At 40.8% G+C, this 144,179-nt stretch overlaps 1 protein-coding gene across 6 annotated transcripts; it reads left to right on the forward strand.

Moving 5' to 3' along the window:
- The first annotated feature begins 4,715 nt into the window (after window positions 1-4,715).
- On the forward strand, window positions 4,716-109,144 carry fgfr3 (fibroblast growth factor receptor 3). Of its 6 annotated transcripts, none has more exons than XM_084742156.1 (18): window positions 4,716-5,309; window positions 13,718-13,943; window positions 46,418-46,681; window positions 51,470-51,535; window positions 65,845-66,014; window positions 79,087-79,210; window positions 79,399-79,589; window positions 84,391-84,535; window positions 87,421-87,596; window positions 92,676-92,824; window positions 93,164-93,285; window positions 94,016-94,126; window positions 94,216-94,406; window positions 95,525-95,647; window positions 97,066-97,136; window positions 101,207-101,344; window positions 102,697-102,802; window positions 104,187-109,144. In XM_084742156.1, the coding sequence occupies exons 2-18, from the start codon at window positions 13,796-13,798 to the stop codon at window positions 104,349-104,351; spliced, it is 2,460 nt and encodes an 819-aa protein (XP_084598282.1). In that variant the 5' UTR covers window positions 4,716-5,309; window positions 13,718-13,795; the 3' UTR covers window positions 104,352-109,144. The 6 variants fall into 6 exon arrangements, with proteins under 6 accessions (XP_084598282.1, XP_084598281.1, XP_084598284.1 ...); XM_084742155.1 differs by lacking the exon at window positions 84,391-84,535 and adding an exon at window positions 86,685-86,829; XM_084742158.1 differs by lacking the exon at window positions 84,391-84,535 and adding an exon at window positions 86,685-86,829 and having other exon boundaries at window positions 92,679-92,824.
- The last annotated feature ends 35,035 nt before the right edge of the window (window positions 109,145-144,179 follow it).

Genomic DNA, 144,179 nt, shown 5'->3' on the forward strand with positions numbered 1-144,179 from the left:
ACCATAGGTTTTCCTACATGCTCGGAAGGGGAGGGTGAGTTAGTTGCAATCTGCAACTTCATGTCTAGTGCCACTAAGACCCACACACTGGTCCTTTAAAGGGCATTTTTCTTTTGTTTGGGGTCAAAAAAGACAAACCACAAAGTCAATGTACTTAGAGTCAATGCTGTTACACAGTAAAACATGAAAACGTCCAAGTGCATCTGAATACTCTTTTGCAAAATAAGTTTAATGTCATTATCATTCGGTTTTGAGCCCTGTTGATGAAATACTCAGTTTGTGAAGAAGAAAAATGCAGTAGTGTAATTAGACTGAAGGCTGTTGATTAGAGTGTTGGTCAACATCCAGGTTTTAAGTACTAGAAGATTTTTCTTTTTCTAACAAGATCAGATATATCTGACATGGTGGAAAAATTATGGAAATGTCTGGCAAGCCTCCTGTCAGCTAAATTATATAATTCAATTCAACTAAAAATCTAATTTGACACCACATTCATCATGCACGCTATTTTAATTAGTAAAACTGGACATTGACTGATGAGTTATTGATTAATCGTTAAGTCCAGTGGTTTGCAAGATGAATCTGAAGAGTTGTATGATGATTACCTGAGAGGGAAACAAGGAGATTTAAATTCTGCTGCACAAGATCAGGTTTATTTTACAGACTTTTTGTCTAATCTTTGCTTTTTACATGTGGAAAACCTGAATTATTTTAGCCTACCTCTTTATGCAACTTAAAATTATTCAAATTAAAACGCCAGAGAACAGAAAATTCAGCTTCAACAAGCTGCTCAAACCTCATTGACCTACTAACTTTTCAACAACTTTTGGTACTAGCACTTTATTGAAGGCAATTGAATGTAATAATTTAGAAAAATCTGTAAAAACTAATAGTGTTTCTCTTTAAAATCTTTTATGAAAATTTCTGTAAGTTTACTGTTATTTGAAATAGGATATTTTACCATTTTATAAGTTTAATGTTTTTTTCAGAATAAAGATCAGATCAGTATCTTGAAAAGTGTATTTGTTATATTTTAATGTTATATGTCATGTCATTACAACATACAAACTTATAACATTATAACTTTACACTATTTATCTTGTTACAATGAGAAACATTTCATGTTATAATGTGTTAATTCAACATGTTATATTATTACGTGAAACATTTTGTAACAATAAGTTATCAGGTTATAACGTGAAACTTTTCATGTTATAAAAAAATAAATAGGATATTGTTGAAACAAGAAAAGATTCTTGTTAAAATTAGATGAGTTTTTATATTTTTACAAAGTGAAAATATCTTTGTATAACATGAAAAACATCTTGTTATAACAGTAAACTTTTCACGTTATGAAATTAAACTGATGTATTTTTCTTCTTCTGGCTTAACAACATTACGCTTCTGTAATAAAAGGTTAAAAAATAATAAAAAATACCTATTGCAAGTTCCCAGGGGTGAAGCTGATGTATTAATTTTGTCTCTCCACCAATCAAAAATCCAAAAATATTCAATTTACAATGATATAAAACAAAAAGGTCTATCTATATGTTTGTCTATTTGTCTCTTCCCTTGTCTGTTATTTATGACGTGTTGACGTAGATGGTCACAGACCACAGTGAAACAAACACAGATGGATGACACGCAGCAGCGGCACACTCCCTCCAGCCTCCTCACAGTCACTTAGCAGAGGGCCGCTCTGCTTTATGGCGTCATAAAGTTGCCTTCTCAAAACACAGTTTAAGAGATGATGGTAATTGGCGTGCTGTTTAGAGCAGCGTCGAGTGCTATCACCTCTGTCCTGACAGCAGTAATTAGCCCGATGACTGCAGTATATGGCCGATTAAATGGGTGGTTAATGGTAATTTACTGTTCACTCAGCACACTTTAGGGCTGACTGGTCAAACATTGGTTTGAGCTGGTTGCAATCTTATAATGACTGAAAGGCAATTCTGCTGGAAAAAAGACTCATTTACTCTTTAACAGTGTTTAACATGTGACAGTTAGCAGCGGTAAAACATGTAAAAAGGACTGTAAGAGTATTAGAGTATTAAGACAGAAATTAAACATTAACGGAAAATGTGCAGCATTTGGAAAATGGCGACAGAAAATCTTACATTAAATAAGATTATACTGCACACCAAGACATTAAATAACACCTTTAGCAACTGGATAACCTGTAACTGACAAAATCTATGTCTGGCTGCAAAAAAGCACTTAGGCTAAGGTTTCCCTAAATTTTCATCTACAGATGTCTTAACTTAATGTGTTGCATGTAATATAAGACAATGACTGAATTTATGGTGATTGAAGAGTAGGAAATAACAAGACACATTTTTCAGGACAGAGAACACTTACAGGACGCTATGAACATTACAGCTTGACTCCACCAGGCACGGGTTTATTAACAATAAATAATGATGTGAGTGAAGGGTAACCATGGTAACTGAAGTGCACATAAGCTGTATTATAATAGTAACTGCCATGAAAGTCTGGTATTAGGCTTTCTGTGTATGCGATTGCGTGACGGTCCGCTTGGGTCCGTATGACGTAAATTTCGTCAACAGACAGTGTGCATCAGTTCTGTGTGGACATTTGTGTACCGTCCAGACCTTCCCATGCGGCCACTACAGACCCTGATATAAAGTGCATGTGTGCACCAGTTTCTCCAAGTGGACTCCAGAAAGTAATAGGCTGGAGTAATAACTGGACATGCACGTGTCCATTCAGGACTATAATAGAGTGCTTAGTTTAAACACTCAGCTTAGGGAAATATTTTGCTTCAGGGACAAACTTAAGTTAGATGATTATGCAACTGAGTTTATCTGATTTTTTTCTAAACCTCATAGGAATAGTTCAATCAAAAAGCAGTGCCATAAACTTTCCTAACTCTCTTGGATTCATTAACTTTTTACTCTATTCAGAGGTGTTGAAAGCAGAGTTGGCTTCTATTTTTCCAGTTTTCCTCTTCACGTTGGTCGCCACAGAAACTATGACCAAACAAATTATTTCACAGAAAGAAATCACCAGATTTGTCACATCCTGGACCCCGAGCAGAACACGGACTGTTTTTTTTAATAAATACTGGTGACTTATTTGAGTTGTCTGTTAAGAGTCTGGGGAGACAACCTGGGACTCCATAAGAGAAGAGTTCAAAAACAGCTCTGGCACAAAAAATAACCTATCTGTAATCCTTGACATGTTCCAGGGCCCCTGTGCAGCTCTGTGGCCCCCTGATCCTCTCAGGACTTTATCCTCTAATGGCGCCCCTGCAGATAACTAAGAAGACATGTGAGTTCTAACTATTTCTAGACATTCGGTCATTGTAATAAACTTCACAGAGTGACATAATAACAAATCTTTTTTTCCCCCAAAGACCACCTGGAGCCTCTCCCTGGTCCTCTTATGGTTCTCAAACCCCACACTGACCCCCATCGACTGTAAAGCATCCAGAAATCATGTCAAACACTTCTGGATTCTGCAGTAATGCCTCGCTTGATTGAGTTTTTCTGAACCAAACTTAAAGAAGAGGTGGGAGGCGCTTGGAGCTGCTGCCTCCAGCGGCCCCGGAGGGGCGGCGCGCCGAAATTTGATCTCCCTCCCCCTTACTGCTGCTGCTGTTTGTCCCGGAGGCGCGCAGCCCGGCGGAGGCAGAGAGAGGCAGCCAGGAGGCATCCCGGACCGCGGTGGTACTGGAGAGGAGAGGAGAGCAGCGTCAACACACTCACACAATGAAACACATGAGAGCGCTCGGCCTTCAAAATAAAAGCCTTTTTGTGCAGTTGCGTGGCAGAATGGGAATCCTTTGATGACTTAATTATGACCCACGTGAATCACTCGTATTTATGCTATATTCTGATTATTTTTAACTCATATAACTGTTGACATGGCGTATAGTTTTTTTTAATCATATTTATTTATTTTATTTTAAGTATTTATTCTTTTATTTATTTATACTTTTTAGCATCTTTTTTTAGAGTGTCAGAAGTTGCTGTAAAATTGTGCAAGAGTTTTCATAAAATAGTTTGATACAAGTAACTAAAAAACAAGGGACATTATACAACGGAGACAAGATAAAAGAAATTATGCAAAATAATAACATATTAAGAATTAACCAAAAAAAAAAAAAAAAAAAAAAAACTCAACACATGATTTGAAGAATTTAGCAGACCTGGACATTTATTCAACTTGATGATCTGCATTAAATATTTTCTGCATATACAATATCATAAAAAAAAGTAGTTTTATTTAACTGAAAATGATTTTTTAAAAAAAACAAAAAACAAAACAAGATAGACAGAAGAAAGATACAAGACATTGTTTTTAGTTGCTCCGTAAAAAAATGTGTAAAAAATTGTGTAAAATAGCATTATTTATTGTATATTCCACTTCAAATGTACACCACTATTTAGCACTTTTTAAAACTTTATTAACATTCAACATTCAAACATAGAAGACAGACATTACAGTCAGCACAATTACATCCAGACAAAAGGCACAATGCATTAAATTAAATGAACAACCAAATAAATTAATTAATAAAGTGTAAAGTATTAATTATAAAAAAAAAAAATAGGATACATAAACTTAATAAAACTTTATTAACAGACATTCATGTATACAAACATTGCAGACCTGTACTTAACATAGTGCATTAAAATAAATAAACCAAATAGTATTTAAAAAAAACATAATGGGATACATAAACTTCAAAGCATGCAGAGGCATTGCGTCACTGGTTCATCGTCTAACATTTTATTTTGAAGGTCCAAACAGGAAGTCCTCGTGCCTCCTCTCCTGTCTCTGTCTTTACAGCAGCGCGGTGCAGCCTGTAGTACTTCACAGGCAGCCGGCGGAGGAGAGCCACCAGTCCGAGTTGGTAGATCCGAGGCGACGAGACACACCGACTGGCATCCGCTCCGGAGAGGACCGAGGAGCCGCGTTCACTGCGTCCAGTCCGGTCCGCCTCCTCTCAGTCCCTCCACACCGCAGGATGACCGCACTCTGGACGTTTGGACACTTTGGACAGCAGCGCGCAGTGGAAAACCGGATTTAGTGGAGAAGAAGTTGGCTTTCAGTGGCGGCGGTGCCCGAGCCGAGGACTGCTCGCTGTCAAGTCGTGAGGGGGATTTCTGACTTTTTTTTTCCACTGTCGCCAAACTGCTCCCCGAAGAGCGAGGACTTACGGATTTTAAAGTAGTTTGTGGGTTTTTACGAAGTTTACAGGAAAATAAAAGCTGTTTTTCTTCTTCTGAATGCTTGGAGACATCTGAAAGGCTAATATTTACTATCAAAACGGGATACTTTGGGTAAGTGGCTTATCATCATTATTATTATTATTATTATTATTATTATTATTATTATTATTATTATCATTATTATTTACGAACAACTCTTTGCAGCCTTTGAGAGAAATAGCTTTACTTCCTTGTAGATGTGAGACAGACAGGTTAAGCTCTTCATTATTTCGGTGTTAAGTAGCCGTGTTGCACTTAAAAGTGTGTGTACAGTGTGTGTGAAGCGTGGAGCTGCGGGACCAGCCCTGCTGCCGTGCCACCGCACAGGTGCCGCAGAGGGAACGGCTCCTCCGCTCCCTGTCTGTGCGCAAGCGGTGCGTCTCGGTCAAGGACCCTCTCTGCGCGTATCTGTACCAGTCCGATTTGAAGAAAGCGCGCAGAGGTGACTGTTTTTGCTCATTAATGCTGGCTGCGCTGCGTGTGGCGCAGGTTGGTGAAATTACGCACGGTGCTGGACTGAAAATGTGATTTTTGTTCAAGCTCATTCGCTTGTTTTCAGTGTAGAGCAACTGGCTTGAAGTATTTTCTCAAAATCAAAAGTCATTCTCAACGCCTCATTCTGTCCAGTTTCAAAATATTGACACTTTGGTTTTCCTGGAATGATGGGAAAAATGTGAAACCAAGTGGCAAAATTTATGAATTATGAGATTACGCACGCATTTCCACTGGAACTGGCAAGTGGTTGAGCACATTCCCTTGTTTTCAATGGAAACCCACTTGATTGAAGAATTTTCTGAGCATCAGAAGTCATTCTCCGTCCATTTTAAAATACTGACACATTGGTTTTTTAGAAAATAAAAAACGTGGAATGAGGGAAACGTGAAACCCAGTGGACGCGTTAGAGGAAAAGCAGATGAATTATGGAATTACGCACACTGCGGGGCTGAAAATGTCATATTTGTTTGAGCCCACAACTTGCTTAAAGATTTTTTCTCAAAATCAAAAGTCATTCTCCGCCTCAGTCTGTCCAGTTTGACACTTAGAGAAAGATCCTGGATTGTGGGAAAACATGTGAAACCCAGAGGCAGAATTTGAGGAAAAAGCAGACGTATGAATTATGAAATTACGCAGGTTAATCTGTTCACCAGAATGAGTTCTGATGCGTTTTAGAGCAGTCCACGTATAATTTCACTGTTAAAAAGTCAAATATTGACTTCCATCGCCATCCTATCCGCTCCTGTGTTAGGACGAACACGCCTTTTCTGCTCGCTGCTGCACCAGTGACGTCTTCTCCTCTGGTTCGGAGCAGAAATATGAATTACACATCAGCCGCGCTCCCTAATGCCTCTGATCATCTCTGAAGTTTCTCCAGAAAGCAGCAGCAGATTCTCTCTCTCTCTTTTTTCTTCCCTTTGAATGAACGAGCTGTGCGGTTCTCTCCCCTCAGCAGCAGATCAGTCATCCCCTCTTCAAACACTCGCTCTTCAATGGGATTCAGATGGTGATTTTTTTGGCCACTCAGCTCCGCTTTGACTCCCAGCATGTCAAGTCATCAGCGGAGAAAATGACCGGATTATAGCAGCATCCTGCGAGAGAAGAGCTCTGAAATGAGATTTGAGACTTGTACTGCATGAGCCTATTAAATTTCGGAGCCATAAAACAAGCGTGCGTGTGATAATAGCTGCGCTAATGCCGCAAATTAATTGTATCTATTGACCCGAGAAATAACGCACGCCAGTTTGCAGCGTTTTCAATCAGGAGGCGAGCCTCACACACATTCGGTTCCAAATGAGACTCTGATTGCCTCTTTTCATTACCGAAATTGGCCTGAGACCATCCCTCTGCGTGCAGTTTTGGCTGCCTTTCTTCTTCTACTCTTTCATAAAGAGCAGAGTGGTGCATTAATTGGCTCCAACTTGTCTAATTTGAGAAGAAAAGCTGCACAAACACTAATTCACGGACATATTCCGATAATTCAAGCAGTATGTGTTGCAGCAGTGACCTTATCTGGCCTTTTTTAGCAGATTAACGTCTTGTTGTATCTCTGCAGGAAACCTGTCTTGTATAATATGTCTCTGATACTGCAATTATTGACTTTACTTGGCTTAAAGGCCCCAAAAACCTCTTCTCCTAATGAGGATAACAAGTTCTGCTAAAATTAGGGTTGTTTTGGTGATTTTGGAGGACAGATCTCTGCATGTCTGTCTCAGTCCTGGCTTTTCTTGCTGGTTTTAATGTTGCAAAGCAACGATGGAGAAAGGTGACCAGGTCATTGTCAAATAAATCTGATAAATCCACACATACACAGTCTAGATGAAGCAGATTAGTTCTGAGTAGGGCTGCAACAAACAATTTCCTGCACTGTCGATTAATGTGTCGATCATTTTCTCGATTAATCAGTTCGTTGTTTGAGCCATAAAAAGTCAGAAAATGGTGAGAAATGTTGATCACTGTCTCCCAAAGTCTTGTTTTGTCCTCAACCCAAAGAGTTTACTGTCATAGAGGAGTAGAGAAACCAGGGAATATTCACATTTGAGAAGCTGAAATAAGAAAATGTTTGACATTTTTTCTTGAAAATGTTATTGAAAATGATTAATTACATAGTTTACAAGTAATCATCTAATCTTTGCAGCTCTAGTTATGAGAGTTCAACTTTTAACAAAAAATAACAAAGACTGTTTTCTGCCAAAATCTTCACAAATTTTCCACTATTATTCATTAAGTCATGAATAGTCAATGATATGTACAAGATTTGATTTTTCAGGGCCTAATTTTTAGTCCTTTACTTAGCAGTCCTATATTTCCCCAGGAACTCATAGTGGGTCCGTGACACTCAAAACAAAGTTTACACTGACACTATACAACTTAATGGCATTCCTTTTTCCCCGTAGCTTCACGATAATGTCTCTGTAACTCCTCACAATGTGTCTGAGGCAGTTAAAACAGAGCGTATATCAACCTTATTAAGCTTCATAACATTTTAATTTCCCATGGTATCTGCTGTAATGTTCACAATGCAGTCACAAAGAGAGTTATCTATGTGTTAAGCACGAAGGCTGCATTCACACTGCAGGCAAAAGTCCCAGGCAGATTTTTTTTTTGCCTAAGATTTTAATGCAGTTCCATTTTTGATTGAATGACTGGATTGGCTGAGGAGATAAAATAAAAAACAGCACAGGTCACATGGAATCTGATCTGTTCAATTCTGATTTGGGCCACTTGCATACGTGGTCCTAAATCAGATACAGATCAATTTTGGATGAAATCTGTTTCTGTGAAGTTATTCATGTCATAATGCTGCCAGGTGAGGAATACGACCAGTTTATACTGGAATCTGATACTGGTCATATTTAAAAAATAGTATGAACAGCCAAACAAAAACAAATCAGATCTCAGCATTAAATCCAAACTGAGCATTAAGGTTTGCATTGTGAACGCAGCCTTACTGGGTTGAGGACGCCCAATAGATGTATCTAATCTGATCAATCAGACTTTTCTATGTGCAGTTACACCGTCAGAAAGTAAAATGTTGACTTCCATCGCCAAATTTTGGGCAAAATCTGTTTCTATGAAGCCATTCACATCATGATGTCACCACTTAGGGACTGCAACCAGTTCACACTGGAATATGGATACTGAGTACGAAGGCAGTGCAGTGTGAACGTATACTTTACCAACCTATTTTTCTTCGATTTATAAACCAGGATTCAACATTGCCCACTGTCAGTTTTTACTTGGCCCCGTACAAACTGTTGCATTTATTAGCGAAAATCAAATAACATCAAAGAAAAAAATCTATAAAATGTCAGAAAATAATGAAAAATGCCCGTCCTTGTCTCTCAAAGTCCAAGGTGATGCCTTTAAATGACTCATTCTGTCAGTTCAAAACCCAAAGATATTCAGTTTAATATGATTATAAGCAGAGGAAAGTAGAAAATCTCCATCTTTGAGAGGCTGAAAACAGTATTTTCTGCCATTTTTGCATGAAAAATAGTGCAATCTTGCCTGATTAAGCAAGTGAGTTGCTAGATTTACTCTGTTGAACCGTGTAAGCTGTGATTTATCTTCTTATATACTATCAGATGGACTAAAGCATTGTGTTGTTGCCTCTGTTTAATGCAGAGAACTAATTCTTGGACAGGTATCTTTTACATGTGCAATGACGGGCACACGACGATATGTTTTAGCCCTGCAGTCTGAGTGTCAGCTCGAGTCCACAGCCTGCAGCACTTTCCACTTGGAGTCACACTTTACCTCTGACAGCTCCTCTCTCTCTGCCGCTCAGCTGATCAATATCTCTTCTCACCTGAGGCTGCGTCTGAGAGCGCTTTGAAGAGAGGGTGGTGTGATGTGATAAAGGCAGGGTGGAGGAGCAGCGAGGGGACAAGGTGAGGAGGGGAGAGACGAGAGAAATTTTTAAAAAACGAGGCACTGATATGGATGATCACCCACTCGAGTGTCAGTCTATCAGTCTGTCCACCGCCCGTCTGCCCTGCTGCTGTTTGCACTTGTGCCCCCCCCCCCCCAAAAAAACCCCTCTAATCCCCTTTTCCCAAAATGACAAAGTCGATCCAGGCCCCGGCTGTTGATTCTCCGGCTTAATTATTAAAGATTACTGACACTCCACAGAGAGGTGTGACGAGCATGTGACCGCCTCGCATTGATCCTCACTGAGGGGGAGCGTGGATGACAGGGATTTGAACCCCTGTTAAAGCATTTCTCTGCCTCCGAGCGATTACAATGTGAAGATAGTTCTGCATGATTAATGTTCATGTATTATTCACCGCTGTGGTTGTGTTTCCCTTTCATGCTTAAAGAAAATATTAGCATGAAAACACTTTGGAGGCTTTGAACTCCTCGCTGGGGTCTTTGGGATCTGCACTGCCTCTTTTTCTTCTCCTTCTCTGCTTCTTGGGGTTGTTAAGGGAAATCAAAGTGGCTGTGAAGAGTTCATTTCCACTGTTTGACGTGTCCACTTTGGGGTAAAAAGTTCTTAGTTGAGTTTTATTACTCAATATCTCAGGCGGCAAAAGTACACACACTTGAGCAGAAGTGCAGATACTAGTGTAAAAAAAGACTGGTAGGACAGGAGTACTGAATTAACTTCTGTACTCAAGTAAATTTGAAAAAGTACAGACTGAAATGTAGTTAAAGTAAAAAATAACCCAGTAGGACAGTTCTACCAACTGTTTCTATCAAACCTTAACCACTCTAATGTCAAATAAACTTTTAAAAACCTAATATAGTAGGGCTGCAACTGTTTTATTTTCATTATGGATCTAATTCTCAACTGACTGATTCATTTTTGGGTCCATAAACTGTAAGAAAATGGTGAAAAATGTCGATCATTGCTTCCAAAGCTCAATGCAATGTCTTGTTTTACCCGCAACCAAAAGACATTCAGTTTACTGTCACAGAGGAATAAAGAATAAATAAACCAAAATCAGTCCTGCAGTGCTAAAAAGCTTCTCAGCTGATAGATTTACTGGACGCCTTTTCTCTGCCGTCGAGGCTGTCTTGTCATCTTTGGAACTCAGCAGACGATGATGCAAAACTTAAATAATTGATAAATCCCATCAAATGCATTAAGACTATAATATGTAACATTTACCCATGAAAATGTCTTTGCATGTTTTATATATTTTGTTGAAATGTGTACTTACTTTATCCCGAATGTTTCCAACAATCAAACGTGGGGAAATCCATTATTTATTCAAGGTAATGGCACGTTTCCTGCTCACCATTCGAGTTAGTTGCTGTAACTTCCAGGATACGTCAGAGAGAGGAAAGAAGTCAGTGTTTGTGACTAAAACTTTAATATTGCCTCGTCCATGAACATGAGTGATGTCAGATAGATTTCAGTAGTTGTTTAAAAGTGAATGATCCCACACTACTTCACGACATCATCAAACTAAGTCCTCTTGTTGTTTTAATGTGAGAGAGACAGCTAGTGGCAGAATTCACTTCATTGTGCATGTAAAACTACTACTTGGACCTTCAAAATAAAATGTTCACTCCTACCACTAAACTTTAAACTAAAGTAACAAGCTTATTTTGAAACTGGAAGGAGTTTGTACTTTGTTACTTGCCACTTCTGCTCAATATTTCAAAAAGAGAGGATATAAGGTTTCTATTTTGCCAAGACCTTTTTTCTGTTTATTGCTATCAGTCATGTTGCAACACTTGGCTGCTCCTCAAATTCACAATTACTCTGTGAACAAGGTACTCCTAACTATCACCTGTCGCCAAATTAGTCTGTTAGCCCGTGTTGTTTTCCGGCTTCTTCTCACATGTCACATGTCACTCTGCTTGTCTAAACAGAACAACTCCCAAGCTCCGTCAGCCCTCGGAGCGAAGCGGCCGTAAAAAGCTGAGATTCTTTTTTTCTTCATGTGAGAGCCTGTGCCTGCCAGAGAAAACAAAAAGTTTCAAATCGGAGAGGCCTGCAATCAGCTACCTCCACGCCTGGAGAGCGAAAGGCCTTATCGTGCTGTGTAAACAAACCGCAGCAGCGTGTAGGCGTCTTGTGTTGTAAGAAGGTGAGGACGTGCAGAAGAAGAGCTCTCCGTATAGAGAAGTGCGTATAGAGAACATGAAAGCCTGCTGAGGCATTAAAGGTGCAGTGCCGGTGTTTAGATTAGACTCTGTGCTGCTTTATCTGTCCATGTGTGTCTTCTGAAGTTCCCCCAGTTGGTGTTTTTCTGTGCTGAGGAGTGATAATGTGCAAACAGAGCCTCGCAGAGCCGGCCTGGGCTGCAGTTTGTGCTGAGCAAGGAGTGGGTCACAGGTCCGCAGAGAGAAAGAAAAACAGTACTGTTAAGACTTAAGACAACACAACCTTTCTCTGGACGCTGCGTGTGTGTACAATGCACCTCTGTGTGTGCAAGCAAAGCCCACTCTGAGGTGTTTGCATGTGCGTGTGTGTTCGCCAAAACTTGTGCGTGGGTTTTTTTTTTTTTCTCGACGTCTCGTGGCCAAGGCTATTCTGAAGCTGGACAGTTTAAACTAACAGTCGTTGTGTGTGTGCATGTGGGGGGTTTTGTGCTTTGCTTTTCTGGGCACCTCGCTCAGAGCTTTCTCCGCGAACCTCAGTGCATTCCAGCTTCTCCCTGCTTAAGCCGTCGCTCGCCGTAGCCGTCACGCTCCCTCCTCCTCCTCCTCCTCCTCCGCTGACGCCGCCTGCGAGCCGCCGGGCACGTTGGGCAACTGATACTGTAGACTTCGGCATTCCTCATCCTGCAGGAAGATTAGTGAATCCGTGTCAATCGCTTGCTAAACCATGCAGAAGAGTTTCTCAAGCAGAAAAGAGACCCGTGGAAGGAATGACAGCCTGTTTAGGTCTGATTTTTCTCTCTCCTCGGCTAATCCTGCTGCAGCAAAGTTAATTGATTAGTTAATGAACTCTTTCTCCAGGCTGTGGGTATCATACAAAAGGTTTCTTCAGCTGTTCCAATATCAGAGCTCCTATCCGCCCATCTTAACGATCAGGTGCTCCGACAAAGGTTCTGAGAAAAACTGCAAAGATGGATTTCCACCCTAATCCTTGAGATCTGAGTGGAATGTCAGGTCAAAATATGGTAGCATGTGTGTGCAGACCCTAAGGCGCTTCTTCGTGCTGTGGTCTTATTCTTCATATTACAGAGTTAGTTGATTTTCTTCCTGATTGCATGTTAAAATCTGGGCCTGAATCTCACAGGGAACATCAGTGGTGGAGTGATCTTTCAGAGTTCGTGCAGGTGCTGGAAATCCTTGAAAACACTTTGATTTTAATGTCTTGTTTTCAAGGTTTTAAAAGTGCTTGAAGTTGCAATTGCAGGAATGAATACTTTGCTTTTTGATACAGAAATAAAGTAAGTCGGATATTGGCTCAGATGCTGAAGCTACTTACTGACACATTTTGAAACGTAAAACTTTGTTGTGTTTTCCTTTCACAAATTGGGCGATGACATATTACCACGGGATGCCGGTTTACTGCGGCTGCCTTCACAGTTAGGGGGTTTTTTAACTTTATTGAAGCAGGCTGTCATGTGTGTAGCAAGTGAGCAAGTGGCAGCAAGTGAGGTTTAGTGACAGCAGACTAAGGGTGACACAATGCTAGCAAAGCGAAGGAGAGCAGTAAGTTGTCACTCTGGCAGTAAATGTACAGTTCAGGTTACAGTGTGTTAGCTAATAAATCCTTCAGCTTCTTACCAAAAAGCCGTCTGTAAATTCCCAGCTGAACAGTTAAAAGTAAAATTGGCTATGGGAATGGGAAGCTAACGCTAAAGCTAGCATTGTACTTTACAACAGCAGCTCTGGTGCGATTATGTCTCTTTCAGAAGCATAATTTGATGTGATGAAGAATCATTTTGACCATACGTATGCTAATGTGTAATTTACCCAAAGAAGCTTGAAAATTCACCTTAAAAATTCTTGAAAAGTGACTTTGGTAAAAGTGTAGGAACCCTTCTTTTTTCCTCATGTTTGCGGTCGTTTTCCAGGTCAGTGGCGGGGAGCTGTTGGATAGTTTCTTGCGGCATTGGAGGCCGCCCTTCTGCTGGACAGCATGCGAACGGAGGATGTTGTCTGAGTCTGAGTCGGGCCTTGCTGCTCTGCGTCTCACCTCGTCGTCCAGAGGAATGACGGCTCTGTGGTGCTCACTCTGGATTTCCTTCCTCCTGCCTCTCTGCGTCGCTCCGGCCAGGCTGCCCACCGCTCAGCCCACAGGTAGGACGCGTTATCAGACCCTTGCATATTTGTACAAACTGCTGATGCTACTGCTGAAACTGCACCGGCAACTGTGTTCAAGCAGAGTTTCTGCAGAGTTGCTTTTATAGAGTTAGAGCGAAAACCAATACTGGACAAATAACAACTAATGCAAACTGTGCTTGTACCTTTATGTCAGTATGGATGCAAAATATGCCTTATATTGCATTCATCATGGTCTTAAGGTGTCTTAAAGAGTCTTACATTTAAATCTAATGATGAGTTCATGGATACCAGAAAAGTCCTACAATATCTTGATATCATAAGCTGATTCATTGATTGCCAATAATTTAGCATTTGTCAAGCAAAAATGCCAAATATTGACTCATTCTAGCATCTAAAATGTGATGATTTGCTGTTTTTCTGTTTCATAACATGTGACTTGAATATTTTTTGTTTTTGGAGACAAGAGTAGTAGAAAAGTACCTCAGAGGGAAAAGTAGAACATGTTCATGAAGGCATCATAGCTGAAATCATTAGATGAATCATCGATCACTTTTCATTTCTCAAAGAAAACTTCCAAACGTGAGGATTTGCTGTTTTTCTCTGCTTCATATCACTGTGAATTGAATATCTTCTTGTTTTGGGGCTGCTAGTCAGACAAAACAAGCGTGTTTGCTCACACGGGAGGTGAAAAAAAGGCAACTTAAAGCGACACTTTTCTCGCAGCACAACAACAAAACCGCAGCTTAGAAGAATTCCCCTCACGTTGGCTTCACACTCAGTCATAAACCGGGATAAAAGAAAGCTGAAAGGGTGCTTGTCCAAAAACAAGAAAGACAACGTTTAGCTGCTTATACACATTCGCTTCTCCTCCTCAATTGTTCCTTGCTCCATTTTCCATGCTAATATGACATCTGCTTGAGACCATGTTCAGTTTTCTGTGTGTTCATCACTTCAAATAGCAGGCCTTTCAAAAAGAACATTTATTGTTTATACGAATGTGGTGGAGTCTTTCTTTTTTTTATGAGGAGGATTTAATTGGACTCTTCTCGGTTCGCTGAGCTTAGCGCGATTTTCCCTCTTTGTTCTGGAGGCAGAGAAATACCCAAAGATCAATCCAAAGTAAACGTTGACTGTGTTTGCTTTAATCTCTCCATATTGCGCAAAAAAACTAACACAGCAGAGTAATCTTTTTCTGAGGCATTAGCCAAGTGTTGTTTTTTCTCCCTCTCTCCCCCCCTCCCTCCTCTGTTTCTTTTTATGTGAGAGTTATTTAAAATGAGTCTTTGACACACTTTACACACTACAGAGCATTGGGAAAGACGAGACGCTTTCTGGAGACAAACCAGTCTTATGCAAGCTGAGATAACCCTGCATGTGTGTGTGTGTTTGTGCAAGAACGTGGACAGACATTTTTTTTAACTTGTGTCTGTGTGTGTAATTCATCTTCCAAATAACTGAGGTCAGACTTGAGACACGGCCTGAAGTCACAGAATTAAGGACTACACACTTGACTTTCTGCTCTTGCACTTGTATAACTGCGGACTTGCACTTCTTCCCTCCCTAACATAGACCAATTTTTGTTATTTTTAGGTGGAAACAGGTGATCTTTAGGGCGAGATATCAGGTCGGCAGTAATGGAAACATCAGCTGAATGCTGGGGACCTCAAGAGTAATTTGAAATGCAGCTCAACACTGTGCTGCTTGTAATCATTTTATTGTCTTTGGGCGTGTATCAGACTTTGAAAGTTCAGAGCGTATGAGGCTATGGTGGCCATTCCCATGCTCCATCATGTTTCATAAGTTGTTGCAGGAGTTTTTGGGTTGATACTGTTTATTGCACAGATTTGGTGCAAAATGTAACCATTTTTGCTACTTGAGAATGAATAAAAATGGTCAAAAATCCCTCCAAAATACCAAATTGAGACAATAACTCCATGGGAAACCCCATAGAATGCTCAGAAAAAAACCTTTTTGTCATTATACCTAGGAAATCTGTACATTATCTACATGCAACCAGATCTGTACTTTGTGGCTATGAAGTTTCATGAGGCTGTGATTGTCCTAGAAGTCACTACAGGTCATTTTATACAGTGAAGTCAAGTTTCAAAAAATGGGTCCGCTTCAGTTGGGCTCATTGAATCCACAAGAGTCTCCACTTTTCAGTTAAGCCCAGTCTGATACTGTCTGAGGACACCAGTGTGCAGAAATATTAAAACTGAACAGGCACACATGCAAAAAACTGCATGGTTTTGGGAGAAAGTGGGCCTGTTTGTAAAGTAGAGACTCTTGGAGACCATAGAACCCGTTTTCATTCAGATATCTTGAGGTCAGAGGTCAAAGGACCACTTTGAAAATTGCCACGCCACTTTTATTCTCGCCAACATTTACCTTAAATTTGGAATGTTATTCAGCCAGCTTCCCAAAAAGCTAGTATGGCATGGTAGGTCCTCTAGTTTCATGTAGTCCTGTGCAGTAGAACCAGGAACATGAACGTCTCTGTGGAGTTTTTTAAGTGCCTGAAGACTTGAAAGCAAAAGTGTTCTTGTCTCAAAACTCCTTGAACAATAAAAAGTAGAGCTTGCATCTTTCAGTTTTAGCCCTAAAGGATTTGGTCTCAGCTACGCAAAAAAAAAAAGCACAAATTATAGAGCTTTACAGGGAAAATGTTCAAATGTCATGAAAATTTAAGCGTTAAGAGACTTGAAAGGCCTTCATTCTGACTTCAGTTTGACATGGACTTGCCCCAAAAGAGTTAAAAACAGCTCTGCGTCAGGCTGGTCTGACAGCCCCTCTACCTGTGTGTGAATTCCACTCTTTATAGCCAAGAGATCCCTCGCCTCTTCTCTTTCTGCCCCCCCTTGCCCTCTCTCATGTAAAAGCCCCAATGTTACAATAGACGTGTTATGATTCTGTCCGCCTGATTGCCTTCCCTGCTGGGAGCCATCACAGCCTATCATGCTTGGCATCATCCAAAAAGCTCTGTGTTTTTTTAAGCCCCCTCAGGGTGGCGGGTGTTCAGGCTGTGATCTCCGTGTACCTGCGCAGTATGAAGACATGGCCAAATACAGCAGGGGCACGTACTGTAGCTCTGAGAGGGATATTGTTTCAATTTGCTGATGTTCGTCATGTTCGAGTGTGAAGATTAATTTGACGCGAAGTGTCTGACGTTAAGATGATAACATGCAACATGTGCAGGCATGTTTCCCTCAGAGACGTTTCCTGGTGAGATGGAAAGTTGTTTTTGCTGGAAATCTCATTTAAAATGGGGGTTAGACACATTTATTGGTTTTTTCAGTCAGTGTTGTTCACCTTTGATGTGACAGAGGTTCATTCATGACCACAGATGTCTGGAAAAACTTCATCTAAAAGTTGTTATCCCTCCAGTTTGTAGATTAGAAAAAATAGATGTTTTTTTTTTATACCCAAATGGCTTTTATTTTGAAAATATTTCACATGCAAGTGGCTTTTATTTTAAAGAGAATCTTATCTGCTGGGTTTTAATGGAGACTTTTAAAGTTCCATTATGGTTTGTGTGTTATTTGTGAGGTTTGTTTCATCCTGATAACAGTAAATATCCCACAGAAACACCCACTGTATTGTTACATGTTGCTAATATTTGTGGTGTGACGTCTAATTTGATGTGAAGTGGATGGCCGTCTGGTAATAACATGTAATCCCACAGATGTCTTGAAAACCTGCATCTAAAAGCAGTTTACTTGGCAACAGTTTTCTGAATAGATGAAGTAGATGGGTTTTCATGCCCAAGAGGCTTTTAATTTGAAAATATTCTCATGCACAAGTGGTTTTTAATTAGACAATTTTCTCCTGCCCAAGCTTCTCTTTTCTATAGACACAGAACCTGTTGCCCTTTGGAATGAATGCAAGCTTTTATGCTTTTAAGTTTTCAGGATTTTTCAAGTTTTCAGGTCTCATGTAGGATGAAATGTTCCTCTTCAAGTTGAGAACATTCATAAATGTCTGACATTAAGTGCCAACCATCTTCAGGTTCCAAGGATTTTACTCAGCAGCAGTGATAATTTATTAGCTTTCCTCATTTTGAGCTGATAATTCACTGCCTCTGATAATGAAGATCTTGAAACCATATTGAATCTCATCTTCAGGCTCCTAAAAAATAAAACTCATCCTTGATGGTTGATTATCTTCTCGAGCTTTAACCATCTCAGCATCCTCTTGTATCCTCCAGCAGTGAAGTTCTTGCATTTTTCTGTATTATAAGGAGGTAAAGATGATGAGGCGTCTCCAGCATACGTCTCGTCTCCCCCGCGGCCTCCTGGCCTTCAGCAGCGCTCCCCACGTCCACAGATGGACGAGCAGTAGGGATAAAATGACTGTCGTTTACTGGCAGATGGCACAATTTCCCCTCAGCCGCGGCAGCGCCGGGCTGCAGAGTTGTTACTTAGGTTTGTGTTTTCTGTGTTATGAATGCACCGTGTTTGTGCCGCTGTGTGTGTGTGTGCAGATTGATGTGTGTGTCTGTGTCAGGGTCAGAAATTAGCAGGCGCTGAGGACAAAAATGCCCTTGAAAGTTTACAACACGCCCATAAATATAAATTAAAAGTAATTGTGCTGCAATTTGGACATCCTCACAGTAATATTTCATAATTGTTTGCTTGTTTCCGTGGAGCTGTCATAAATAAATGTATTAATTTGACCACTGAACCCTGTGTAGGTATGTTTTCAGGAAGAAAAAATAGCAGTGTTTCAGAATGCTGGTTTATCTCCCAGAATGCCACACATCCCTTGGTCTGTATTTATGCAAGTGTGACATAAGGAGACACTGTGTTTTTGTGTGCGAATGTGTGTGTGTGTGCGAATGTGTGTGTGTGTGTGTGTGTGTGTGTGTGTGTGTGTGTGTGTGTGTGTGTGTGTGTGTGTGTGTGTGTGTGTGGTGTAAATCCTTGTTTCCATTAAATCTACAGTAATGTTGTCTCAGAGCGCAACGTTGTTTATTTCTCCAAAAGCTGGTGGCATTTCCAAATGTTGTGGTGGAGGAAAAAAAGTGTTAGAAAGACGGAGTTGACACGATGTGAGAGGCTGATGACAAAGAGCAGAGGCCATGTGTGTGTGTGTGTGTGTGTTTGTGTGTGTGTTATTCTTCTCCCCTCTGTATTTACTGACCACACACGCTTCCCACCGGTGCCCCCGTGGAGCTCAGCTGAAATATGTGGCTCCTCCGCTCTGACGTTTCTCTGTGAAGCAGCAGACATATAAACTCAACACATTCAGTTTTGCCATTGCTTTTGAGCGTGTGTGTGTGTGTGTGTGTGAGAGAGAGAGAGGGTGCAGAGCCTACGTGGAGTCTGCAGTTAAGTGAATGTTATGTCTGTACGAGCAGAGGCGGATTATGAAAAGGAGGCAGTAAAAGAAGATGAAAAGAGAGAAACATAAAAATTAAAGGATAGCGGAGAGTGTGTGTGTATGTGTGTGTGTGTGTGTGTGGAACAGAGAGAAAAGAGGGAGACGGCGTGGGTGTGTGTGGTCAGTATGCCCTTCAAACTGAGAAGAAAGCAAATCTGTGTCATTTTTAGACAGAGAGTGTGCGAGTCTGTGTGTGTGTGTGTGTGTGTGTGTGTGTGTGTGTGTGTGTGTGTGTGTGTGTGTGTGTTTGTGTGTGTGTGTGTGTGTGTGTGTGTCTGTTTGTGTGTGGGTGGGTGGGTGTGTGGGGGGGGTGTGAGGTCTCTGACCCCCTGCCTCCCCCCCTCCTGGCAAGGACTGTAAATGTCAGCAGGGGTTGTTTGGGTCGTTAGGAGACTCGTTAAAACCACGCCATCCACAGATTTACGCTCAGGCTCGACAATTCTCACACACACACACACACACACACACACACACACACACACACACACACACACACACACACACACACAATGTGACTCTCCTTGTTTCTTTTCCTCTGCCATATTTCATCTGTCTTCACCACTCTCTCCTCTCCCTCTAACGCGCACACTTGTCTTTGAAAACCTCTCCTGTGCTCTGTAAGTCTTTGATAGTGGCAGTATTGTCCTGAAGGCAGCGTATGTGTGTGTGTGTGTGTGTGTGTGTGTGTGTGTACTACAGTCCAGCATCAGCCAGCAGCTTCAGTGCAGAACTTCACTGAAAACACGCTGCGTTTACAGCCAGTTGTGGGCTCAAAAGATTGCAGTGTAAAAAACACAGTCCTCACAGTCGGTGTAGAGAAAACCGTCTTGTTCCTACGAATGGAAACTCCCTTTCTTTAACTATATTTTTAAAGAGATAGTTCTGATTATTTGAAGTGGGTTTGTATACTAATTGATAATCAGTGTATTAGAATATTTTTATTGCTTCACCATCATTTATTGCTTTGCCATCAGGCAGGCTTTTCTGACTGGGAACCACTGTTATAGCCAAATATTGCTTTGTACCAAACTCCATAGGCAAAATCAGCATTTTTACGTTGCAGAACACAGGAGTTGTTCTGGTTTAAGGCTGGTCTACCACTGCCTCAATCTGTTAATTAGTTTGTACTATTGTGTGACTTCTGCATTTTAAAAGTTTTGCTCAGGTTCACCAAAAGTCACGCAATAACACAAACAAACTAACCAATCAAGGCAGAGGTAGACCAGCAGCTCCTCTGTTCTGCAAGATAAAATTACTGACATTGCCTATGAAGTTTGGTTGGTTTGGAGAGAGATATTTGGGTAACTGCAGTTTAAAGTCAGCAAAGGCTGTCTGACAGCAAAGTACCAAGTGTCCAAATTACACTCCTGGTCATTCTATTCCAGCAGAGTGCCCCTCTGGTCTGTGTACTTGCTCCCTTGGTAAGTCCACGAACACTTCAGTGCTCCTCTTGTTGGGCCACATTTCCCTCTAGTCCTCCCATATGCACTTCTGGTTAGCCAGATGCCTCTCTAGTCTGCGCCAGTGACCCCGTGGACTGTCCAAGTGGCCTTCTAGTCCATGAAAGTGTCTATCCAGTCAACTAAAGTGCCCTTGTAGTCACCACATGTCACTCTAGTCTGTGCAAACAGCCCTCTGGTCCGTATCCCAAGTGCCTCTAGGGTCGACCGTGTCAGCTGAAAATCAACTCTGTTAACTTTGTATGGCAACCAGCAGAGAAAGCTAGTGTCCTGCACAAAGATCAATCTGAAGCTGAGGACTTACTTTCTCCTTTAAATTTTGTTTTACTTGAGAAGTATGCTGAACACCTGTCTGATCCAATTCAGTGTTCTTCCACAGAGCTGAAAATACAGGGGCCAATTTCTGATAAGCAGATTTTCTATGAACGGCCAAATTGAATTGAATTTCAGCGTTTTATAACCAGATGGAGGCTGAGATAGAACAAACTGCAGCGTGTCTGCCATCTGAATTATGCAATGATACTAATACTTGTTTTAATTACTCCTCTAAGGGAGAAGAAGCTTTCACCTAAACAACAAAGAAGAATCACCATCATACTGACGGGTTCACTGGCATGGAAACAGATATAAGGTTTTGTCAGAATCCTTGTTGGCAAATTTCTTGCCCTCCTTTCAAAAAAAGAGATATGACAAGTAGGATCATGCCTAGAAGGGATCCCCAGACCTGCCAAAGATCTTGCGAGACTTAATCCAGTCTAAACCAGCATGGTTTGGCAGTTTGGCATCTAGAAAGTGAAAATAAGGTTATATGTAGGCTCTGTCAGAATAAACTTACATATAACAACTCAATTGGAGCAATGTGTAAGTGCATACGGCACATGCACATGGACGTTAACCTGCAAAGAGAGCAAGCTGCTGGTGCTAGTACTGCTAACTTTAGCCACAGTAGGCAAACCGATATGGCATCGTTTACTGTCCATTAGTGTTTTCTAGTTGACTAGTCTGAATTTAAATTTTGACTTGTTAGAACATCCCTAATGACAAGTCAGTGACCTTTAAAGAACAAAATCTTTTCAGAAATGAATAAACAGTATTTTGGGCACTTTTCTGCTGGTTGCCTTTTTCTCTCCTGAAGTTCAGCAGGTTTTTACTCCTGAAGAGATCCTGCAGCTCAGCCTCTCCAGCGTGCATTTATAGAAAGGTTATTTTCTCGAGTGTGATGCCGGTGTAATTTTCTGTTGGGCTCTCAACATCACTACCCTTTAATCATCCTATTATGTAAATGAGCAGTGCTCCATGTGTGGGCTTTACATGGCTCCCTGAAAATTGGGCCGTTTATCACAACTTAAGCGTAAAGTTACTCTCTTTTACTTCTGCAGCAACAGCACTGCAACGCTTACTGAGTCCCGGCATGAATGTTCATTTCCCTGGCAACGTTATCAAGAAATCTTTTGGCACGTCTGGGAAGCGTGCAGGCCAAAAACTGTAAGCTCTGGAGAATGACGATTCGTTTAACAATGGCTGTTCTATCCTCAGTCCATCAGGCACTTAATCCAGCAGACACTTAAGACACTTAGTTGGATGGGAATTAAACATTGAGCACAACTAAGAGTCCCATTTACCAAGGGATCATAGCAGGACGCTCCTGTAAGCCAGTTCCACAGGATTTGTAGCAGAGGTATGTCACCTTTAAAAATGAATGTATATATTATCCTGTAGAAGGTCTTAAATTCACAACACGATGCTGGAAATTATGTATTTTCAATAACAGCATGCTCTGCTTTGTGTTGTCTCATCTGTCGAAGCACATTATGTATTAGGCAGATTTTCATTAAGCACTTTCAGAGTATTACTGTCTAGACGCAGTGTTTTTCCAAGGATAACATACAGTTGAGCACAAGTGGAAAAAGCCTGTTGCTAAGCAAAATGTTATTAAAGGGTTTCATATCAGATCACAGACTGAAGTGAAAATGGTCCACTTGATTCTGACTAAATTGTGAAACTAAATGTGTCTCAAAGTTCAACAGCAGGGCTGGGAATTGAATCTCAATACTGCTTTTGTACTGTCTAAAATTAAAAGTAAGTCTGGAGGACTGAATGTCGCAACCTGTACCAAAAGTACCAAAATACAGTATTGAATTCCAGGTCAGATTTATATGGTAATTAATTTTAAGCTAACTTAGTATTATCCCCACCAAGGAGGATATATTTTTGTTTTTGGGGGCAGGGTTGTCAGCAGGATTGTGGAAAAACTACTGGCCCAATTTCTGTGAAACTTGGTAGAAGGATGTAGCATAAGCCAAGGGATTTGACCTTCTAGTTTAGTCAGAGTGCTTGTTTAACTGCTTGTGTTTAGAAAAAAAAACATTGCCTTCTTTTGGTAAATGACAAAAAAGGTTTCTAAACTTGCATTAACTGATTTTTGTCCACTTGGTGCAGTGGGAACGAGCTGTAAACACCTTTTAAGTGGATTTCTCAGGCTTGTTAGCAAACAGTTGCTTATTAACACAAACAGGGAGAAACATTATCATTAATTTCTATTCTGCTTCTGGTCACTTAAATCCAATAAAAAACTCTCCTTTTAGCTCTGTTTTTGGTCTCCACCAATCCACATTCAGCTATTTAACAGCTAAATGCTCTGTAATGTTTGCTAGCTAGTTGGTAACTTTGTTTGTATAAGTGTCCGCTAAATGTAGAATAACATTCAATAAAACAATGGAGTTTGGTTGGTATGGGCCGAGTGATATTTGGCTTCCCGTCAGAAAAAGGTTTCTCATGTCAAACCAAAGCAGTGTTCTTAAATACACTAAAACACTCCATAGAGTTAAAGAAAACTGCACAATCTGTCAATATTTATGAATGGTTCATAACACAAGTAACCCCTTTCATATACAAGTAGTCATTTAATCCTTTGTTAGTATAAAAATATTGATTGTAGCAGCTTTAAAGTCCACTGAGAAACATTTTGTTGCCTCCTACAACCCAGGTTTCATATTTATAATCCCCACCTCTCCGTTATTTATGGGTTTATTTATTGATTGAATATGAAAGTAACCTGATTTAGATTCACTGTCGCTGCTCTCCGTTCCTCTGTAGTCACAGGGTGTAAAATCCTCCCAGACTTTCTCAGGTTTGGGTTAAATGTCCACCTCCGTGAGGCTTCAGCGTGTATGGAAAAAATTAGCAGACAGCTGTAGATCAGTAGGTCATTGTCAGCCGGCGGCCTTCGTACGAACTTTGTCTGCAGGCCACAGCTATGTATGTATTAATACACCTCATTAATGCCCTTTGAACGCCTCTCTGCATGTCACTCGATGAATTATGGATGAAAATACAGACCTGTCTGCGTGCTCTGCTCACGTCCAACCCCTGCCACCTTTTTTCTGCAGATTTTTTTTTGTTGTAGTCCTTTATGTCTCTTTTCTCTTCGCTTTCACAGGCCGACGTCATGTGATGCCCACACCAAATCATTTTCAGCCTTAAATCCTCCCATACATCTGCTCATTTTCTCTTTTTCTGGCCATGTTTTCAAATCTTCATCAGTTTCTGAGCCCTTTGATGGCTGCCTGTTTCAACCTTTTTGATGTCTTCGTAGCATGTACACTTAGAAATAAGGGTTCCAAAAGGGTTCCTCCTGAAGGGCTGAGGTTCCACTCAGAACCATTTGTGTCTGTAGAAAACTTTTTAAGGTTCATCAGGTATAAAGGTTCATCAAAGGCTCTTTGTAAGACTAAATGTTCCATTAAGAGCCCTTGAAATCCAGAGAACCAATTCATCAAGAGATCTTCGTATCATGAAGAAAAAAGGGATCTCTGTAGAACCCCCTGGGTGGGTTCTAGATAAAACCCTTGGCATATAAAAGGGTTCTTGGTAGAACCCCTGGCTAAGTTCTTGTTAGCACCAAAGGACGGTTAAAAGGTTCTCAACAAAACCCCCAGAAAGTTGAATGTTCTGAGTGGGACCATTACACTACAGAAAGGTTCTCTGTAGAACCTCTCATAGGAGGTCTAGACAAAACTCTTGGAATATAAAAGGCACCTGAGGAAGATGGAGAAGTAGAACTCTCAGAAAAGGTTCTGAGAAGAACAGTTATACCATGAAAGGGTTTTCTGTAAAACATCTCATAGGGGTTTTGGGTGAAACCTTTTACATATGGTTTTAGATATAACCCTTTATGTTGGGTTCTAGGTAGAACTCTCTGTAAGGCTTCCAAGTGGAACCTTTATAAAAGGTTCTTCCAAGAACTAAAAAGGGTTCTCTATTGGGGACAAGCCAATGAATCATTTACGGTTCTTTATATTGCAATATAAATGGGTTCTTACCAGAATCATTTGATTATAATAGGGTTCTCATGCAATCTGCTGGAGTGTGTTCTAGATAAAATCCTTGAAATATAGATAGGTTCTCTGTAGAACCTCTCACTGAAGGATCTAGGTCGAATTCCCTGAATGGGCACCAAGTGGAACCAAAAAAGGTTCTCCTATGGAAATATGCCGAACAACCCCCTATGGTTCTTTGTATCATAGTATAAAAGGGTTCTCGATAGAACCTTCAGTCTGGGTTCTACATAAAACTTTGGAATATAAAAATCGGTAGAGCCCCCCTGGCTAAGTTCTTGTTAGCACCAGAGTCTTTATAAAAATGTTCTACCAACTAACTACTAACTAACTAAAATAGGGTCCAAGCCGAAGAACCCTTTATGGTTCCAGTCAGCGCCTTTGTTTCTCAGAGCGTACACACACTCCATGTTGAACTCACACCTGTACATGTCCTCTGCTCCACCTCTGGCTGCGGCTGCGGGCGTCTCTCATCCCGCCGGCTGACAGCGGCGTTGACATACGGCGGGTTTTTAATTACAAAGCTCCCCTTAAGGAAATTGTTGAGATACTTAACAGATAAGGCAGACATGGAGGGGAACAAAGAGGCTCGTTGTGTCGTATCAGGAGGACTGTTTTTGGAGGGTGCGCAGGGAGGAGGGGAGTTGGGGGGGGGGGTAGTCAGCTGGAGTTAAATCTGACAAAATATTATTGTGTCGTGAAGTGACTGGTTGATGGTGTTTCATTTAAAGTTGTGCGCCTCCTTTCATCCGCCTCCTCTCGTCTTTCTCCCCCATTGTCTCTCTTTATCTTTCTGTAGCTGACACCTGGATTTATTACCACCTTTGGTATAATTGCATAATTTTAACTGAATTGTTGTGATGAATCGTGATTGCAAAATGGAGCCAATACACACACTGTCCTCATGCATGTATAAACATGTTTGCATGTGTATGTGTGTGTGTGTGTGTTTGTGTGTCCCTGCTCTGAGCCAACCCCATTGGAAGAGTGTATTTTGTTGCTGGCAGAGGCAAACAGATGGCAGGTTGTGTGCCGAGCTGTAAGGAGTCCAACACACACACACACAAAGGCAGAGTGAGAGACAATCCAGGCTTGATCTGTCCCACCCATCACTCAGCCCCTTGACTCCCCCTCTACAACCCGAATGGCTCTTCAGCCACACACACACACACACACATGCACACACATGCACACAAACACACAAATAGTCCCCCTGCTTGTTTTTTTTTTTCCTCTGTGCTTCTATTTGATGTTTTATCGGTGTTACTCATGTTAAATTACTTGTATTTGTTGTCTTGTTTCAGTCTTGGTGTTTCCCCTCAGACAGACATTTGCACCACATGAAAAAAAGCAAAACAAGCCCAATTTATTTAAATGAGACCACAGACACTTGATGCAGAGGGGTGTGTGAACACAAAGAGCTCCAGTTAAAAAAAAACCACACACACACACAGGGTTGTCTGGCACAATTTGTGTCATCTAGGAAAGCACTGTGGTGGCAGATTTCACCTGTTTTCCTGACAATTGATGTGACAAAAGTTTTATAACCCTCTCTTAAAGTATCACAAACCTCTGTGTAGTGTTCAGACATTTTAATTTTATTGCAGTTTTCGGTCTGAATACCTGCTTATTGTGAAGCACTTTGAGCTACAGCAAAGTCCCTCTAATTACTAATTCTCTTTCACGCTCATGCGTATACTGTATACTGTAAAAAATGGCAGGTCACCTGGGTAGCTCAGTTGGTAGAGCGTGCGCCGTGTGTATGGAGGCCGTGGGTTTGACTCCCGCCTGCAGCCCTCTGCTGCGTGTCATTCCTCCACTCTTTCTCTCCCCATTTCCTCTCATATCTTCATCTTTCCTATCAATTAAAGGCATAAAACCCCCTCAAAAAAAGGATTTTTCATCCTCCACGATGGTCAAATAATTGCCAGTTGTCAAACTAAGAAACCGCATCCAAATTTCTCAGTTGAAAACCAGAAAAAACCTGTGATCCACAACATCTTCTTGCTTTAAGAGCAACTTTTCTTCATTGTGTATGTTGTACACACCAAGTATGTTGTATAATGTTACAACACTGTTAGGATTTCAGTTCAGGTCCGATCCTGGGACCTGGGTTTGTTATGTTACGGTGAATTCATGGTCCAGCGTGAGCTCTGTCTTGGATTTGGGAATATTTGGATATATTTATACAACTCTTTAATTGCTAATTAATTAATTCATTCATTTGTGCAACAACATTTTGCCTGAAGGCCTGCAGTATATCTGATACAGATATTGAATCAAACTGTAGCTGTAGCTGCATTTCAGCTGGTCAGAAAGCAATTTTAGACGTTCTGACCAAATATCAACCAATTTTCAACCAGAAATCAATAAATACCACTTGATGCTCAGTGGGTAAACGCATCTGAACCTGTGTCTCCTTGATCCGTGGGTGGAAACACACTGAAATGCCACCGATCTCACTTTCCTTCTTCTGCTAAACTGTTTCAAAATCACACGGCAAACATTAAATATTTAATATTTAACCTAATCCACACCTCCCTCCCTCCCTCCCTCCCCCTCTGTCTCTCTGACCACTAACCAGAAGCAGAGCTGTCCTGTCTGGCTCTGCTGCACCCCATTTACATTTCTGTGAATGGAAACAGAGAGCCAACAGACACTGTTCACTCTGGGTGTGTGGGTGTTGGGGAGAGAGGCGCTGAGTGTGTAGGGGTATGTGCTCCCTCCTCGCTCGTGTGTGTGTGTGTGTCTTTCATCTTCTTCCTCTCTCTGTCTTCCTCCTCGCTCCCTCCTCTCCTTCCTTGTGGTCGCACTTGCACATCTGCTCGCTCCGTCCCTCCATCCTCCTCCTCCTCCATCCGTCCTCTTCGTCTTTGTGTCTGCCAGGACAAATTCAAATTAGCTTTATTGGTTTGACCATAATTAAGTGCAGTATTGCCAAAGCGTTATTCCGTCCCTCCTCTTCTTTCTCATCTTCTTCTTCTCTCCCAGCCTGATCCGACATCTTTAACCTACGCCGCCGCCGCTTCGTCCAAAAAGGTCCAGGGTCTCCACTCGCAGCCTCACACACGCTTCTGTTTAAAGCCCCCCCACATCCAGGGCAGCTGACACATCTAATATTGAAACCAAACTCAGCTTCCATCCCTCCCACGTCTCCCCCCTCCTCACCTCCTCTCTCCCCTCGTGTTTTTTTGCCAGGAGAGCTAAAATAATAAACCCTTGTACCGTCTGCAGCGCGTAATGGAAGTTCTTTTTCTCCCTGGAAAGAAGAGGGAGAGACTTCGGCGCTGTGCAGTGCAGTGACAGTCGAGCTGACTACAGTTTTGGTTTTTTTAGAATAACCCGGGTCAGAGTTGCTTTCACGTTTCACATGAGATGTTATTTTTGAGTGTGGTGTATCTGGTAATTGGCTGCATTTTTTCCTCGTGTGACAACTTTCTCCTCATCGCTGGCGCAGCATACGGCGGTTTATCTGCTGTGTATCACCACAAAGTCATGGTCGGAAAACATTTGATTATTTTTAACTGTGTTACAGTCTCAGTTTTAATTTTTTGTTTATACAGGAATGGGCTCTACTTTTGTGTGTGCGTGTTGCAGACTTCTTAAATGGTCATGATGTAATACTTTAACCTTCATCGACCCGCAGAAGCCGCACTGATGAAATACCAGAACTCCTCTTTCAGTAGTTTCACCCCGCTGATACAGTAACCTCTGACTGACATAAGCTATAAAATCAGACTCCCACAACAGACAGCACAGACACATCTGATGAAGACATAATACACAACAAAGCTGAAACTGGAAAGACAGAACTCGACAAACAGAACACTTTTTGAACATTTTTTTGTTGGCTGAAAAGTTTTGCAGTGTTTGTTGCTCATTAGTTAAGAGAATTTATTCTTCATGATCCAGTTAAAACTATAAATACAGGATGAGTATTGTGAAAGAAGAGCATTAGTGCATAAAAATGTATTGACCCTTAAAGCAAAAAGTAGTCTTAAAGGGAAAATTCACCACTTTTCATGTAGTTGTCCCGTCAGTGTTGATGGTAAATGTTGTCAACTGAAGCAGTAACTTCCTCAGCGCTGCAGAATCTGTTGTTCTTCCTGCACCAGTGATGTCACTGATGATAAGGAGGAACTACAGGCTATTTCAGCTTGGATGTCTAGAATACGATACGATATTTTCCCTTTAACTGTTCTGTACCACCTCTTGAAATAGTGCTTAAACAATTGGTCAATTAACTAATTGTTGATTAACAGGAAATTGACAGCGAATTTGACAACGAATTTATTTTTCAGTTATTTAATGAGAAAAAATGTTAATTATTAGCTGATTCCAGTTTTCTCAAATGAGAGGGCAGTTAGTTTGTCAGACAAAACAAGTTCTATTTCACAGTTTTCTGATATTTTACCAAGGCTGTCTAATGGTTTAGGTACATACCATATCGAGTGATATGGACAAAATCAAATATTTGAATATTTTTGACTAAGATCCTCCATAGATTGATATTTATATAGTATGATACTGATCATATTACAGGGATGAATATGGGTGGATTTACAAAGTATGAACACAATGAGATTTTTGATACATAATCATCAGTAATGTGGACATAATGACTGAGTGGGCGAGAGCAATTATAGAACATCTAGAACAGTACGGTAAGTTCAGAAACTTAATTCAGCCCTTAAAGCCAGGAAGAGACAACATTTACGATACGCTACGCTACCATCAACTTCCCTAGAAATAAAACATTCAATAATAACAGCTGATGATGAAAATAATCTTTAGTTTAATCGTAGGAATCACCTCCAGTTTCACACAAAACTGCTCATATATTTCTTTTGTCCAGCGCAGTGCAGCCCTGAACCGTCGGCCAATGAGCTGCTTCTGTGGAGCAGTTGGAAGTCAAGTACGAGCGTTTTGCTCAGTGGCACGTTGGCGCCGGCTGAATAGAGGAGCAATTGAACATTTTCATGTGTGAAGCACTATACTGTTGCATTGTCCCCCTTAGGAAACTCCATTGACTCTTTAATGAATGGCAGAGCAGGACTGTAGGCCACAGTGGAGTGAAGCGCATACAGGCGCAGTCACCCTGGTTACTGAAGTGGTTACCATAGAGACGTCGGGCTGTCCGGGTACCTGCAGGGCACGGCTAACTAGTTAGCAATGCCAACTCTCTCTGCACACGTAGAAAAAAGGGCTGAGGTTCTAACCAGAACCGTTTGCTCCTGAAGAACTTTGTTTTGAAGGAAACCGTTTGTCAAGGGTTCTTTGAAAGATTAAGGTTTCCATTAAGAACCCCTTTTATCCAAGGTACACTTTTTGAAAGAAAGAATTTTTCAAAGATTGTTGAAATCCTTGAAGAACTCTTTCACCAAGTGTTCTTTTTACCATAATATAAAAGGATTGTTGGTAGAACCCCCCGGACAGGTTCTAGATAAAATCCTTAGAATATAAAAAGGGTTCTTAATAAATCCTCTTGAGTGTGTTCTTTATTCCCTAGGAATACAGAAAGATTTTTGGTAGAACCCCATGGTTGAGATCTAGAAAAAAAAACTGGTATATAAGAAGGGTTCTCAGTAGAACCCCTCGAGTGTTTCCTAGATAAAACTCTAGGATTTAGAAAAGTTTTCAATAGAACTCCATGGTTGGGATCTAGAGAAAGCCCTGGGTATATACAAGGGTTCTTGATAGGAGAACCAAGAGCGGTTTCCAGATAAAACCTCTGGAATGTAAAAAGGTTGTCTGTAGAACCCCCCAAGTATGTTCTAGGTGAAACCACTGGAATATAAAAGAGCTCTCAGTAGAACCCTCTCAGTGTTTTCTTGATAAAACCCTTGTAATATAAAAAGGTTCTCAGTTGAACTCCCTGGGGGGGCAGCATTAGAAGGTCAAAAGGTTCTGGATGGAACCCCCAGAGAAGATTCTGGGTGGAACCATTACCCAATAGAAGGTTTCTCTGTAGAACCTCTTATATTAGTTTCTGATTAAAACCTTTCACAGATGGTTCTATGTAGAATTGTTTGGTTATAGGTAGAGCTTTCTGAAAGGGTTCCAACTGGGACCTTTATAAAAGGTTCTACCAGGAACCAAAAAGAGTTCTCCTATGGGGACAAGCCAAAGAACCCTTTATGGTTCTAGTTGACGTCTTTATTTCTAACAGTGTATAGAGATTCATTAGCATTGCACGTTTGTCTATTTAAAGTAACTTTGAGTTATTTCAAGTGGATCCCGGTTCCACAGGAGTGTTCCACGGTGTTCCGGCTGTGTTAGTATAGATGTCTGGTATAGATGTCTCAGGACAACTGTGCTCCAGTTGTTCTCTCCCCTGAACAGAGGCTCCTCTCTGTGGCCTGTTTGTGCTGTAAGTGAAGGCAGATCCTGGAGGGCAGCAGGAGGGAGGGATGATGGGATTAGAGGCTTTCCTGCTCTCGTCCTGCTCTCATAAGCAAACACACTTAACACACCAGTCGTGCGTTCAACAGTTCCACCGTGTTCAGACGGCGACCCAGGAGAGTCTATTAGTGTTAATAACATTGTCCTTTTTTGCTTTCTCGTCATTCCTGCACAGTGAGCCGGGCAGGTCATTAAAAAAGAGTAAAAGTGAAGAAGATAGAGATGGGAGTTTGGTGGTCGGTTGTTCGGTAGCAGGCCAGTACGCATCAGGAAGTGATCCCGGTGATCAGAAGCACATGGCGGCTGCAGACCGGCAGCAGGTTTCACGTAGAGAGGTAACAACCAGGCGGAGAGAGACGGACCCACGCAGTCCCACCGCACTAATAAACAGCGTCATAAACAGAGCAGTAAACGCTTTTATGTCCTGCTGATCCCAAAGCAGGGACACACGCACACACACACACACGCCCTCACAAGCCTCCACCTTCAGACCCTCATCGGATCAAACAGGTTAACAAATTCATGCTGCAGGTCTGAAATTGAGTTTGATTTTGGAAAACCTGCCCCAACAAGGGGTAATTCTGCAAATATAATTATGCACAAAGGCATGGATGCAACCAGGGTTTTAGACGCACTCAGATTTTAAAAACGCAGTTATTTTGAATGATGTTGCAATATGAAAGAGAAGCAAAAGTGAAGGCCTTGACATCTCTGCTGTAATTTAAATTGGTATTTTGGCACACATTTAGCCTTTAACAAATATTGTGCTTCCTGACATGTGAAAACTGTTTTGGCCATATTTCAATTAAAATTAAATTTCTATCAAATGTGTAGCACAAGTCCAGATCTCCCCAAAGCAACTATCAGAAATGTTTTATCAGTCAACTCAAAGACAAAGAGTTTATTGTCACATGCACAACTTTCCTTGTACACTGCCTTCTATTCTGAATCCCATTTAACAATGAAAATGCAAGGAACAAAGAAATATATAAGGAGAATTAAAGAGAAAAGCAACCAAGGAACAATTTCAATAGACAGATCAGACACCATTGGAGACAAAAAACAAAGATTTTCTGAAAAGTTTTTTCAACTATTTGGATTTTTCACATTTAATTTAGTAAGTTACCTTTTCAGTTTTCAAATTATCGTGATACTGTAATTTGATATTGATATTCATATGCCATTTTCTACACCATGAGGGAAAAAAAATGACACAACACTGAGGGGAAATAATTTCAGATTTTCATTAAAAGATAAATATAGCAAGATAACATGATAACTGATATTTAACCAGATAAATATTCAGATCCATATATTGATATTTCTGACAACACTAGTCCCTACAGCTCCCCAAAATTCCCAGAAAAATGGTCCTCAGTGGTTTTTACAGGACAGGTAGACACACTGAGGTCTGGACTGGCTTCATGCTGTTTATTCAAAGTGAAGAAGACAACGTGTGGAAGGCTGAAGAAAAGCTCCATCTTTGTAATGCTTGACGGATTAATTAACAAAGTTTTAACTTTGAGTTCAAAGCTTCTCTTTGTCATCATTGTTAACTCCTCTGACACACAAAGTCAGTGTGAGAGAGTGTAAACACGATTACTGTGGGTTTCTCTTATAGGGTGAACGCTGCTGTCTAGGTCTGCAGCGTTGCTACGGCGACGCCTCGACGCAGAACAAGCCGGGCTTTGGTCTTGTTTTGTGTGAATGTGTAGGTGTGTGTGTGTGTTTGAGTCAAAAAGAGCAGTGTGCCTTTACACTGATACACTCCATGACACTGACGTCTTTGTCACCTCACTCACACACACACACACACACACACACACAAACACACACACACACACACACACACACACACACACACACATACACACTATCACCATCCCACCAGAGCAGGACGGGGGCAGGTCATCCCAGCTGGAGAGTATCAAAAGTTGTGTGTTCCAGTGTGTGTGTGTGTGTGTGTGTGGGAGGACTGGTAGGTGGGGGTACACTTGCCACAGTGAGAGGTCAGGGCAGGGGTCGGGGTCAGCAGAGGTTAAAGTTTAAAGTTTCAATCAGGCGTCTCCTCGTGCTGCGTCAGTGTGTTCAGAGATGGTTTCCATCAGCTGGTTCTGCTCTCTGGGGTTTTGATAAAACACTCAGAGTCACTCTGAACTTTTAAAAAGACTCAAATCTTTGAAATTAATTCAAATCATTTGGAGTTTAAATAATGGATGTCCTCAAAATATATTCAGATGTTTATCTAGATGGGGAAAAGATCGATGCAGCATCAGGTTCGATCTTCATCAGCAGTATCAAATTGAACTTTTTGATACTAGAATAATAAAATAAATCACTTTTTCAGTCTACTACAAGGTCACGCTGTTTCCCAATTGAATATCCTGCAAAAATGAACTATATAATACAATATATAAATACTATAAAGTAAAATTATATACTAAATACTCCTCATTTACTGTCATAAATGACAAAGAAAAGCAGACAATCTGGAAGAAAATTGACTGAAACGATTAATTAAGTATCAAAATAGTTGGAAACTAATTTTCTTTCAATCGATTAATCAGCTGATCATTGTATCTCTGTTAGAAACCTCAAACTTCAGCCTATAGTGGACCATATAATTCTAATTTTATAAAAACCATCAAAACATGAAAATTACAGAAATTTGAGGTTGAAGTTTACATATAATGACAAACACTTCTTCACTACATTATGAAAAACATCACCATCATTCAGTTGGCACTGTGGATCTGTTTTTACAGTCTGGCTCCTTCTGTTCTTAGGTTTTTACAGTTAATTCTCCACATCCAGCAAAAACTTTTGTTTTCGTGCCCCATTTTCTGCTCTTTTGTCTTGTTCTGATGACTTCCCTGATTCAGCAGGGCTCTGAGGATACAGTACTGCTGACCGAGCACCAGTTTTCTTCCCAAAGTGAAATCATGCGGCCTAAAATCAATACGCTGCACAGCTGACTCCTAAAATATCACCTCTGCTCTCTTTGTTAAGGGAAAATTAAGAATACAGACAAGTCGCTGCCTTAAAAAAAAAAAAAGAAGCTTTGACGTCCAAATCCTGCCGCCTTGTAATCGGATTGGTTCCTCCATGTTTGTGAGGGAAGTGTAATTATGTTGTATCGTAGCCCCACACACACTTCGCAGACATCCTGGCTTTTGTGGGCCGAGCTTCTTACACTTGTCTGTTGAATTGAAACTAGGCCAGTTCGTCTTTGGAATGACAATTACCATGGACCAGACCCAGGCCCTATTCTGAGGCTGGAGGGATGGAGGGCAGGTGGGGGTGATGATGCGGGTATGAAAGGAGCAAAGACGATTGGGCGCTGCCAAGATGCTCTGGACGTACAGTAGCTTCCGATGCTCGTTAGCGCAGCCGAGCAGAGGGCCGTGCACTGTGGGAGGGGAGGAGGTGGAGGGATGGAGGGAGGGAGGGCGAGGCTGGCACAGGCCGGGGCGGGATGTTTAGAGGCAACGTCTATCTTTAACTTGATTTTAGAGGCTCTTTTGATAAAGCGCGGCTCAGCTCGGAGAAGAATAGAGGCAACAAGCTGGGGGAAACCCTCCCTCCTCTCTCCTCTTTTCTCCTCTCCTCCTTGATCTCCGCCGAGCCATCCCTCTTTTCTCTCCATCTCCTCCTGGCAGGCTTCACCGAAACGGTGTGAGGTTGTCAGGCTGGCCCAGATTAAGGGTATTGTCCGAAGGTATTTACATCCGGCCAAACCATATTAAACAGAGATTAGAGGTTTTCACTGCACATCGCAAAAAAGAGGTAAAAAGAAACGAGGGGGGTAAAAAAAAGAAGAGGGGGCTTTTCCAGGACGAGCAGGATTTACAATTGGCATAGCTGTGAAATGGAGGAAGGGAAATGTGCTCTTTATGGAGATGGGTGGGGGCTGATGGTTGGTGTTGGTGGTGGTGGTTTTGGGGGTGGGGGGGCTCCACAGATCCTGTTTGAAGGTCATGTGATGCTGGCTTGTCAGTGGGGGTGTCGAGCGTGCCAAACGGTTGGCAGCCGCTCCAGTTTTTCAGCATAGGAAGCAGAAGTAAAAGAATCTGTTGGCGGGACGCAGCGAGCAGACGGGCTGCTGTGGAGGACATCACGGTCCCAACCAGCCTGTCTGTCTGTGTGCCTGTGTGTCTCCAGCTCTTCAGGAAATTTCTTTAAAAAAGAATCTCTTTTTATTACAAATTGGCTGTGTCCACAATTTCTGCTGGTAATAATACTAGAGATGGGACCAATCCGATCCAATATCGGTATCACGCCCCAATATCGTTGCTGTGTTGGAACATAAAACAGCAAATTTCTAAGCCATGCACCATGGGGAATTATGCAAATGAGGGCCATCTCTCAGCCTATCAGCTGCACATATGATTGCCATAAGCCACAATCCTACAGCGGCATTACATGGTTACATTAAACAAACTACATAAGCTTTCCAGATTAATTTTCACTGTGCAATGTGGTATTTCAGGTGAGCTTACTTTCTGTTTTACCTGCGGTGCTACATTCCCTTTACCTTGGACATCGGGAGTCAGAGTTAGGAATGACAAGTTGACCAAGTTCCAGTGCAACAAGTCATAAAACAGAGATGAATGATTCCATGAAAACCTTTGGCGTGCTTTATAACAGTGCTTTAGTCGGTATTTTGCACTTCCAAACACCCTGGCAACATGTCGACAGATTTAAGTTGGACAGTACTCTGCGCACGACTGATTTAATGAGACGCAAAAGACAGAGGTACAAACAAACAAAATAATGTGGAAGTTTTCACTACCGCTGACGTGCAGAGTAACCATCTTGGATTCTGGACTTTAGGAGTCAGAAATCAATTAAGAGAATTAAGAATTTCCAATTCTGAGAGAACAAATAACACATTCCATCTCTTAGAACTATTTCGACCACATGTCTCGGTCTCTGTCTTGGATTTTCTTGGCTGTTACTTGCGGAGAAAATAACTAAGTGACTGTTGAGTTTAGACTATTATGTCAAACTAATGACATTTCCTTATTTCTGCTACCAAGATGCTACATTTTAAAATTAACCATCATTCTGTAATTGCCAATTGTGGCAAAAGTGGCAGCTGTTCAGGAAAAGTTCCAAAGGTTTATTTTAAAACTTAAGCTGACTGTCTCCCCAGTCATGTTTGTTGCAACGTGGGTTTTATTGCTGCAATGTTGTCGTCTTTCCAGATCACAGCAATTACTTTGGTGCTGCAGTACAACATGATCATATCCACTAACAATTACAGCCAGAACTGATCAAATAAGACCCAGGTTGTGATAAACTGGAGTTATCCTTTAAGGTCAACGTGTATGCATTTTTTTTCTCAGAGAAATACTGCATAGAGACACACTTTGATTCAAATATATACTCTACACGTGACCTTTTCCCCCTGCAGAAATACACACAGATAAGCTTACTCACACATGCGCTGTACTCATTCCAGCTTTGCACACACGCACACCCTCTCGCCTTAAATGATCACAGAAATGTGGAAAGTATTTGCTCTCCTGTTTAAAAAGAAAGGGAGAGTCCAGTCATTTTCAGTAGTAGAACCAAACAACTAATTACCTGCAATAAAAAAGGCCATTTGTCGCTGAATTGTTTGCCACTGGTTTGGGAGCAGCCGGCTCTGCACATGTTGGAAACATGCTCTTGTTGTATTATTAGCTCAGTGTAGTGAGGAGGAGGAAAAAAAGGAAGCTTGATAAAGACAAATGTCTCCCCGGCCCATCTGGAATCCATCACTTTCAAAAGCAGTTTAAACACAGATATGGTTTAAAAAGGTATGTGTCGCTGCTTTTCTACCAGACTCAATAAAAGTACCTGTTTAAGGCCCCTAAAGAAAAAGGGTCTTGTAATATTTTGCTGTTTATGATCCTTTTTGCCAGCCTGTTTGAACCTGTAGGGATGCTTCTTTATGCAAAGCATGGAGGTCGGACAAGAAGACGTCATTCTGAAAAGGCACTGTAAATCAGTCTGCAGAGCCAGCAGACAGTTTGAAGCATAGTAAATTGGCAAAACCTCTTTTTTTCTGAAGGATAGCTGGTATTATTGAAGACCCGCAGGTTTGGTGTTTAAGCACAGCAGAGATGAAACCCTGTATTTCTCTCCTCCAGAGCAGAAAATGAATTCATCAGACTGCCAACACAGTGATGCCGCGATTTAGTTGTTTACTGACAGATGTGACATTCAGAAAATACCCTCTTCAGTCACACTCTGAATTTTAAAGTGGGGTTCATATCAGGAAACGTCGGAATTGAGTCTAGATTCACAGCTGTCTCATTGTAACTTTAATGTGGAGTAGATTTTCTCATTTTAACCTGCTGTACACTCAAAGCTCTGTGTCAAAAGCGGAGACACCTATGAATGAATGTGTGGAGAATATGTTAACAAATCTGAAAATGAGGCAACACTTCACATTGGGAAAATGCTGCAGATACAGATTTGCTCTCAAAGAAGAAAAAAGCAAAAATGTTTCATCTTCATCTGACAGTCAATCTGCATCAGAATGATCAATCGTGATATATTTGACTGTTTTTTCACTCAAATTAAGTGCAGCAAGATGTGTTTTAGCCACATAAAAATGGCCCATCTAAAAAAAAACAATATTGGTTCAAGTGTACAGTATATTTAGAATATTTTCACCTCTTAACCTTGCTCTCAGATCGTTTTTTCTGCCAGGAAATCACTCCTAAATAAGCTAAATATCACTCTTTCCATGCCTGCCAAACTCAATAGGCAAAATCAGTAATTTTACCTTGCAGGACACAGGAGTCGCTGGTCTACCGTTGCCTCAATCGGTTAGTTTCCTTGTGTTATTGTGTGAGTTTGGTGAAACTGAACTAACCTTTCGACACGCTGATGCCACACAATAACACAAACAAACTAATCAGTCGAGGCAGTGGTAGACCAGCACCTCACCATGTTCTGCAAAGTAAAATGACCATTTTTGCCAATGGAGTCTGGTTGAACAAGAGAGAGCGATATTTGGCTTATGTATCGGTGGTTTGCTGCCAAAAAAAAGCCATCTGACAGCAGGGCAAAGTGGTTAAATTATTCTACAGATGACTTACACGTAAACTGAAGTCGCACTATAATACAAAAAAGGCAGCAGCAGACCAGTGAACTCCCCTTTTCTGCAGGGTAAAGTACTGATTTTGCAGCATTTTTTCCAAACTATCCTTTCAATAAAGCACAAAGCAACGAATTTCTGTTCCAAAAGTAATAGAAAATGACATGTCAAATCTGGAATTTATTCCTTGAATCGTTTATAGTCATGTAACAGCTCTATCAACCACCAGATGGTCAGTCTGTGTTGTAAAAGAGTAAGACTGTTTTTATCGTCCCTTTAAGATATGTTTTAGACTGAAAAGTTGGATAAACTGGATTTACTGAGCTAAACGTCACCCATGTTCCCTCCTGTGACCTGATACGACAGCCGCCATGGCGACAGCTCCTCGGCCTGGTCTACACTCCTTCCTGTTCCTCCAGGATCCTTCACTCAGTCCCTCAGCGTGTGTGTGTGTGTGTGTGTGTTAGAGAGGCAGGCGTGGAAAGGCTCCCCACATAAAGAGGCCTTTTTATCCCCAGGGCCGCAGCCTGCCTGCCGGCCCCTGGAGAAGTTTGTAGAGGATAAATAAACCTCTTCAGACGCACAGAAAAGATGGAGTCTGTGAGCGAGCGGTGCGCTAACGGACGCCGTATCTCAAAGAGAGACTTTATATTATTCTGAAGGGCTATTTGTTATGATATTGAGCCGAGAGGGTAGGAAGGGCCAGGAGGGCAGGGGCCTCTTGATTTATGGAGTGACCGTCCAGCCTGTACTGCACACACACTCACACACACACACTGTTCCTCGTTTACAATCAGAGATACATACACACATATATCAGAACCCACATTTACACACACACTCAAAGAGTACATATCACACATTGCTTCCAGCTGGCTCCAGGTTCCGGCGAGAGTGCTCCCGCCCCCTCAAACACACACACACACACACACACACACACACACACACACACACACACCAGGCAGCCGATAGCTCACACATGCCGCACCGGACGAGAAAACAGCGGGAATGTCTAGATGTTGATACGGGGCTGGACGGCACCGCGGCAGCTGAGCTTTCATTTATCTGCTTTGTCAGAATCACTTCAGGTCTGATTTATTCATGAGCTGCTTTTATATCAAACAGGTTCGTCACGACGCTTCACAGAGAACAAAGAACTTTAAGAGACAAAGCCTTTGAATTAGTGCTTTTAATCACGCACAACAAAGTCTGTGCAGGAATTTCTCTTTGTGACATCAGTGCTGTCAAAGTGGCACACAGTTCACTGTATTCAGACTATATCTGTCGTACGGCTCCACCAGTAAATGAGGAAACTGTTGGGCAGTGTTTCAGACCTGACATCATGTTGTACAATAAACCTTTTTATTTGTTTGTTCAGTTTGCGTAGTTGTTGTTTTTTTTTCCTTTTTTGCAATATCATCTTTCTTTTTTGTTATTGATTTTAGCCAGAATCTGGTTGAAATAAATTTTAGGGAGGACAGATGGTCAATAGCCTCAGCTTGTATTGAAGACTTTGTCCCATGATGATCTAAATTGCAGCATTTCCATTGCAGAGACTTTCCTGAGGGACTGGAGACCTCTGAAGCAACTCAGTGCGTTTCCACCACGGGAACCAGGGTCTAAACCGAGTGACAGAGACTTTATTTAACTCCGCCAAAAGTCCCTGCTCAGGGGGTAGTACTTACCAATAGTAATGGAACTTTGATTTTAACTTCATGATTGGTCCAAGTACCCACTGCATTTTATTTCAGCTGCAAATCTGTGCTGTAGCTGCAGACCAGCTTGTTTTTGTTTATTGTGCTTTTACACATCAACATGGAGTTACACAGGGGAAGCCGACCACAGATGTACTGACAATGAGTTCCTGGTGTTTTTGAGTTTATGTTGAGGACAAAATACATTTTTCATATGACAGCAGGCTAATTTGCCTGATCTAATCTCTAGACCTTCTCATTGTGGGTCGTTGTTTCCAGTTACTGCTGGATTTGGTCTTCAGCATAGTTGCTCAGTAAGGTCTGGACTTTGTTGTAGGTCCATCTGTCACATGCTGTCTTCTGGAACTCCATGTTGATGTCTCAAAGCACGAGCCCCATCCCCAAGGTTCCTGTACTTCCAGAATGTACTACCACCCCTTAATTTAGACCCTTGTCCCCCACTGAGTTCCTCCAAAGGTTCCTAGTCCCTGGCAATGTGATGGAAACGCAACTTATGTTGCACATTTGTGGCATCACTTCCAGCAAATCTGAATAACTGTAAAAATTTGTTCAGCATCGTTGTGCATGTAATAACCAATAGCACAGAATCCATTTGTTGATTTACTGCTGTGTGACTTGTTAATGAAAGAAGATGTGCAGACCTGTTGTGTGACAAGTTTGGGAGCTTTAACTGTGGCTTGAGAATCAGAAATATTGACAGAAATCCAGATCTCACTTTGTAATTATCAGCACGTTTACAAGCACTCAAGAAACTGGTTTAGACAGGCAATCAAACTAACTCCACCCCAAATAGTTCCTGGGCCACCTAAAAGAGATTTTGGTCATAAATGCTGTAAAAATGCAGGTAGAGATTCTGAGTTCCATTGAGGGTTCCCGTGAAAACTTCCTGTGGTCAAAATATGGACCTAACTCTCGTCTTTCCAGGACTCTGGTTCATTAAGCCTATCTGTCAGCTGCACAAGAACCACAAGAGACAAACTGGCCCAGTTAGGTTTCAACCCTGCACTCTTTTGCAGCTTTAATTTTTTTTTTCACCTTCCCTCACATGCAGAGGAAGGTGACTGAGTAACGCCCTGTTTCACATTCATTCAGTGCCACACGTTCCCACACACAGGAGCTGGAATTTTCTCTTTAGGAATTTAAAGCGCTCACTTGCTAATTAGGAATTCCTCTCTTTTCATATTTCTCTGTGACACACTTACATGACCAGCGTTTCAAAGAGCTCTCTGCTGCCAATGTGATCAAACCTGTGGCCGTACATTACAGGACATTCACTTGAAAGGTACAACAAGGCAGCTACAGTCTCTGCTGAAGCTCAGTGGCTGCTCGATCTGTCCTGAAAGGTTGTGCAGTGGCACAAAGTGAAGCCTTTCAAACCAAATCCACTTTTATTCAAAGCAGCTTTTTTTCTCTCTCTCTCTCCTCGTTCAAATCTCCATTTCAAAGTGCAGGATCTGAAGCTGAAACAGATATTTTGTCATTGACGGTGACCACAGAAAGGGGGCTTTGCTCTTTTGTGTGACACCTGAGAAATGGAGTTTTTTTAATGTATGAGGGATATATCTTTGTTTTGTTTTGTTCTTACGGTAAATTGCATTTTGTTTAGCCTCCGGCAGTGTAAACATCCGAGCCGTGCACAAATGTTCCTCCTATCTATTTTCCCAGGATCAAAGCGAAACTGCCCCTTTTACAACAGGATCACACAAATTCATTGCTGTGCCTCGCTATTAACAAACCCTAATTAAATAAATTGTAATGACTAATCCATATACCCCCAAAGAGGCCACAATATGCTTTAAATACATGTTTAAATGTAGAGAATTATAGCAGATTTATGCAAAGAAGGCTAATTTTGTGCCAAATATTGCAGTTTGCAAACAATTCTCACTCTAATCAAGAATGTAATGACTTTATCATTGAAGGGAAAGTTCAGATTATTTGAAGTGGGGTTGTATGGGGCACTTATCTATAATCAGTGTATTACCTACAGTAGATGGTGCACCACCAGTCTGGAGAAGCACCAGGAGGATGGGTGTAGGAAGCTAAGCAGTGTTCTGCTGTGGGTCAGCAGCAAAACCTATTTTTGCCACTTAAAAAAAGACTCACCTTAAAAGAAAAACAATATCAGATTAAGTGTCCTGTATATTTAGAATATTTTCAGCGCTTTACTTTGCCATTAGACAGCATTTTCTCACAGAAAACTGCCATTTTATAAGCCAAATATCGCTCTCTCAAAAGCCACCAAACTCCAGAGACAAAAACAGTAATTTTACCTTCCAGAACACAGGAGTTACTGGTCTACTGCTGCCTCTAATGGTTAGTTTGAGTTTGGTGACTCCAAACTTACCTTTTAAAATACCAAAGACACACAATAACAGAAAAAAGCTAACAGATCAAGGCAACCATAAACCAGCAACACCTAGTAAAATTACTAATTTTGCCTATGGGGTTTGGTTGCTTTGGAGAAAGAGCGATATTTGGCCCATTTAACACTTCTTGTCAGAAAAGGCTGTCTGATGGCAATGTAAAGCAGTGAAAATCTGATACTCCTGCTGCTTCTCCAAACTTGGGGGCGTGGTGACCGCCATCAACTGCAGGTAATAAACTGGCTATGGAGAAGTAGCTCATACAACCCCACTTAAAATAATTCGTAATATCCCTTTGATATCAATGACTCTTACTTTTGAGCAGAAGTTTGATGCTTTGTTCTTTAAGTAGGATTTCAAGTTCAGCCAAATTACTAAAAAATAAAAAGTTAAAAATGACAGTTTTTTAAAAAGAAGGGACCGTTAAGTGTAAATGATAAAACTGAGCTGAACTAACCTTTTAAGCAGGAAATTTGTGCCTAATACAAAGAAACAGTTCTAGTCCGTCCGCTGTGCTGCTGCTGCTCATTCAGAGCTGCCAGAGGACGTTGTGCTCGACTGCTCAGGCCCCATAAAGCCAGAGTGAGCTACGAGTCTCTGGAGATTATTATATCTACCCCATAAAGCCCAATTCCCCATGTTTAAGACCTGAAGATATTCTAAGACTGATTTTCTCCTTTTCTTTCACAGAGGTCATAAGTAATACATGAAGGTAGTGAGCCATTCATGTTGAGGGTGGATTTATGCTCTGTGCACCGTCGCCTCACTGTTTTTCTTCTCCTCAATGGGCCTTTTTACTTAAAAGAAAAAAAAGTGTAGTAAATATTGTTGTCAAAGCCAGAGGCTGCGCAGAGAGCTGCACCGCCACGTTAAGCACATAACATCTCCAGGAGCTTTAATGGGTGTAATAAAACCGAGAAAACAATTCACAACTCATCCATTCAGTTCACTTCATGTAAGAGCTGCAGAACAGAAAGAGAAAATCTTTGAGCTTGTCTGAAGTATTAAAGGCTGAGATGAAACAGGCAGAGGAACAAGGCATTTTTAGACAGTTGCTTTTGCTTGTGCATGTATGTTTTTCACTGCACAGTACACACATACAAAAGCCTGACTGATACTGGATTAATATATTATAAATAAACACGCTGCCCAAATGTTGTTATCAAACACTCATAACAAAGATATGTAATATAGGAAGGATATTTTACAGTTTAACAACAAAATGTCATTGTCCAAAATGATGTCAGGTCGTTGACACAGCAAACTCTCACTGGGAAATTAATAATAGGTAATTGATAATTAGAAATAGAACAAAATATTAAACTCGAATTAAGAAAAAAGCCAAATGCAACAGCAAAAGTCAGCCGATACTATCAGCGGACTGATAGATCAATCAGGTTACTTACTCTGTTACTGTACTTGAGTACAAATTTGAATTACTTGTACATTTTTTGCGGACTTTTTCCCACATTTCTGAGGAAAAAGTGATTTTTTACTCTACTACATTTATGTACTTGCTGTTATTGGTGACTTTACATTCTCTAGTTTTATATTCAAGACAAAGTAAGCTCTGATTTGATGTTTTTGAGGTCAAAAATATGTATATGTATATATGTATATATGTATATATTTAAATATGGCCTGTTTTTAGGCCTATAGGCAACAGAGAACCGGTGTGTCAACACACAATGAAATACACGTACAATCATTTGTCACCGGAGCCCAACTGACACTGGATTTTTGGGGCTGATGCCGATGATACTGATATTAGGGAATGAAAAATTCTGATATTGATATCAGAATATGCCCAATATTCTCTACATAGATAAACAACAGACAGTTTAATCAATCAATGAGGAAACATGAAATAATCTTGTATCTTGTATAAACAGACAGCTGTGATTGGCCAATATCAGCCAGTAATATCGGCCAAACGATGAAGCTATCTAGCTCACCTAAATATCTAGGCATCTTTTGACTTGCAAATTCACAAATGTTTACATATTTGGTTAAACCTTCAGCTTTGTTGCTTTTTATCACTAATGCATTAACACTTACCATGTATTGGTTGGATTTAGTCACAGTTTTATATTGTACTATTACTACTTTCACTTCAAAGCTTTGAATACCACTTCTGTGTCTGTGTTTGATTTTGGAGGAGTGACGATCTGCCGACACTCAGACGTGTTTCAAAGGAACCCTGGCAGCGTTACCTGCTGCTTCCCCCACAGAAACATCACCTCTGTCTGTCTGCGAGGGCGCGTTCGTCTGCTTGGCTCGCGTCCGTCCACGAGCCAAGCAGCCGCTTGCCTCACGCCGGAGGAGCCCCATCTATAATTTAGAGCACCTATTATGCATTCCCCGTGAAGATTGTCTCGTCTGGGCCGCTCCTGATTTCAACCTCGCCTCTCAACTCCAATTTCCTCGTCTCGGTTCAGGGCTGTCTGTGAGCAGGGCTGCGTTCACGTTCGCTGCTCTGTAAGGCCGCTGCCCTTTCAGCGGGTCAACAGTGGGTGTGTTTGCCATCATAAATCACGCTCTTAACACACCTCATTCACTTTCCCATGGGTGGGTGGGTGTGTGTTGTGTACTCTGTTGCCCAAGCAGCTCACTGAAAGACGTCCACAGCGGTTGTTTGTGCACATGTGAAAGTATGCATGCGTCTGTGTGCTCATGAGTGTCCTTGTGTTTGTGTACGTCGTGGCGTTCCCTTGAATGGTTGCCAGAGCGACCAGAGCATGCATGAGGTCGTCTTTTTTGTCTCTGGTTGCCGGCGATGGTGTGTAATTGAGGTCTGGACGAGAAGACACCTCGGATGGAACGACGAGAGGAGACACAAGGACACCCTCTGTTTATTTATCCAGACGTGTCCCTCCATCTCTCCTCCATCTTCAGCGGCGGCCGGCATCCTTAGTGAGGCTTGTAAACATGTTGATTTTTCCCTGGCGCGGGCCGAGCTGGCACACGGAGCTCCTGGAGTAAATGAGCTGGTGTTTGACAGGGAAGGTTGGAGACGAGGGGGGAGGTTCATTTCCACACAGCACAGATCTGTCTCCGTCCTCATGCTGGAATAGAAAGTTGCACTTTTCTGATTTCCAGAGGTAGATTAGCTGATAGCTCGCCAGCGGGTCGGCGGTTAATTCTGCATCACTGCCTCTTTGTTTCAGACGGAGGGGGGGTCTTTTCTTATACTGAGAAAACTCTGTGACCGAGTTTACCTCTTAATTACGCTGTGGAAAAAGGAAGAAGGTGTTTACACAAACTCCTAAACCCGTAATTATTAGAATTATACAATATACTGTATACCTGTGGGGAGAGACTTATTCTGGTTTTACAGGTAGAAAACCTGCTTGGTTTTCCCTCAGTATTGTGAACATTGTGTCCTGATGTTAGCAAGCTGCTACCAGCAATCATTTAGATGGAAAATGTCAACAAGAAACATGCATCAAGTTTTAAATTTACAGTGATAAAAATCAAAAGTATCTCACCATGACGATGGAAAGGAGCAAACATTTATGTTTGAGAAGCAGAACCAGACTTTTTTTTGACAAATTTAAATGATAAATGATACTCAGATTTGCCCAAAATTGACTCTCATGAAAAAAAATTTAAATTTAAAATTTAAAATTTATAATACTAGATGCAACACAGATTTAAAATCATAGTGAGTTGGATGTGTCTTAAAATGTGTTGAAAAACTTTTCTCATGACCTTCTCTGTCCTCTCTTTGCACACAGACTCTGTGTCCAGCGAGACAGCCTTCCTGGAGGACTATGTTCTGGGCATGGGGGACACCCTGGAAATGTCATGTGACCTGGAAGACCACTCAGAGCCCGTCGTCTGGTTCAAAGACGGCGCCGGGCTGGTGCCTAGCAACCGGACGCGGCTGGGCCAGAGGATGTTGCGCATCATCAACGTCTCGTACGAGGACTCGGGCGTCTACTCGTGCCGACTGGCCCACAGCAACACGCTGCTCAGCAACTACACCATCCGGGTGACAGGTGAGGGCGACAAGGGGTGATTTTAAACCCATAGAAACCATTTAACTATGCAGCCTACTTAACCATAGTTGAAAAAAGCAAAGGGAAAATGACCAAATCAACAAAATCAGGCAGACATGAACATAAATATTAAAGTAAAAGTGTACTGCTAAGTATTTAAATAACATTTCAATAGGACATAAAACCAAACCTATACTAATTTTCAAGATACTTGAGTAGCTAGCGGAGCTCCAATGGAAACAGACACTTTGGCTGCACCCTGTGGAGCTCTCAGAAATCAACCTGATATGGTTTTTATTCCCGTCTGACAGACAACCGAGAATCAAAGTATTTTCTGTGAATAAACACAGCGGAGCAGTTACAGCAGCGATGTCTCGACATGACAGCTTTTCATAACGCTTCGTAGAAAAACAGTGAAAACTTAGCTCCATTATTTTCTCCTCCTGTTCGGTTTCAGCTCCTGGTTCGCTGCTTGCCAAGCTGCACACACACACACACACACTCATGCGCGCACACACAGCGTCACGCCGGCACAGGCTTTCACCGGCTCACACCCGGCCAAGTCTCACACAGATTCCCCCTCCTGATGTACAGTCAAAGGTGAAATTCATTATCGTACGAGGGGATGAGTAAAGTCTTAAACAAGTGCATGATGCAAACAGAGCTCTGATAGGAATGCAGGAGCGGAGGAGGAGGAGGTGAAGGGAGGGAGTGTGTGTGTGTGGGTGGGGGGGGGGTCAGAAGGGAGGAAGCAGTAGCTTAAAAGTCTGGCGGCTTTTTCCCGTAAAACTCATGGACACCAGCTGAGCCTGTTATTGACAACTAATTAGAAAGCAATTAGCTCGAAACATTTCATCATTGAAAACAGATGGGGTGGCAAGAAATGAGAGAGTTCGCTCCCTCTCAACTCACCCCCACCTCCTCACACACACACACACACACACACACACACACACACACACACACACACACACACACACACACACACACATAAATGCATGTGTCTGGCTGCAAGCCGGGGAGAAAATGGCCTTTTCCAGAACTGATCAGAGGTGGACAGCTTCTCCTCCTGGAGCCACGTATCATCTCCCGACTGCAGGAGGACACACGCAAACACACTCGACATCAAAGAATGAGTCAGCTGTACATTTTAAAGGGATAGTTTGGATTATTTGAAGTGGGGTGTGAGGTACTTATCGACAGTCAGTGCATTAGTTAAAGTGGATGCCGTGTAGCAAAAGGTTTTTTAGCCACTTAAGCAAAAAGAATTATCAGTTTAAATGTATGCTATATTTAGAGTATTTTCACTGCTTTATCTTTCTGTCAGAAAGCCTCACAGAGCCCTGGTCTGATGCTGCCTCGACCTGTTTGTTTGTTTTATTGTGTGCATCTGATGAATTCAAACTTATTTACAGTAACACAAGCAAACTATTAAATCGAGGCAGTGGTAGTCCAGAAACTATGCGTTCTGCGAGGTAAAATTATTGATGTTCTGTAAGGAATCTGGTTGGTTTGGAGAGAACGATGTTTGGCTTAGTTTCCCATTGGAAGAGGCCGTCTGACGTCAAGGTAAAACAGTAAAAATATTAAAAATGCAGCGCACACGTAAACTGATATTAGCTATATGTCCTCCCAAAGTACAAGAAACCTTTAGTCCCAGCAGCTACTTTTCAAGGAACTAAAAGGTTTCTACGGTCTGCTGTTGTTTGTGTTGTTAAAGTTCCTGTTCTTTTGGAAAGCTAACCCCTGAACAGGGACTATTTTGGGGGGTAGAATAATGTCTTAATTTAACTTAATTTAGACAATAGTCCCTGCAGTAGAAACTAACTGAGTTCCTGCAAGGTTCCTAGTCCCTGGGGAAAGTTCCTGCAGTGGAAACATGGCAACTGTTTTTTTTTAGGTGGACCTTTTTAAACTGGTTAAAATACATTTCGCTGATTCTGTCCACAGGAGTTCATTGCTTTGCTTCCAGGCTGGTACTGTAAATGTAACTGAGGGCGTGCCAACTGGCACCTGCTGTAGCTAATACACCGACTATGGATAAGTACCTCATACATCCCTACTTCAAATGGCCTTTTCCAGAACTGATCAGAAGTGGACAGCTTTCTCTTCTGCAGCAGGAGAACATGTGCGAACACACTCCCTGTGCACCTCTGATTTAAAAGGCAGAAAACATCCATCCATCCAAGTCATGCTCGGCTTTAAAATCTCCCGTCGAGGTGAAATAACTGCGTTGGCTTCCAGCTCAGGAGAAAAACCACACAGGAAGAGAATTCATTGCGGCCCATTGTCAGACATTTCATCTCGTTCTAACACTCACTACATGTTTAAATTACTTGTGAATCGGACTTTTTACAGTTTGTGGCGGCAATATCCTGCACCGCCCGTTCTCCTCCCTCTACTCTAAACACAGAGCCTCAGCTCCATCTTAAACACACATGGACTATTGTGTTTTCCCTCAAATATTTGAGTAAGGTGTCAGATATTTAGGAGCGGTATCAGATTTAGCACCTGGACGGCGTCCAGACAGCGCAGAGCAGCCAGCTCATATTGTACACACACCAGTTACACATGTTGAAAGAAAGAGACTGTAATGTGAGGGGATGAAAGAGATATTTTCATCATGAAATGTATGAAATATATATATGTATTTGGGGGGTTATCAAAAAAAGACTGTAGGCAGAAACCAGTGAAATGTGTCATAATAATAATAAGAAGAAGAAAGAAAAACCTCTCAACCTCCTGTTACTTGAAATGAAATTAATACTGTCTGTTGTTGCCAAAGATGTTAACGAACCACAGGTTATAATATAATTAACTTTGGTCAGATCATTTCATCTCTGCAGAAATCGAGGCATTATGGCAGCTTGAAGATGGATTGATATCGATCAATACTTTGGTTTATAGCTATAAAACTAATAGCAGCAGTCTAATCTACCTCAGCTGGAGCCTGATTGTGTTTTGTCCTTATTAGCAAATATTAGCATGCTAAGACGCTAAACAAAGATAATTGTGCATGGAGAACATTATGGGCTACACATTAGCATTAGCATTGTTAGCATGCTGACCTTAGCTGGCTGTAAACTCTTACACTAGGTTGCACCAACAAATATTAATTTAATAAAATATTTCTTTTAATCAGAGTAATCTATATTTAAAATAAAAAAAAAATCAAGTTTATTGTTGCAACCTAAAATTATGTAATGAGGATTCGCGCTTACCCAAACTTAAATAAATAAAAACTAAATTTGAGTGCTGTCTGAGCCTTGCTAACTTTTGGCTAGTCTGAGTTCCTTTTACTTTGCTATTTACTTTGATTTCTAGCTAACTCCAAAGTTGACAAAAAATTATATTGTTAGCTACGTAACTCAAAAGTTAACAAACTTGCTAACTAGCTGAAAAGTTAAGAAAACATTACTCTTTGCTTGCTTGCTTGTTAGCCAACTAGCTTACTCAACTCTTATACTCTGAAGTGAACCTGATTTTCTCTGTTTTCACTGGTGTCAGTAATTAGTCGCACTATTCAATTTTAAGGTTTGTTTTGACAACCATATAGTTTTTTTTTTCAGTTGGTTTCATTTTTTACAATGATGGAGCTCTTCCAGACTGTAATATGAGTCAAACTAGCGTCTTTCTGCTGAGCTGCACCACAATAGCAGAGTGGAGTCGTGAACTGAGAACTAAAACCTGCTAGTCAGGAGTTTCAGGAGCAGTTTTAGCTCACCGGGGTTGTTGAGGTAACAGCTGGCTCTCATTAACCAGACCTGTGGAGCTGAACCAGAAAGCGTCGAGGTCAGATCGAAAATAATTACAACGCCGCCGCGAAAATGTGCGATACAGCGAATCTAAACAGTCGTATCTGTGGCTGGAGAATAATTAGACGTCACCCGACACGCTTAGCAAGAGTTAATGTGTGTGTTGCAAAGACAGAAAGACTTGTTTCTGCGTGTGTGTGTCTGAACATGTGAACACACACGAGAGTGTTGCAGCAGCACTAATGACCCTCTCATTCTCAACGTCTGTGGAAATGTTTTGGTTGTAATATCTGAGCGAGCCGCCACGCTACAGAGAACTGTAGACTCATTCATGAGTTTCTCAATGAGCAGACTCAGTTTTAATATGCATTCATGCACATATGTGTGTGTGTATCTGTCTAATCATGTTTGTGAACACACACCATTTAAGTTCCACTGGGCATTTAACATTCACAAATTCCTGCTTTGTTTTTTTTAACCCCTTTATTTGGCGCTTGTGCACAAAATAGATTGTGGGACATAAGCTTTCCAGATGTGTTATCTGATGGTTAACATAGTTCAAGTTGTTTTAATAATAAATACATTTTATACAAAAAAAGAAGTTGTCCAGATTGAGGAGTGCACTTTAATTTTCTTAAATCTTTTTTTTTTTAAACAAACAAACAAAAAAATGTTTTGTCAGCTAATAATGTTTTGTTGAGATCATTAAGTTTTCTTATTTAGATAAACTTGAATCTTTGAGTTGCAACCATTCAGGTTCACAGTTCACCATGAACAGCTTTTTTAAATACAATATTGTGGGGTTTCCAAAACTCAAAGATGAAGTTTAGCCAAAGAAGAAAAGTAAATTATCTCAACTAAAGATTATAGTTTTTTCCAAACTTAAAAATTTGAGTTTAATTCAGAACTCTAGTGAAGGTAGTTGCCTTGACTTTATGAGTTTTCTCAACTTTTTTACAGTGTGTAAATGCAAAGTATGACCCCGTTTTAAATTTAGATATTAATTCCACTATTTTTTATCTTTTCTTTCAAGATTCTCTGTCGTCTGGCGATGATGAAGACTATGACGAAGATCCAGAAGATGCAGGTAATGCAAATGGTGAATTCTTAATTACTATTTAACTTCATTTTTTAGTTACAGCTTTACTGTGTGAAATTTCTGCATTCATGTTACACATCTTGTTGAGTGGTGTACTTACATTATACCAAATGTTTCCAACAAGGTTTAAACGCAGAGAAATCTGTAATTTATTCAAGGTCACGGTGTATTTCCTGCTAGCCATTACTAGGTAGTCGCTAATTGCTGTTATTTCCTGGAAAAAAATGAACACATCACATATGTCAGGATGGAAGTCGGTGTACATGACTAAACGAAACATAAATAAAACTTTAAAATTACCTCATCCATGAATATGATTTGTTTGAAAGTGGCACACCACTTCATCAAACTACACCTTTTGTTTTGATGTTAGCTGCAGAATTGACATATTGTGCATTTAAACAGTGTCGTTTGGTTTAAGTAAGGCAATATTTTGAAGCTTTTTCTGCTTAAAAAGCTCATGGCAATCGATCTTGCATGAAACTGTGTGAAATTAACTTAAAATGAAGCGAGGGGAAGACAACTCCAAACAGGAAGGAACTAAAACCTGTGTATTTTCATTTTAGCAACCCTAACCGTGTTTGTAGCTTTCAAACTGAGTCCCTAACTTGGAAGGTGTTTCCCTGTGAAGACGTTTTGGTTCTTTCAGTTTCAGCTTTTCTTGTCGACAACTCTTTTGTTATTCCTGAACGTGTCACTGAAATGTACAAAAGAAGAAAGCGCACTATCATTCACCATTTTCTGAAAAGACAGGACCCTCCAGCTGCTTTGTCACCTAGCAACAGTATTCTTAGCACTTAAACGCGAAGCATTAATGTGGTTTTCATGTCAAAAATACAACCTGAGTTCCATTAAGGCAGCGTGAACTACGGCGTTAAGCTTAATGTGCAGCACCTGCTGCCACACACACAGACTGCTCAGGGAACTTGTAGTGAGAGCTGCTGTGAATGGGTTTAGTCAGAGTAAAGAAGACACAACTTTGCAAAATGTTAGATTTTACAGAACATCTATTGCATATCTGTCCGTCCTGAGAGAGGTTTCCTGTGGTTCTTCCTGAGGTGTTTTTTTTTTTCGTCTTGTTAAAAGTAGTTTTCAGGGAGTTTTTCCTTACTCAGCTCAAGGGTCTCAGCACAGCCCCCGAGGCAGTTTGTGATTTAAATTATAAATTAAAATTTGATTTGACTTGAGTTTTAGATGAAGGCAGCAAAAAGATTGAATTTTTCCCTGAATGGGTAAGAAAAGCAAATCACTCAACCAGTTGTGACGGTCTCTGAACCACAGGTATTGTTTAATTAAAATTTCAAAATACAATTTTTATTGGCTTTTATTGGGGACAGTGATTACTGAGTATGAAGGACCAACGGCATGTACAAAATAGTTCAGTGACAAAACAATGACAACCAGCAGGAATCAAGTTCAAAATAAGTTAATTATGGAAAGATAAGACATTCCTCAAATAGACTAGAATTCCATTCTAAAAAGTAACATAAACTTTGTTTGTCTTTATTTCTTCCAGTTACTTTATGGTCTCTGATGTAACTAACATTTATTTTCTTAATTTAATTAAGCTTTATTTAACCAAGAGTCCCACTGAGGTTAAGAATCTCTCTTTTAAAGGAGATCTGCAAAAACACAAAGTTGCAGACAGAAAACTCAAAAGGAGACAAAATATGATAAACAAGCAAAGAGGAGTGACATTTCTAGCAGTCAGTAACATGACCAGGTAAATTGAAAACATCTGAAACATTTCAGATTTAGAGGAATTCTGCAGTGTATTCCAATTCAAGAGTGCAGGGCACAGAAAAGCCCTTTTTCCAATTTCCATCTGGGCATTTGGGACAGAAAGCATGAAGAAGTTCTTAATAATAATAACTCTATTTAAATAGCACTTTTTAAAAAAGGAGTTACAAAAACAGGCACTTTTCTGTGATGAGCAATGAATTATTAGTAAATCTTAATAAAACAAACAGGTGAAAAGTGCCAGCCGAGTGTTTGCTGTAGTTTTGAGGACCATAAATTTCTAAACTTTTCAAATTATTTATGTCAACAGTTAATCTGAATTTCAGAAATTGGACTCGTTTCAGTTGTCACTGTGATAAAAGATTTTGTCTGCAGGAGCCACAAGAATTGCTTATAAAGGAGCTTTTATTGGCAATTACATGACTTTCATTGGATTTATGCCACTGATTAGTGTTTTATATCTGTAATTGGAATTATATGGCTGTTATAATGTGCACTGTCTTGCTGTGCTCACATTAAAGCCTCTCCCCAGAGCGCTAAACTAAATGCCACCAGCGTACAGATCAAAAGCCGCAGGTTCTCCGGCGGGTAACACCCCTCTCTGCGCAGCGGTTGTGATGTGAGCTGTTTTGGCACTCGGAGACGTGCGGAGTTCAGGTGCAGGTGAACAAAGAACGATGAGGGATGGCTTCTTGCTGGCTGCGTGCGCTTTTACACGCTCTGTTCTGTCAGCTGGCATGACGACTCTGGGGAGACAGAGAGCGTCTCCGCCCCTCTGCGGGTTCTCGACCAGCCAGACGCCACACTGTGCTGTCTTTGTTGTTCCGTACGGAGGGAGACAGCGGCAGGTGAGCCGCAAACAGGCGGAGACAGACTAAGAGTGGTGAAATGATGGAAATATGGAGAGAAAGAGATGACGGGACAGACACGACGCTCTTAGAAATAAAAGGGCTAGAACCATAAAGGGTTCTTGTGCTCACAGGAGAACCTTTTTTCTTTTTTAAAAGTGTCACTTTCAGAAAGTTCTACCTAAAAACGAACATAAATGGTCATACCTACAGCCATCTGTGAAAGGTTCCACCCAGAGCCTCCTATGAGAACTTCTACAGAAAACCTTGCTATGGTGTAGTGGTTCCACCAAGAATCTTCCCTGTGTGTTCTATCCACCATCTAAGGGTGCTAACAAGGACCCACCCAGGAGTTTCTAACAAGAACCCTATCATGTTTCAACCATTTTATCTAGAACCCAACAGGGAGGTTCTACCAATAACCTTTTTTATAATAGTGTTTTATATGGAATCCACCTGGGAGGTTCTAACAAGAACTTTTTTTTTATATCGAAAGGGTTTTACTGGGAACCATTTCATACTCACCAGAGGTTACGCTCAAGAACCCTGAAGAGTTTCATCTGAAACCCACCCAAGGGCATCTCCAGAGAGCACTTTTATATTTCATGGTTTTTATCTAGAACCCACGCCGAGAGGTCTCCCAAGTGCTCTTTTATATTCCAAGGGTTTTATCTAGGACCTAGGGGGTTCTCCTGAGAACCCCTTTATAGGGTTTATCCAGAACCACCCAGAGAGTTCTACCATGAACTTTCAGGGCTCAAAGTGAAGCCCTTTGTCTTACAAAGAACCCTTGTTCAGCCGTTCCTGGCGTGAACCTCAGCCCTTCAACAAGAACCCCTTTGGAACCCCTGTTTCTAAGAGTGTACAGACAGAGAGTTGATGGATGGATTTAAGTTATATTTATGCCATTACAGATGCTTAAATTTCACCGTTTACATACTGTGAAAGTTCACAATAGTTCACAGGAGAAGGATTCGATTAGATGAGTCTCCATCTTGACAGTGGACTGCAGTCATCAGTGAAGAACTTAAAATCATGCCAGCAGTGTCACACAGTCCATCACGTCTTGAACTGAGTCCCAGTCCACCTTAACTGTTCGACAAAACTGGTGCCAGAGGCGAAATATGGAACTGTTTCGGCGTCGGAGGGACAGGCGCACGCCCAACCAAAATCAAAGCCCCTTTGTAAACGTTGCGCACGAATGTGGTGTCGTCACGCTCGACTCAAACTAAAACACTGAGACAGTGACAGCGGCTCCCACTGCGGCTGCTCAAACAGCCACATGGTCACCATTAATGTTTCAACCAATTTATTGTCATCCAACTACAATCATCACACAATGAGACGGACATGTGAAAAGAACGACTGGAGGCCAAAAAAAGAGAGATTTGACACGACTAAAACGATGTGACCGCACATCAAATCGCTTCTTCCAGGAAAATGATGCTTTCCAAAAGAAAACAGAGAAAATATCTCAAAAAAGTTAATGAAACAACTTCAGCATCCAAATGTGGTATAGTTTGTGGTTGTTGAGCTGTATAGCATCACACTGCCCAACAAAAGCTAAAATGCAGTCGGCTAACTCCATATTTACTCAAAATTAAGACCAAAATCTGACTTGTTGATATTTGTTTCATCATACAACACATTTTTGTATGATTTTGTATGTTTTACAAAGTTTTTATGTCAGTTATTTGTTGTTGTTGGCACTATAATAAGCTCAAAATGACCTGTCCGGTTCCAGTTTTAGCCTACCCTCATTGATATGAAAGAGGTGAACAAAAGAAGAGAAACACCTATTAGACTGCATCAGTTTTAGCTAAGTGTACCCCTATCTCTTTCCTCCCTGGTTTCCTATCGCCTTCTTTACTATCAAAATAAAGCAAAAATACCCCCAGAATACATTTAAAAAGAGCTTTTAGTGTAGACATCATGTCAGAACATTTACTTCATCGAGGTTTCTGTTCATGTTGAAATTGTGAGACAGTCTGGTGAGCTGCTCTGCAATTTTTGTATGTTAAGTATTTCGTCAGTGTTAGCAGACAAGAGGCAAGAAATCTGTATTTTAATGAGGCCGTTGTTGCAGATGACAGCGTGCAAAGGGAGCTTTGGGAAAGACAGACTGTCAAATACAAGAAACAACTGTTAGTAGAGCTGCGGCATGGAAAAACAAGAGTAAATTCCCAGTTATAGATCAGTAATCGCCTCCTAACTCATCCTAATTCTCTTATTTTTACGATTTTTTCTAGCATTCATAATACTTAAGCACTCAATTATTTAATAAACACATTACACTGTTAATATTCTTTGTCTTGGCGCTATCACTTTCAACATTTAATCCCTGCATTCTGCTGATTTTGGATGTCAGAGGATTAAAAATGTAATCTAGCTTCATATTCATACAGTATTGCCTTTTCTTTAAGGCATTTAGCCGATGCTCTTATCCAGAGAGATTACAGAAGAAAGCAGCAGAATAAGCTGTAGAGTAACAGTGCCGAAAGCTTCCTGTCGCTGTCTTTGTGCTCAAAGTCGCTGTGGATAATCTTAACACCTGCAAAGTAAAACCTGAATGTGTTTGAATGCGTGGCTTCAGTCTGCGCTGAAAGCCTGGAGTGTTTTCTAAACGGGCCGAAGTGGCAGCGGCGGCGGCGGCTTACTGCAGACATCCTGAATGCCAGTAAATAGTCTCAGACTGCCAGACTTAATCTCTGGATGTAAGTCTACCTCATGACATACGAGGCTCCGATTTCCTGGCCAAAAGGAGAGGGATTAGCCCAGAAACGTTAAACCCCTATCGCTGCTTAATGTCCGCTAAGCCACCGCTAATTAGCCGGCTGTAGCAGGAAGGAGCCATGTGACGAGCCACACAGCCAGACGGAGAGTCCCCGTCGGTGAGCGGAAGAGCGTCCACGTCCGCACGCAGAGAGGACGATAATAGAGATGTGGAGACGGTGAGAGAGTCGAGCCATTAATGAGGGAGAGAGGGTAGAAAACATCTGCTGATTGACAGCGAGACGGAGGAGATCGTAGAGCGAGAAAAGAAGAAAAAAGATGGCACCAAAAAAAAAAAAGAAAGGAGATTTGAGGAGTTGAGTCAGTCTGAGCTGTCGCTGGAGCTGCCAGTTGAAATGATGCTGCTGGCCACAGCTGACTGTTCTCAGAGGAGAGACAAACACGCAGAGAGACAGACGGACGGACAGACAGACAGAGGAGCTGCTGCAGTCATGAGCTCATTCTCCACCAGCCTCCAGGACTCGCTCAGCTGTCTCACAAGGCCTTCTGGGGAAAAAAAAAAAAAGGCAGAGAAGATAGACGCCTGCCCAGAGGCCACAGCAATTCCTGTGGAGACGACGCTGCGCGCAAATGATATTATTGACCAATTTGTAGGACTGACACCAGATTTGTGCTTCATTTTTGAAATCTCAGGCATCTACTCTGAGTGCACAGATAAAAGTTGAACAGGCTGTTATAGTTATCGTATCAGGATAAGTGAAAATGATAAGTGATAATCAGACAAGGAAAATCTCCCATGAAATCTGCTTTTGGGAAGGCCACATGAACATAAGTCAGAATACACAAAAAGCCAAGTTACCATCATCTCTTGACCTCTGACAGCTTTGTGTGTCTTGCCGATGTTAGTTTAGTGTACAGAGTGATCAATGATCTGGCTGCTCCCCTATTCAGAAAGTTCATATCACTGCGTTCGGACAAAAGATGGCCAACAGAGGTGACTGTGTGGTACCGTGAAGCGAGGTAGTACACTGAGTCTAAAGTCAGAGTTTTCTGTCTCATGAAGGTGGCTGTCTTTTAACCTGTCTAGATCACCATGGTAACTTACGCTGGTCGGGAGCAGAGCTTCCGATTAAATCAGCTCACTCTTTCACTGATTATTTTCCTGATGATGTTCGTTATATAGATTCTAAACTGAGGCAAGGCGTCATATATGCAGAGTTGCTGAGCTGTGCGTTCGTAAATTCGCCACATAAAACCGTATTGTCACGGGAACCCCGGTTTGAAATATTGCGACCAGGCGGCCACCATTTAGTTTGATGCTTGTAAACAGACTTAGATTAAATAGATTAAATCCAGACTTATTCACATTTACAAATTAGTTTGGCAATGCAGGGCGAGAAAGTAACTTAACTGGAAAGAAACTGCAGTGAAACAGGTGAAACTGTGTCCCCTTCTGGACGGACTTTAGCTTTAACAAACATTTTAAGATGTTGAGACATCAGAAGATCATAATAGAGAATATTTCACCTGTTTTGACCCCTCAGAGTCCATTTAAAAATGGCAAAATGCACTGGTGAGATGCAACAAGTTTCAGGATCACGCAGACCGGACAGAAAAGCAAATAAAAGGTCAGAGATAGAAACCGCCGTCCGCCCTCACACGATGAGATATTGAAGAATTTTTTTTGCAGTGTGGAAAGCCATGTACACACTCAGAGCTTGTGTGAAGTGAAAGGGCAGTGTGCGTGTGTGTGTGTCGGAGGGGAGGAATGTTAACAGAGCCTAATCTGTGCTGTGCTGTGCTCCTGAGCTATGCAGCCTCCTTGTTTACCCTGGCAGGAGAGCAGAGAGCCGGACGCCGGGCCACGCTACGCTGCTCCGCAGCCGCCATTCCTCCGACTCTGTTTGCCTTGGGTCCCTGCAGGCCCTCCGGGGCAGCGTGCCTTCAAAGAGCCCCAGTGTAATCTGTAATGAAATCTGCCTGTGTGCTCGCAGGCGTCAGCGAGGGCAAATTATACAATTACACAATTAGACCCCCACTCCTCCACCTCCTCCTTTTCCCCAGATCGGTGTCTGAGCGCTGAAGGGCCTTGTGCCGTGGCGATCGGCACCGCGGCGCGTCCCGCTCCAGCTAATTGCTGTTGCACTGAAGTCGGGCTGATACAGAGCCACAGTCACGCTCCTCCGACCCGCAACACAGAGCCAGGAGTCAGAGGAGAAGTGAGCTGCAGGGGTTGTGTGCCACTGTGTTTTCATGTGTGTGACGGCACTGCTCAGTCCAAATACAAAGAAAATGTAATCACACTCAGATGGTGCAAACCCCTGCCAAGGCCACGCAGTCCTCTTAACTTGTTATTTTAATAACAGAAACCATTTAGAAAATGTTAATTTGCATCTGGATGTGCATCAAAACACACACAGTGACAGACAATCATGGGATACAAGTGCCAGAGTGTGTGCAGTAGTTCATGAGAAAATATTGAAAATCTTTTTTACATAAAGAGCCCTCTCTTGCAAGAAAATAAATCATTAGAAAAATCCCTGGATCCCCACCAAAAAGTAATCATTTCTTTTTTGGCCCATGGCCAAACTTTCCCCCAAATTACATTGAAATTAGTCACAATTTTGAAACAGACAAAGAACGAAATTGACTGAAAACACGACCTCCTTTTTAGAGATAATAGAAAATTCTCAATATAGATAGTTATGGTATCTTATCTAACTTTGAAGTGGAAAGAAGCAAAATCAAACAGCTGTTTAGGCAGCAGTAGATGCTGTTAAGTGTGCAGAACTTGTGCTTATATAAAAACCTGAAATGAATTTTGCATTGGCCATCAAGTTTAGAGGCATAGTTGATTTAAAATGGGGTTATATAGTAAATGCAGTAGATGGCAGTCATCCAAACTATCCTTTAAATATCATACAGTTTTCACTCATATATTTTTAATTTCTTTTGAAAACTCAAAGTGGATGTTTGATCAATAAGCACTAAGTGTAAATAAAGAGTTTCCAAATGAAAACCGATTATTATCATTGAATACAGAAGTGATTTTCTTATTTTGGGTAGTTTTATTCTGGTCAGTATTGTGTTAAAACAGTAAGAGTTTTCTTTCTAATGTATCAAAAATGAGACAAATGTGATTTTTTGGCTCTGTGGATTCTTAACAGCTTACTTCAGGAAGCTGTTTCAGGCACTCAGCACCGTCAGAAAAAGTAAAAAATTCAGAAACAGCAGTCGATATTTTGATTTTCGGCTTGCTTTTGATTTACTGTGGAGTCCTGCTCTGTATGCTCAGCAACACGCAGGAATCCCATCCCGTGTCTAATTGGCTGGATGGTATTTCCTCAGCAGAGGGGAGTGGGATTTTCTTGAGGGGAGGCGGCGGGCGGGGGTGACCAGAGCAGATACCCCTCAAACCCCACAGGGACGGGGGAGGGGGGACGGGGTCTGCGTTGATATGCAGTCACTGTAGTGGAAAGTGGTTTACCATAACATCTCCTCTCAGCTCAGCAGTATCGTGTCCACCTGTCAGCTGCAGAGGTTAACTGAAGAGGGGGGGTCTTTCTCCGGGAGCCTAAAAATACACCACTGTACTCTTGTTGTGCTGTTTGTTTGCTTTATGCTCAATAACAGACGCCATAACAGAAATCACCAGCAGGGAGAGGTCGGTCGGCGGGAGGAGATATATTTTATTCACACGTGCAGAAAGATTATGGATGTTTAAATGGTTTTCTGTTACAGCCACCAGCCATCTGAGACATTAAAGGGATAGTTTGGATTATTCCAAGTGAAGTTGTGCAAGGTTTTTAGCAACAGTCAGTACATTATAGTTCCTCCAGGAAGTTGAGATTTTCGTGCAAATTCAACCAATCCCTGTGGATTCTGCACGGCTTTGCAATTTTGCCCAAACTGCGCAACATTTCCACCAATTTGACATCATACATGCTCGACTCAATGAACCCAGTTAATGTTTTATTTTACTATTCACTTTTTTTGCATTTATATATTTTTATTTTGTCACAGGTACTGAAAAGAACAGGTTTGTTACTGTTATTGACATTTATCAAAGCCCTGTGCACTTATTCATTTAGAAATAAAGCATATATTGTGGGAGTTTTTGTACCTTTTTGGTGAGGTTACTCTGATTTTGTTCTCACTGGAACAGTTGCCTTTGATCGCAGTGAATTATATATATATATATAAATCCCAGCTTTCTTTTGCAATTTTCACTTGCTCCAGAAGTTTCATTGCAAACCGCAACATGCATTGCAATTTTTTTCAGAGAAGCTGCCAAGAGATCAGGCGTTTTAGCCCGTAACAATCCCCAGAAATGGGCCATAAAATCTTGGACAGACTGATGTTAGTAGAGTACATTGTGATCTGTATCCTCCCAGTTTGGAGAAGCAGCAGGAAGATAAGCTGTGGACAGGGTCAGCAGCAAAACAGACTGTAGCCAAGAAAAATCAACATCAGTTTGTGTAACATATATTTAGAATATGTCCACTGCTTTACCTTGCCATAAATCAGCCTTATATTGTCAGAAAACTGTCATTATATTAGACAAATATTCCACTTTCTGAAAAATCTGTGGTGTTTTGTCATAAACTAGTAAAGCCTTAGCTCTCCTAGAAGAATTTTAGGTTGATTAGCATGGGTAGCTATTGCTGCCATCTATAAATAGAAAAAAAAACAAGCACAACCTACAGAAACTTCTTAACCAGAGCATCAGATGACGATGACGTTACAGTGTGACTGACAGGTGAACTCGTGCAGAAACTCAGCAGTTAGCGCTCAGCCGCTAAAGGTCAGCGAATAAACCAGTCTCAGTGTGTTTTTTTGGGACAAAACCATGGAGACGAGACGAGCACCCGCCGGCTCGTGCTCGTCTATTTTGGGTTAAAAAAAAAAAAAACATCATCATGGCTGTGGGATCAGCAGCAGCAGGAAGGTGTTTGCAGGCCCAGATGAGTTCAGGAGCAGCAGCAGGAGAAGGGAGGAGGAGGAGGAAGGACCACACATCAGGAGAGAGACTGTTTAAAAACTCAGTGTGTGTTTCTCTTTGACCGTGTGTGTGTGTGTGTGTGTGTGTGTGTGTGTGTGTGTGTGGCTGATTACGATGCCAAGAAAACAATGTGTTCAGACTCCTTGGAGGGTTGTCCCGTGCTGCGCCGGGTGTCGCTCCAAATACGCCGAGACAGAGGAGACACAGAGAGAGAAGTAATGAAATCTAACAGATATTTCCCTTTTAAGGTGGAGGCAGTGTGTGTGTGTGTGCGTGTGTGTGTGTGGTTGCACGTGGAGAGCGTTTGTCTTAGCGAGCTGGGGAGTCTCTAACTCAAGCAGGGAGCGGTGTTCAGCTGCTCCATTAGAGTTTGTAAACACACACAAACACACACAGGGTTTACAGTCGGTTCAATAGAGTGAAGTAACGCTCTGTTTGTTTGCTTTCTAAGAAGATACGTCTGTGTCTTTCATCACCGAATCTCTCTCCCGGTCTGGTTGTAATTACCCTGTGAAGCCGAAGCCAAAGTTTGATGGCAGGAGCCAAAGAGATGTGTGTCAGAAATATATCAGAAGACCTCAGACATGATGATAAACAGACTCTCACACACATGAGGCAGATTAGAGATAATCACTGACAGGTGATGTTTTATTGGCGACACCTCTCTGATTGACATCTCACCTTGGTAATCTCGCTGCGGCGGTTGATAGGCCGCGTTCAGACACAATCGGGCAACGCTGCTGTCATCTCATTCAGTCTGAATGGGAGTAGTGTGTTTAAGCTGCAGGGGATGCTAAAAGAAACACAGCGGTGTGCGGCGGTGTGGAGAACCGCAAAGCGATGTCACACTGCAGTGGCCAATCACAAGCCAGCAATCAGACTTTCCTTACAGTGAACCTGAAAATGTGTATGATTTCATTCACTCTCTCAAATTGGACAATATTTAATGTTGTTTTCACTTTGGTAACTAAGGTGTAAAGGGATATTATAATAAACCCATCCTTCATTTTAGCATTTTCTGACTGACACTCCCTAAAATACATCCCTACAACCCTAAGATGTGTCCTTGCTCGGTTTATTTCCTGTACCCAGCTTTACGTCTGGGTCTCTCTGCACTTTATGCTGCAAAATAGCGACACTTTCGGTTTGTGTCCATGTGATGGACAGAGACAAAGAGAAAAGGGAGAGAGCTCGAAGCTGTGTGCAATCAAGGCACAGACTGAATAAAGAAAGCTGCTAGTGAGAAAGCTGGTGAATCAAAGAAATGAAAAGTCAAGATTGTTTCACATTGTGAACACAACTATGCAGATATTTGTTGCAAATAAATAAAACCCATTTAGTTCTTTTTTTGTATCAGTGCCCACTTTCGACAAATAAAAAAATACTAAGCATGTCAATACAACAGGTTCTACAATTATAAATTGAAAGCAAAACTCATAACATAAATGATGCAATCTGTAAACTTTATCTACGTTTCCACCCAAAGTACGCAGAACTTTTAGTCCCAGGAACTATTTTTCAAGGAAAAAAAAGGTTCCTTCAGCTTGTTGTTGTGCTGTGGTCTAAAGACCCATGAAAATTAGGCAAATTATGTTTTTACACGTCATATTTGCATGTGACTATACAGTAATGCTGACATAACAATAAAATAAAATGCTGTGAATACTTGACTGGTCAGTAATGTTCAGTACAGAAAGCCTCACCCCCAAAGTTCCTGCACTTTTGGAAACTACTACTCCCCGAGCAAGGACCTTTTTCAGGGGTAAAATAATGCCTTGGAACTTAATTTAGACCATGGTCCCTGCTATGGAAAAACACTGATACCCTGAAAAGGTTCGTAGTCTCTGGGGAAGGTTACTGCAGTGGAAACACAGCTTTAGTGATGAAGGTGGCAGAGCCAGGAGGCTCTGAAGTGAAAGCTCGACCAGAGACGCCAGAAGATTTAACATCAAAGTAACTGGTAGTTTATTAACCGGTGGGAAAATGTCCTCAAAATGGCCTTACTACACCTGGGTTGTCCTGATGAGATAAAAACCCGCCTATGTGGTGCTCGAGGGTGAGACCAGAGTCTGATGGCACTCACACACTCCCATGAACACACACAAACACACACACAAGCGCAGACATTGAGATGGTAATTAGCTCCTCTATCTCCTGCTGCATTTAGAAAGTAAAAGAGACATCTGATGACCGGTCAGCCACCTCCCCAGCTTTTGTCCTGGGAGACACACACACACACACAGACCTATAAAGGGAGTGAGTGAGCCATGCCTCAGTGCTCTCACCCTCCACACCCACACATCAGGAACAATAGGTCTCTCTGACTCGCTACACTCTCTTTGTCTGCCGTCTTCTCAATACAACTCAATAAATCGCCCTGACAGGTTTCCAAACTCTCAGGATCGGACGATTCAAATGAACTCTTGCATTGTTATCGGGTGAAGAAGATGATGAGCATTGTTTGGTCCTTGTGACGCTTCACGCACCCATTTTGTGCTCTTTCACCGTCCGTCAAACTGTGTTTTACACCGTTTACGCATCTTGAACTTTACTGTATCTCTGGGGACAGAAGAATTGGGCTTGACATTGGGGGAAAGATGGGTGCAGGTACTGTGTGTTGTTTATCAGTGGCGAGGGAAGACCTCCAGTGAAACCACAACCTCACATCTGTTTTGGCAAAGTACATAACTCATACAAGATGGACCAATTTAAAGACGGGGCAGAAGAGCAACTTTCCCCGTCTGTGGCATCTTTTAGCAATTACAAAAACATGTAACAATGAAATCCTGGAGGGCCTTTCCCAAAAATTTCTGTGATCTAAGAGGACACCAGAAAATGGACAACCAGGGACAGATTCCCGAAAGACATAAAACCTTCATCTCTCAGGCTTTGAACTGGTAATACTTGGTCCAACCACATAACAAACACTATTAACAAGGATTCAGACCTGACCTTGGACTCGTCCTAATGGACTTAGATCTGACTTACTCTCACAGACCTGTAACCTGACTTGGACAGGTCTTAAAGATGTGAGGTTTTATCATATCTCTGATAACTGAGGACTTGACCTTGACTCATCTAAACTGACTTGCCTTAGACTTATCTCAAAGGACTGACGACTTGATTTGGGCTTGTCTCAGGTCACATGAGATTTGATTTTGAGATTTGGTGTAGATTATCTAAAATCACTTGAGACTTTATCTGGACTTGTCTTGAATGACTTGAGACCTTACTTGAGACTTGCATGACAGACTTGAGACTTGTACTTTTCTAAGATCACTTGAGACTTGACTTGAATTTGTCTTAAATGCCATAAGACCTGACTTGGACTTGTCAAAATGACTTCAGATTTGATGCAAATTATCTTGGACTTGTCTGAAATTCCTTGAAATTTGACTTGGACTTGCCTCATGACCCGATACTACTACTTACTTCAAATGACTTGAGACTTTACATGGACTAATCTCAAAGGAACTGGGACTTGATGTAAGACATGCCTCAAATGACTCCAAACTTGATTTGGGATTTGCTCGACAAACTTGAGGTTTTTCTCACTGGACTTGGACTTGTCGAAATGACTTGAGATTTGATGTGGATTATCTGAAATCACTTGAGACTTCTGGACCTGTCTCAAAGTATATGAGACGTGGACGTCTCAAATGACTCAGTGCTCGTCTAAATTGACTTGACACTTGACTTGAACGCTGTAAATGACTTGAAACTTTAGAGTTATTTCAAATAACTTGAAACTTGATTTCAACTTTTCTCAAATTACTTTATTTAATTTAGGTCTTATCTTAATTGACTTGACATTTAACTTGGACATCTTGAAGGACTTGAGAATTTAAGTCAGTGACTTGGGACTTGAGACCCTTCACCACTGCATGAAACTATTAAATGCTATATTTTAGCAGTAGTGTATGTTTTGTTTTGGAGAAGTGGTTTTCCGTGACTGACCAATGCTCCGTTTTGTGTTTCACCAACAGAGGCTCCGTACTGGACCAGACCTGACCGGATGGACAAGAAGCTCCTGGCTGTTCCAGCCGCCAACACGGTCAAGTTCCGCTGCGCCGCCGCCGGAAACCCAACGCCCACCATCCACTGGCTCAAGAACGGCAAAGAGTTCAAGGGAGAGCAGAGGATGGGAGGCATCAAGGTGAGAGAACTGTTAACACCTAAAGGTTACAGGAGCCCGACCGTGATTTAAAAGATTCAAATCCTCACAGCAGCTCCAAAAAGAATCTTCCTGGAGGAGGTGATGCTCTGCCATCCTTGAGCTCGCATCAAAGTGCCTTTTAGCAAGGCATCTTAATCCCCTGCTAGTCCAGTGGAGCTGCTGTGTGTGCATCAGGAGATCGGTCTGAGTGTTGCGATGCTCCCTGGTGTGAATTTCTATAACTGGGAGAGTGTGAAGAAGAGTGTTGAAAGAGCGCTCATGCTCACTGAGTCTTCCCACGGAAAATAAAGGTCAAGGAAACTCGCCACAGGGACGGACGCCCCCAGCAGGACTCGGGCCGCTCTGAGCCGACCGAAGTAAATTTAGAGGGCCGAGCTGCTGTGCTGAAAACAGACTGGTCCGCAGATACATGCGTGCTCGCGTGATAGCTTAGTGTTGACAGTAATGCAGTGCAGCAAACAGCTGTTGTACTCAGTTTTGTCATCGGATTCACTCTAAACACTGAGCTCTCATGTGGAATGGCACTGCTTAAAGTAACAGGGCTTGGTTTACTTTTGTCTTCCTTTAATGGCCCTGAGCTGTAGGATTAAAAGACAAACTCGGTGTGGTAAGGACATCGGAATTCAAACAGTCAAAACGTGTGTTTTGGTTCAAAATAAACTCAAACTTAATGACATATAAATTCAAAAATTTTGCCCAGAGATGCAAATTCTTCCGTGATCATTCTGTCCTGTGTCTCTGTCTCCGTCCCTCTCAGTCCTCACACAATTTTAGTGTAAAACATTGACTTGACACTTTCTTTTTTGCAGCTTTGTCACCTTAAAACTGACTGCATTCCAGAGTTATTTCAATGCAGAATGTGTTTGTTTCCCTGCTTTAAAAAGAAATGTGCTTTTTTTTAAAATGCAATTTAAGTCTAATCTGTTTCTCTGACTTTTTTCAGACTTTAAAGAAACATTGAAATGAAAAGTGCCCTTTTAAGCCTTTTAGATCACATTTCCCAGTCATGACTTAACAATATATGCCAAAAAATAAATTTCTTTGTATTCTTATATCAAAATATAACGTTTTCTTCTCATAAAACAAAATATGATGTCTACTTACGTAAGCTTGAACCAGTCAATTTCAACCATCAATCCATTTTCAACTTTAAGCAGCAGTAAGCTAAGATTCATTAGCTAGCAATAACATGGTATGTCAGGCTATGACACTCTCCTCCCAACATTATGTCCTGCCAGCATATCCTGTTTCACTCAGAAATGCATCAAAATATGGAATCTAAATACTCTTACAATGCAGTTTCATGTGAACTTAAAGGCCTGTGCTTCTGCATCTTCGTGTGGCTCTGCTGCACGGAGAAAGATAATGCTAAATGCTTAAACTTAGTGTAACTGAAGTGCAAGAAGAGAAGTGTCATAAAATTCAACAGTGACTCATTCATGTCACTTAGAGACCAAAACCTCCCTAAAGTTTGCTAACATTAGCCACCAGAATCTACTGGTCATATCAGGTCAAGTACAGGTTATTTTTATTTTATACTGCAGTGAAGAAAGAGAATAGTGGACCAACTTTAAAAATCGGTAACGCATAATTAAATGTCAGAGCGATTGTGTTCACCTAACTTGTTAACTGAATTTGAGAAAAACTTTGTGAACAATTCTGAAAAAACTGAAACTGAAAAACTCATCATTTGTGTTTCCGCTAAAGTTCTCTTTTTTCAGCGTAGGTGTACCGAACTGTTGTATTGCTTATGAATTCATTGTTATGTAAGAGGCAGAATGAGTTATTTTGTCTGTCAAACCTTACATAATCTCGCTTTAATTTAATCGAATGTTGCACAATTATAGCAGAAACTTCAGCATCTGTTATAAAGACGATACGCAGAAAAGTTAACTTAAGTTGCGTCCTCTGTCTTGAGCAGAGTAAACATGTGTCAGGCTGGCAGCGAGGCACCGAGAGACGCTCCCCTCCCCAGCGGAGGCCTGGCATTTAAAGAGTTAAATGTAATGAGATCCTGCAGCTATTAACAGTTTACAAAGATCTCCAACATCTGCTCCCAGCAGACCAACAGCAGTTGTCTCCCTCCCTCTGTCCCCACTCTCTCTCTCTCACTCACACACACACACACACACACACACACACACATATACACACACACACACAGAGATTCACACACACCTGTCACCAGCCCTCAGGACACTGGAGTGGCTCCCCGACAGCAACTTTTAGCATGAAGATTTGCCGATAATAAAGTTTTCTTAGCAGCAAATTAATCCCCAAACTGACCGGCCAGAGCACTCAGATATTTATTCCATCTGTTCACCTAATCACAAATCCCTGAGTGTCCCTTTTCAGGAGAAAACGACTCACCAATGGAAAGTTAAAGAGCGTTTTTATGGTGACTGAAGCTGTATTAAGATATTAATGTCAGCTTAATCAGTATAATGTCTCACAGTAGACTGGACCTGTGCAGTGCTTACCACTTAATTTATTTCCCTCTGCAGCAGTAGCCAAGTTGTCCCCTCCCCTGCTTCAACACATGCTCCTATGGGATGTTAAATGTATAATTAGAGGGTGATATGTACAGCTGACGCTCCATAGTAAGCCTTCGCAGCGTATGTGAGGTCCGGTTGGCCTTGTACTGTATTGTGTCAGTCTGAGCTGCGACACTATAAGTTGTCAACAGGCCGCAGAGAAAAATTCCTGGACATTTTCCGCTCTGTGCAGCTCAGCGGGCCGAGCTTGGCACCGACCATCGCTGTGGGTGCTGTTCATGCTATGGCCACCCAAGTACAGTATGGACAACTCATACTGTGAAAATATTTAGGATAAAGGTGAGCACAACCAACGGGACATTGCTTAAATGTATTTGTGGTAAATGTCAATCGATTTGTGGCACTGATTGATTTTGTTTGCGGAGTCGCAGCTTGAAAAAGCTTTAAAGCAGAATGACAGCAGAGATGTTCAACATTTTATCTTTCTCAGCACTGATTCTATAAGCTGAACTTGTATTTTGTAACCGCTGTAAACTATTAAACCACCATGGCTGTGATATGATTGTTATTTATATGTTATATAGCCAGGACATAGGCCTGGTGTCTTTAAGCACATGTCTGAATAATCTAATCTGATGGAGATGTAAGATGGGCAGTTATTGAGACGTTTGTGTCTTTGTGGAGACATTATCACGTGTCCCTCCCCTTCCCTCCCTCCCGCCCCGAGGCCGTTTTAAAATCCAGTTAGCCGATCACCATGTGGCCGCTGTTGGCCTTGAGGGAGGTGAGCCGAGAGGTCATCCTCTATAGAATCGGGGCTGTGGGTGACAGACAGGCCTGTGACACGGCCCGGCTTCAGGGGGGTCAGGGGTAACAGCTTCACCCCATCCTGATGTCAAAACCTCTGCTAACCTCCGCCACCACCCTCCTCCTGCACACACTGCACAAAATCAGACCAATGAAATTTTAATCAGAACTGTCCACAATGAATCATTTCGCTCTGAAAGATATTTGCACTGAAGATCAAGTCACATTATGTGCAATTAAGTTGAGTGATGTGCCTAATATCACCTAATTTTTAACATCGTTATCCCTCAAAGCTTCGTTTTCCTGCTGCCCTTCATTAATTGTTGTTTGCATTTCCCAGATCACCTGTCAGTCAAACAGCATGAGAAGCATTGTGTTACTTTGATTCTTTATTCCTTTAAAGTTTCTGTAGATGCCTCTTTTTGCCTCTTTTGTCTTTGTCCTTTCAGACATGGTGGCTAATGCTAATGCTAACTGTCAACTTGGTTTATTAATGATAACTTTTTTTGCACTGTGGAAGCTGCAGAAAAATGGTTGAAATATGTTTTTTTTTTGTCTCAAACAGAACCAGAAATCCAACACATTGTTGGTCACTTTTTATAAAGTTACTCTTCAGCCTCTCTTTTTTTTTGGTCTTACTTCAACCAATCCTACAACTCTGGACAGCAGATAAATCTGTGTCAACATAAATTGATTTACTTACTTTAAGTAATTCTGTTACTGCAGTTTTCCCTCATATTCTTCATACTTTTTTTGCCAATATTGACATACATTTTGCAGGTTCCAGCTGATATTAGTGAAGAGTCCTTGGGGTTTGGACTGTCGATCAGACAAGAGAAGCAATTTGAAGATGTTGCTTTGGGCTTTTTTGACTTTTTTTATTTAATAGAATAAATAATTAATCGTGAAAATAATCATTATTGGCAGACCTAGGACAATCTGTATTTAGCCACCAACTGGCTGAGAATTGACTCGTCATTGTGACATGTAAAAGTCATAATTCAACAAACATTTTTTGCAGTGCATTCAGTCTCACCGTGTCACAGCCCTCGTCACCCCACCTCACATCTGTCTGTGATGAGTTCATCTTGCGGGGTGAGAGGGTAGACGGGTGGTGGGTTGGGGGGCATCCTGAGCCCTGACAGGCTGACAATGGCCTTCTAAAGACTCTATTCCTCCAACGGGGTCCTCAAGGTGAAGCCGTCTTACTCCTGCATCCGTATTGAAACGACACGATCACTTTTGATTTGACAGCCGTGGTTAATTTCAGCTGAATGAATCGCGTCCGTGTCTGACTTTTTTTTTTAAGGTTCGGATGGCCGACGGGGTGATTCTGTCGCACGCCTCTCGAGGCTGACAGCGTGTTTGTGGCTGTAAGTGACTGACTTGCTGAGTGATCCGTGCTGATCGGCACAGCGGAGTCCTCTCCGCTCAGCACTGCCTACCAGCAAGTTTGTCACTTACTTTGAGTGCCGTCAGATCTGCGCTCGTGTGAGAGAAAGTTACTGACTGAACGGACCATTAAGGTCCATTACCCACCTACAAAAACACCTCCTGTCTGCACACTGGAGTGCTTAAAAGTGGCACTTTGTGAGGATGCACAGTGTTCTCCTTTGTTCCCTAAAGACATCCAATTTAACGAGCAGTTTCATCTTCTATAGAGTCCTGAAATTACATTTATTTTGTAAAATATGACAAGATATATATATATATATATATATATATATATATTCTCACCAGGCTCACTTTCTGCAAGTCTAAACTAGAAAAGCTCACAGGTACATTAAGGCAGTTTGGTTCTCCTGTTCCCAACATATATCAGTGGAGTCAAAAAGATTCTGTAAGTTGAGCAGTATCACAACTTTTTAAAATGTGAGTATGAGATTAAATAACAGTGGATAACAAGGACTCTCTGCAGCATTTATCCTGCAAGTATCTCAATGGACACCAAACCTTCTCTAGTTTCCTAAGTTGACGGCACAATCAAGGAAAAATGTGCTTTATCAAGCTTTTTATAAGGGTGATGGACGTGTTAATGTCATTCTGTTCAGAGAGCCTCTTATACTTTTATGGAAGAAAAGATTCACAGCTGATACAGCAGGGATGAATAGAATAAATGAAATACAGAAACAAACCCAAGGAGACTGTATCATTTTGATATTGATGTTAAAATAAAGGTAATATGAATATGAGATGGTGTCATTGTCCAGCTCTGGTATAATGGAGATGTCTGTCTGACTACAGCTACACAAAATGTTATTCAGTTCTATTTTCTGATTGTGCTCTACTTTAATTCATTCATGAAGGATATTTTGTATTATGAACTTTTTAAGGACAAAAACAGTCAGTAGCAGTTCTTTAATCCCCCTTTGTATCTTTCTCAGTGGTCTGAATTAGTGCAGAGCAGACATACGTCACTTTCCCTTTTGGGTGAAAACAAAAGTGCCGGAAAGTTGTGTCGCGTTTTGCACATAAAACAGTTTATAAAATTAATAAATAAATAAAAATTATATTTTTTACTTCCACAAAGAGCGAAAGGAAAGTAAAAGAAGACATCTGTAGTTTCAGGCCATCAGCAGAGAGACATGAATGATAAACTGAGGTACCAAGCCAGTCAATAAACACATCACTGTAACAAAAGTTTTTACAGTGAAAAAATATTGCCTTGTGATAAAACACCTGAGTTTGGTTTAACAGTCTGTCCACTCCAGAGACCACCGGGGCCAGAGGCTGTTTTTAATGTTTTAATAATAATAAAACAATGATCTAATAATGAACCTTGTAAACAGCATAAAGTACTACATCTTCTACTTCTCAGCTCATAGTTAAAGGTTGCATAATAAGCAGAAATGGCAATCAACATAGAGACAGAATAGAGTATCTGCAAAATAAATCCTCTTTCAACAACCTCAGTATGAAAATGTCAATATTGGAACTGTAATTATCTCTCTTACTCAGACAAATCCTGGGATTTTTCAGCCCTACAGGTTTATATAGTTAAACACTGACATCTTCTCAGTATATTCTCTCCCATGCGCACTTTGGAGGTTGTTGGTGTCTATCTTAACAACACTTTGTACGTCTATTGAAATGCAGCGCAGAGAACTAAACGGTGCATTTGTTGAAATTAAATGAAACGGTAAATAGGATGTGTGGCTCATTTGTAAAATGGAAAATAAAATTCCAGCAGGGCGACGTGCCGGAGCATTGTGCGCCTTCCCAGACAACTGTGGCGCTCCGAGCCCGCTCCATTATGGCGGGGCAGGGCCTAAAGGTTAAAGTTCACCTCTCTATTGAGCCATCAGATGGAGGTGGGGAGAGATGGGCGTGTCGCCAGCCCATTGAGCCGTCCTGAGCCTTTGACAGCCAAAGCCGATGCTGTTGTATGCCGCCACATATGGCGGAAGGGATTTTATTGTGTTCATGCTAAACTGCGGCGGCACAAGCGAGACAAAAGTTGACAATGTAATTATTGTGTTTCATTCCATCCAGGTCGCTCGGCGCTTAACTGATTTTTCAATCCCTGTTTTGACAGGTTTCCAAGGCTCTTAAACTGGCTCCACACTGTTACTTTTTAAGACTTTAAGCACTTTAAATCCGTGTTTTTTCCAATCCAGATTTTAACACAGCCTGGATTGTGAGTCTCTGTAGGCCGCGGAGGAATTTCTACACTTTGCAAGATTATTTTTGGCCTCTTTTTAATTTTAGACCTGCCACACTCATTCACTTTCCTCCCCTGTCGCTTTACCCAAACACACCACGGATATCAAAAGACAGATTATCCTATTTATTTGGTTTTCTTGCCCATTTTTTCCTCCTTTGAACTCTCATACGTCCAATTTTACAGTCTTCTCCTGCGTGTTGATGCAACGGCATGTAGAGCCAAACTCAGGCAACAGACCCACAAACTTTGCCAGCTTTAATAGCAAGCCCCGAGGACCGCTTCTATCAGTTTCCGCTTTCTCTGTGGGTCAAATTAGACGGTAGCACAGATCCGGGCCACTAGTCCGCTCTGACACAGTCATAAATTCTGGTAACTGGCCCCGCTGGTTCTGACAGGGCTATTTTGCGAGGTGAAGACGGAGGCTTTGGACTATAAAGGGAGCAGAGCTTCCTGTGTTTTCTCAGACAACTGCCGCACTGCAAAAAATGTCTGTATCTTTATGAGCCGTTCAAGCTGGCGGTGGAGTTGTGAATTCTTGTTTTGATAAAAATAAGTGAAGGAATCTGCCAGCAGGGTGAGGTAACTCCACTGTTTTCCATGGCAGGTTCTGCAAGGCAAGCAAAAATATCTTAAAATAAGGCAGATAACTTTATTCATCTCAAGATATTCCATGCACAAAAGGCTGAATTCAGTACAAATCCTCACCTGCTCCTCTTTTCTTTTTCCTTTATGCAAAGACTATATGTCGATTTAATGTCTCACTTTTTGCAGTGTAAAGCTCCCTGTCCATTCCCATGGCTTGTGCCCTTCTGTAGGTCCACAGCCAAAGCCCTAAAACCTTTAAAGCCTTGTATGACTCTAACGTAAGCTCCTTAATAATTTAATTCTGTTTGGAATCTGGCGTGATTGGAATGGATGGGATTATCACGTTTGGGAACTAATGCTGCAGGTTCAACGGGGGTTAGCCAGTGTAACATGGTAATAAAAGCGAGCGGCATGTATGGAGAAAATAATTAAATGTGCAGAGGGAAAGACAGAGGGGGAATTAAAGTGGAAATGCCACTCAAAGTCGAAGATTATCACAAATTATTAACTTCGAGTAATTACGTTTGAGGTGATATTGCAGTGAAAAATTGCCTTTCTCTAATAGTTTTCCACAGTTTAAGCAGCCATGAGTCTGGATTTAAAATATTAAAGCAAGACTGTGCAACTTTTGCTGAAAGTGACCACTGTCTGTTCTAACAAGTGACAGTTATTGGGATATTGATTGTTTAATTGCACTTGAATTCAACTTTTCTTTTGTTGGTGGAAAGTTGTCTTATTTCCTATTTCAAAAGTTAGTTTTGCTTTAAAATAGAAAGTAGAGCTGCAAACATTAGTTGACTAATTGATTGGTCAATAGCAGAGAAATAATCAGTGACTATATCGATAACCGATTAATCATTAAAGTAAGTTTTCATTCAGTGTATCATATTAAACTGAACATCTTTGGACTGACAAAACAAGACGCTTACTGTAAAGTCATCACACACTTTGCACAGTTTTCTGACATTTTATTGATGAAATGATGAATTTTTTATTCTAGAAAATAATCAGTTGTAGCTGTAACTGATTTTTTTGTACTTAAGTTTTTGGAAAAGGTACTTATTTCAAAGATTTGTTCCTTTTCAACTTCCATTACAGCAAAAACATCGGAATAGTTAAATAATGAAACAAATTACAGACAAAACAAGATGAAGTCATGCCTGGTTAGTAATCTGGTATCTCCAGTTTGAGGATTCTTGTGATGATGAAGGGGCAGTTCAGCCCCAAATCAAAAATGCTAATTTTTCCTCTAACCTGTACTGCTGTTTATCCATCTAGAAAGTTTTGGTGTAATTTGCCAAGTTTTGGAGATATCAGCTGTAGAGATGGCACTCAAAGCACCAATGTCTCCTCCCAGAAATCATGACCAAGTTACTGAAGATAATCCATCTCATTGTGAGTGCCATCTACTGTAGTTTCATTATATTTGAGAGAAGACAGACATTCCTGCATCTCAAAAATTCTACAGGCCAGAGGAAAAATAGTTTTGATTTTGGGATGAACTGTCCCTTTAAAGAGGATCACATGCCACTCTTCAGATTGTGTCAGAAATCCCCCGTTTTATCGAGCTGAAACAAAATGATCATTTTTCTTAGATTGTTAACACACAGGACTTTTAACTTGACAGCAGCCGTAATTGTCTGAAGCTGAATGTGGCATCAGAATCTGCACAGCTGTCAGATAAATGAAGAGGGGTCAAAAGTACAAGCGAAGCAAAGAAAGTACCTCAAAGTGCCAGTACTTACGAGGTACTTTTGAGTCTATAAGTTATGAAATGAGGACCTGAATAAGAGCGAACTCTGATCACAGTCTCTCTTTCTGTTTCTGTTGGTGGTCTTGGCCTCCTCTGAGCGTCGACTCCAGCTCGTATTTTACCACCTTTTAGCTTCCCTCCTCATGCGTCGCCGGGTTTATTTCTCCCCCTTCCTTCTCCTCCTCCTCCTCCTCCTCCTCTCTGGGCTCGGCGACCGCAGCAGAAGGCGTCACTCATCTGCTCATGAGAGCAGCCATTGACTTCAGTTTGACTCCTCGGCTCTGAGAGGGGGGTAGACGGGGTGGAGCCAGCCGCTCCGAAAAAAAACCATTTGCCAGCGTTGTGAGCTGCTCTATGTTACCATGCAACTGCAAAAAGCACACACAGGCATAATATTTACACTGGTACATTATTTTCCGCATGCGCCTCCAAGAGGGAGCGAGTGGAGGAGTGTCTACTGTAAGACAGAGGGAGGAGAAGGAGGGGAGGAGAGTGTGTATCTGCAAATATATACGTTCTGTAGTGTGAGTGGCTGCAGCTGAACGCGTGGGGTTAAACGTTTGTGAAAACACTGGGCGCTCTCCGGGTCGGCACATTTTCCAGGTGATGTGAAGTGTTCCACCCTGAAAAGCCTCTTTGTTGACATCCCTCAGTAATTCTGACCCCTTTCGGAGGTGTTCACTCCACGCTCGTCCCTACACAGCGGCGGCGGCGTCTCAGCACATGTTTCCACTTAAGCCGAGGAGGTCGTCCCTCTTGGCCCGTGGAGGCTTCTGCCTATCGATGCGTAGCAGGTTCTCTGTTCTCGCCTCGCTGTGCCGGGGCCGCTCGCTCTGCCTCTGAGCAGCTTCTGAATCTGTCAAGTTAGTATCTGTCTGCTGCCTGCCACCATCCACACACACACACACACACACACACACACACACCTGGTTTGAATTACTACGCAAAATTTACCCTTCGACTCTCCGGGGATGGATTGCTCTTGACTGGCACAGTGGAACCAATTTCAGAGGTGCAAAAAAAAAAAAGAAATCTCTCTGCAGACAGACTTTTAAGAGCCTTTACTGAGTCTCTCTTATGAAAATAATCCCATATGAAATGTTCTGTATATCATTACTTCAATTAGTTCAACTGATTGCTCAATTTGAAGCTTTGTGAGGTTCTGTTTTTAATTCTCCTGCCGTCATTGTTTGCAAGTTTGTCGTGCATCTTAAGAATTGTTAAGTGTGTCCTGACACAGTTGTCCCAATATGGGTATTTTAAACTTCGATACAATACTAGAATAAAAAAATGATGTTTGATACCTCTTTTGGACAAAAAGGAAAGAAGTCCTACGCACTCAAAATAGTTTTTTCTCCTTTTAAGATTAACAACCTGCAGCGCTGGTTTTGCTGCAAGCCAACAATCTTTTTTTTTTGTAGTATTGATATTACGATTTGACTTAAGAACCTTAGTACACACATTCTTTACTTAAGCAGAAGTAGAAAATCAAAAGCACTGATTCAACTTCTTCACTCAAGTAAAAGTGAAAAAGTTCAGGCTCTGAAATTAGAAGAAAAAAAGTAAAGCCGCCCTTTGAGGGACATTTCCAGTGGCTGTCTCTGTGCAAACCTCACCTTTTCTCTGCGGTCGAGTCTTCTTCTCTTGTCTGTTTCGTCTTGTTATGCACAGAGTGGATCTACAGAAGTATTGAAAGGGTGGAAAGAAGGTGGCATAAAGGCTTAAAGTTAAACCTCTAACTTAAAAAGATTACATCGTTGTGGCACAGGAGTAAAAGATTGTTGAAATACCCCAATGGCTGTGGCATTAGAAATCAATAAACTTTCTCCAGCTGCTGCAAGCAGTCAGAGACACTGGTGAGCATTTGGGTTTAATCAGGTTTAATCCGTCCCTTTCACAATCAAACACAAGATACTATTAGCTCACTAAACACAGCGCAGTTCAACAGAACAACCACGCCACGACCATCTGCAGCCGTTTCGTACAGTTGACGTTGGCGACCTTTAACACACATTTAAGCAGGAAATAAAAAAAAGTCATCAGCTGGGACCGAGAGAGGTTACCTGCTGCATGGACAGCGGACCTGAGTGAACTCAAGCCGTAAGGGTCTACAGGGAGCGTCACCTCCTGCTGCATTCACTTGCACTCTGACATCAGAGCTTCACTTGAAAATTTCACACCAGCCACAACTTTTTTTTTTACATACATATATATACTTTTGAATTAGATCATCCAAAACTGGAGTGGCAGCACGAGTCACAAGACATATTTTAGGGGTGGCAACTGCCATACCATGCAACCCATCAATAATCAATAATCAATAATTCCCCTCAGATGCATTAAAATTAAAGTAACTGTGATCCAGCTCTGTGTGGATATGGAGCCACAGACCTGTTTCCCTCTAAGACGTTCATGTCAAAAGATTGTTTTCTGCTCTGCATCAGCCGGTATACATTTAATGAAAGATGGTTAAAGACGTATTACCATTTTAAATGTTTGTTCAAAGGGGTCTGCACCTCGGTAAACACGCGCCGCACGCAGCACGCTCCTGTTTACCGACCTGGCCGCTCTGTGATGTTTTATACCAAAGGATATCAAAGGAGAAAGAGGGCGAGGGAGGGAAGAGATCTGAAGCAGGAGAGGAGGCGTCTCTCTGGACAGGCCACTCATTTGTGAAAACGGGAGAATTTCTGTTCGGTTTCCTTCCAAAATCTTCTCGTATTCGTCTTTTAAAGGATGATATATAAAGTCCTAAAACGTAGACTCGACTTGATTTTGATTATGTATCATCAGAGGGAAACTAAAACAGTAAGGCGGGCGACAGGAAGTGTTGGTTGATTAGGGTTTGTGTTCTTTTGTTTGCTTTGTTCTGCGCGTGTTCTGAATGTTTACGTTTGTTGATTTGATTGAGTTTTGTATGAAATCTAAAATATGAAAGATAAAAAAGAAGGTAGGACTTCAGAGGTACACTCTTAGGAATATAAGTGCCCATAGGAGAACCCTTTTTTGTTCCTGGCAGAACCATTTACATAGGTTCCACTTGAAAATATTTCAGAGGGTTCTTAGAACCCAACATAAAGGGAGAACCATCTGTAAGAGGTTTCACCCAGAACCGCCTATGAAAGGTTCTACAGAAAACCCTTCTATGATGTAATGGTTCCACCCAGAACCCTCTCTGGGGCTTCTATTCAGAACTGTTCCACCTTTTAGAGGTGCTAACAAAAAACCACCAAAGTGGTTCTACTGAGAACCTGTTTATATTCCAAGGGTTTTATCTAGATACCACCCGGGGGTTCTACCAAAAAAAGAACCCCTTGGAACCTTTGTTGAAAGAGTTCTTCAAAGATTTCAACAAGCTTTGAAGAACTCTTTCATCCATAAAGGGTTCTTTGGACGAAAAGGGTTCCTAATGTGACACTATAAAAAAAAACATCTTGACAAACCCTTTCTCCAAAAAAGGGTTCTTCAGAACTAAATGGTTCATATGTAGAACCTCAACCTTCCTGGAACCCTTATTTCCAGAGTGTGTTCACTTCTTCCTGCTCCTTTTTGAACATGAATTATTTATTTCTGCTGAACATTTCCTGTTGAGTTCAATTGTTAATCTTGTTTTTTGTGTTTTTCTTTTCTTACATGCATATTTTATCTTTATTTTTTTATTATATTATGTTCAGAATGCAGTCTAATCCAACACGTTCTGACTCTTCTCCTCTTCTTTCTCCTCCCTCCTCTCTGTCCTCCCCTCAGCTGAGACACCAGCAGTGGAGTCTGGTGATGGAGAGCGCCGTGCCGTCAGACCGGGGAAACTACACCTGCGTGGTGCAGAACAAGTACGGCGCCATCTCCCACACCTACCAGCTGGATGTGTTAGGTAAACAACACGGAAACATTTACTTTCACTTCTGCTTCTGTGTAAACAACGAATAAATTATCATGCACAAGTGGTTTTCAAAAAAAAACCCACGGGAGTTGAAGATTTATTTTTTTTTTAAGACTACCTCACATCTATATTTCCTGCAGACTGACTTGCGCTAATGACTCCACGCTTTCCTCCCGCAGAGCGCTCCCCTCACAGGCCCATCCTCCAGGCCGGTCTCCCGGCCAATCAGACGGTGGTGGTGGGCAGCGACGTGGAGTTCCACTGCAAGGTCTACAGCGACGCCCAGCCACACATCCAGTGGCTGAAGCACATCGAGGTCAATGGCAGCCGCTACGGCCCCGATGGCGTCCCCTACGTCAACATCCTGAAGGTGGGTCCGCGGCCCCGGCGCTCTAATGAGCCGCTCTGCGTCTCGGCGGCGTCTGCCTGGAGTAGATTTCAGCCGATGATAATTTCACTCATAATTAATCTCTCCTAAATGTCTTGTTTAATGAGTTTTTACAGTAGGTGGGTCTGCGGGGCCCACAGGCACTTTTCACTGCAGCGTATAATTGATGAAAACTACACCTTCATTATGGCAAAGAAAAGCTACACCTGCACTTTCCTCCATACTGCTGCATATAGAAACATATACACTCATTAACCCAGTAATATCACTGTAGATTACTGTGTCGGTCTCTGTTCTTACATGTGACACCTGCACAGCTGCAGTTTGGCACTTCATTCTATCGCTGGCCTCAACTGATGAAGGTGGATTAAATTCAAATTCAATCATAATTAAAGGTGGATTTTTTTTCTTTCTTCTTGCTGTGAAAGCATCCAACATAGTTCAGCTCAGGATTTTACTCACTGATTGTCAAAGCACTCCCTCATCAATAGATGGATGTGTTAGCAGTTAGCAGTTAGCAGTGTTGCTACTTTGGAAGCAGTGATTTGCACGATACCCGTTACTTCACACTGGAAGAAAATATACAGCAAAGCTACCTTAAAAATGAAACACCCTACCATTCATGTGAATATCAATCAGTCAGTAGTAAAGCAATGAAAAAATGTAGTTTCAGTCTTTAACTACACAAAAAATGGCAAAAAAAAAAAAGTTGTCTAATATGAATGTACATGTACTCCTAGTTTAATTACATACTCACTAACACTGTATATATATGTTGTATAACTGAGCTAATCATGTTTCCATTCTTTAATTTTGCGATATAAACTGATAAAGACAGGGGTTGAATTGATAATGGCATAGTTTACTGGAGTGCAAAAGGCTGCACATGATCCAAATCTATCAACTTCCTGACATTATGAATCTCTTACAGGCCAAAAGTATTAATATTGTTATAATATTTCAGCTGACCAGCCCAGCCTAGGATCATACTGGTCATACTGTAGTTAAACAGGAAATTTGGGATATTACAGAAGAATATTTTTGGTTAAGGTTGAGGTAAATCTAAACATTTGCCCGTGATGGGAGAGATTGGCCAATCACAGGACGGCAAGATAGTTGTTGACAACCTTGGGGATGAGATTTGCATTGTTTGATTCACTGTGTGACAGATTAACAGTCAGTACAAGAATGCAGTTTCCTTGCTGGATCATAAAATCTATCTTACTGCAAAAGGATTACTGATATGTTTTTTTCATCTCGCTTCATGTTGTTTTCTCTATCAACAATCTCTACATGAAGGAGAAAACATCGCTCCCTGATTTTGTGTGTTTCTCCCTGAACTTTACTTATTGAATTTTCAAACAGATAACACTAAACAACAAATATCTTGAGCCTCATTTTGACTTTCTGAGAGATTAGAAAAAGGGCAAAATAAAGGAAAGAAAATGCCAGAAGACAAAACAAATGAAAACACAAATATATGAGACAGATGAAAGCATAAATCCACCTTAAAGGTCAAATTTTGGACATTGTGGTTGCTCAAATTTGATAAAACTTAAAATGATGATGAATGTTGTTGCTGACTGGCTCACTTGCATCTCCACATCTGCTGATCTGTGCTTGTGTGTTTCGTCTAATACGTGTTGTTTGTCTGCAGCCTTTATGGTTTCTCTGATGCTGCATCATGTAGCTCATTTCTCAATCACAGGCGCTCCCTTGTGAAATAAAGGTTAAATAAACTCAGTGGGGAAGGCGTCAGATAGTCTTAGGAGGGTTTTCTCCAGTTAAAGAGCAGCTCCTGGAGGTGTCATCGCCTCCCCAGGCTCTGCTGGTGTTCAAGAATAGAGTATAAAGAGAAGAGGGCAACACCCTGAACCCACTGTGAGGCGTGTGTTTTTTTATTTGGAGTGAGGAGAGGAAGACTCCCATCGCAAAAAACCCGAGAAGGCCTTTTTGCTTTCTTATTTGGCCTCTCCCTTTTTCTTTTTTCTGCCTCTAGAGAGAGCGAGGGAATAAAACAAACATCTGGTTTGGACTAAGTTAACTGCCGTGGTGGCGGCAACGCAGGGAGAGAGACGGGCTCTGTTAACCGCCGCTGCCGTCAGATGTGCTGCGTCGCGTGGTTTGGGGAGGAGGAGGAGGAGGAGGAGAGAGGAAAGAAGGAAGAGGCACCCAAAAAAGCCATGGAAAAAATGAGTGGAGGAACACAAGGAAGGGCAAAGTCAGCAGGGAGAGAGAATGTGTGACAGAGCGGCGGTGGGTAAAGATGGAGGGTGAGAGGCGGAGGGAACAAGAAAGAGAGAAATAAGAGATGAAGTCGAAACAAGACAAGAAAGAAGCTGAGAGAAATGTGAAGGAGGACGACAGGAGACAGAAAAAGAAGCCTGTCACATTGTTGGCTTCACCTTCAGTATTTCTTGAAGTGATGGATTCGAGGCTTAGTCCTGCTTTATTCAGCAGTGAGTTGAAAAATAATAATATCAAGGTAGAAGAGCGTCCTCAGGCTCTCACTCCTGCAACCTGCTGCATCAATGATGGATTATTTTGCAGCTGAAGCCTTAATTAATAACCTTCGTCAGGGACGCTCATCGCCCCAGTTTCTCACTGGTGGATCCCGTAACAAGTCTTATAATCATTTTTTAATCATTTATGAGATGGAGAATAGATTATATTTATACTGTGAGCAGGTGGCATGAAAGATTGTTGTGGTTTTACCAGGATTTGTTCCTGTTTTGCCCCATGTTGCAAGAGGGAAAATCTTTTTTTGAAGAAGGCTTGTATGAGGTACTTACCTACAGTAGATGGCGGTCAGCAGGTTTATGTAGTGTACGGTGCACAGTGAAGACATGAGTGAGCTGTTTGTACTTTTTTTTTGCCAGAATTGATGTGAAATACGTCTAAAAAAGCATTCATAAAAAGTCTTAAATTTAACTTACTGAAGCCTGCATAAACCTGGATAAGAAGTGATGATTAAATGACAAATTTATGACAATGTTCTAAGAAAATAGAACAAGCATCCATTTGATATATCTGTGTTTATTTAACCTTCTGTGTGCTGCAGCCTTCAGACTAATGTCACAGCACTTGATTCAGACTAAAGCCAAGTTGGAGGTGCTACAGAAGTGTTTCTAGGTCCGATTGCTGCCGCGACTTTTTACGGCAAAGTGACTCAAACCCGAGGCTGATGTGTAAAACCTTAAGCACATTTAAGAAACGAGCCGCACGCCTGAAAGGAGATCTGGAGCGAGAGAAAGAGAGGAGGAGGTGGTGACACAGTGAGAGAAAAGGGAGTACGATAGAGAGATGAAGGAGAGAAAGAGGAGGAGGAGAAAGACAGGCCAACAGAGGAGGGGAGGCGGGTGGGGGGGGGGGGTTCGAGCCTGTCAGCCCAGACCGCGGCTCCACGCTCTATTTTCGACTACCACATAATTGAAACAGTATTTACTGAGATGTGTGTGTGCCTCTCTCTGTTTCTCCGGCCCCACCGCAGTTCATTCAGACTCTCTGCGACATCTCATGTGTGGCATATACTGTATATAAGAGTTAAATACAGCTGTGGGTGGGTGGGAAGAGTGGGTCATGCAAGATTTTTTTTTTTTTTTTTTTTTTTTGAGAAATGCTTGAATCGCTCTTTTGATGCCTGGAAAAAGAGTTAACGATGAGCGACTCGCCGCGGCGTGGGGAGGGAGAGGGAGGCGTCTGGAGCCGAGCCCTGGATGTTCATTAAGCAACCATAAAACATGATATGTTTTCTCCTTTATGTGCTTTGCCCGTTTAATTATTCATCAGCAGTTTCTCTGCTGGAGAGCCTGTCACAAGCAATGTGTGTGTGTGTGAGCACATGTTCGTGTGTGTTTATGCACCCAGAGCACACATTTTGGGGGAGACTGACATACTGTAATTCCTTTAATCTACCAATAGACAGCTTGTGTTACTATGCAGTGTACAGTGTGTGTGTGTGTGTGTGTGTGTGTGTGTGTGTGTGTGTGTGTGTGTGTGTGTGTGTGTGTGTGTGTGTTTGTGATCTTACAGGTTTTGACATAATGCTTTTAATCTCACAAAAAGACAGCCTGCTTTACTATGCATGTGCGGTGTGTGTGTGTGTGCGTGTGTGTGCGTGTGTGTGCGTGTGTGTGCGTGTGTGTGCGTGTGTGTGTGTGTGTGTGTGTATGTGAAGGTTTCCACATAGATTAGAAGCACTTGTAGGCCTACAGAATATAAAATACTCTCTTACAAGCAAAGGTGTGGACTCGAGTCACATGACTTGGACTCGAGCATAGACAGCAGAATAAGTGGACAGAACTTCCAGGTCTGAAAAGTGAAGCCAGTGCAGAAGTGGCACAAACCTGCATTCTTTCAAATGGCCAGCAGAGGGCGACTTCACCGGCTGCATAAAGAAGTCAGATTGTATGAAGTCGTATGAGAAAATGACTCTACTTCTCACTTCATTTATTACCTCAGTAAATGGTTTTCTAATGAGTTTATGGTCTCAGTCGCTAGTTTCAAGTGTTCCTCTGGACAGCCTGAAGTTTATTTTGTAAATTCTGGTCTCATTTAAAGTAAAATAAACGATCAACTAGGGTATGCCATGAGGCAGGGCCACCGTATGATTGACAAGTTATTGTCAGTGATCACAGTATAGAAATAAGACTGTACTTGTGGTGTATTTGAGTGTGATTGTGTGTGGATGCTCTCCAGCTTTGCACATATGTGTTCAATACATGTGTTCTTGCAGGAGTTCTCTGTGAAGGCCTCACTGTGCCTCTCGATTCTCCCTTTGCAGAGTGTAAAGAGTGAACACACTGAGGCCCACAGTGAATTGAAACTGTCCAACGTGACAGAGAAAGACACTGGGAAGTACTGGTGTCGCGCCTCAAACTTTGTCGGCAAGTCGGAAAACGCTTTCTGGCTTAAGGTACACAAACGAGGTAAATCCCGAGCTCCCCGAGCGACAGCCGCCTTCACCACATCTGATCCTCTGCTGTGTCTCCTCCTCTCTGCGGGGCGCCTCTTGGTTGTGGGTTTGATCGGCTCACTGGTTCGCTAATAGGACAAAAGCACACACGACACGCACATTCCTCCGCTGGAAGTTTAAATCCTCACACTCCGTTAGCTAGCAGCTATCATCCATTTTAACGCGCGGTGCCACTTTGTCTTCCTTACCGATCAATAACGAACACAATATCACACCTTTAATTACCGCAATAACTTCAAAAGCCAAGCCCTCACTCCCCCACGAACACACACACACACACACACACACATATATATACCCCCCACTGTCCAAACAATGCCGCACACACACACACACACACACACACACACACACACACAGATGGGTATTGATTTCCCTGGGAGTGCATTCTCCAGTTGTATTAATGTGCTTTTATATGAAAGCATACAGCAGGACTCTGATTCATGACTGGGTCTGGATGTCACTGTTCATTAGTGAGGCCTGGGGAACGAGAGTCTCCCACCCCACCCCCTGCCAGGCCACATCAGACAGTGGGTATGAAACGGACTCCCCCACCGGTCATCACACCAGCCATTAGTCAACGGGGGGAAGCCACAACTGCAGTGATGCTCTTTTTCTTGAGTAATTTCGAGGTTATTTATAGGTAACCATGAATCTTAAGAGTATTACGGAGTATTATAAAGCTTGTCTTGTTTGTTCAGCTGAAACTGAACTGAGTGAAGTAAAAAACCTGATCCATCCCAATCTCGGAAGAATGACTTCCATCCCATCCTGTTCCCATCAACACACAGTCTGTATACAGCATGCACTGGTCAGGTGGCTGCAACAAGCCACCAGAGCAGACATGAGAAAAGAAAACAGAACAATTAGCATTATGTTTGAGATTCATATTGAAACGGCATATTTATTATGATTCCAGTCCCTCCTGTACCCTTTGACTTATTTTTATGTCCTACAGGATTCCCAAAAAATGTGGGTCTATAATCAATGAATTAAGTCTTCACATGGAATCTTTGTCATCAGCAAACAAGAGCGGTAAAAGATCTTTACAAACCACAAACAGGTTTGGATTTATTTTTAAACATTAAGGGACCAAGAATAGATCCCTGAGGCACCCCTAGGAGAAAAAGCATCCCAAGAGATAAAAAAAAAAAAAAGATACAAGTGGCTTTCTGTCAAATATGCAGCTAAAAGTAACATTTCACAACAACATCCCAAATTTCACATTTGAAGCTGGAAGACAAGAATGTTTTAGGAGGTCTAAAAAGAAAGAAAATGCTGCCAGCACACCTGCGAGGTGCTGTTATTTCTGCAGACAAGACCTGCGGTGAAGGGATCTGCTTTTCTTTGGCATCAGGTAAACTTTTCTGCTGGTTTAATTTCAACTTGTGTTGAAACCGAGGGAAACCTCCAACCCAGTCAGGAAAAAGCAGCACTGCAAAAACTTACATCTTATCAAGTGATTGTTATCTATTACTGAACCATAAAGCACTATTTTTGTGATTAAATCTAACATTGTAATAAGACTATTTCATTAGTTATTTAGTTGTAACTTGTTTCAAGAATTTTCAACATGGCATTCTTCCATTTGTTCCCTGTTCAAAGGGATTTTGGGGGGAGTTTTTCCCTACTGATCAAATTTCTAAAGGACAGAGGGTGTCGCACATTATGCAGATTGAGGCACATTGTGATTTCTGACATTGGGCTATACAACTAAAATGAGATTTTACCTGATTGGTACAAAACTCATGAAAAATGAAAAAATGGAGACTTAATAGCAGGTAAAAAAGACTTGAGAAGTTTTTGCAGTGTGAAAAGTTTCTGGGTTGCGTTGGGTTTTGGATTAAACCAGCAAGCCTTCTTTCACAGCGTGGTGAAGGTGCCGCTTGGGTGTTTTTCAGGTGTTGGTGGCGGTGCTGTCAGCAGAAGAGAGCAGCACTGCTGACTCCCTCAGATCTTCACTCCTGTCCTTTCCTCCAGGGCGCATTTTGGTGTTTCCTCTAAGAGGCTTTGGGGCTCATGTTATCTCTTCTTTCTCTCCCCCACCTTTACTTCCTTACCTCCCTCCTCCATCCTTTCCCCCCTCCTCTCTTCCTCCACAGACGGCCGGTATTAATACTACAGATAAGGAGCTAGAGGTTCTCTTCTTGACCAATGTGTCTTTTGAGGACGCGGGCGAGTACACTTGTCTGGCAGGGAACTCTATCGGCTATGCTTACCACTCTGCCTGGCTGACGGTGCTTCCAGGTATATTCCTCCTCTCTCTCTTTGGGTCTTATCATCCACTTCTTCCACCTCAAATGTCATAAACTTCATGAAACGATGATTGCTGCTCTACTTTTTTTTTGTTTTGCTCTGTAGCACAATCTTTAACGTTCATTTTCAGACCTAATTATCGTACATTATCACAGATTGTTACTTGTTAACACACTTCAAGTTCACTGCAATTGTGCTATCGCCCCTTTAATTGAATGAACCGAACGTGCAATCCGGCCTCCAATTGAAAGACGCTTTATAATCAGAGCAGATCGTCTGTTTAAATGTCTCAAGGCTACGAGGCAATTTAAAGACATTTTTGTGTGAGGTGTTCAACACAATAATTACCTCCCTGGGGAGAAGCATATTACAGGTGCAATTACCTGCTGCAGGATAAAACTGTGTTCTGATCTGTTTCTGTTTTGATTTATAGATGTTATTACAAAGAAAACTGCTTCCTGGGTGAAATGTGCTACTGAGCAAAGCAATTTTTCTCTTTAATTAGTTAGAAAAAATATTTTTGGTGATTTTAGGTGTCAAAATTGTCATTTTCGACTCATACGTTACCTCCTCCTCCCAAAGCAGTGAGCCCAGAGAAGGAGGACTACTACGCCGACATCCTCATCTACGTGACGGGCTGCGTGCTCTTCATCCTTGCCGTGGTCATTGTCGTCCTTTGCCGCATGAGGATGACCACGCAGAAGACGCTGCCCACGCCGCCCGTGCAAAAACTGTCAAAGTTCCCCCTCAAGAGACAGGTAACAGAAAGTAGATACAAGATTCGTATAAACACTTTTCCCTCTTTTTCTCTCTTCCCTGTCTGTTTAGCTTAGCCTTTAGCATATGCATAATAATTTTGATTAAACTTTGCTGAAATTATTTAGCAATGGAGCATTTTTCACTAAGTGTGTTGGAAAAAATCAGATACTGAGGTACTTTTGCCACGATTATTTTCATTATTATCACTCTTCAAAATTAATTTATGGTGCTTTCTTGAGTTCCTGTTCTGATGTGTCTTGATTTTTCGAAAGATAATTTAGGATTTTTCCCAACTCTGGGATCCCAGCTTTTCATGTCTGGAAACATGCTGGAAATTAAAATGTTTTCCAGGAATTCCAGGACTCACAGCAACCTGTAAAACGAGACGGACGGACAGCCACTTAACTCATCATCCAGATTATGTATTTTCAGAGCAGTGGGCTTTTATTTTCAGGATAATAGGCTTACAGACAGTTATAAACTACTGATCAACTTACAGCGCAGGACTCTCCATCACTTGTTATTGTCAATTTGTGAGGTTGCATGCATCCTGCACTCCTGCAGAGCTCCTGCAGGATTCCTGCTATGTCTCACTGCAGCCATAGATTGTATATTAAATAGGATTATAACCTATTTAATATACAATCTATGGCTCCAACTCACTATTTTGACAGCTGTACTCATTTTTCCACATGCAGTGACTACATATTGCTCCATTAAGAGGCTGCAACCGGCGATTGTTTGATATTTTTGCCTGAAAAATGATGATAGATCAAGTCAGCAATCTCATTATATTACAGGTTGCTAGGAGCCCTTGAATTCCTGGAAAACCTTTTGATTTCAGAGAAAGTTGGGGAAAATAAATTATCTTTAAAAAGAAATATTAAGACATATCAAAACTTGTTTAGCATATTCATCACCTTAGATGCTGTTTTCAGCAGTTCTTTTCCTCAAACTGAACTGCAGCTGCAGCTTAAAACAGATTATTTTTAAAAAAAACAGCCTCGGCAGTCAAGAAAAGGATAAAAATTATTAGCTCAAGGAAGCACCATGAATTAGTTATGGAGAGTCATGGAAAAATAGTGTAATTTTTCAGCATCAGTGCCACAGTGAGGAACCTGCAGAAGGGTTTATACTTCCTTAAAATATCTGTCTTTTCAACTTCTATAACTTTCAAAGAATAATTGCACTCAGGTTGGGACTCACGCAAGCTAAGAGTATAAATAAATATAAGTGGTTATTGTACGTCTATCTGTCGTGGATCTCTCTCCGTCCTGCTGGTTTGATGACGCTGTGCGGAGGCTGGAAGGCATCACTCTGGTGACATGTGTTCACATTTATCTTGGAGCAGATTCAGCTCAGGGATATTTATGCCCTCCTGTGACTGTCAGTGTTAGTTTTAGATTTCACTCTCTGTGTAACGCACACTCGCCCCTCAACTGTTTGGAGAGAAACATGAAGTGGAGCAGCTGCATCGCCACCGCCTGCAGTCTGCAGAAACACTTTCACGTCACCGCGTCTCGGGGCCGCATTCAGGACGAGCCTCGGTCGAGTCAGAGTCGAATCCAAGAGCAAAGTTCAAACAGAATACTGATCAGGTCAAGATGAACCAAGTCCTACTAATACACTGAAAAGTCTTAAGGATAACAGAAGTAGTTTGACAAAAAGAAAAGTTTTATTCACTTTCTTTTTTCTCTGGAGCCAGAAGATAGTTAGCTTAGCATTAGGGTTGCATAAATAGATCTTAAAATCAATTTCTCGGTCAATCAATTACTTGCTTGGTCAATAAAATGTCCTCAGTGTGGTCACTGCTTCCCAAAGATACCCAAGATTACACCTCTAATGTTTTGTTTTGTCCACAACTCAAATATATTCAATTTATTTGTCATAGAGGATTAAAGAAACCAGAACATATTTACTTTTGAGAAGCTGAAATCAGATAATTTGGACATTTTTCTCAAGATGATTAATTGATTTTCAGAATAGTTGGTACCGAAGACTGGAAACTTGGGGAACCAGTTAACTTAGCTCTGTCAAACAGTAACAGTGAGTTTGCACACCAGCACCCACTAATTAATGTCTTATATTTTCTTTGTTTAAACTGTACAAAAACTGTGTAAACTGTAAAAACAGTAAGTTTTGATTTCAGGTTTTGGCAGAACCAAGCTAGCTGCTTCCCCCAGCTTTCTGTCTTTATGCTAAGCTAAGCGAACTGGCTCCATGTAAACAGTAATAAATGAAAGTGGCATCTCCTCATCTAACTCTTGACAATGAGGTTCATAGGTGTATTTCCCAAATCCTCAAATTATTTCTTTAAGGACTTTTTGTAGCCAGAACAGAGTTAGCTTAGCATAAAGACTGGAAGCAGAGGGAAACAGCTAGCCTGTCTCAGTCAAACAGTAACAGAATCTGCCTACCAGCATCTTTAAAGCCCACTAACTAATATCTTTTATCTCATTAGCTGAAACTGTACAAAAACTGTGTAAAACAGTGGGCAGAGCCAAACTAGCTGTTTCCCCTAATTTACTGTCTTTATGCTAAGCTAAGCTAGCTGTTTCCTGGCTCCAGCTTTGTATTTACAGGACAGATGTTTCTTAACAAGAAAGCAAATGTCCAAAAATGTCAGACTATTAAGGATTTGTATAAATGTAGCTCTAAACTGAACCACTGAACGTGCAAAGCATTAAATCTCTCAACTGTTATATAACTTCAACATCAAGATTTTCCAAAAACACAATAAAGATTTAGATAAGATCTAGAAATGTGGCTGGCAAACATTTTTGAGTAGGTTAGAGTTAGTTATGGGTATAATTAGATCCAGATCTAATGACATTTTATCATTTATAGACCTGTTTTTCTATCTAAATGTGGTTTTACAGGTAAAGAAATCCATTTAACTTGCAGTCAAAGTGATATTTTCAGTGGTAGGAATGATGTCTTTGGGAAAGCGTTGGCTCCTTCAGACGGGTTGTGCTCTCTAGACCGGCAGGCAGGAAAAAAAGTTGAATCAACATCCATCAGTGGCTTGACCAGGACGAGTCTGAGTCAAAACAGGAACGAGAATCAGACACGTCCAAGAAGGGAAAAAAGGCTTTCTGAGGACCAGGCCAGAGTACCTCTCCTTTTTGCTGGCTTTCCCTCTCCACACTAATTAGTTTGCCCTCAGCCTGGTCTTCTCCTCCGCTCGCTCTGCTTTACTCTCATCAAAAGACTTCTATCTGAGCTCCTGAGCTTCTATTTCTTTTCTTATTACTTCACAGAAAACTACCAGGCAGTGCAGCTCGGCTCTCATTCTTTCGGTTTCGCGCGTCCATCGGTGATCCAGAATGACCTGCATCTTGTGATTGCACTGTAGATGCAAATCATTGTCTGAACACAGATGAGTTTGTCATTATCCATCCCGCCCGCCGCCCCGCCCCGCCGGACTCCCGCTGTGTGCAGGACACAGCCGCTGTGTGCTTGTTCTGTGCGCGCTCCAGCTTTCCAGCTTCATAATTGCAGGGTTGAGCTCCTCAAAATGCAAAAAGATGCATTTTTAGAAAAGAAAACTATTTGCTTGAAAGTCATAATTCAGTTCTTGGAAAACAAACACGACTTTTAAGAACCAGAGTCAGGATTTAGCTGGAAAGATTGGAAAATAATGTGATTTTTCTAATTAGTCTGTTACATAAATGCAGTCTTTTAAGGTTGTATCAGGTATGAACTTCATCTTTTGCTCTAATTGTGGCCTCTACATCTTTTCTATTCTGCTACCTTCATATAAATGCTCTTATAAGGTAGTGCAGGGAAAGATCTTATTGCATTTTTCTGTAATCTTTGCTTAGTTTTTGTAAAGCTAATCTCCTGGTTCTCTCCTTTCTTTTTCATAACTCTGAGTAAATCTCCCATAAACCCCTGGCATGTTCTATCAGATATTACTTTTCATGCCTCTGAAATTGTGGTCGGGGCTGTTTTTTTTTTTTTTTTTTAAGCTTCACAGCGTTTTTCTCATTTTCCTCCAGTCGAGAAGTTGAGGAGGGAAGTCTGGTAAGTGGACATGTTTGTTTCAGGACCCCACCTGAAGGGCCCGAGCTGGCAGACTCTGACACAAACAGATTCATCAAAAGCAGGGCCGGAGCCATCAGCTCCCCCCCAGCAGTCAGATAAATGGTGGGAGGACGCGGAGCCCGGGGGCTCGGCGGCAGGACCGCCGGTCTGGGAATGAAGCTCGCTGATGGATCGAGACGTCCGTCCCACCTCGCCGCCGCGCGCTCGCCCACCTCTCGCGTCCTCCTTCATTTGTCTTTGTTACTGCCTGCTTCCTCCTGTGCACAGCCACAGGCCGGCTGTTTGTAAAAGTCACCGCCGGTGTCAGAAGTCGGCCGGTTTTTCAGAGAAACTCCAAGCTGCTGAAAGAGGTCTGACGTTGGTCCCAAGATGTGTGATGTTTGTAGTCTGTCGTCGCCGAAAAGAAGTCTTCTTTGACAAGTTATTCAATCATTTATTCAGCCCTTAATTCTTAACCAAGGTTAACTGGTTTACATCTTTGATTTTTTTTTTTTTATTTCTAAATTTTATGGACAGTAATTTTCCTACACAGTTTCTCTACAGACATTCTTAGCATCTTACAAGCAAATACTTGTTCAGTATCTGAAGTAGTAGCGTTATTGGCCTTTCCTTTTACATTAAAAATCAATTAGACTTTTTAAATAGTTAAACAAGTGAGGAATTCATCTGGAAATGATGTGAGATGAGTGTCTCCATGTGGAAAAAAAAGGCAACACTTTATTTGCAGGAGTGTGTTTAAGGCTGTTATTACACTGTCATAACATAGCATGAGACCTGTCGTGACCATGAAGGAGCCTTACAGTGAATATAAGATGCATAACACTTTATAACTGCTGAATTAACGTGGCTGAGATTCTGCAAGGAAGCGCTCACCCCAAAAATCAAAGATACATACATGAAGGAGTCAGTGAAATATTCTCTGTTGGGTCAAAGGTCATGTTAGTCTCTTTCTCTTCCGTCTGTCTCCTTGTTTAAACACGCATCATCTCGTCCTTTTCAGAGACTATAACAGTTTGTTTTTTGCACCCAAGCAGGTGTCCTTGGATTCCAACTCCTCCATGAACTCCAACACGCCGTTGGTCAGGATCGCCCGGCTGTCGTCCAGCGACGGACCGATGCTCGCCAACGTCTCGGAGCTTGAGCTGCCCTCGGACCCCAAATGGGAGTTTCCTCGGACGCGGTAAGAAAAAAACGATTTTACGGATCTACTGTACATTCATCGGCAGCATTTAAATGCCTGTCAGGGAGAAAACCTGGTGGTCTGTGGCTTTCTTCGTGCTGCCAGACAACACATTTCAGAAATGACAGACACTGAGCTGTTGTCCTTGTGCCGTTATGTGCTGTGAAAACATGCGAGCAGTCAATACATCAAGGTCACCGTGACACAGTTCTGCACACTTATTGTATTTGGCAGCCAAATCAGCCTCATTCAGAAACTGTAGAGAGGAATTAGAAACACCACTCAATGTTGCTCGCGGCAGAAATCAAAGCCCCTGACATCGTGCTGCTTTCGTTTCAGGTTGACTCTGGGTAAACCTCTGGGAGAGGGCTGCTTCGGTCAGGTGGTGATGGCTGAGGCCGTCGGCATCGACAAGGAGAAGCCCAACAAGCCGCTCACTGTTGCTGTGAAAATGCTGAAAGGTTGGTGATTGTTGGTGGCCGCACTCCAGGAGATAATGCATGACCTCGACAGTGACAGCAATGACACTAAACCAACCAAACTCCAGATGCGAAATCAGTCATTTTTTACCTCACAGAACACAGGAGTTTGAGGTCTACCGCTATCTCGGTTCAGTAGGTCTACCCGTGCTTGGTTGTGTAATTGTGCGACTTCGGTCAATACGAACGATCCTTTTGAAAAAAACGAAGTCACACAATAACACAAAAACACTAAGAGATCGAGGCAGTGGTAGGCCAGCAACGCAAAGGTTTTTGTTAGATAAAATTACTGATTTTTTTTGGAGAGAATGCTATTTGGCTTATATGACAGCAGTTACCCATCAGATAAGGCTGTCTGATGGCAAGTTAAAGTGGTGAAAATATTCTAAATATGTCTTTCACTTAAACTAACATTGATATTTTAAGGTGGGCCTTTTCTTAGTGGCTAAAATATGTTTTGTTACTTTCTGCTTCAAATATCTGAACTGTCCCTTTAAACTACCAAAAATGGCACAGATATAGAAAAAAAAACTGTAATGATAAAAAGTTTGGTGCAAGTAGAGAAAATATAATGCATAGTGTGATATACATGCATTCCCTTTCTCTGTATATGTAATAATTTATTTGATTTGTCTAGTTTCATGTTTCCCATTTGCTGAAACTGCTGTATTGTTTTTACTGATCTAGCCTCTCTCTCTTTTCCTTGTCTCAGATGACGCCACGGATAAAGACTTGTCAGACCTTGTGTCAGAGATGGAGATGATGAAGATGATCGGAAAACACAAAAACATTATCAACCTGCTCGGAGCGTGCACGCAGGACGGTGAGGCTACAGTTCATTCCAGCGGGGATAATTAGCACATTAATTAAGTCTGTTCTGAAAGTGACTCTGCTCTGTGCTGCACGTCGCAGGTCCTCTGTACGTCCTGGTGGAGTACGCCTCTAAAGGCAACCTGAGGGAGTACCTGCGGGCGCGGCGGCCGCCGGGCATGGACTACTCCTTCGACACCTGTAAAATCCCTGACGAGCAGCTCACCTTCAAAGACCTGGTGTCCTGCGCCTACCAGGTCGCCCGAGGCATGGAGTACCTCGCCTCGCAGAAGGTCAGCCGCCATGATGCTAAAATGCAAATACTGTGTGTTGTTTGATTGAGCTGAGCCTCCGTGTGTGTGTGGATGTGTGCATGTCAAGTTGAATTATTTTCAGCTTATTTATTATCCTGAAGGAAACAAAAAGACAAGGAAAATCTTCCAACATATGGAACAACAACATAAGCCAGTACCTTTCTAAACTTTCTTGGAAAATAAGGAAATTTGTTTTTCAGGGCATGTTGAACAAGACCAACAACCGTCAGTTAAATGTTTAAACATACAACCTCAGTGTGAGCATATAAAAAGTCACAAATTGACCTTCGTTGTGTTGAAATAATTTCTTGAACTTTACAGGATAAAATCAGAATATTGAAGATTAGGTAAGATTAGCTCAAATTTAGAGATTAGAGTGGGGTTGTATGAGGTTTCTGGCAGGAAACTGCCAATACATATGAATCAAATATCATGCTTCCTTGCTTAACCAAACTCCATTGGCAAAATCAATAATTGTATATTGCTAGACACAGGAGCTGTTGCCTTCTTCTGCTGCCTCAGTCAGGTAGCTTGTTTGTGTTATTGTGTGACTTCAGTGTTCAAAAAGGTTATTTCAGATTCAGAAGTCACACAATAACACAAATAAACAAACCAAATGAGGCAGCAGTAGACCAGCTACTACTGTGTTCTATGAGGTAAATTATTAATAATAATTAGTGATTTTGCCAATGGAGTTTGGTTGAGAGAGAGAGCACAATATTTGATTTAAATAAGAGCAATTTCCTGTTGGAAAAGGCTGTCTGATGGCAAGGTAAAGTGGTCAAAATGTTTTGTCTTAGCTTCCATGCTGGTACTCTTAGCTCTCTGTGGGCATGTCACTGACATGGATAAATACCTCACATAACTAATCCAAACTACCCCTTTTAGGTTATTTAATGGTTTGCAATAAATTGCAGGGTTGGAAGTTAGGACGAGGTTATAGGGTTGACGTGAAGGCCAGTATTCACCACGTAAGAGAAAGTAATAAAGTCAATGGTAAATGAAAGTTATCAGCCTACAGTGCATCGATGTGTGTACGTGCCTGTGCAATGTGTTGTGTCGACGTGTGTTTGATGCGTTTGTTCTCCTTCCCTCAGTGTATCCACAGAGACCTGGCGGCCAGAAACGTCCTTGTGACGGAGGACAATGTTATGAAGATCGCCGATTTCGGTCTCGCCAGAGACGTGCACAATATAGACTACTACAAAAAGACCACGAACGTGAGTCTCATTCCATCACGAGTCTTTGTCAGAAAAACAGTATCGGCTAATCATTGTTTTACGCTTTAACATGCATGAAGGGATGTTATTGCATGAGCAGGATCATTTCGCCTCGCATTAAGTATTCTACAACTCTTAAAAAGAAAGTAGTAACTTCAGTTTTTCACTTTTGAAAGAAATTTTGTCTTCCAGTGTCAAAGGCAAGTGAGATAAAACACTTGACAACATTTTTCTCGGCTATAAAATCAAATTATGTGATAGAATATTTTGATACAGATTTTATAGCAGTGCTTGGAAGATTACAACTTTTCAGAGAATAATTATTATACACAAGAAAAAGAAACAGACATTAGTCATATGGATGTGACCCCCACACAGTTCAGAGTTCACCAAAGATAGCATGCATTGTGATGTTATCAGTAACAAAAAAATGAGAAGATATTCATGCTCATATCAAAATTTAGATATGATGAAACGCCCTTGAATCTTTAATGCATTTTATTGGTAGTAATAAAATCATCAGAGCTTTCCACTTTATACCTACTGAGATATTGTGGCTTAGATTCTTAAAGGGACAGTTCACTCCAAAATCCAAAATATGTATGCATCTTCTTACCTGTAATTTATCTAGATAGTTTTGATGTGAGGTGCAGAGTTTTGGAGAGATCAGCCATAAAGATGCCTGCCTTCTCTTGAATATAATAGAACTAGACAGTAGTTGACTTGTGGTGAATTATTTTTTTTCTAAACCCACCAATTGTATCACTGTGCATAAGGAAGTGTGCATCTACTCATGGAGGAGAGGCTCATGCTTGTGGCAGCACGGGATGTGTGGTGATACGGTTGGTAAAGAAAGTAGTTCATCCATGAAGCTGCTCACAACAAGGTCTGGGGATTATCTTGAGTAACCAGGTCAAGATTGTGTAGTTTTTGGTGATTTGAGCACCACAACTAGGGTTCAACATAAAGGTGTTTTGTTTTTACTGGCACAGTCAGGCAAGTGTGTCAGAAATCTACTTCCCCAAAGTAATTTTTTACTTTTACATGGTCATGTTTAGCATGCTGCAGGCTGCAGCATCTATAAAATGTCAGGTAAGTGAGTTCCTAGATTTACTAGCCCAACATGGCATTTTACTTGCCGAGGGAAGCGGGCAGTCCTTACTGTTGTGCCCTGACAAGTGCCATCTAGTTCCATGACATTGGAGAGAAGGCAGACATCTCTAAGGCTGATATATAAAAAATACGTATTTTTGACTTTGGGGTGAACTGTCCCCTTAAGCTGTAAGTCAAGGTGTCAGGACAGTGAAGGCAGCAGGGCGAGGTTGAACTCTGGGTTTGAACTCTGTGTGTTTGGATCCATGTTTTTACAGAATGGTTCTGCTGACCGCCGCGATTCTGTTGTGCCTCTATTGTTGCAGGGTCGTCTGCCCGTGAAATGGATGGCTCCGGAGGCTCTGTTCGACCGGGTCTACACGCACCAGAGCGACGTGTGAGTTTGCACAAACCAACGGCTGCATGCCAACTGTCCACTCATGTGGAGCTGCTGTACAACCGGAGGAATCCGGCTGTTGAAATATCGTGACTGAGCGCGTTAGCATCAAACGCTGAGTTTGTGCGTGTGAATATGGAATCATAGCGTTCCCTCTCCAAATAATCTCCCCCGCTCGCTGTCATCTGCGCTCGCTTGATAATCCTGAGCTTCTTGTGTATCAGCGGCTCCGCATTCCTCGCCGCGTTTGTTCTTTAATCTCCCGAGACGACATCAGAGAGAGACAGAAGCACAATGGAAACCCAGCATCTTACTGTTGTTTTATCAGCGTAAATCCAACCTGCCCAGAACAGAAGGAGATAAGAGGGAGGGGGGGTCAGTGGGTTTATCACAAGGTGTTCCCTGCAGGGAGTTTTTTCGGCGGAGACAAATACACTCTTTACGACCTCTGATTGCTCCCGTGTTGGCTGCGATCAGAAGAAGAAAGGCGAGTTTAGGCGAGGAGGTCACAAAGTCAATCTGTTTTGCAGTAGCTGATCACCCCCCCACACCCCCTAAACTGCTCCTCGCCACCACCACCACCAACCCCCCGCCGGCTGCAGCCAGACGCTGTGTCCCCAGCACAGCCATCCAAGCCAAACACGGGCCCCTGTCAACACTGGCTCGCCGTGTGATTACACTAGACTGGGAACGGGCCGAGAGGAGAATCAGCCTGCTCTGTTATTTCAGCAGGTCTGGATTACAGAGTCAATCCTCCCGCCAAACCTCCTCCTCCCTTTATACAGTAGTCGCTCCGCAGCCAGTTTACTCTCACACACCCCGCGGGACTTTGACTTTTGACCCGTGATGGTTTTCACTGAAATATGTTACGCTGGAAAAGACGGGGGGGGGCAGACAATTAAAACACATTAAAGCAAATCTGAAAGGGGAGAAATCAGGAATGGAGTGAGTTTAGGGGAGCGTTTGCGTGCAGCAGCTCGCACGGCACAATTGGCATCGCGGTTCGTGCAGCTTTCCAAACGTTTACAGCTCTGAAGACAGAACTGGCAGTGAGAACACTCAGGGAGCCATTTCTGTAGGATTTTACAGGCTTGTTTCACACAGTTTTTGTGCAGACAAACAGCGTGCACACAAGTGATTTGCATCATCACGCTGAGATTCCAAGAGACAGTTTCTACCAGTAAATTCACTTTTTAAAAATTGTACACAGGGGTTACTTAGGGTCGATACACATCTTTTAAGTCTTCGGCTAGTGGGTTTTTCACACTGCCAACATCATGAAGGTGAGGATTTTATTCCAAACAGCTTCAGAGGTGTCGGCCTATAAAAGCTGCAAACCTCACTGCACCTTTGGAGTGACACACAAGGGGCAGCAAAAGGGGATAAGATGCTCACCACAAGCTGCATAAGACAAAAGCTTTTATACTTTATTTACAGGCTAGAAAACCCTACCAATAAATCAATTAACTGATCCCTATCCAGTAGGGCAAGATTTAAAACAGCATATGTATAATAATTTTACATTGCAACCTTAATATATATTGTTAGATATTTCATTTTCTGTAAATACAATTTAGAAACCAGACATTTTTTACTATTTTAGCGACTTAAATGTTGTCAGACATTTACAGTAGAATAACAATCTGAGCCTGTCAGTGGCAAAACAAGCTATTTTACAAGAAGGATTGCATTGCAGCCTGTTTAACAGCTGATGCCTGCAGCGCTGTCAAAAAATACTGGACCAATTTTAAAAATTGTTTTCCCCATTAGTCACTTAAACAGAAAAAATCACGGGGAAATAGGATCCACGTTGGAAAATAGTTAAAAAGTTACCCTTTAAATACCTAAACATCCAGGTAGGTCTTTACGTCGATGCAAAGATCCTGTAAATCCACTAATGTTATAAAGCAGTTTTTGTAACATTTCCTGCAGTGGACCAATACAGCTGTGAGTATTAAAGGATTGGCTTCCTGTCATCATTTTGCCAAAACCTTCTGCAGCCTGTTACCAGTAAAACTTGAATATTTCAGAGCATCTTCTGCAAAAAAAGATGCAGGATCTCTAGAATGACGTAAAATATCTAGAGGAATGAAAGATGCCATCATTAGTTTGCCTTATATCAGACACTTCATTTCTATATTCTGACATTGCATCCATTCTAACTGATTTCTATGAGGAAAGGGGATTAAAGTTTCCCTAAACAATCACTAGTAACAAACATATCGGCCCAAGTCGACACTGATGCATAGCCGGTGTCGGGCCATATTGAGAAGGGTTAGGGTGAGGTGTTCTTGTTCAATGTGAGTGAAGAAATCCAGTTAATGTTGTAGAATTTACATAGTTTTCCTGATGAAAACAACATTTTCAGCTTTGAACAACTTCACCAGTAAAAAAAATATCTAAAAGTTCTTGCTGACTTTTCACCATCAAGATTACCGTCCTCCAGCCATTTTGCTAATAGGTAGTCACCAAGGCAGACTCTTGATAGGATAGGGTAATATATTTTGGGTTAAGCGGAGATCTTAAAGAAAAGAAGAGCACAAGAAAGCGAAAACTTAGAGGGGTTTTTTCTGTCTTCATGGTGCTCCAGATTCAGTTTCAGATGCAACTTTCCTACCTTGAAAGCAGTAATAATGAAGACTTTGGGGATTCTTTGGCTTGAAAATGGTCAGAATTGAAGATAATAAATCTTGATACGTGTCCAGCAATCGGCAGCTTTGATTCTCAAGAATCGTGTCTTTTCTGTCTAAATCTTACAGAATCAAAGATCACAGTCTTTGTTCTTATTCTTAGACTGCCAGCTCTTATCCCTGCAGGTGCCAATAAAAATTTACATCTTGATTGCCTCTTCCTGTTAGCCACCTAATAGACCCGATAACTGGCGGTGAGTGTGCGACTGCTTGTTCTGCTGGTCGTCCCTGAACCCGTCCTGACCTTAAAGACCTGACTTGATTGCATCTTCAGTCTTTTCTACCTCAGAATATAGATGTTTCTCTCCTTTCACACGGAGGACCAGCCGGCTCGGACAGTAGCGGCTGTTTTCAGCGCTCTTGACCGCAGCGTGGATAATTAGATTAAGCCCGCTGAGTGCCGCAGCGGGAGGAGGGGTCCGATTCTGATTCACTGGACCAACGGCCGAACAATAGTACGCCGGGTTAATAGACCGCCATTATCTGATTACTGTCCCTAGTTTAGCCATTTGGGAATAATGCAGCAGCGAACTCGACCCACTGCCACAGATAAGAAGGAGAGGACAGCTTTTCCATTCATGTCAGACAATTAAATTTCTTTTATTCAATATGTTTAATCATTTTTTAGCACAACCAAATCAAGGTAGTCAAAAATAGATCACATGACAGTCGAACGCAACTATTGGAAGTTTTACATTGGTGACACTTGGAACAAAGAGACACATTCATAATTTTGTTGCATGTCTGTGGTAGCTCATACTGGCCCAGTTTCAAAGGATGCTGACAGTTTTTATTATTTCTGACGAGGCAAAAGCAAAATATATAAATGTTAACATGCTCCTGACGTGCTCAACAAACAAAAAGTCAGTGTAACAAAAGTGCACGTTGATAGTGAACACAAAAGTAAATAAAAAAGTAAAGTTCAAGGCTATCTTATGGCAAAAAGTTAAAAAGCCTTTATTTAGATGGTTGGTGAAATTATAAAATTACAGACAATGTTTGTAAAAAATGGTCATATCCATGCAGCTTTGATGAGGCTTTAGAAGAAGCGTTGTATCTGATCCTTAAGTGACACAAACTGTTTGATCAGATATTCCCTTTCCTCCCTCTGTCTTTTCTCTCTAATGAGTTTGAGTCTTCGCTCGTCTCCTTTGCGGCTTAAGGGACGAGATGTTGATTTTCACAGATATTGACTGACCGTCCCAGACGATAAGAATGTCAAATTGATTCTTAAAGCGGGTGAGGTAAACATTATCGGAGATCAATATTTCCCCCATCTAGAGTCATCGGTTTATCAGGGGAACACGAGTGCTTCAGGCCATGAGTGCCGTTTGACCTCTAATCTCTTTTCATTGTGTGTGTGTTGTTGTGTGTGTTCAGGTGGTCCTACGGGGTGTTGTTGTGGGAGATCTTCACACTGGGAGGCTCGCCGTACCCCGGGATCCCAGTAGAGGAACTGTTTAAGCTGCTGAAGGAAGGACATCGGATGGACAAACCTGCCAACTGCACCCATGAACTGTAGGTGTACTTTATGAGTTATAGTTCAGTTTGATTAGCTTGTTTACAGGAGGAAAATAAAACAGATCTGGGTAGGAAAACCAAAGCAAAGGACTATAAAATGTCAAAAACTGCTGATCACAATTTCCCATAGCCAAAAGTGACGTCTTGAAATAGCTTCTTTTGTCCAACCAACAGTCCAAAACCCAAAGATTCTTCATTTACTGTCATAAATGAGACAGAAAAGCAACAAATCCTCACATTTCAGATGCAGGAACCAGCAAAAGTTGGAGAATGAAATGATGAATGATAGTTATCAAAAGAGTTGGCAACTAATTTTGTCTTTATCCAGACACATTCATTAATTCCGTAAGGGTCTTTATCAAGACACAATTTGTAAAAAGGGATTAAAAAAGTAATAAGAATATTTTTTTTTTATGTAAATGTGGCTAAAAAGTAACAAAAGCTAAAACAAAGTCATTTAAAATAAAGTTCAAAGTGAATTTTATTACATAATATTCAATTTTATTAATTAAATACAATAACAAAAGATATAAAAATATAATAAGCACAAAAGATTAGTGACTTTGAAATACCTAAAGTGTTTGAAGTTGATGTCAACTACATTTACAAGCATTTATTTTGAGTATAATATCCATAAGTATGTTTCCATCAGTGTATAATCATCTGAAAATAAGAACTGTTGTGTTTTTGTTATTTAGAATGAGTCCTTTATATCTGGAGTCCATCATGTTTCTACTGTAGCCCGGAACTGACAAACTAAACACTTTCTCCAGAAAGGGCCTTTTGCAATTTTCACAAGATTTGCTGCCACCTTTGTTTCTTCGAAACACATGGAAGGGGAGGGTGAGGCGAGGTGTTTGCACTTTTCAAGCTCACCGTTAGGTGCCACTAAATCCTACAAACTGGTCCTTTAAAAAACTGGTGAAAATCTGGTTTTAAATGATCAATAATAATCAAAAATACAGTTTAAAGCACTTTAGTTTAGCTATTTTTTTCTGTAACTTTGAGAGATCCATTTATCATCGTACACCATCAGCAACTCGTTTCGGTTTCCTCTTTATTTCAGCGGTTTACCTCCATTACTGTAAACTGTGGTGAAAAGTGTCATCTTGCAGCTGGAAACATAATAAATGAATCTGAAAACCGGTAAAAAACAAAAATGACGAGCCTTTACTTTGCTTTAACCTTAATTACAGACCATCAGCATCCATCCAGCTGCAGATGAAGCAGACCAGTACGACTCACTGGAAACAGTCCATCTGAGATCTGAGGATATTTGCTGTAAATGTATATTTGATATTTTAATGGACAAGCTGCAGGCTGACTGAACCTTGATGTGGCTGTTTCAGGTACATGATCATGAGGGAGTGCTGGCACGCCGTGCCGTCGCAGAGACCGACCTTCAGACAGCTGGTAGAAGATCACGACCGGGTTTTATCAATGACCTCCACCGATGTAAGTCTCCCTGCACAGCTGCTGCTGACCAGAAACACGGAAACACCAGGAAGAACACCAAACTTCACCTTTAGTTTCACCTTGGACATCTGTAATCTCTCACTTCACAAAGCCTCACCTGACTGGAAAATACATTTATTAAAGTTAAATCGGTTGAAGCGATGAGGAAATGGCAGTTAGAGCGACTTTATGCTGCCATCAAACATAACTCATGTGCACAATAAGTTTGCCGTTCAAGTGGTTAAGTCATGAAAGCACTGTTGCCAGGCAACGGCAACATGGACGCCAAAACTGTCTGCATCTATAAGCCAACAAGGCTAACTATTTAGCAAGCTAGCTAACATAATGCAATGTGATAATGAAAAGATGAGGCCTTTGAGAATATCAAGATTTTCCTCAGACATACTATATTAAAGAAAGCTGCAGTACATCAACTCCGCTATTTCTGAAAATGTCAGTAAACACGTCACAACTCGTTAACTCAGAGCTTTCAAAAATGTTACACACCAATATCATTGATCATTTGATTGGATGATGTTTGTAGGCTGTCAAGTTAAAGTTCAAGATGAGTCACTGAAAATATTTTAGTTTTACAGGAGGAGAAAAAAGAGGGATTTTGTGTAATATCATGTATTTAGTAGGGATGTAATGATCCATTGATCTGGATATTCAGATATGTCGATTCAATGATCAACAATTCAAGATTATTGACGCAAAGTGAAAACATCGATCCATATCAGCATCTTTAAGATATGCTTTTATTTTGAAATTCCCATGGCACATCCACATCTATGAACTTTGTCAGTTATTATTGACCCGAATTTTATACTTCTGTTAAACATTCTTTTTGTAAAGTTATGTTTTTTGTGTGTTTACTGCACTTAACCGTTTTTTTTTTCTTTTATCATGTATTGTGATGAAAGACCCCTAATATTTAGCACATAACAAGAGAATAACTCACACAAAGATGCAGGATTAGGACTTGGACAATGTACTTTTTTATTTAACTGTGTTTTTAAAATGTTTTATTCTTTTTGTGTGTTTATTTGCACAACTTTAATAATTTTAAGAAAGATAAAATATGCAGATTTCATAAGAAATAAACACATGAAAACACAGGTATCAAACAAAGGTTGAAACATTTTAATTATGAAATGTTTTTTGCTGCATGCTGCTGTCATGTCAGCTTTTGATATTTCTTCTTTAACCCCATTACCATAGAAAATCAATATTCATTCTTAATGATTGCCTGGTTAAATAAAGAAAATCTTGATTAACATGCTAAAATAGCAGTAAAACTATATAATTCATCACTAGACTATGTGACCACAGAGGAGACTTAACCGTGTCACCACAGTCTGACCTTTGACCTCTCCTCTGACAGGAGTACCTGGACCTGGCGGTGCCCTTCGAGCAGTACTCGCCCACCTGTCAGGACTCCAACAGCACCTGCTCCTCAGGAGACGACTCGGTGTTCGCCCACGACCCGCTGCCTGACGAGCCCTGTCTTCCCAAACAGCTCCCCAGTAACGGGGTGATTAGGACATAAAAGCCGAGCTGGGAGGCGGGAGGGGTGCGGTTGGACTTTAACCTCCTCCTCTTCCTCCTCGCAGTTTGAGACTAACAAACACCTCTCAGTGACTCAAAGCTCCTCAAGATATGGAAATGAAAACTCTGCATGCAATACTTCCACAGCGCTTCAGCTCCTCGACTCGTCTTAAACTCTCGGCCGAAATCCTCTCAGACCGAGCTTTCTTCCTCCTCCTCCTCCTCCTCCTCCTGCTCGCCAAGAGACTCTTGAAACATTGAAGGATTATTTTTTGCCGTTGAACCATGTTTGTGTTCTTCTTTTCAGAAAATGAAATTATATTTTTGTACTCGGGCCAGTCTTTTGTTACGGACAATCTGTGGGGTGAAACCATTCCGTGCCTACTGGGATAAAAAAAAAAAAAAAAAAAAAACCTCCTGAGACTGAAATAAAAAACAGACAAAAAGGAAACAAAGAGGAGGGAATGAAGGGCATTGGTCAGTGACTGGTTGGCGATCCAGTAGGCGAGGACCTCAGATTTTTACCCTCTCGCCCTCAGATCATGATAAAAGCTTTGCGATCTTCAAGAAAATCAGTTGACAAGATACCAGCAAAAAGCCAGAATCAACTCGATGATGGGACTCGTTCTTCCGAAGACACTCAATAACTCGTCTCAGCTTTTACAGAAGACAACAGAGAGGATAACATGAGCATTTAAATGTGTTTTCTCATGAATTTGTACGCCATCGTCACGTTTTAGCATCCCGAAAAAAAAAACAAGTTTTGTGATAATCATGGAACAAATTCCTCATCAGACGTGAGGCGAAGTTTCAGGGCCATTCAGTAATTAATACAGTACGGTTCGGAGGGTTTTTTTTATGTATCTAGAAAATGATTTATTGTAAATATATAAATGCAAATATGTATCATATTGCTGTCCACAGCCATGTACTTAAAAGACAAAAAATTACATTTTTTTAAAGTATTGTTTTAGGATGGAAGCATTGCAATCTAGAAGACACTGTCATGAAAGTGTAAATCATTTAATCATTTAAAGTGATACAGAAAAGGTTTATTTGAATAATTAACGTGTATATTTGTAAAGATATTTATAGACTTAACATGTGGTTCTTAAGTTCGAAAGGTCTAGTTTAGGGTTTTAGTACTGTACACAAAGATTTTTATTTCTTTTTTTTGGTAACTTATTTTACAACAGAACTGCAATGTTATTTTTCACAACTGGCAGACTCCTCTGGTTTTTGATCCATCTTTTTTTTTTTTTTGTTCGTTTACAGTTTAAAAGAAAAAAAAAAGAATGTACGTAAGGTGATGTTTGAGAGCGAGTGTGATTCGACGGCCAGAGGAGGACTCGTGGCGCGAAGCGAAAGGCTCCAGCCGGACGCTTTTGTTTTCCGAGTTCAAATTCTGGTTTGAAAAGTTGACGTTTGCAATATCAAAGCAACGATGAACTCTTGCTGGGCAAGAAATGGCAGCGCTTGGAGAAATGTACCAGAGAGGCCTTTTAGTATGACTGAAGTACTTAAAGACATATTGAACATCAAGAACAACTAATCTAGCTGTGAATCATATTTGAAGCCATCAGAAGACCTCAGCAGCATGTTTAAGGAAAAAAGAAATCCTCCTACTGATACTTTTTCACTGTTCAATAAGTTGACCCTTCCTAAGTCCCGCCCCTTTTGTTCTGTGCTCCAATAACAATTGAGCAAGCTTGATATCCAGTGGAACCTTGATTAACTTTCTCCTTTCCTGTTTCCGATACTTAGATATGCTATGTGCTAGAAGGCTAAAAAAGAAGATAGTTAAAAAATGATGCTGGGAAACCTGTAAAAGCAACATCTTAGGGTAGCTAATGTTAGCAAAATGCTGGCTAACTAGCAAGCTAATCTACATCAATTGTTGGCTATTGGTTAGCTAATGTTAGCAAACACTGGCTATATTGCTAGCTAATCAGCCACAGTCATTAGCTAGCCGGTTACATCTTATTCCCGATGTTAGCAAAATGCTAGCTAACTAGCAATCTAGTCTGCATCGATTACTAGCATTTTGCTAACATTAGTAGCCTATTAAACATACAGAATATTTGCTTTCCAACATTTTTTGTGTAAAATATTTCCAGTGTAGTGCTCCCCAAAATCCACACAATAGAACAAAAATATGTCTATGGCACGTAGACTATTGTACTCTAAATCCCACAATGCCATGCTTCCCGTTTCCCCCTGATATGTGTAAATTAGAGTTTATGCAAAACTGCACCTGTCAGCAGAGTTGCTAAATGATTAACTAAAAACAAACCATTAGACTTTAGAATAGTCAAGAGAATAGTCTGTGAAAGGAGGAGCAATTTTGGACACAGCTTTATTCATGAGCAACATTTCCCAGAATGCTTTTCAGCAGTTATCAGAGAACACACTTTCAGAAAAATGTGAAAATATAAAAGAGAACTAGTGCCAGCAACAGACTTTTCAGAGTCTTAATCAGCGTTTTGCTGCAATGCATTTTGGGGTTTTCAGTCCAGTAAAAGTGCTGTAACACTGGATTTATTAATTAATTCAATTATGGTGGTCTCAAAAGAAGGTTTTGTTCCAGAATTCTGATTCTCAATATACAAGAATAAATTAAAGATGTCAAATGACCAAAAGGAAAACTGAAATTCAAAGTATATCCCCATTTTGAACAGTTTTTTAACAGTGTCAAAGCATTTCGAGGTGGATTTTTTTTCCTTTTAAAAGGTCTCTCTAAAGGCTTCAAACTTATAATGTAACAAAGGTCACAGGGTCGATGCTTACGAAGCTGCGTGCAGTGTCAAAGTGCCATTGAGCAAGACATTCGGCACCTGTGTGCACACTCATGGATAAAAGCATCAGCTTGAAGGCAGAAATGTAAAAGCTGTTATGTCCTTTTGTGCTTGAGTGTTACTAAAACACCTGCCCAGACGCTTGAGATTTTATCGCTGCTCTATAGTATTAATACTGAAATGAAGGCATGCTGTGCGACTTACAGATCACACGGCAAAAAAAGTTAAAAAGTATATATACAGTATATATATATGTCGGTTTGTTAAAGGAGGCTCTGAAGTCTGTGGTGGATCCTTCTTCAAGCTTAAAAAAGTGCCAAATTAGTCTTAAAAAGTCTATTTCACCGAGTTCTCCACATCTCTGAACCAAATACTGCACTGTCGAATGTAGGTGGGCGGAGGTTACATGTGCAGGGAAGGATCATGGGATTGCCAAATGGATATCTCCCCCTTCCTTTTATGCAGTCGTCTCTCCAGCTGACCCCAAAAAAGCGCAAGGGTTGAAATGTTTACAGAGTCTGTTTTTAGCAAAGTCACAAAAGGGAAAGCGACGTTCAAGTGGCATTGAAGGGTTCAGAAACACAATTCACTCGCTGCTAAATGGGAACGGTGGTAACACTTTACTGTGCAATGGCCTTATTCCAGTGTGTGAACTGCATTTATGTAGAGAAATGTGTTATATTTACCCAACAAGACTGTGTCGGTACTTATGAAATCTCCCCCAATATTTAAAGTACTTAAAAGAGTGGAAATTTGTATTTAATACTGTTGCTACACTGGGAGATTTTTGTGTTTTTAGCACCAAATTACTTACGTTTTCATTGGTTTATGCACAGAAACAAGGTCTTTGTAAAGTGAAAGGTTACACAGTTATTTTTATTTCTGTTTTCAGTACAGTTTTGGCCCAAATCTATGAAGTGCCTGGAATAATTTAGCGAACAAAAAGGAGATTAATTGATTGATTTTGATCATGTTTTGAATGTATAATTGCAAAAAAACCATAAAAATAAAAAAAAGCAGTTCTCACAGGCTATGTACATATTAGCCAGATTTTTCTTTTCTTTTTTTTTTTTTTTTTTCAAGTGAACAAGACAGACAAAAAGGCACTTGTGTAAAGGTTGGATGGATCTAATGAAACGGATGGTGTTTTGTTTTATTTATTCTTCCATGCTGGGTAAAAGCTTTCCCTATGGTGAGAGTATTTTTATTCATAGCTATCTGCTTTTCAGTGTTGTTTTTCATTAAAGAGCCAGAAGAAGATGATGATGATGTAGAGTAGTCATTTTACTAGATACTGATGCCCCCATCAGGCTTTGCTCCTGGCTTAATTTATCCTTTTTATTTTATTTTGATACCCTCCCTGGCCTTTTTTTTCTGTATCCCCGTCAAGCTTTTCACTCTGATACTGACGGCCTCTGACTCCCTGTCAGATCACTTATAAAAAGCGTGTGTTGTTTTTAACATTTGTCTTGTTTATGGCCACAAAAGTAAAGCGATATCCAGAATAGAAGAAATAAATGGCCCGCTGATCAGCACAGTCAGCAGTAGTGGCACACAGCTCAGAAGCATTTAAGGTATTTAAAAACCAGTTGTGCTGGATTGCTGCAATTTGCTTGAAAACAATAGCCGCCTTCTTCTCTGAGTCATATCTCAGTCAAATCTGAACACACAGACATAATATGCCTATATTTAAACGTCCATAAATATCCCCTTATGACTCCAGAACTTGCCTGAAAATCACCTCATTAAGTTTTCTCCAGTATTAAAGTAAAACCGTGATAGTTTTCTGTATATCCGTGGGTACACTGCAAACAAGAACTGCTGATAGCTTTTTCAGCATACTTTTAACTGTGCTAATTTGCCAAAATGTAAAGACATCATGCTGACTTGACATTTAAGGGCTAGCATTGCTAAGAGATTACTGTGGTAAGATAGCCCACAAAACATTGCTATACCATTCGTGATCTGTCTCTTTACAAAATTAAACGTTTTGGACGGCCCGTTGTGCTGTTAAGTTTGTTTTTCATTTACAGAGTGGAAGGTAGCAAGTTAGGCTAGCATCCACTAAGCCTAGCTTAGCACTGATTCCCACTCGAGTTTAAATTAATTGTGCTGGACAGGAATACAGGATGTAGGAGTTTAATTATAGAAAATGTTTATTTGAATTATGATGCTGTTTAATTGATATAAAAATAATAAATCTTCAGTTTCAGTGCAGTTTTAGTTTCCCATCCATTGGTACTCTATTCTCTATTAATAGCTAATTCATCATACATTTTATTGTGCAAATTTGCCAGAAAGTGAAGAAATAATACGTAAAAGCTTTAGCTTCCAGGATGTTTCCTGTGGCACCTGTTGACTTGACTTTACTCGCATAGCATTGGTTAGCTAGACTATATACAATGGTGTCTTTTGACAACTTTAAATATTTGGGATGGGCTATTGTGCTGTTAAGTTTGTCTTTCACTCACAAGATGGAAGCTAGCAAGTTAGGCTAACTAACCTCCTAACTAATTAGCCTAGCTCACAAACTTTAGTGCTAATTCCCACTCAGTAATGTTAAGCTTGGGAGATAAATGCTAGCAAGTCAGGCTAATGCGATTCCAGTCAGAAAGTGGGAGCTACTTAGCTTAGTTTGCTAACATTAGCACTGACACTGAATACTAATTTTACATTTAAAAGTGTGTTTCAGCAAAACATCATCAGCTCGAACACAAAAATCTCAGTATAGGCCTTGAAAACCTGAGACAGATGTTAAAAACAACAAACCCTTTTTAAAAGTAACCACGTTTTCTTTGGTATTGGATGAATAAACAGCACGGCCTCAGCAGGGAGGGACTCTTACTGTATGTACAGTCACACATCAGCCTTTAACCACCTGTCGTCTCCACTCTGACTGACTTATTTATTCTCTTTTCTGTTCGACACAAACAAAATCAGGATTGAAGATGAAACTGGGAGGAGAGGGGTGAGATGCGCACTTCTCCTTCCAGATATATCAAAACACTACATAATCCATATGTTTTTGTTTATTTTATTTTTATTTTCCAGGTTGGAAAGGTTAGTTTTCACACGGCTTTTTCATCCCGTTTTGTTTTTTATCATGCAGCTCTAACCTGACAATGTTAGTCCAGATTAATTTATAGTTTGAAATATGCTTTTACGTTGCTGATGTACATGAGTAGAGTTTTATGTAGCTGTGTGAGCTATTTTGTAAGAATCTTAGAGAGGAAGTGATTTTGATATACAGTTTATTTTCTTTCTGCTACGTCACGTTTCAGTTTGCATTCCACATCAGGTTTTTTTGGTTTTACAACAATAGCGAGACAAAATCATGTTTGTCTTTGATTTTTTTTTCCAACCCCACATAATTTATTTTTCCTCCCTCTGTATTCATGTTTCTAACATAGAAAGGTGGAACTAACCATTTGGCATTATGTGATTTTTTTTTATTTTTAATTCATAGCTTGTTTGTTGCAATGTACCTGTTTTGATCATGATGAATCCTCTGTAACATTCCACCACAACAACCCCTCTGGGCAAACATCTCCCACCGGGGGGAAGAAACAACTCTTTCACAACTCTCTCTGTCTCTCTCTCAGTCTCTCTCAGTCTCTCTCTGTCTCTCTCTCTCTCTCTGTGCCTGACAAACTATGCTGTCAAAAAAGGTTTTCAATAAACATGTTATAATAGCGTTCGCTGTCATCGGTGTGTCTGTCACTGAGCGCATATATTTGGAAAAACAAACAGGTCCTGTGGCGAAAAACAAGTCAAACAAAAAACCCAAACAGACTTTGTGATTCATGGCGAACAAATCACAAGTTTAGATGTTTACGTTAATGAAATGAAACCAAAATACCGCAGAATACACACGCCAGTGAATTTGTTTGCAGAGTGTCTCGGTTTGTTTTGTCTGAACTCTTTGTTGGTACAGTCACAGATATCAGGGTCTGTTTTCCTTCTACACAAACTAACCTAACTGTCAGTTACACTCAACACAAACAAGCTTTTGGACGTGAACAGCGGACTTGAGAGTCTGCAGCCACGATAGCGGCTCCGTGAGGCTGTGCACGGCTGACGTGATGATCAGAGCTGAGAATAATAATGGCTTCGTAATAACTTTATTTATACAGCACCGTTCAAAAAACAGAGCTTACAAAGTGTTTTGACAGATAAAGCAAAAGAGCAGGATACCCAGGAGGCAATGTGACAACACAAAGCCAAAATAATGAGGTCAGACAGAAGCAAGACAGAATCTAAAACTGAAGTGTTGCACTAAAACCAGAACAGGAAAACAAGTAAACATAAGTATAAGTAATAGAAATAAAGACATGTCAATAAGAATAAATAAAATAAAGCAATAACAATGCAGAGATGACGTCACATGATGTTGTCGAGTAAAATATAAATAAAGATGGAATAGCTATCTTTACTAGATTTGCGCTGTTTGGTTTTAACACTTGCTGTGGATCCTTTACTGGCGTTTCTTAAGCAGCCATTTCATCGTTCATTTTCAACATGGCTGTTCGATATTCTCCTCCTGATCTACAGTTCTCTTCGTAATAGTTTGTAGCTTTTTTTTAAATTTACCTCTGCTTACTATCTTGCCATCGTTCAGCTCATAACTACTGGTAATTATGAATGACATATGCGTGGGATGCAGGATGATATTTACACAAAAAATACAAGAAAGATTTCATTTTGAAAAATTGTCTGACATTCCTCCACGTACCACTAGAGGGAGCTGTCAGTCATGCTCTTATTGGTCACAGAGGCACGCTGTGTCCTAGATGATTGATATTGATTGATTGTTGCACCCGATGCCCACTGATTGTTTCCGAGCTCACCTGACACCCTGCGTCCTCTGGGATCGGGCTGTAATCGAGCTGATATCATGTGGTCTGACCTCAGCATGAATGTGGGAACTGTGGTTCCACATTTCTGATTTCAGGGAGTCATTTTTATATTCAAGGTTCATGATCTACGTGGAGGAAGTTTGTGAAAGAACTATCCTTTTTCTTGCTCTTTGTCAATTGGAAACTACATATATATATATATGTATATATATATATATATATATATATACATATATATATATATATATATATATATATATATACATATACACGTCTCCGCCTGTGACAGCCCAAGGACTTCTGCTGTGTTGTGACACTGTGTTGCGTTCACTGTCTTTCAGTGTGCTGGTTTCTGGTTGATTGTCTGGTTGATTGTGGAGGTCATCAAGGAATTGGAGGCAGCTGGCCACTGTCTCCAGGTTGCATAAAACCGGCCCCTTCCTGGTGGTCTGCGGCCTCCCTCTTCCCTGCCACCACGTCATGTTACTTTGGAGTTCTTTGATTGAGTTTGTTTGTCACTATCTAAACCTGGGAGCGTGTTTTCCCATGACAATCCATCCTACAGTTGATGAGATATTTTCATCTGGATCTAAAGTGGTAGACTGACCATCAAACCATCATTAATCTCGGCTCAAAGGTCCACTTAAAGCATTTCATTTGACCTAAAGGTCAAACTTCAGCCATATGTCGGGGGGGTTAACCCTGTGTCCCTGCCTGTGGTCTATGGACCGTTGATCCTTCTCTTGGACTCTCTGCAAACAAAAATCAGCTAAATCAAGTATCGTGAGCGCATAACCTCCCCAAAACCAAAAACTGAGATATAACAGCAGAGACCCACAGCACGTGGAAGCTCTCTCTCTCTGTAGACAAGTGGCAAATATGCAGAATAAGTACATAATTTACAAAAAATAAAGCACTGGTACTATTTTTTAATAAATACAGTGGATGGGCAGACTGTAATATTTCGTCATATGGAGAAAGAAATCGGGGAAATTGAAACTCCGGGAGAACAGCAGGGAGAGAGGAGAGAAAGGAATACTGTAGGAAAGCAAACATCATTTATCAGAATCAGTACATTTATATCCCATAATAATCATTTATATGGTTTATAGCATGGATGTGGAAACTGTCCCTGCACACAGTCCGTCACACTTAATAACTAAAACACACAATAGTGGGAGGAGGTCAAAACTCCAGCGATACATCTTTATCATCAAACCGATGCAGTTTGGCCTGTGGCCTTCATCAGGGTCATCATAAAACACATTAAAATTGAGATTTACATGGGTAAAGAAAAGAAAAGAAAAAAATTAAAAAGCTGAAAGATATAAAAGACAACCAATAATAGATCCAATAGGACGCAAACAAAGATGAGTTGAGTATGACCTTTGTGATCCTCTCGTCTTCACCCAGTAGAAGTACAAATTGTACAAAAGTACTCACTCTCCCTCCATCAGTCTGCAATGTGGGAGTCAATTTCTTTTTTCTAAAATTTTCTTTTTCTTAAATCTAGACCGAAGATTCATTGGGGGCAGATCTAGAGAAATTTATAATTGAAATTTCTCTGAATTTTTTATCCCCAAATTTAATGGCAAGTATGGGATGATTCTCAAACGCTGTTTTCACGCAAGTAGGTGGTCATTATCGACGACTTCATAATTACCACCAACTACATGAAAATGGTACTTGCTAATTGTCACATAATTAACCATGAATTTTGTGAGTAGTTTCCAAGAAATTTCAAATATATTACATGGTCATTACCACCTATTTACCATGAAATTATAGGACCTGGAAATTGAAATGTTATCGTTTTTAGCATTTTTTTTTTTGTGACCAATTTTTTATTGGTTTTATTCCCAGTTACACACATTATACACAATTAATTCAGCAGGTTGAGTTGGTTGCAAACTGATATTTCATCTCTAAATGCTCGAACGAAAGGCACTTCAAATCAAGTGTTGTATTATTGTTCAAGTAAAAAGTGAATAGATGTATTTCCCCAAATCTCAAACTGTTCTGTCAAGATATGAGCTGAAGGCCATCTGCATGTAAACTGTGACTATAGCAGCATATGTAAACAAATGATGACATTTCTTCATCTGATCTGATTACTTGTGTAGATGTAAACATGTTTTAATTCAAGGATAGATTTATTGCAGTTAATTTCAAAATAGTATTGACACTTATATGTAAAATTACATAAAGACATGCATACAGGGTGCAGTGAGGGAGAGGTAATCTGGATATAGACATCAGTTAACGAGCTATAAATCTAAATCAAAGCCGTATTCTCCTTTTACTTGCAGCAGGAAATGCAGGCAGCACAGATTTCTGCTCCCAGTTCCTGTTGATTCTGTCACACAGTGAACAAATTAGCCTCTCATAGCATCTTAACTGCTCTTTAATCACGGAAAGTCTTTGCCCCTCTGTCTTTGTTTGCTGAGTACAGTTCCACGCCCTCCCTCGCCGCCTCGCTGGCTGCAGCTCAGTAAACGGCTGGTAGGAGGAGAAGGAGCGGGCGGGCGGGCAGGCAGGGGAGGACGGGGTGGGCAGCGGGGGGGAGTACTGAAGCCACTCGGCCCGGGTGGGAGGGCAAAGCTGGACAGTGACAGAGGGAGAGAGAGAGAGAGGGGTCTATGTATTCAGGCTTTTGGCCCTCAGCCCGTCTCAAGTGCGTCCTGAGGGGAACATCCTGCCCCTCGTTGGAACTTCCTCGGCCGGCTGAAGTGGCCCATTCACGGAGGTCTTGTGAGGGGGGCTTGTTTTCGCTGCTAAATGGATGTTTCTGTTTCAGAGGTGTTTGCGCTGGTGGACGCTTTCCATTCCTCCCCCCTCCTCCTCCTCCTCCTCCTCTCTCCTTCCCATTCCCACTTTTTCTCCTTCTCCTTTCCCCCTCATTCCTGCTCCCCACTCCCCTCTCTGCTAACCATTGGCTGTCGGTCATCGAGCCCACTCTCCCTCTTTAGGCTGCTGCTCGACCTTTAAACCACCTCTCACCCGCCGGCCTGCCACAGAAGGAGGAGCTGAGGAGGAGGTGTGGCTGTACAGTAACCACCAAGTGATTGGTAGTTACTGTTAAAAGTTTGTTGGATATTTTCTTGTTGGCTCAATTTAGAAAAAGTCATGATGACAGCTAATTCATTCTGAATAGATCTTTGATAAAACTCTTCACAAGAAAGAGCAAAACACAGTGAAGCTGATCAATACAAGTGCTGAATTTCTTTCTTTCAAAGTTTACTGTATTCCATTACAGTTACAGATAGAGACTGAAATTACAGTTACATTTCATCAATCAATCAACCAATAAATTGTGCACAACAAAGGAAGGAACAGCTGGACAAACTAACAACAAACATAAAAACAATTAGAGCTGCAAGGACTAATCGATTATTAATCAGCTATCGAATTTATCTGCATCTATTTCGATAATCAATTAATCATTTTGAGTTATTTTAGTTATGAGAGTTAAAAAAAAAAAACTCTGACTGCAGCTTCTTAAATTTGAATATTTTATGGTTTCTTTACTCCTCTCTAAACTGAATGTTTTGGACAAAACAAGATATTGAGGACGTCATCTTGGACTTTGATCAATTTTCTGCCATTTTATGGATCAAATGACTAATCGATTAATTGAGAAAATAATCAAGCCATCAATTGATGATGCAAAAAAAAAGTTTTGGCGCCTCAGTCCATGTGCTCCAGTGTTTTTGGATAAATCTTCAAAAATTTTTCCTCTTACAACAGCCAGTGTGGTCTAAAAAAAAACAACTCTGCAAAGTCCCTATGAAACATGCACTGTAACCCTGAACTTATCTAGATATTACAAGGAGGAGCTGCATGTGATTCCTGAACTTCTGTGGGTAAGACCCAGCACCGAAATCACCAAGTATGGCATGATGTCCACAGTGTAGTTTGTGCATCATGTCCTGCCTCCTGCACACTCTACTCTGATGCCAACCATTGTCTTAACCAGGGTATTTTCAGGTGAATGAATGGCACAGCCTTGTGAACCCAGCCAGTGTTGATAGCCAGCAGTAAACATGCCGTCAGATTAGCTCGATGCTGGTAATCGTCTGTTGTTTGGTTGACATGCTCTCTGTGGGCCGGTGTCTGTACTCAGTCAAGGATTTGAGGTTTGGGAAAGACGACATCCATCACTCTCTAACATGACTCTGCTGTACCAGTCCAAGTAAACTGTTTGTTTCTGCAGACCAACAGAGTGGGCACGCTTCACTTGGGAAATCATCTCGCTTTTCATGTCACATCAGCTTCAGGAGAATCTCCAGAAAACATTTATGCACATCAATAAGTCCAGATTCTTAACAAAAACGAATCTGCGGCCTGTTTCACAAACCTAGAGGCTACAATTTTCTGTGAGATCACTTCTTCTCATGTTTCACTAATCAAAACCGTTTTACTTGTGACCCATGTGTTTGTTTTGCTTTCGGGAATTCCTTTTGTGTCTGTTGCAATCATCAGACAAATACAACGCAAACAGAAGACATGACAATCGAGGACAGGCATTGTGTTTGTTGGTCTGATATCCACCAACCCGATTCAGAATATCTGACGCAGACGTAGATTAAGAGGAGACAACTCCACAAATTCATGCTCGGAGATTAGCTCGCCAGTTCCCTCACCCTCACCCCAGATCGATTCCAGCTTTTTAAATGTGAATATATTGTCTGATATCTTTACTCCTCTCTGACAATAAAGGGAACATCTTTTTTGTACAGTTTTGGACAAAACAAGATGTTTGAGGACGTCATCTTAAACTTTGAGCAACATTTTTCATAATTTTCAGACATTTTATGGACCAAACGTCTAATCAATTAATTGAGAAAATAATCAAACGATTAATCGATACTGAAAAAAAATAATTTTGTCGCCTCAGTCCATGTGTTCCAGTGTTTTTGGATAAATCTGGACAGTGACAATTGTCAAATTCACAGCCAATGCGGCCTAAAAACATAACATTGCAAAGATTAAAAAATGTCCAGATCAGTTGGACTGGACATAAACTGGACTGTCAGCTCCATAGTACAAAGTCTGTGTACTGTCTGATTGAGCCCATGTGAACAGAGCAGAACATTGTCTGGAAAATCCTCAGGGAGCTAGTGGGTGAGTTTCATTGTGTTACAATGAAAATGCTCCTTAGTCGCAGGCTTAAAAACACTATATTAGGCTAAACAGTTTCACCAATTTTATATTGAGGGAATCCAAAAATAACGGAAATCTCAATACATTTTAAAAGTAACCCTACCAACCCTGTCTATTTCCATATAACAATCTGACTCTGCTGTACACTGAGTGAAAGACAGATGAAAGAAAGCCTTTATAAGAAACCCCGCTGAGTCAGAGATGATAGTGGTCGGCAGGATTACACGAAAAGGCTGTTTTAATATTGTGTTACATGTGTCAATGAACTGCAAAAGCTCTGAAAATCACTGGAAGCAGGGCAGAATTTTGTCTCTTCATATGTACTATTATTCATTTATAGTCTTTCCAGTGATGAGAAAGTTGCACTTTGTGTGTATACAAGCATATGAAGAGCCTGAACTGAGGAAGAAAGAAGAAACAGAGCAGAAACCAACCCAAAGTCCAGGAGGAAAATTTTTCTCGAAGATTCTCATGAGTCCAGACAGGCCGAGCCGAGAGGCCTCACCCGTGCTGAAAAGCTCAGCCATTTTTAGCGCCGTCTGGCTTCATGTGCTGCCAAGAAGCACTTTAATTGTTTCCCATTCAGTCAAAGCCACAAAGCTTCAAGCCCTCCAGTATACACAAACTATCAAACTTTTTTTTTTTGCACACAACTGAAAATAATTGCAAGGTTCAGCTTTGAAAGCAGCAGCAGCTTGCCCAGTTTGAAGTCGCTTTGGTGAGTCAACAGTCGGAGGAAAAATTCAAAGATGGCCGCCGAGCCGAGCGGCCGGACTGTTTGTCTCATCATGAGGTTTCAGTGTCTTCAGTTACACAGCTATTGTGCTAATGTGGTAGTTAGTGTGTGTGTGTGTGCGTGTGTGTGTGTGTGTGTGTGTGTGTGTGTGTGTGTGTGTGTGTGTGTGTGACAGTAAAAGTGTGTTTCAATGTGTGTGTTGGTCAGATGTTTTAAGCAGCACCGTGCATCTATTTGTGTGTGTGTGTGTGTGTACGAGCGTGAGAGTATGCGTGTTCATGTGTGTGTGTGTGTGTGTGTGTGTGTGTGTGTGTGTGTGTGTGTGTGTGTGTGTAGTGAGTTCCTGAAACTGGACCTTGGTATGTTGTCACTGTAAGTGTGCCAAATCAGCGATTAACTGCGCTCCCTGTGAGACAGGCGTGTAGCCGAGTGACGCTCAGGAACAGGTGTGTGTAAAACAATCCGGTTTTCAGCGCTCCTTGGAGAACTGCAGTCCCTCTGAGCAGCAGGAATAGACCTGATGATAGTTTAGGGACCGGGAAAGGTTTGTTTTGATGCTTGGGTTGTGGATGCCCCTCTGGCAGCGGGGATCTTCTCAGGTGTCGGCCGGAGAGGCAACAATTGGTTTCCATATAACTTTTATTTCCAATATTTTTGACTCAAAAATGAAAATAAAAAAAAACCATGTGGTGCTTTGCTGATAAATGAATTTAAACTGAAGTCTTACTGTGCAGCTGAACAGAATTTCTGAGGGCAATAATAAAATAAAACAAAGAGGAGAGTGTTACCACCAGAACCTCAAACTGCACTGACGGGAAATCCTTATATGGAAACAATGCTTTACAGTCCCGCCCACACTGTCTGACTGACAGGTGCAGGGACGCCACGGAAATGAGGGCTCAGCTCAGCTCACTGGAGACAAAATAGTGCACAAAAAGACAAACCTGCTTCAGTAAGTTTAGTCAGTCCAATCTCACTCCCAGTGAGTCAAATTCACCAGCTTGGTCAGTGACCCTTTGCTTCAAAATATGATGGTGTGGTACAACTCTCAAAACATTTCAGTACGGTTCGAATCCTGTGTGAAACAAGTTGATTTTGCATTATTTTACATTTCTCATAGAGGTGGACAGATGCATCATCATTTTATTATTGTTTCTGTATTAAAAACTGTTAAACCAGCAAAATCATCTCTGTATCTGTATAAGGATAGAGGACAAAAGGTGGGCTTTTGCTAAGCTAAGCTTTATGAACTGTCTTTAACTGGGTTATATTTATCTGAAACTAAATCAAAAAGTTTTGTAAATCAGATGATTCTGTTTTGCATTGGAAATAAAAACTCTGCAGTAAAGATATGCCAGAATATAAAAATAACCTTCAGTGAAGGGCATAATCTTGGTGCATTAAATCAGTAATTGATCAGAGCAGATGCAACCTAAGTGATCATAGAGCTGAACAACAATGAGCAACTGAGAAGACAGAAGAAATATCTGTTTCCATTGCATCATTTGTGTTTTCCCAAACAACATATTTGGATTCAGGTTCAATCCTTATAACTCATGTTACATATGTGAACTTAACATAACTAATGTACTTATTTAAACCCAAATCACAATGTTTTCCTGATCCTAACTTAGTAGTTTTGTTTCCTAAAGTTAACCAAGTAGTTTTTGTGACTTTATTTCAAATGTCTAGCTGGATGTTGCACATGAGTTATTGCTCAGTTGACCACAGCAAAACTGACGCTAAAGGTGTTTCTACAGCTTTATAGTTCGAAGCATATAGAGCCAATCTGCCATATTTGATGAGCTGGGTGTGAGAACATGTTTGCTTGTAACTTTATTACATTTACTTAGGTTTCATGAGTGAGTCTCAAAAGTACAATCAAAAGTGAAAATCATCAGCAGATATAATCACTCAAAAAAATTAAAATGCACACTATTGTTTCCGCTCTCATTTTTCACAAGTTGAAGTAAAATATCAAAGACTTTTTGGCACGAATATGTTTAAATCAGTGTTAGTCCGTCCACCTGACAGGTGTGGCATATCAAGGTGCTGATTAAACAGCATGATTACTGCACAGGTGTGCTGTGGGCTGGTCACTATATCTGGACACTCTAAAATGTGGAAAAATAAGCCTTTTTATGTGCACAGAAACTGGAAAAAAAGCAATCTGCATCAGAACATGCAGTTTATTATTTATTGCTGTCACTGACTTTATAGATTAATCACCTGCAGTGGTTTAATCCCATTTTTCCCATCCCATTTTGAGCAGTCCTCACTAAGGCCATGCTTTGTTTAGTATAAACTCGATGGATGTGTGTGTGAATATAAAGTCCAAGTGAAAATCATTTTTAATTTTGTTATTTTGGGGAGCGGAACTTAAACAATGAGGCTGCAGGCATGGGGAAAAAAGTGCTTCACCCTGGTATTTGGTTGAAATTCGGGATAACAAGGACATAAAACAGAAAGAAAATTCAAGATACTCCTCCTGTCTTGCTTCGTGTTCACAGCGGTTTACCGCTGTAACTGATTTCACAGTGTTTGTATTTCTGGACAGCAGAAGTAGCACATAAAACCGTTTGACTCTGCAGCCAAAAGCAGCAGCACACTGTCAAACCGCTGGACACGACTTCAAAACACGAAGCGTTTGGACCCAACCCAGACTGTAAAAATCAGTTTCACACCATCTGCAACAGTGTTGTGCAGACAAGCTCTTTACTGTTTCCAACCTGGACCCGACAGTGTTATTCTTGGAAGACAGGTGGACAAGGAATCAATAAGCCAATACGATATTGACTGATTTGTATTGATATAAGTTTGAATATTTTCATGCAAACGTATTTAGAGAGAATTAAGTGTTTTAAAGCCAGAAAACCCACAACATCTATAATCATCAATGGCAGAGCAATTATGCGCTACAGTAGACGATTAAATAAAGAATTAGAATTATAATATTAGAGGTTTTGTTGTAATTTTAGTTAGTTTACTGCTTCATCAAAATCTGCTATTTAAAGCTGCATTTATTCTCCACTAGGAGGCAGAAAGACTCTAAAATTACATTACATTAACATTATCATCCAGCTGGAGTTGTCTGTCTGCTGTAGAGCAGGTGGATGTATGTATGTGGGTTTATCAGGGCTTGTTCACTAAAAAGGGGTTTTTTTTCTACGAGGGTTTGAGCTGTGAAATTCAGTGTGTGCAGTCTGGAAACAGAAACAACGAGCTAAAAGAGGCTGAAAATCTCTGCAGAGCTATCGATAATACAGTAATGTGAAAAATATTGTTAAAATAATTGTTTACAATTACAACACAAGGTTTATATTGCCAGGATTTGTTAGTATGGAAGTTCGAAATCCAGTCAATACTGTTTCAGTTTAATTTCTGGTCTCAGTCATTCTGTCACAATCTGCTTCTCTGTCCTTTAATTTCCTGCCACATTGATTACATTTACAAGCACACTAATTTTCAACAATTATTTCAAATATGACAATATTCTAAGTTTGATACAAGTCATGTGACAAGATATTGCACTACGAAATTCCTGTTTAAAAGTAAGACATGGGATATGCCGAAATTATTCAGGTTTTGGGAACATTCTTTGACCATTCTTTCGGAATATGTAACTGAATTTAGGTTTTTACCGCAGTTTGCAGCCTGTTTACAGGCAGCTCTGTACACTGTAAATAAACCAACTAGCCAACAGTTTGCAAGGCTGGGGCAGAGATGCATGGACAAAAGAAAAGTCCACATTTCACATCTAATCAGAGTGTTACGGCTGCATGTAAATGAGAATATGAGAGGAATATTCATTTTCATTATCCATGTAAACAACTTGTCAGGCATATTGTCTTTCCGAGGGTAAAATACGGAATATGTTGTGCAATAAAATGTAGTCATTGTTAAAGTTTGTTTTTTGTTGTTTTTTTTGTTTTTTGAGCCTCTGTATTCTTTCTTCTGTTATCTGGAACCATAATCCCTGCATCCTGATTCCTGAAGCTCTTTACCTGCAGGTTTTAAACCTCTGCCTGATGCTTTTGGACTTTGAATTTTGTGTCTGCTCCTCTGGACTGGACTGCCTTTCTGTCTTTTTTGACCCTTGTCTGCCTCACTATCCCATAAGCTTTTGTACCTCCATTCTGGTCAATGAATATATCAATCTGCCTAGTTGTTAGCTGCATAGCCTCTCTATAGTGCTGCATGCTCAGCATTAGAGAAAGTTCTGGTTCTGTACATAGAGGAAAAGATGCCTTGTTTCCGTTTCTTTCAGCCAGTCACAACTATCCTGGACAGCGCTAAGCCCAGGATGCAGTGATGGTGCTGCTGCAAAATAGTGTTGAGAGGGATCTTGTTTTAGTAGAACATGCTCTGGCATTAAAATGACTACATCGCTGCAAAAGAAAAGGTAACAGCTTTTAGCTTGTTTATGTTTGTGCCATCACTAATTCGCCATTTTCAGCATGTAGTTTGCAGCTCAGAGGTTGTAGATAGCGACCAGTGGCAGACTGTGCTTGTTAGACGTTTGGCTTTGGAAAGTTACAGAAATTGATGCATGTATCCCCCCAAGGTGCGGGGTCTCTACGCTTTAAGTAAAGCGATTAACAGATCACTTTACTTGAAGCATCGCGACCCCTCAAGTAGTCAACCCCACCCTTCTGGCAACTGATGGTGCCAGAAACAAGCCCCATGAATGATTATAAGAGCACTGTTTGACCTCAGTGTGTGTGCTGCAGCAGGGTGGCTGCTCCCTTTCCCTCCTTGGTCGTCCTCCTTGGAGAGATTAGGAATACCATCGCGGCCAGGGCTCCCTCTGCCATTCCCATTTATGGAACATCTGTTCCATCTCTCTGGCCTTGTCTCTAATTGCTGGATTAGAGGGTGACGGGAAGGCCCTGGTTGTTGAGAGTCGTCTCTGAGCTGTTTTGACATGTTCGCCCGTGATGTGCGATCATGAGGGAAAAATGTTGGTGTGGGTCATGGCATCTCAGCGTTCGATAGCATCCTGCAGGACGGTTCACGGCAGAGGAGGGCAGGGTGTGTTTACGATTCCCGCTGGTCGTTTTCGTAGTGATTTACAGAGAGAAAGGTCATGCAAACAAATCATAACTGCCAGTGTGCAGCGTGTCTTATGAGGACATGACATTTCCAACTGTAATATTGCTTCAACATATACTGTTCATACAGAATTTCATATGCATTAAATTACATGTTTGATATTTCAACGACTGATTTCAAATAGGAGAATGAGGCTTTATGTTGTGGTTGCATCCAGTAGTATTACAGCACGGCAGCCAGCGCTAGATACAATGAATATTCATCTGACTGTGGGCTAATCATGAATGATGGAGTGGGTGTTACAGCAGTTTTACTAACTAGATATTTAAAATAGTTGTTTAAGATATGCAACATTTGCCATCAGAGATGAAACAGAGACACTGGAGGCGAGAGAAAAACATACGATTTACAATTATATGAATACATTAATAGTAATAAATAACACAGTATGGGCTTTCGCAGAACTATGGATTAAATCTTCTATTATTTTCTTTTTGTTTTCCCTTCTTGGTGCCTCAGTTTCCCAGTGGCTCCATGGGAAATTACTGGATAACGAGAATCTGATTCGTTTCTGCACACAGACCAATCTCACATGGATACATCCCCGTCGTTAATTAAGGCGTAAAATGTTTGTTGTATTCATGTTCATGTAACACTTGAGTTTGCAAAAAGAAATGGGACATCCAGAGGTTTTACATTTACACTCACATAAACTTCAGTTCAACAGTAAAATCTCTTGATTAAAAGCTCAGGAAATGAAATTGCAAGTTTGTCTTCCATCCTTGCGGTGGCAGACGTTGTTTGGTGACACTGAAGTTGGGAGCTGTGCACAAATCTCCAACAAGCAGAGGAGGACGGGGACGAAAGTTTGATGTTTTCATATTTCCCTCTTTGCACAAAGATGCATTTATTTAGAATGAACACATTTAATTATGAACAACATAGAAAAGTCATCTACCAGTAGCAACCATTTCTATTAATTTTGGATAAATGAGTCAGACACAGTCAGGTGCCTGTTCCTAAAAAATGTGTTTACTTACTAACTAATAACTAAAAACAGGACTCCAGGGCAATTAATCAGTCCATACTCCTTAAAAAGAACACACCCCACATGACGATATATTTCTATAAATCCTAAAAGATTTGTCATTTATCTTCAGTTAATGGTAAAAAATAATAACACCACTACCTCACTGGAACAATGAGAGCAAGCAACACCTGCTCTGAGCGTCAGTCAACAGGCTAAGCGACATTTTACTCGATTGAAAAAGCCTTCACCTGGTTTCGTGCAAATGTTTCACTGGTTGAGTCTTCTGCAGCGGCCGCGGGTTTGACTCCCATCTGTGACCCATTGCTGCACATTGTCTCCCCCCTCTCTCTCCATCTTTCTTTGGCCCCCAAAATGTTTTTTTTTTTTTTAAAGATTCGACACTGACGCCCTTGACGTTTCTTTTTTTTTCTCCTCCGGTCAGCAGTCAACATTGACAACGAGGTTGTCGCACATCTAACATGATCCAGAGTAGAGCAGGACGCAGGAGTGGATTTTCAGTCCCCGTCCCATCATTCCACAGTCAAGTGCCGGCAAAAAACTGACCTGTTGTTATTTCAATCAGGAGAGACTTCTGAGTGAACAAAATATATTAATTGACAAATGCACAACAGAATGAAGAATGTCAATAATCTTTGTACTCATCATGGTTGAGTACAGATTTTTGGCACCCTTTCCACCACTGCTTATTTTATTTACTTGCAAAGAAGAAGTGGCGCCGTTGCAACATTGCTTGTAATATATCTGGCCAATTTTTCACGCTTCATCCACTAGAGTTCACTTGCTTAAGAGGTGGCGTAAGACTGAGTAACAAAGGAACAGTTTTCCGCGCCTTAATTTAACTGCGGAGCCTGAATCCACTGCAGTGACCAGTGTGCCAATAATCAAGTAAATCACCAACTAAAAGAAGCGTTGGTGTGATCGTGTCCCAACACGAGGCACCAGACCCCAAACAAACCTGAAAAACAAAATCGAAACAACAAAGCGAGTGCACTCGCAGGTCGATTTAATAGATAAGAAGGGAACATTTAAGCTGCACTTTGACTGGAAAAGAATGTGATTTTGTCTTGTAGCAATGCTTCATAAATGGAGCGAGACTCAAAGGCATCATTGTTTAGTTTATTTGCCATGAAATTAGGAGTCATTAAGAGCCGGGGAAAATGGTTCCACATGTGAAAACTGTCTTCCATCTCACGTTCAAGGTAAACAACAAGAAAGACAGCTCTCTCTGCCCCGGCTCTTTTATTTTTATAACCTTAAGCCGGTTGCAGGTCGCCCCGCTGGGAGTACAAATCTCCCTTTCACCAGACGTCTGACCTAGAAAAAAGCATCAATGACAAACTTAACAACACACACCACCAACAAATCATCTCTTTTTCTCACCCTCACTTTTCACATTTTTGTTTGACCTTGCAGAGCGTTCTGATCGCACACACACACACACACACACACACTTCCTCCTCCTCTTTTAGTCAGCCAGAAGTGAACATGACTGATGACACTGAGGTAACACAATGCTACCGATGTGGAATTTAAAGCGGGCCTGTGAAACTTAGCTGCTACCGTCAAGACAGAGCTCATGCTGTCCGGGTACTCAGGGCCGGGCACGCCGCAACGGACAGAAGGTGTGAACAGGAAGTTCACGACCGCCGCAGACGGTGATGGAGGATATTTTCACCGAGGCTGACGCACAATGGCGTCATCGGGTTAAATCACAAGACCTCAGCGGTGTTGATTGTCATGTGGGAGACATTTCTAACACAAAATGAAAAGGTGAAAACTGGAAAAGTAGACTCAGAGGTTTAGTCATTTAGATTGGCGTCCTTCCCCTTGTGACAGAATGCATGAGTGACGCTAGCAAAACGAGGTTTGATGTGATCTCAGATTTATCTCCTCCGTACATCATCATGGGAAATGTATTTTTAAACTGTGTGATCACTGCTCAGTAAGCAATGGAGGACTGTTACTCACCAGGGAAAAAATGGATGATGCATGATAAGAATAAAAATACTGATGGGGAGTTAAAATGAAAAGATCAGTCAGAATTATGACATAGTAATGAGTCTGAATTACTATTTCATTATTTCGTTAAGTCCAGGCTGACCTATCTGCTTGGAGCACAGAGGTAGGTGGGTTATTATGTGAATTATTAACATTAAAATACCCTCTGCTCCCCGAGGTTTCTTCAAATGGCCAGCCTGTTCAACCAAACCCCATTCTAAAAATAGGTATTTAATGATAGGGTCATACTTTTATCAGCAAAAACTTTTGTTACACCATCACTGAGAATCTTTTCTGATTCACTTCGATCCACAGGCACAATCAGCACTCATACAGTTTACTAGGTAACATAATTAACTAACCTGATGGAGTGTTTGCCACAGATGCATTGACTGGCCCAGCACTACACCACCTGTTTTCACCAGATAAAAGAGGATGGACACTTGGAATCTGTGTCATGCTGTAAATATGGACAGCTGTATATGTGCATTTGTTACGATTACATTACTTGTACTCAAGAACTAGTAACTTTACAAACATCAGGCAAGTCCACAAGACATAGCAAACAGCTAATATCACCTCTATCGTCCTCTTTTTTGGTCTCTCCTTCTCTTTCTCTGTCAAAATGTCCGGTGTCCACTGTCTCTAGGGGCAGTGCTGAGCTTTCACCTCTCCCGACTCCAACTTTATGACTGGACATGCAGCATTTTCCTTTTGCATTTGTTTTATATACAGAGCGTTTCTGTATATGCAACTTCTTACTGCATATGCAACTTGTTTTTGTATATGCAGCACGTTTTCCCTTGTCAGCCACCGTAGTTAGCAGTTGACCAAGAAACTACATCACAGACTTGAGGCAGAGCAACCGGATGTCATCGGAGGAAAAACCAGGAAACATTTTCTCCATAAAATAATACCAGTTTCACCAAAATCATTGACATATTCTTTGATGTGTGATTAAGTGCCAAAAAGAGTTACATAATGTAAATAAATTAGTTACATAATTTTGCTTTAAGTTTTGAAATTATGGAAAAGTAAATTACAATTTCAAAGTTACTGTCTCATTTCTAATCTTAAATTTTTTTGACTTCCTGTGAGCATTTTCATTTTTATTATGCTTGACTTTCATGTTATTTTATTTATTTCTCTCCTGGTGGAAATTGGCTTCCACAGTGAGGCTCATGCTTGCCAGCCAAATTAAACATGACTTATTAATCGACCAAAGGCATGTGTTCATCCAAATCAGAGATCATCCTGCGAACAGATCAATATGAGAACGGGATGAAAACATCACCCCCTGTAGTTCCCACAATGCTGCCATCAGCCAGTATCCTGTAAGCATGATGAAACACACTTATTTATGCTGAAAAATAACAGCACAGCTCATGTATTTTTCAACAGTGCAGCTCAACTTGTCCAGTTTTTTTTGCAAGTTTGCAAACCAGCCCTGTGCATCTCTTTAAGTTCTTGACTTTAGAAACTTCGCTCTGGTTTACTCTGAGCATGAAGAAGCAGAAGCCTTGACTGATCAGGTCACTGCTTTACCTGCACTTTCAATTGATCGGATTTTTGCTTTTATCCGGAGCAAAATGATAACTTCAGCAGCTTTGTTCAAGTGCTGCAACGAGAGATGGAGTGCACGACTTACATAATCTATGTCAATTACAAATTCAGAGTGATGATTAAGCAAATCTTTCTGTACCTCATAGTACCTGAGCTTTTAAATCTGGTGTCTGTGCCACATTCTTGCACTGCACTGTAGTGAACTGGTGGGTTCAGGTCAGTTTTCTAGAATACCATGGGTTTGGGCAGGTGGGTCAAGTGAGAAAGCAGCAGTCAAAGTGAGTTTTTAATGACTTCCAGAAACATTTCATGTAATAATCCACCTCCTACCTCCCTCTCTCTCTCAAACACACACACATGCTGCTGTAGCAGTGTATCCAGTGCGCTCTGACTCAGCCGAATTTCTCTCCGAAAAATAGGGAGAGAAAGAGAAAAAGCAGAGACAAACTCCAGGTCCTGTTTTGCTGCAATTTAACAGTGAAAAACATGGTTTGTAACAATTTGTCTGTTCATTAAATTGCATGGAACTTCCATCAGTCGTGCACAGGGTAGAAACGGAGTACTTTGACAGCTTCTCTGGTCCAGCTGCAGGATTGGAGAGCTCCATGTGCAGCGTGACCCTTACATTGTGCTTCTATAATGCAGAAAGATGGTGATTTTGCAGGTCGGGTTGGACACAGGACATTAATCAACTTATATTTATGGCTCTCATGACGGTTCGGGTGGGGACTGTCCTGAAAAAAACTCTGACCCGTGCATGACCAGCGCATAGGTTGTGATGTGTTTCACAGCAACTAGCAATGATTGGTCAGTCAGAGCTGAAGGAGGAGCAACCATAGTGACAGGGTGGCTGCAGCAACAATGAAGCATCCAAATTAAGTCTCTGATTGGTTTGCAGATTACCGTTTTTAAGTCTCAAATTTGGGATTGCAGGGGTTGCCACGTTGGTTTCTTGCAACCAGAGCATATACAGTAGCGACAAGATCATGGAGATGGTGAGTGATGTACTGCAACTTGGGGGTTAGTTAGCTTAGTTTTGGCTTCGTTGTTGTGCAGAAAATAATGGAAATGGGGCATTCTGTTATGAGTACATACTTGATAATGTAGTGAGGTAGCATGGGATGATGGGAGTTGTTGTCTTCATTTTTGAAAATGTAAGTGCTCAGCTCAACAAATTATTATAATGTAGCTCTAGACATTTTAATGTTACTTTAAGTAAGATTTTGAATGCAGGAGTTTTACTTTTAGAAGTTTTACACTGTGTTATTGTTACTTGAGTAAGAGATCTGAGTATTTCTTCCACCACTGCTGAACTTAAGAAAAAGATTTCCACACATTATAACACTGAACAAGAGTTCAAAAGTCAGTATCATAACCTTCATTCATTCAAAGAGATATAACTTAATGTCCTTGTGGATATGAATAAAAGAGAAAAGAGAAAACGTAAAGGCTCAGATGTAGACAGAGAAGCTCAGAGGGTTGTGTGGGGTTTACCTTGCCCTGTGTTTTTACCAGCTGAGGTCAGTTATGTTGATAGAGAAAAGGAGAACATGAGGCTTATTTATTTAAGCCATCAGGCTGACTCTCAAAAATCCATTAAAAGTGCTTTGTGCTTAGTTTTTCCATTGCATCAAACTCACCTTGTTGTGGCAAAACTTGTGGTTAAACTCAGTGAGACATAATGTTGATTCAGTTTTTGTGCATGAAGATGTGTTTGAATGACTGAATACCTTTAGTGATTGTTAGGTATTTTTTTTAGGTGTTGTCTTTTTAAAGGAAATCTATAATTTATCAGTGATAGATCAGATTTTTTTACATTATAGTTTGAAAGATGTTTTTTGACTTATAGGTAGTTTTTCTTGTTTTTCTTGTTTAGCTACCTGTGGTTATTAGGACATTTAACCACCAGAAACCATATGGATTTAACATTGTAAGGTTTTATATTTGGAAAACTTTACTAGAGCCCAGCAAGTGTGAAGCTGCTGTGTAGCGGGTTGAAAAACAAACAAACATACAAATCCATCACCATCACCATCTCTGGTTCCTCCTATCCTCCTGGAAAGGAAAGGATCCGAAAAAGAGCAGTGAGAACATCTGATCCTCCAGAGAACGACAACTGTTCCTACTGATGGAGAGCTAACGTTAGCTTGAGTGCGAGGCTGCTGGAGTTCAGTCATAACAGCATCAGACTGATGTTTTTACTAAATGTCAGTCGAGCTCAGATCAACAGTCGTCTGCTGACGGGTTTTGATATTTTAGACATGTCAAAAAAACAATGGTTGGTTTAACTCAACATGAATTCATACAAAATTGTCAAAATTATAACGGCCATAATAATAATAATAATAAGTTTTCATACTTCTGGAATAGAACCCATCTGGTTCTACTGGCCTGTTGCTTGTTGATTTACCATTTGTTTTTTGGCTGAATTATTACAAAAGCAGGGTGCTTTTTACTTTTGTGTGCAAAACGGTCACGCTCTGTTAGTCATACTCTATTAGGCTGCTCCTCAAGCGATTTAATGTAATATTCTCCGCTTGATAAGATGATTTTTTACAGTAAATTCAGGTTGAGTAATGCAGCGTTTTGAAACAATTAATATAGCTCGTGCTCCTGCAGCCCCTCATCTGGGGAGCTTTTAAAAGGAAAAGTATGTCACTTTTATGTAGTAGGCTAATAATTAATATCTCTAAGGATGACTTCAGGGGAAATAACTGCAAACAACATTATGATACAGTTGTTAGTAGCTTTCTGAAAGTGGCCAGCCAGGAACATAATACATATAACAGCACAATACAGTATATAGGCCTGTACAGGAGGAAAAAAATCAAGTTGAGTGCCGCCATGCTACCGTTCATACTTAAAGTATTATTCAGGTTAAGCCGGCAGACCTTTACATGAACCTTTGATACTGTGGGATTGAGTTTCCCTCTTGTCAAAAAAAGTTAATAGAATATTGCTGTCTGCTCCATAAAATTTATGAAAGGCTCCCAGCTCCCTCCGCCACCGAGGCTTCCTCTAATCGCCTACAGGAGAAAAATAAATGAGGATTCCCATGGCAGCAGTGATTGTAGCTGCTGCTCGCTTGCCATGCTGTTTTATTGACATCCAAATCTACCTACGACCCATAATTAAATTATGAGCTAAGCAAGGTTGTTCAGAGTTATGACATTTATATGCGCTGATCAAAACCAGGCTGCTTCTGTGCATGCAAATTAAATGTCTTTTAGGAATGATTCTCAGCATTTAGATGATTATCTTATCTACTTTAGAGACGATTTTTTTCTAGTATTACTTTCTGAAATTGGTCCTTTATTTGTCCCCGATGCTAAAGAATTGATAACGCTCGAGTAACCAGGTTAAGGAGTGAACACAGTGTGCATGTAAACATAGCTGCTGTCTCCTCCGCTGTCAGCGTGTGATGGATGAGCTGTGAGGGAGATTAAACGCTCCTCAGTGTGCAGTGACAGGTGAGTCCAGCGGCTCTGTACTCCACGCCGCATATCTATCTGCCTCCGAACGGCACGAGGCCCTTTGTCAAGAGCCGGACTACAAAGCCCCTTCAGGTCTCCATTGTTCTCTGCGATCAATATGGAGTTGCAGTGTTGGAAAGCATCACTAGCAAAGGTGTGGGAGTTCAATTAAAATGATGGTATAATAGAGTGTAACATGGTCGAGTGGTTTTAAACAGAGAAAATGATATGAAGGTGCAGGAGCAAAATGTGTTTTAGCCACCTACAAAGAGTGTATGCTATATTTAGAATATTTTCACCACTTTACATTGCCATTTTCTAACAGGGAAACACTGTTACATCAGCTACAACAACCTGACCACATCTCAACAAAAAAAACAAATAGCATTAAAAAATAAGACATTACAAAAAAACCTTTGTGATCGTCACAACAGGGACTTCAACCATCATCCAACTCTGTACCTTATTATTCTTGACCTTTTATTTTTTCTTCAATGCCGTCACGTACAGTATTTGTTATGTCTCATGTTGTGTTTTTTTTTCCTTGCCTTGTTTTTGTCTGTTTTGAGGAGGATTTGAGATACGGGGAATGAGAATTATGTATGTATGTTCCTCTCATTGTAAAAAAAATATATAATAAACAAGCAAAATAATAGTCTGCAACAAAGAAGTCGCAAGGATAATAGACCTCTCTACGCAGTGCTCATTCTGCTGCACAGGGGAAAAAAACACCCTGCTTTGTTTGCATTTCTTTAAACCAATTACAAACGTCTTGGGCGCTGCTGAACCCAGGATGAAGCAACTGCTGCAAAATAGTGTTGCAGGGGAACTTGTTTTGGGGGGAACACTTCCACGTCGGGAGACGAGCTCTGGCTTTAGAATGACTACAGTGTAAAATGACTAGACAACGCACACCGTGTCATAGTAGTAGTTTGTCTTTTTCTTTTTGTTTGTTTGTTTGTCAGGGTTAGTCAGAAAAATCTACTTTAATAGATCAAGGCGGCAGTAGGCAGGCAACTCCTGTTTTCTGTGAGTAAGACAGTGATATTTGGCTGAAAATATTAAGGTTACTGTAAGTGCACAACTCAGCAACATGTATCACGTAGATCTAGTTGATTTAGACATTTTAATGTGGAAATGTTACATGTTTTACATTAAAATGTAACAAAGAGGCCCAATCTATGAAAAAGGAGACGCAGACAGAGACAGGGGTGTCCACATACTTTTGGCCACACACAACCCTCTGTGACTTGATTTGCTCCATTGTATACAAGAGATTACATATTTAGAGGATCACATAATCCGCCCTTCTCGTTTCTGAGTTGCAGAGGCTGCAATTTAGCTTTATAGTATGTTTAAACACACTGTCAGAGTTGTAATGTGTTTATACATAGTGATTATACAGCAGCATATTTATGGACAGTTTCATGGACTTTCCATCTTTTTTTTTTCCAAATCACCTCAGTCACAGACGGCAGGTGTCTCCATCCTGGTTGGCTGCATAGTTATTTGGATTATGGAGTATTTAGGGTTTCATATACTTTTTTTTAATTCTCCCTGTTTTCCTGCATTATTGTGCATAAAAACAGAGTGAAATAAACTCGGTGTCTCTTCTTTACATATTGAAACATCCATCAGAGGCAGCAGGTGTCACAGCCTGGTGTTACATCCTTGTGTTTTATAGTGATTTGCAGCACATCAAGTATTCTAGCAATCGCTCTCATCCTTGCAACATGACAATGCAAACAAAACCAAAGAATGGATTTTCTTCTGTTTAGTTTTCCATTCAGTGTCATAGCCTGCAGCTGGTGTAAACATATTATTACATGCCCTCATATGTACATTTATAGTCTGCATTCTGGGACTGTCTGACACGTTTCCTGCCATTCTTGTTTTGCCAACATCTTGCCAAAATAAAAGCGCACAAATCTTTGCTTCTTTCTTTAAAACAACCCTCAACAACAGAGGGAGTAACTGCGGTTTATTGTCAGCCCTACACATTGTGTAAATACTGTGTAGTGTTACATGCACTCATTTATTTGAGCTGTTTTCATATACATAACATAAGCAGAGCAGGGGGGAAGCATATAAATGTCATAGTTCTTTTCCTGTAAACAGACACTGCACAACTGCGGTGCATATAATTATACAGCACATATAGACATAGTTATTATAAGCTCACATTCATGCATTCATCTACAGTGTGGTTTTCTATATGTAGCACAGCAAAATAAAAGTACAAAAATCTTGCTGTTTTCTTAACAAAGGCTGTGACTTTGGTTTATTGCCTGACCCACATATTCCCTAAAATACATTATACAGTAAATACATTAATATGTGCACTCATACAGCTGGTAGTGGTGAACAGAGGCTGAGAAAATGATCAGTAACCAACAGTAGCTGTATTCCAGTTTGAAAGAACCGTTCGGATCAGGAACTGTACTGCTGTGGAAAATCATCATCAGTTTAAATGTGCATTATATTTAGAATATTTTAACTGCTTTCTCTTGGCAGCAAAACAGCCTCTTCGTACAGGAAACTGCTGTTATATAACCCAAACATTGCTCAAACCAATCAAACTCAATGGATGAAATCAATAATTTTACCTCGCAGAACAGAGATTGAGGCAGTGGTAACAAGGTAACATCTGAGTTTGCTTTGCCTTATTTTGTGACTTCTCATGAATCCAAACTAACCTTATAAAACACTGACGTCATGCAATAACACAAACAAACTAACCAATCCATGCAGTGGAAGACCAGCAACTCCTGTGTGCTGTGAGGTAAAATTACTGTTTTTTCCAGGGATGACGTCCAATGAGCAGGTCATTACTGTGAAATAAATTATTTCACAATAATGACCTGCTCACTGTACATTATCCTGCTTATTACATGGTCAAGTAGCAAAATAAATGAATGAATTGACACACAATATTGATTTAAAAAAAGATTTTATTATGACTATTATGACAGGAAGTGTGTCCACAGCAACGGTCTGTTCTTCATAGCAACAGTCTCTTATATATAGCAACAGTCTGCTATAAAGAAATAACAGACCTTAGAATGCTGCAACTGACCAATCAGGATTGAGTATTTAAAGGGGCCTTCATATGATAAGAAATTTGTCCCGGACTCATCATGAGGTAGAGCGCAGAGAGGCAAAGCACAGCGCTACAAGTACAACGTCCTGTCTGCCTGGTATACAAACAGCTGAGCTAACTTTACTGGATTTAGCTAAATTCATAAACTCTACGATTCACAAATCTTACAGCCCGACCTGACTGTTTACATTTCACCGTACATTATATTTGCTAGCAATATTGTATTATGTTTTTAATGTTGTGTTACAGAGTGTGTTACTACTTAGTCGGACGCTACCGCTCTCTCCATAGGAAATCAATGGGACAGTCAGCACATCACATTTTTCCCGCTGATCATGTTTTGAGGATTTTACAAAGTCATTTAATAATTGGCTTATCTAAGAGGTTCAGGTTACTTCATATATAACTGTTGGTAGATTTGGTTTGAAGTCTGGCATCCATCTTTGCACATTTACATCTTGTTCTATTACTCAAGATAAAATGAATGCAAGTTAAAAATACCATGAATAAAAAACATTTTTATTTTGTATTATCTGTGCAGTCTTGCAGTGACTTGTTCATCTGAGTTATGGCTGCTGGAACAAAGCTTCAATTTCTATACTGACCCCTTCAAAATTTGATTCAAAGAGTTTCTGTTTTTCCAAACCATGACACCACAGAAAAGGATAAAATATGTTCAATAAAAGCAAGGTTTCTTTTCTCAGTGTGGAGGTACAGTTTCTTCAAACAAAACAAACGCTGGTTGCCTTTTGCAACTTCTGGGAGGCTTGCAGCTTCTACACCGTCACCAGTAAGGTCTACAAATCCTTCAACAAGCCACACTGGCTGACCCTGTTACCCCACTAAATAAATTCATATATGTAGGGACTAAGCATAACGAGGGAGCGATATTAAAATAGTTTTAACTGACTCGTTCTGATTGGTAGTTAAGTTTTGCCTCCCCTTCACAGCTGCATGGTAAAGACGAGCAAAGAAAAGGCACAGAAGTCTCATTTTGCCCCCTTTTTTTCTCCACAGCAGCCCCCTCTTGTTGAAAGAAACCACAGGCTGTGGTTTATGGTATAATTACACACTGTAGTATGTACATTGTGTAATTATAGTATCGCATGCACCCATGCAGTTACAGTGTGTTTGCCTACATCATGCCAAAGAAGAGCCAAATAAAATCACAGAAATCTCCCGCTCTCTTCTTTAGAGAAGAGGAGGCCCCAGCTGTGGCTCTCAGCATAGTTTCTATATGGTGTAACTACAGTATTGTATGATAGACTGTGTCTGTGTATGGCATGTAAAGTGGGAGCAAAATAAAATCACATAAATCTCATATTTCTGACCTTTTCTCTCTCAGAAACAGAGGCTGCAACTGATTAAGATAATTACATAGTAGATCCACACATCCATCCATCTGTTTATCCCATTCAGGGTCACTGAGGGCTGAAGAGAGAACGTACATACATACATACATACATTCAATGTGTAATTATAGCACAGTGTCTGTCAGAAAGTATGAACAGTGATATGTTCTGCTTTGTCTTCTTTTTGTAACACTGGATTTGAACAAAGAGGACTGAGACTTTCAGTGCATCTAGAAGTGACAGGGTGTTTTATTTTATTTTATTTTCCTTACTTTTCAACACTGTGTCTAGATGTTTGTTCTTATTGTCTTTAACAGTTATTTTTTCCCCTTAATGTATTTTTCTTAATGTGTTTAGCCTATTTCCATAATCTGCACACCAGAGGAAAGGTCATCTCATTGTTTCACTGTACAATGAATCAAATATGCACTGTTCTGTTTTAACTTTAAAGTATTTTTTTCTGGACTGCCTTAGAAATATAAGTTGACTGAATTTGAAAAGCCAAGTTGAGTGAGCCAAGTGAAATAAACTTAATAAACTTAAGATATTAAGTTGAACCAACGACTCTCAGCCATACTGACAAACACAACAAAATTAACTATTTGTTTTAACTGGAAAATATCTGTGTCTAGGCTGCCTTAAAATTTTAAGTTGACTGAATTTGAAAAGACAAGTTGAGGTAATTTTGTAATGATTCAAAACAAATAAATGTATCTGGTAAATTAAACTTGATATTAATTTAGTTGTACTTGAGAAAACATGTTCAATACGTTTAAGATATCAAGTTCAACCAGTAAGACTTCATTCACACTGACAAGCATTAGAAATAAAATGAACTTTGTGTTTTAACTTTAAAAAAAAAGTTTGTGTCCAGGTTGCCTCAAAATTTTAAGTTGACTGAATTTTAAAAGATGAATTGATGTAATTTTGTAATGACTCAAAACAAAATAAAAACTTTCCTAGTAACATAAACATGATATTATTTGAGTGGTACTTGAGAAAAATGTTCACTAACATGACAATCGAACTATTGATTTAACCTGAAGAAGTTTGTGTTCGGGCTACCTTAAAATCTCAAGTTGACTGAATTTGAAAGTACAAGTTGAGATAATTTTGTAATGATTAAAAAACAATCTTTTATAGTCAAATTAACTAATTCAGTTGTCCTAAAGAAAACATGTTTAATGCGCTTAAAATATTAAGTGTTCTTAAAATAAATACTGAAAAAATTAAGTTTAATTCACTTATATTTATTTGTGACTTATACTTGCATGTTTACATTAAAGCTAATACAAGTTTTTTATTCCATCAGAGAGAAGATCGGCTACAGTGTCTTTTTTTATATTCCTACTATCGGGTCGAATTCTCCTTGAAATCAGATGAAACAAGCCTGTAATTAGATTTTCTCAGGCAAAGCTATAGTCAGTAGTACGTCAGCCAGTTTAAAAGAAGCAGGAGGAGATTTTCCTTCAGATAATTTCATTTTGGACGTTATATTTTGTGGTTATGGAGGTGGAAACACTAACCGCTTTTGTCCACAGGGTGTGAAAACTCCATATTACAGTTTTAAGTCAATGTTGAAGAGTAGTTGATTCCACGACATTCATGTATGATTTTTTTACGGGATATAACAAGTATATTTCTTTTATTTTCCCTACATCATGTCAAGACTGACGCCAAACACAGAAATCAGAGAAATCTTGTTGCTTCCACTTGTCAGCCAGACTGTCGGATGGTTCATCCCAGCCAGAAGGCTTATTGTGCTGTGACACTGAGCTCAGCCAGCCAACTAAGCAGCCCACACACACACACACACACACACACACACACGGACATCCTCCACCAGCAGCACCACCGCTGGCTCTGGACCGGCTTGTTTGGGCTGGAAGCGGGCGGCCCGGCAGCTTCGGGCCGGGCAGGGTCAAAGGAGCGCGGCGGGAGGACCGCCAGCTCTGGCGGCTGCTGTCCCTCTCCAAGACAACTGTTGATGGGCCAGAGAGGCCCAACTGGGCCGCGGCCGGGCACGCTCAATAGTTCCCATTGACAAGGCACTTCCTGGAGGCAGCAGCGCACAGAGAAATAAGTAGAGAAGAAGAAGAGGATGCAAGAAAAAGAGAGGAAGGGAAGAGGGAGGACGGAAAGAGAGCAGAGAGACGGGGGGAGGAGAGGGATGTCAGAATAGACAAAAGGAGGAAAACTGGAGGAGAAGAAGAAGAGTTCAGATCTAAGGCAAAAAGGATAAGGAGGACAAGGAAAAGAGAGGAGATAAGGATAGAGAGGATACGATAAAGATGAAAAGACAGAAGGAAAGCAAATTTGAAAAAGTGGAGAGATGAAGAGACAAAGAAGAGAGATATGGTGAGATCTGCGGGCAAACAAAGAGAAGGAAAAAGACTGAAGAGGAGGATGATGTGGAGTGAAAGAATGAACACAGGAAGACATAAAGAAGTAAGAAACAAGAGTCTACAGCTGTGCCAGCAGCTCTGAGAAACCCTACTTCAGCACAACAATAATGCTAACATGTTGGTGCTTAGCAGGCAAATGTTCACTTAACTACTTTAGCGTGCTAGCATGCAAACATCTGCTAATAAGCATGATACACAAAGTACATCTGCGTCTGATGGGAAAAAAATAAAATATTTGGTCCTAAACCAAAGTACTGGACAAACAAAACATTTTTGAGCTGATGATGGCTCTAGAGCGGAGGTTTTCAAAGAATGTGGTCCTCAACTCAGACATTTTTTAGACATTTTTACTGGACAGTTTATCCTCAGTTTATTTGTCCACCACACTCAAATATGAAATCTGCCACTAAGAATCTTGGTATCATTTTTGAACAGCTAAGCTCGTCCAGTCCTGTATTCTTCAGCTAAGAAATACTGCAAATATCAAATGTATCCTGTGGTCTGATCTCCAACTACTAATCCACACTTGTCCTCTACACGTCTCACTCAAGCCACTCTGAATCATCTACAGTTGGTTCAACATGCAGGTGAAGGAATGAGCCGTCTGCTCCTGTTCTTGTATTCCTCCCCTTGCTTCCATCCAAAAATATAGAATAAAATACAAAATCCTATTGATTACATACAGTATAAGGCACTGCATGACCTTGCACCAAGTTGCATGCACACATTTCATATTCCAGCCCTCGACCACTCCGATCCTCAAATCTGTGCCTTTTATCCTTCCCCCGGCTCCGACTGCAAAACAAAACGCGACCGCGCTCTCGCTCTCGCTCTCGCTCTTTTAGCCCCAACTCTGCCCATCATCCTCAATCGATCAGTTCTGCTGAATCTCTAAGCTTTTTTTTTTTTTTACAGAGTTCCCTCTCTGTCTGTGTTGTGGTTTGTTTTGGGGCTGAAAGTCAAAGATTCAGATCATCAGTCAGGGACCCCTCAGTCCACCGAGATTCTTTGTTATTCAGTTGCATTACAACAACAGGGTTTAGCTTACAATGCAAAAGCACAGGGGGAACGGTAAATATAGTTTTATATTAGATGGAGCACTTTAAAAAATATCCTCATGATGCAGTGGCAGTTAACTCTGTGAAAGAAGTATGTGTTAATTTGAGTATGTCCTGCAATATTATTTCCAAAAGAGAGAGAATGAATGAAAAATGTAGAAAGGAAGTTAACAACTGTGTAAGAAACAAATTTAACTTTACAGCTTTAAAAAAAAAACTAAGGGTTTACAGTGGCACCTTAAATTTATGCACAAAATGTTTTAGATATCCATCTAATAATTAATTAGATATTTCAAAGTGTTGAACTCAGTAACTGACACTGTCATCCCTAGAATCACACTGTTAGAATAAAAATGAGAAAAACAGGAAAAGTATGAAAAGGACAAGAAGGGCCGACATGACAGAAGTGGGGATTGGATATTAAAAAAAAGAGAAGATGGACTGGTAGGAGATGAAAGCAGACAGAAGGAGAGGAGCTGAGGAGAGGAAAAGGAAGATGAAGAGAGGTTGGAGGATAACAAACACTCTCTTGACCCAAAGGTTTCTTCTTCTCCTCCCTTCTCTCATCACCCACCTCACTCACTTCTTCTTCTTCTTCTTGCCTTTCTGCTCCTCTTTCTTCGACTGTGAACTATTATCACATCTGGAACATTCTCCCTGACGTCCTCGCTCCCGTATCAACAAACATCCACCACCTGCTCAACCTTTCATCCGACCACAGACAACCGGGTCGCCATTACATCCACATCTGGAAGTTTTAACTTAACTGATGGGGGGAAAATCTCTGGGTAATAATGTGCAAAATGTACAAACAAATAAGAGTTTGTTCTCCTGGTTTTGTTTAGAACAGAAGAGCAAATGTTCGGTTGCTGTTTTTCTGTGTTGCATCATGCTGTAATTTGTTTCTCCTACAAAATGTTTCCCTTGGCAATTTGTTTTTTTATTTTAAATTAATGTCTGGGAAGAGAATAACATATTGCAAATTTCTGGATTGTTTTTCTCTCCCTGGCTATGCAAACACTAATCATGTTGTAAAGATTACAAAAACTGGCAGCTGAAAGAAAGTTACCAGACTATAGCTGACTTTAGTCTATTAGTCGAGTCAGACAGAAACATTTATTCTGGGGGACACGAGTTTTGGCACAAAACCAGCAGGGATGAGGTCATATTTCCAGCAATAGAAATAACAATTTGAGTCTCCCTGCAAAATACAGCCAGTTTGGGATCAATAAAATAAATGATGATGATTTTAAGGTATCTGTAGCAATCATGGAAGCTTTTAACCGTAACTAACTTTATTCTGCATGGTGGTGTTTTGCAGTTAAAAGTGTGCTTTGCAGGAAATATGCAAACTACAGCCAACTCCATCTTTGTTCAAAACTAAACTAAGAACTGGAATTCATTGTCATGACTCATGGCAACACATGAATTCCTTTAAGGTCTCTCACACCAGCATTTATGATTTAAAACTAAGCATCAAATTTGCTTCATTTGAATGGAGTCATCGTGACAAGAGGGATGAGCGCCGAGCTGCAGAAGAAACCCTTGACATGCAAATTTGTGCTGTTTAGCAAGAGCAAACTGTCTGAGTTGGGGAAATTATCATTTTAGCAAATGCTAAATCATGCACCATCTCTCAGAATCTGAATCCTGAAAAATATGTTCACATGCAACTAATTTGCAGTAACAAATATGTTTTGTGGGAAATTTAATGCCAGCTTATTCAGTGTTTTAGCAACATGCAGTGATTTAGCTTCAGAAAATTGAAACTGACTCAAAGCAAAAGGCACAATTTAGCAATATTTTTTGTAACTTTTTGTCTTTCATTGGATTATAAAAAAAAAGTCAAAACACATTAAAACACCAAAGTCACACAAACAAACTAACTGATCAAGGCAGCGGTAGACCAGGAACTTCCATCTTCTGCAGGGTAAAATTACTGTTTTTGTCCATGAAGTCTGGTGGCTTTAAAAAGAAGGATATAACGGCTGTTTCTGGTTATAAAAAGCACCATACTCTGACAGAAAGAGGCCTGTCTCTGCAGGGATCCTGCCCATAATTTTTTAGACAATTCGAATAACAGTCTGAGCCTGTCAGTGGCAAAAAACAAGCTCTTTTAGCTGACTCACTTTGAAAGGGAGCATTTGCTCCCAAGGATTATGTGGTAGCCACTGGAGCCTGTTTCACAGCTGCTGGCTGAGGTGATCGACTCGACCAAACTCTAAAACCTTTTGAGTCTTGTTGTCATATTAGACTCCAAAATATATATAAAAAAATAGGGCCCAGATCTAAAAATGTAGTACTGGAATTACCCTTCAACAGTTTCTATACAAATGCATATATGAATAAAACAGTCATATATGCATATAGCCACATTTATGAAGGATTGTTTATTAGATCTGATCTGCTTTATTTGTTCACACATTTAGAAAAATACAAGAGATGAAATGTGAAAACCCTCAGACTCAGACAAACTCTCCAGTGCAGAATTAAATCCATTAGAAAAGGACAAAAAAATTAAGATTAGAAGGCAGTTTACAAAGATAATTCATAAGGATACCATTGTGAAATGTTGAACAGCTTTCTTAAATTGTACTGTTGTACAAGTTTTTTGGTAAAAAAATAGCTGTGCTTTTTCTTGACATCAAACCTCTGTAAATTAATCCAAACTGTAACTGAGATAGACAGATAGGAGGCCTGAGTTTATAGTTATATCGAGTGGAATAATTTATATCATTTGACACATTAAAAAAAAATGATGTTTTTGAGGGTTATATTACACTTCATGATGCTACAGTAACTTCCTGATCATAGCTGACAGCTTTTGATTGAACAGCGTTACAGATGTTTCCTAATATCTGATTTACACATTACTAAAGTCTTTAAGTTTCACTAGTGCAACCCATTTTAATAAATCACTTGTTTGAAACTAGTTGGTAAGAGAACTTAGTAGGGACTTGACACACCCAGTCCAGCACCAGACGTCTCTATATAGTTTCTGTGTTGATGCGTCTTAGCATTTTCCAGATCCTGCTGCTAACTCACCTGGTCACAATTTATGTTAGTTTATTTGCAACAGACCTTTTACAATGATGAACATACATTTGTGTCACACCAGCTAGCTTCAAGTATGTCTGCTGCACAAAATTCTGCACAGCAGCACGTCACCTTTAGATATATCAACAGGAAATGTATGTTTTTAAAAGGAGCACATATAGTGCAAAAGGTCGACTGCAGTTGTAGGAGCGTTTGGCAGGTTTCCTGCTCCTGCACACCTGCCTCTCATCAGCTGATCATCTCTTTGACCGGCTGCCTGCTCAGCTGCTCCTCGTTGGCTCATCAGAATGTGTGAGTGCATAAAGGAAACTCTTTCCACTGAGCCTTGTCAGATTGCCTTAACCGTCTCTGGTTACTGCGCCTGTTATCTGACTGCCAGCCTGTTGTTTAACCTGAACATTAAAGTGCTTTATATCTGTAGCTGCTGTGTTAAATTTGGGCACCGAGTTCGTCTGCAAGACATTTCACTGAGCATGACAGAAGAAACAACAACAGACAGAGTATCATGTTAAGATTTCAGCCACTGAATTAGCAGAAATGTTTTACTTGTTGCACACTTTTACCTTAGTAAGGTTCAGAATTCAGAACTTGTAGTAGAGAATTTGTTGCCCTGTGGGCAGCCTGTGTTTGTGTATTAATAAGCTCAGGTTGCAGTATAATAAATAATGAAAGTCTGTGTTGTTTGCTGCCACAGAAAATAAAGTCTCTGTTTATGTCATGTTACAACAGTGACTTCAGCAGAGTTGGTCCAGACTATGGAAAGCTAACTTGGCTAATTAGCAGGTACGAGTCAGTTTTAAGATGATTAAAATAGCCTAAAACCGGAGTTCTCCCAAAAACTGCAGGGATCAGATGATAGATCGTGCTTGTTTTTTAGGGTTGTTTTTCCTCCCACGGTGGGGAAAAAAATGGCCACAACTAGTGGCAGCTAACTAGCTAGGAGAAACCAGACAGTTGCACAGAGTCACGTAATCGTGACTTAATGATGTTTCCTAAAAATCTTAAGCAGGACGGAAACCCTGGCAAGTTTTAGGTGGCTGGAGGAACATTGTCAGCCACAAACGAGACGATTTCTTATTTCACCACGCAGTGTGTATGGGATCAGAGCTGCCACACAGTCAGAAACATGGAAAAAATAAGGACGATATTTACTTTTCACTTGCCCAATCAGACTGTTGCATGAGGCATTTCACTTGCCCAAACACAATTTCCTTGACGCAGGCGAGTGTTAATGTCACGCCTTGACGCACATTGACAAAACACTTGAATGTCTAGGAATAATGATATTAAAGTGTCATGTGATGTCGAAGTTAAACATGACAGGTAACCACAAGTGGTACACAGATACAGGTAGCATACAACTGTTCTGTCTTTAACATTTTTCAACAATAGATTATTCAAAAAAGAAAGAAAGAAAGGGAAAAAACAAAAAACTCAAACAACAAAGTAAGAGAGAGAAGAAAGACAAGCAACCCCTCCACTCCCTTAAAACCCCTGTATTTTGTTTGGTTCTTTATTGAGTCGAGGTAAGGCGTCTATGAAGACTCCCCAAATCCTTCTAAACATTGTGGGCCTGTTTCTAACACAGTACAGTGTGACGTTGATTCATTGATCCAGTGTCTCTGTGAGGGAGGGAGTTTCAGATTTCCAATGTAATAAAATGCTTTTTTTTTTCCAGCTGTACTAGCAAGTAAAATGAAGTGTTTGGCAGAGTTATTTTCAATCGAGTCGAGTCTCTGAGGATCCAGACTTTAGGATCCTGTGGAACATTATTTTGTGTGATGTCTGAGGTAGTTTTAGATTAACTCATGTTTAATGATTCTATGACGTTAGTTTAGTTTTTGAGTAGGGTTTCTGAAGCCAAAGTGTTTCTTTTATGGATTATTGTTAACAGTGAAGAATATGACTTAAATTTGGTCTGTATGGTGGGATTAAAGCATTAAAATGGAGCTTCAAAAATGTCCTGGAGGCTGGCTGATAACCATAAACACTTCCTTAAACAGCTCGAGGTTTCTGCCTGTTAAAGGAAGTTTTTCTTTGCCACTGTCACCTTTAAATATTATAAAGAGTACAGTCTATACCTGCTCCATATGAAAAGTGGCCTGAGATAACTTCTGTTATGATTTGGCTCTATATAAATAATACAATTATTTAATTTGTACATTGTATT

This window comes from Lutjanus erythropterus, chromosome 18, assembly GCF_056507025.1.
Source record: "Lutjanus erythropterus isolate fLutEry1 chromosome 18, fLutEry1.hap2, whole genome shotgun sequence".
NCBI classification, from domain to species: Eukaryota; Metazoa; Chordata; class Actinopteri; order Lutjaniformes; family Lutjanidae; genus Lutjanus; species Lutjanus erythropterus.

Excerpts from the sequence above, each read along its gene's own strand:
- fgfr3 (XM_084742156.1), top strand. The coding sequence starts at position 13,796 with ATGTTGTCTGAGTCTGAGTCGGGCCTTGCTGCTCTGCGTCTCACCTCG. Across the intron at positions 51,536-65,844 it reads AGATGCAGGTAATGCAAATG|AGGCTCCGTACTGGACCAGA; the intron begins GTGAATTCTTAA and ends TTTCACCAACAG. Across the intron at positions 97,137-101,206 it reads TACACGCACCAGAGCGACGT|GTGGTCCTACGGGGTGTTGT; the intron begins GTGAGTTTGCAC and ends GTGTGTGTTCAG.